General features: G+C 35.9%; 1 protein-coding gene and 2 pseudogenes across 1 annotated transcript; 1 reads left to right on the top strand and 2 right to left on the bottom strand.

Annotated features, from left to right (window-relative positions):
• Positions 1–25,274: 25,274 nt before the first annotated feature.
• On the bottom strand, positions 25,275–139,370 carry HTR2C (5-hydroxytryptamine receptor 2C). The gene is made up of 4 exons (XM_059910727.1): positions 139,336–139,370; positions 134,676–134,989; positions 62,125–62,325; positions 25,275–26,098 (listed from the first exon to the last, which is right to left on the bottom strand). Exons 1-4 carry the CDS (start codon positions 139,368–139,370, stop codon positions 25,275–25,277), a joined length of 1,374 nt encoding a protein of 457 aa, XP_059766710.1.
• On the top strand, positions 81,468–83,590 carry LOC132357443 (mitogen-activated protein kinase 6-like; annotated as a pseudogene).
• On the bottom strand, positions 86,801–96,131 carry LOC132357875 (ferritin light chain-like; annotated as a pseudogene).
• Positions 139,371–144,179: the final 4,809 nt, after the last annotated feature.

The raw sequence follows: 144,179 nt of genomic DNA, 5'->3' as shown, positions 1-144,179 counted from the left end.
CCTGTATTTATTTTCATTCTTTTTTTTTTATTCTGTTCTGTGCCAGTGAATTCCACCATTCTGTCTTCCAGGTCACTTATCCGTTCTTCTCCCACAGTTATTCTGCTATTGATTCCTTCTAGTGTATTTTTCATTCCAGTTATTGTATTGTTCATCTCTGTTTGTTCTTTAATTCTTCTAGGTCTTTGTTAAACATTTCTTGCATATTCTTGATCTTTGCCTCCATTCTTTTTCCAAGGTCTGGATCATCTTCACTATCATTATTCTGAATTCTTTTTCTGGAAGGTTGCCTATCTCCACTTCATTTAGTTGTTTTCCTGGGGTTTTATCTTCTTCCTTCATCTGGTACATAGTCCTCTGCCTTTTCATTTTGTCTATCTTTCTGTGAATGTGGTTTTCATTCCACAGGCCTCAGGATTGTAGTTTTTCTTGCTTCTGCTGTCTTCCTTCTGGTGGATGAGGCTATCTATGAGGCTTGTCCAAGCTTCCTGATGGGAGAGACTGGTGGTGGTAGAGCTGGGTGTTGCTCTGGTGGGCAGAGATCAGTAAAACTTTAATCCACTTGTCTGCTGATGGGTGGGGCTGAGTTCCCTCCGTTGGATTTTTGGCCTTAGGTGACCCAGCAGTGGAGGCTACAGGCTCTTTGGTGGGGCTAATCATGGACTTTGGGAGGGCTCATGCCAAGGAGTACTTCCCTGAGCTTCTTCTGCCAGTGTCATTGCCCCTGCGGTGAGCCACAGCCACCCCCCGGCTCTGCAGGAGACCCTCCAACACTAGCTGGTAGGTGTGGTTCAGTCTCCTACGGGGTCACTGCTCCTTCCCCCTGCAGCCTGATGCACAAACTACTTTTGTGTGTGGCCTCCATGAGTGCAGTCTCTGTTTCTCCAAGTCCTGTCAAATTCCTGCAATCAAATCCCACCAGCCTTCAAAGTCTGATTCTCTGGGAATTCCTCCTCCCATTGCTGGACCCCCAGGTTGGGAAGCCCGATGCGGGGCTCAGAACCTTCTCTCCAGTGGGTGGACTTCTGTGGTAAAATTGTTCTCCAGTTTGTGAGTCACCCACCTAGCGCTTATGGGATTTGATTTTATTGTGATTACACCCCTCCTACCATCTCACTGTGGCTTCTCCTTTGTCTCTGGATGTGGGGTATCTTTTTTGGTGAGTTCCAGTGTCTTCCTTTCGATGAATGTTCAACAGTTAATTATGGTTCTGGTGCTCTTGCAGGAGGGAGTGAGGGCATGTCCTTCTACTCTGCCATCTTGAACCAATCTCCTCACAAATATATTAATTTTTAATTTTATGTGCATGGGGGTATCACAGAAGGAAATTAATGCCCAAATCAGCAGTGAGATTTGAGAGTTTATAGGGGAAAAGCAGGGGAGGGGATGAAAGGCCACTTATGGGAGAGCAAATGATTTTTAGGAAAGATAAATGAGCCCTTAGGAGAATGGATGGGAGATAATTTTTGACAATGTCTGTTCGAGCATGGTACTGACTTCTCTCCTCTTTTGTGGTAAGAGTCAGTCTTCCCTGGTTGATTAATCTCTGAAGGAGAAGATTTATGACAATTGCTTCTTTCTTTTTTTTTGGAGGATCTGTTTTTAAGCAGAGAAGGGAATTTCAGAGAAAGCCTCTTCTTAAATTCGTTGATTCTCAAATGTCTTCAGCTCAAAATCATCCTTATTTAAGAGTGGCATATTTTGGGGTGGCATATTTTGATCACCTGCAAGTTCTATATATGACCACTGAATCAAGATTGTTAACTGTGTTGTTTAAATCTACTCTATTCTTACTAAATATTTTTTCCTTGACTGATCAACAGTTTAGAAAATCATTTTGAAGTCTCCCACCAAGAGTATAAATTTATTAAATTTTCTCCATAGTTCTGTCAATTTTGCTTATATTTTGAGTCAACATCTTTTGATTTATACTACTTAGGATCCTTATATTTTCTGAGTCACCTGAACATTTTATCATTATGTAGTAACCCTCTGTATCTCTTATAATGCATCATATCTTAAGGTATATGTTGATAGATACTAATATAACTACCCAAGGTGGATTTGTGTGTGTGCATGTGCATGTGTGTGTGTGTTGACCAAAATTCTGTCCTTGAGCAAACTCTACTCAAGCTCCTCTGAACTTTTTTCAACTAGGCCTTGACTTTTGTACTTCTGTATTGCCCAATTTTAGCAAGAATCCTACTTAATCTGCTTAGCTAGAGTCCCCTATAGTCCATACCTGGTCCTTGATATCTATTGGGTTCCTCATCCTCTCCTGTCCCCCAGGTGATGTCTGATTACCCTGGCCTGTCTTAAGCAAGAATCCTATTAAGTTGGCTTAGCCAGAATCCTCCCTTACCTCTGATGTTTCCTTTTAGTAATGTTCCATTCAATGACCCCCATCCTGCTCCTTGGCTTTAAATTCCCATTTTCCTATGCTGTATTCAGAGTTGTGCCCAATTTCTCTCCCCTACTGCAAGACTCCATTTCACTGGTCTTCTACTTATCACAATAGTCCCACCTTAAATAAAGTCTTACTGTCTTTAAACAAATGTCATTGAATAATTGTTTTTAACAGTATCTGTATTTGTGTGTGTGTGTTTGTATGGGTGTGTGTGTGTCTGTCTGTGTGTTTTGGTTAGCAAATGCTTGGTGAATCTTTTTATTTTTACATTCAAATTTTTCTTGTCTCCCTAACTTGTGTTGCACAAAGGCATCATCTCCTATCCTTGGGCAGCTGGCCATTTAACATTCACGTCTCATCATTACAGTAATGAGAGAATGATCCCAGGATAGCCATAAATTCCACTGTAACAACTCTCTGGTTTCCTGCTTCTTCTTTGTTTTTCGCCCTTGGGGATATCCTATCTTTTGTTTGAATACTATTATGAATTTGAAACAGCTGTTTTTAACCCAGATAGCATGTTTTGCATCATGTGGTGAGCTTTTAAAAATACTGAAATACTGATGAACCTCCAACACAAAATAATTAAATCCAAATCTCTGGGGCTGATATCCTGGCATTGGTATTTTCTAAAGCTCCCCAAGTTGTTATAATGGCAGCTAGGTTTGAGAACTGCTAAGTTTGAGAACCTAGCTGCCATTATAACTGTAACAGGGAAGAGCTAAATCGGATTCCATGTTCGATCTCTTTCTTTGACTTTAACCTTTGATTTTCGTTGCTTTTGTTATTAGAATTATACATAATGGCCGGCCTCAGGGAACCCTGCCCCTCTGCCTGAATGTTAAACTAAAGTGCCTCTGTTCAGCTCACAGGGAGACAATCTGACCCCACCTTCCTGTGAATGGCTGCAGAAAAGAAGAAATTAACACATCCCCTCACCGAGGCTGGCCATTCCAGGGGATGTTTTGCAAGACTGATGGCCCTTTTACCTTACTTCCTCACCGCCTCTCCCTCTCTGATTCTATAAAAAAAAAACTGGCATCCAGACCCCGATAAGATGTTTTCTGGGGACTCTAGTCCGCCGTCTTCTTGGTCTGCTGGCTTTCCGTAAAGTCATATTCCTTGCCTCAGCACCTCATCTCCGATTCATTGGCCTGTCACGTGGCGAGCAGAGCGAGCTTGGACCGGTAACATAACCACTTGGGGAGCTTTAAAAACTGCATATTTAAAAAACGCTTATTATCTTTAATCCAAGATATTTATATGCTGCATAATGGTGGTTTTTTTTTTTTAATTACTGTGCCATTTTGCCAGAAATATTAGCTAAATCTAAGTTTCATGTTTTAAAAACTGTAACCTTAAAATCTGACTAGAAGTTCTGGGCAATGTATATATTCAAAGAATTTTAGAGTGTAGATAGCTTACAGCAGTTCTGTCTTTCTTTTTTTTTTTTTTTTTTTTGGCTGTGCTGCTAAGCTTGTGGGATCTTAGTTTCCCCGACCAGGAATTGAACCTGGGCCCCTGGCAGTGAGAGCACCGAGTCCTGACCACTGGACTACCAGGGAATTCTGGGAAAAATATCTTTTGTCATGTTGGGGAGGAAAAAAATTTTCCTCTACCCTCCTAAGTTCTTCTGGTTGGTCTAAGAATTAAATTGATGTGAGACAAATTAATAGGTGAAAAACCAATTTAATTTTGTATATACAGGAGGATCATGAAAATGATGTTCAGAGAGTTACCAAAAGTAGGCAGCTTTGATATCTTTTTACATAAAGAAACGTTAAGTTTGTGAGGATTAGACAGCACAAAGAAGCTTAGGTTTGTGTGCCTAATTAGTGAGGAATTTAAGCAAAGTTTGGGCTTGGGGTAGTATATTATTAAAGAAGAAACATGGTTTGTTTATACAGGCTTCTCAGCCTGAATTCCCTATCTCTAGTGATAAGGGTGTCTCTTGTTAGCTTCCTGGTGTAAGGAGGGTACCCTTCACACATGGGAGATTTATTTCGTTCATTCAGGGAGACAAAGGAGGGTCAAAGTGTTCTTTTTGAACCAGCTGATTTTCAAGTAACTTTAATTCAAAAAAATCAATATGCCATTAAAGCATATTTTGGGGCAGCCAGCCCTGGGTCCCAACAATCAGAAAAGTTAAAAATTTCTGTGGATTAAAAATTCCATAAACAAATTACAATTTAAATGTAAAATTGAGAAAAATATTTGAAGCACACATAATAGAAATGGAGTGACTCTCTTACAAATAATTATAGACTAATATCTTGATACTAAAAAATGAAATGTTCAAGTGACAAAAAAACAGTCTTATCTCCAAATAAGAATAATTCAAATAAAACAGAAAGGAAGTAAATATTCCTTTATCACATTAGTAATGGTGAAAAGATTGACTTCACACTGTCACTGTCAGAATGTTGGCATGTGTAAGGGAGGAAAAATTTTCCTTGACCCTCTTATGGTTCCTAGCTGGGTCTGAAAATGAAACTGACAAAGATTAACAGGAGAAAAACATACAAATTTGTTTATGGGATACAAGAGCGTTCATAGGGAAATGAAGACCCCAGGAAACAGTTAGACCTAAGTATTTTTATGCTAGGTTTGATAAAGAGTGTGCAGCTGTGCAGCAATATGGTAAGTTAAGGACTATGAGGAAACTATAGTAAACTGGGGAAAACTTAGCAAGGCCTGTTTGTTAGGATTCTTCTAGGTGTCCCCTGTCTTCAGACATAAGGATGCTCCTTTCCTCCAAGTGTAGGGAGAGCACCTCTCACATGAGGGTTTTATGACCTGTTTCTGGAGTGAAGAGCTAGGAGGGCTGGGTTGGGGTGGGGGGTGGAGAGGTGAGGAAGGTCAGCGTGACCTTCCTGATTTTACTGTGTCGACTTAAAAAAATGCACAACATGAGAGTTGAGAGTTAAGTTTTATTTGGGGCAAAATGAGGACGATAGCCCGGGAGACAGCATTTCACATAGCTCTAAGAAACTGCTCCTAAGAGGCAGGGGGGAAGGTCAGTATATATGTGATTTTGGTGAAAGGGGAGTACATGCAATCGAGCACATATTTTTTGCAGAAGGTTTCTGCTAGTCTCGTGAAAGTTACTGCTAGTCAAGGGGAACAGACATCACCAGGAAGGATTTTAGTGTTTTTCTGGATATGAGGAGATACAAGAATTGGGCTCATAAAGTCGGCTCCTGAAAATATCTAACTATCTGAAGACCTGTTCTGCCAGTTTTTCCCAGAGCACAGAGTGCCTCATTTCTGCTCTCCCCGCTGAACTCCTTTCATGGGGTGTTGAAAATCAGCATCTGCAGCAGCACATGATTTAATCCTTGTAGAGGTCGATGGCAAGTGCCAATGGCAAGTGCCAATTTGTAGTTGACAACTGTTTTCTCAAACTCCTTCAGCTTAAAATATTCAATATCCCAAGGTGCTATAATTGTGGTAGCATCTCCTGAATCCCATCACAATGTAGGAGTGGAAACATTTCCCCTTCTTCCCTTCTAGGTTCTTTAGCTGGTATAATAATGAAATTGATATAAGACAGAGTAACAGGAGAAAAACAAACAAAATTACATACATACAGAAGCCCCATAAAGATCTGAACACACAAATGGCAACCAGGTAACTGAAGCTTATATAACATCCTGAGTTAAGGAAAGGAGTAGGGGTCTGGGGATGCAAAGAGGAAAAAAGCCACCTTAGAGGAGATGTTTAGAAAACAAAGTTTGCCCTGTTATGCAGATAAGTTTCATAGGTAAAAAGGTATCTCTGGTGTTAAAAAAAAGAAACAACAGGCCCAAGGTGGAGTCATTTGCTCCCAGAAGAGCAAACCAAGACTTAATTGTAGTTTCAGCCCCTTTCAGGAGTGGAATTTTAAGCTAATCAGTCTGGAATTTCCTGGCCATCACTAGTGAGCTAATCTGCTTAAGACCCCCTGCCTTCCCCTAACAGAAGGTAACTTTGCCTGAAATAATCCACTCTTAACTTCCCTGCACCACCTCCTTTCTGCCTATAAAAACCTTCCATTTTGTACAACTCCTCAGAGGGCCTTTCTACTTCCTAGGTGAGATACTGCCTGATTTATGAATCACTTAGTAAAGCCAATTAGATCTTCAAATTAACTTGGTTGAATTTTGTTTTTTAACACTGGTAATAGCTCTCTTCCTCGTACAGGCCCCTTTCCAATGTAAATTTAGGCAGTTGAGGGGGAGGTGAAGAGCTTTTCCTGAATCTGCTGGGTTTTAATCTGTCTTTTCTTCATCTCAAAATAATCCTCATGCCAAAGTGGCATATTTTGGGGTGACAAATCCTAGTCCCCTTCAAGAAGAAATTGGAGGAAAAAGAAATTGGTAAAATCTCTTTAGAGGACAAATAATACCTGTCAACACATAAAATACATACACTCTATGATTCAGAGATTTCATTTTTGTCTAGTGAGTCCTCCATCTCTACTACCTCATATATTCACAGCATATATAAAAGACCGCCTACTGCAGAATTGTATTATCAAGACACTGAAAACACTCTAAATTTACATCAGAAAGAGTCTATTTAAATACATTTTAGCATTTTTCTGCAACTGAATGAAGTAGTTTTGCATCTCCTGATTTTGAGTGCAAAACATTTCATAGTTGAGTTAAAAACCTTTAGGAATATAAAGTTGAGTGAGAAACTCTCAAATGCAGAATAATACCTTTTATAAGTAAGAGACACACAGTACTGATATACATATGTATGTATATGTCTGGAAGATTTTTGAAAGGACAAACAAGACAACTGTGATAATGTTTACCTCTAAAATACAGGATTATGGAGTATGGAGCTAGTTAGAGGGAGTCTTTTCCTTTACTGAATATATGTACAATAAGAATTTTTACCCAGAGCAAATTTTATTTTCATAATCACTCTTTGAAAAGCAACAAAGGTCCTTTTACTTCTAGGTATTACATAATAAGTATGGCAGGTTAATTCTTCCACTGACCATGACTAAAAAAATTTGGATATTTTACAAAATCATATTTTAAAGGCATCAGAAAACTATGGAAGCAACAATCACTAAATTGACTAAAATTCGGAGATTGAAAAACTGAGCAGATTATTGGTCACTATTTTTCCACTGTGGGCATTTGCTGTTTCTGGGCATAAAGGAAGGGCCACGTCTGGAGAAAGAGAAACCAGCAGAGCTTTTATTTATTACATGGCTCTGGTGTGGCAAAACTGGAAATTAGAGAGGCCTCAAATACAGAGGCTTTATTATGATCCTATGTAGGAAGGTAAATAGCCAAGCTAAAAGCTTCAGAAGGGCAAAGTAAAATGTCCCGTGGTCTCAGAGTATTTAGGAAAAAGAGACTAGCCAGGAGGAAGGGCCTGCAAAATCAAAACAGAAAAGAAATGAAAGCTCTAAAAGGAGTGATGAGTTCACACTGAGGCTGTATGGTCCCTTTTAACCTGGGGGCATTTATTAATGCTGGACTCACCTAGAGTTTACAAATGTAGGTTGGACCTCGTTTAGAAGGCCACTGTTGGGGGCAAAGATCTGCAGAGATTTTGGCATTCATGCGAGGCTACAATGACAAAACTGGAAATTTGAAAGGCCTCCAAAAAACATTGCTATTTCCTGCTCAAGACGTTTACCAAATTTTGAAGCTGAAAATTTCTAAAGGGCAGAATTGAATCTTTAATAATCTTCCAGGCCAAGGAGACAAAGCTCTACCAAGGTTTCAGCTGAAAACAGTGGAGGGACAATGCCATAAAATCACTGGTGATGTAGAGGTAAACAACCTTATGAAAATTTAAATCCAGTAAAAATCAACTCAATCCCTGATTAGATTGTCATGACCATCCCTTCCCCCCACATCATATACTATTAGCTTAATAGACAAAATGTAGGCCACCTGTGGTAGAAGATAGCCTTATTTGGAGTTTCTATGGTTCTTTAATTAATAATGTTGGGTAAACAATAAAAATTATGACACATATAAAGACGCAAGATGATGTGACAGATGTCAAGAAAGAAAAAAAAAAGATGTCAAGCACCCTCACAGGTGATCAAGATACTGAAGTTAATAGAAAATACTTTAAAATAACTATGACTAGAATGTTGAGTTTAATAGAGAAAATAAACAAATAAATGACTGGATTATTTCATCTTAGAATTGGAATCTATAAAAATAATTAAATAGGCATTCTGAAACTGATAAATACAATACCTGAAATTAATAACTCAATGGATGAGTTTAACAGCAGATTGGACATCGATTCCAGAAATGGTTAAATAGGAGCTAGGTTAATAGAAAATACATAAACTGAAGTAAAAAGGGGAAAATAAAATGGATAAAAACAGATGACAGATTAAGAGACATGTTAAGACATATTCAAAAGGTTGAGCATATGGGTTGATGGCTAGCATTTTTAGCAATAAAGTATTTTAAGTTAAATATGTACATTTAAAAAATTTTATTTATTTATTTTGGCCATGCCACGTGGCATGTGGGATCTTTGTTCCCCGACCAGAGATCGAACCGGCACCCCCTGCAGTGGAAGGGCAGAGTCTTAACAACTGGAATGCCAGGGAGTTCTTTACATTTTTTTAGACACAATTCTGTTGCACACTTAATTGACTACAGTATAGTGTAAACATAACTTTTATGTGCACTAGGAAACGAAAACATTTGTGTGACTTGCTTTATTGTGATATTTGCTTTATTACCATGATCTGGAACTGAACCTGCAGCATTTCTGAGGTATGTCTGCAGTTCATTTATGTATGTTTAGAATTCTTAGAAATCATAACAGGAGAATAGTTTTATGGAGGAGCAGGCAGCTCTCTAGAGAAGATTTCTTTAGCACAAATGTAATATGTCAAGCTAACATATTTTGGGGTAGCATATCCTGAACACTACCAACTTTTTTAGTGTGTATTTTTGGCTGCATATATTTGATAACCTCTTTGTATGTCAATAATTTTGTAGTATATTTTGCAGTAGAATGTGTTTTTTTTAATAGAAATTTATTTATTTATTTATTTATTTTTGGCTGTGTTGGGTCTTCGTTTCTGTGCGAGGGCTTTCTCCAGTTGCGGCTAGCGGGGGCCACTCTTCATCGCGGTGCGCGGGCCTCTCACTATCGCAGCCTCTCTTGTTGCGGAGCACAGGCTCCAGACGCGCAGGCTCAGTAGTTGTGGCTCACGGGCTTAGTTGCTCCGCGGCATGTGGGATCTTTCCAGACCAGGGCTCGAACCCGTGTCCCCTGCATTGGCAGGCAGATTCTTAACCACTGTGCCACCAGGGAAGCCCCATGCAGTAGAATGTTTTGAATGATAAGATAGTCTGGTTTTTTTTTTTATTTTTTATTTAACATCTACATTGGAGTATAATTGCTTTACAATGTTGTGTTAGTTTCTGCTGTATAACAAAGTGAATCAGCTATATGTATACATATACCCCCATATCCCCTCCCTCTTGCATCTCCCTCCCACCCCTCTAGGTGGTCACAGAGCACTGAGCTGATCTCCCTGTGCTATGCAGCTGCTTCCCACTAGCTATCTATTTTACATTTGGTAGTGTATATATGTCCATGACACTCTCTCACTTCATCCCAGCTTTCCCTTCCCCATCCCCGTGTCCTCAAGTCCATTCTCTATGTCTGCATCTTTATTCCTGTCCTGCCCCTAGGTTCTTCAGAACCATTTTTCTTTTTAGCTTCCATACATATGTGTTAGCATACGGTATTTGTTTTTCTCTTTCTGACTTACTTCACTCTGTATGATAGACTCTAGGTTTTTTCATACTGCTCACACTTTACATCATATAACCTACTTATAACTTAGCTAAAAATATGTCTCCCCTGGGGCTTCCCTGGTGGCGCAGTGGTTGAGAATCTGCCTGCCGATGCAGGGGACACGGGTTCGAGCCCTGGTCTGGGAAGATCCCACATGCCACGGAGCGACTAGGCCCGTGAGCCACAACTACTGAGCCTGCACGTCTGGAGCCTGTGCTCCGCAACGAGAGAGGCCGCGACAGTGAGAGGCCCGCGCACAGCGATGAAGAGTGGCCCCCGCTCGCCGCAACTGGAGAAAGCCCTCGCACAGAAACGAAGACCCAACGCAGCCATAAATAAATAAATAAATAAAAAATTTTAAAATATGTCTCCCCTGAATGGAATGTAAGCTGTATGAGTACAGAGATTTTTGGGGGCTGTTTTGTTCACACTTCATCCCCAGTACCTAAAGAAATGCCTGACAAGTAGTAGCTGTTTGACAAATATTAGTTGAATAAAATAATAAATAAATGAATGATTATTGATTGTAGGCCAAATGTGAAGTTTTTTTTAAAGTTGATTGCATTCAGATGTGTCATGGTAAGTAGAAAATAACCACTTTGCCTCAAATACCAGGAAGTAGTTCATAAGAGGAAATTGGTAGGCAGAGATAGAGAGGTTGTAAGGCAACTCACACCTGAAGAGACCCCTACAAGCCCCACAGGCCCCTCAGGGCACTTAGACTTCTCAACAGCAGATCTGTCTATTTTAGTGGAACCAAGGGTGATCAGGCAAGCTGTGCCAAAAGCACTGTTTAAATGCAGTCTCACTGTTGTATATGAAGTCAGGTAAATTATGTAAACTCTTGTCAAGTATGAAACTGTATTACTTCATAGAACATGAAACTGCAATATTTGTGAGAACTTAATTGTCAGCATACAAATCCCATACACTGCTTTAGGGCTGTTACAAGGTGGATTTGATTATGTTAAAAAAAGTGCTTATAATATTAAATTTGAATTGTTACTTGTTTCTATCAATTTTCCTATGGTCTCATATGGAAGATGTTGGGACAATTACAGAGTTTATTGTAATCAACTCCTACTTACCAATGAAAGCCTTAAAGTAGTCTGAAGATAATTCAGACAAACTCTATCAGGAATTCCAACAGTTCAGTCAATAAAGGGAATAGAAACCTATGCTGTTTCTCATGTCAAGTATATTTTAGTAATACTATTTTGAATTGGCAACTTTGCATAATAAGATTGATAAAAATTTGAGCAACATAAAAAAATGAATACAAAGTTATCATTTGGGTTCAAAATTTATGACTGTACAGTCTTGTGCTTATCTCTTTTGTTTATTTCATTTTTATAATATTACTCCAAATGGGTTATATTTATTGTGCTTATCTAAGAAGATATAATTATATTTCCTGTAACTGCTCTAATTATTTATTTATTATAATACAAAATATGACAAAATATATGATGTTTTGTGGTGAGTTTTTTCCCAGTGGTATTGATTGGCATAAATATATTTGGGATATAATTCATTTGCAAACTCTGGTATTTAATAATTTATAATTTTAATAATTTAATGATTTTTATTTCTGTAGTTTATTTCTTGCTGACTTTACAGTTTTAATAAAAACTTCTTTGGACTTCTTATTCAAGATGGCCATTATATCCCACATATTTAACACTCCTTCTGCCCTAGTTCTTGTAATTAAAAGAATATAATAATTTCAGTAAACTCTGGATCAGTGCTAGAAGTAGGGAAGGTTGCCAGCAACAAGCTCAAATTTCTAAAAGATAATAAAAGACATGATCAAAATATAGGAGTATTGCCATTACTTTGATATCCAAAGTATGCAAAGAAAAAAATCTCCAAAGGAGGTTATTCCCGGGAAAAGAACAATAGGAGCTAATGGGTTGGAAGAGTAGATAGCAAACCTACTAGCATCAGCACAATGAGGAGTTGGCCATGTCCTTCACTTAATCTTTCAGAAGGCCCTTAGATAATCCTGCTTGCAGGCTAACGGGTTTTGGGAAATTGGCCATGTAAGTCATTCTTCTTGGAAAGAGAAGGGATTGATGCACTGTCACTAATGTTCCTAGAGCATAATACTAGAAGTCTCTGTCCATTCCATCCCAAGAGATGATTTATACAGGTTGTAAACAAGGGCTGGAAATGGGCACATATATTAATCTACAAAATTCTTATGTATCTCATTGTCTAGAAAGCATATATGCATACAACTTTTTAATGTTTCTATTATAGAATAGGAAAAAGAAATCTGTCTTTCAGTGCCTTGAATGGAGATGAAATTTAAATGTAAAAGTTGAATGTCATTATTGTGAATTAATACTACTCAGGAAAGTTTATAAATAAAAGCTGAGATCCAGACACTTTTCCCTTTCTAAGCAATTACAGTATGTGACTATGAAGCTTGACTTTGGGCTTGGCTTTCTCTTTGTCCATTCCTTCCATTTGGAGCACATAAAACACTACTGTGACTTCTGAAAAAAGAAAGAAAGAAAGAAAGAAAGAAAGAAAGAAAGAAAGAAAGAAAGAAAGAAAGAAAGAAAGAAAGAAAGGAAGGAAGGGAAAGAAAGAAAGAAAGAAAGGAAGAAAGAAAAGAAAGAAAGAAAGAAGGAAAGGAAAGGAAGGAAGGAAAGAAGAAAACTCACTAACAGAGATCTGAAAAGCATTGAAAGTAATATCTGACCATTAATATTATATTAGGCAAAAAAATAAGGGAGTTGTATAAAAACAGTTTGATATTTCTCTGTTTCTTGGTGTTTTGAGATTTTTATCTCATTCAATTTATAAATAGTCAATGAATTAGATGGAGGGGAACATAGAGAAGGAGGCAGTCCAGATTTTGACAAGATACTCAACTAAGGGAATGCATAATAACTAAAATGAGATCCTTAGTTACAGTGGATTCCTAATGAGAACAAGCATGACGATTAAAGAAGTGTAGTGCCATGGCCATCATATATGGCTGGGCAGATTTTGTGAGGTGCTATACACTTACACTGCCAGAGTCATGCAACTCCGTGGCCCGGGGTGATGTCCCAGGTAATTTAGGGCTAACCCAGATAAACCAGTTAAAATAAATTACAGAATATACATTTTGTTATAATATGTTACATGCATTCTAGAAAAATAAATCTCATATCATGCAATCTTTCACTAAAAATAACAAGGTTTATTGGAAAATAAGGTTGAAGCAGGTGATTCAAAACATATGCAACTTTGTAACTAGTGCACTAACAAAAACAATAACAATTTTTAATTTTTTTTGGCCACATAGCATGCAGGATCTTAGTTCCCTGACCACGGATTGAACCCGTGCCCCCTGCAGTGGAAGTGCAGAGTCCTAACCATTGGACTGCCAGGGAATTCCCTAAAAACAATAACAATTCTAACCAAGATAGTACCACAGTTAAAGTGCTCAAGAGGATATTGCATCCATAAAAAGGAAAGAATTTGAGATCAGAAATAATTATATTCAGATAAAAAAATTAAAATATATGCTCAGTTAATAAAATGTTGGGTATTTCAGAACATGAAATCAGTAAATCAAAGTTCAGTTTAAGGGACTTCCTTGGTGGCACAGTGGTTAAGAATCTGCCTGCCAATGCAGGGGACATGGGTTTGATCCCTGGTCTGGGAAGATCCCACATGCCGTGGAGCAACTAAGCCCGTGTGCCACAACTACTGAGCCTGGGCTCTAGAGCCCGCGAGCTGCAACTACTGAGGCCTGCATGCTCTAGGGCCTGCATCCTGCAACTACTGAAGCCCACGCGCCTAGAGCCCATGCTCCACAACAAGAGAACCCACCGCGATGAGAAGCCCATGCACTGCAACGAAAAGTAGCCCCCGCTCACCACAACTAGAGAAAGCCTGCGTGCAGCAATGAAGACCCAACAAAGACAAAAAAAAAAAAAAAAATTCAGTTTAAGAAATTATGCTAGCACTTGGAAAAAAGGGATGTATAAATGACTATCATGAATAAAAGGATGAGACATGAAAAAAATGATTAAAAAAATCTAAAATGTATATCATAGGATCCTAGAAGCATAAAACAGTACATGGCTCAGAACAAACAATAAGAAATAATAGAAAAAATTTTCCTATAGCTATATAAAGTCTTTTCAAACTCAAAAAACCTACCAAGTACTAGAAAAAATTAAGGAAAAGAGATCTACATGTATACAATATTGAATTTTAAGAATGAAGTAAAATTCTACAAGCATTAAGAAAATAACCTGTCAGAAAATTTGGGTAGCAGATATGTAGGTTTGAGGGGAGAATATTTTTACCTACGAATTCTATGCCCAACTAAGCTATCATTTATGTGCAAGGGTAATAAAGAGATAGTCTCAGATTTGCAAAAACTCAGAAAGTATACTAATAATTACTCTTCCTGGAAAAATATTGTTTAAATAGTTTTAGAAAACTGAAAATGGAAATAAATCAAGAGTTTAAGAAATAGAGACAAGTTATCAGAGCCATGGCATTGGTCACTGAAACCAGTAAGCTTTGAAATTAATGGATGATGTATAAAGGTTATGAAATCAATATTAACGGCAAAAACTCTTCAATATAGAATCTAAATAATGTACAAAATAAATCAGTAATGTGAATATCAGTTGCTGAGATTATTAACAAAAACTAGGTAGAAGGAAAATACAAATGAGGGTCTAAAACCATTATCCATGTCTCATGTTACATGTGAGAAGGGAATAAATATTTTTACACTCGTGTTGGTAAGGAAATATAAATTCCAAAGGTCTTTTTAATAAAATTAAAATGACTACTAGGAAATTAAACCAATTCATGTAAATACTGAAAAAGAGCTGGTGAAATGTAATATATCAAAGAAGTACAATTCGTCAAATATGGAAGTAGCAAGTTGCCTAAAATAATCAAGAAAGTTATTTAGAAAGCATAAATGCACTTAATTAGAACTAAGAATGTGGACATAATCACTGATAAAAACCTAAAAGAATTAGATAATACTTTATCATATCTCTGAAAATATATTTGAAAGTAAGATGAAATTAGTGATTTGAAATCAAAATTCCTTGGAGAAGAGATAGAGAATAAGAAGAGATAAATTAGTATGGAAGAAATTGAGAAAGTTGTCAATGAGATTTCCCTCTAACCCCAAAGAAAATCCCCAGGGCAAGATTTTGTAGCCCCAGGACCCAGGTTTTACAGGTGGAGTCTTTCTAAGCTTCAAGAAAAGATCAAACTTTTTTACTCAAATTCATACTATTTTAGAGGTATGGATCAGGAAGAAAGCTTCCAAACTCATTTTATGAAATACTGTTAACAATGAGAAAGATGATAATAATGTAAGAAACTAACTATATTATTTCTTTGTCTCTGATTTCTTTGACATGGCTGAATCACAACTTTTATAGGCTCACAACAACACACACACACGTGTATATATGTATATGTATGTATGTATATATGTAACATAAATATATATATAAACAGTTCTTTTGAATTTTCATTATATACCATAAAATTCATTATTCACCTGTTTTGTTTTGTTTTTTTTCTTTTTTGGCTGCACTGCGCAGCTTGCAGGATCTTAGCTCCCCGAGCAGGGATCAAACTGGGGCTCTGGCAGTGAAAAAGCTGAGTCCTAACCACTGGACCTCCAGGGAATTTCCTCATTCACCTGTTTTAAGTGTACAACTTAATTTTAGAATGTTTCATTTGACCCAATAAGATTTCTGCTGCCCATTTACAGTTAATCCATGTTCCTATCCTTAGCCCTAGACAATCATTAATACACATTCTGTAGGTGAATTGTCAATATTCTGGACATTTCATATAAACATAATCATATTTATGAAATATGTGAAATGAAAATACTGACTTCTTTCACTCCACATAATGTTTGCAAGCTTTATTCATTTGTAGCAGCTATCAGAACTACATTTTTTAAATAGCCAAATAATATTCCATTTTCTGAATCTACCACAATTTATTCATTCATCAGTTGATGGACATCTGGGTTGTTTCCACCTTTTGGCTATTATGAATAATGTTGCTATGTACAAGTTTTTGTGTAGACGTATGTTTTCAATTCTCTTGAGTATGTACCTATGGGTAGAATTGTTGGATCATATGGTAATTCTATGTTTAATCTTTTGAGGACCTGCCAAACTGCCCTTAGCAAAGGTTCATTTCAATTACTGTAGTTTTTACAACTATAGAATTTCTATTTGGTTCTTATTGATAATTTCTACTTCTTTATTGATATTCTCTCTTTAGTGAGATGTTGTTGTCATTCTTTCTTATTTATGGTTTAATAGCAGCTTTGAAGTCTTTTTCTGCTGAGTTTAACTCCTGGACCCCATCAGAATCAAATTCTATCGCCTGCCACTTTTCCTGAACATGTGTCACACTATTTTGTCTCTTTGCTTGTCTAATTTTTTAAATGGATAACTAGATACTTTAGATCATATACTGTAGCAAGTCTGGATTCTGATTACCCACTAGGGCTTGGTTTTTTATTTTTGTTTGTTTCTCAATGACCTGTCTAGACTAATTCTGCAAAATCTATTTCCCACACAGTGCAGGTCTCTGATGGTGCAACTCTATTTTTCTCCTTGAGTTTATTTTATTTTTATATATATAAATTTATTATTTATTTATTTATTTTTGGCTGCGTTGGGCCTTCGTCGCTTGTCGCTGTGTGCGGGCTTTCTCTAGTTGTGGCGAGCTGGGGCTACTCTTCGTTGCGGTGTGTGGGCTTCTCATTGCAGTGGCTTCTCTTGTTATGGAGCACGGGCTCTAGGTGCGCAGGCTTCAGTAGTTGTGGTGCGTGGGCTCCGTAGTTGTGGCTCATGGGCTCTAGAGCCCAAGCTCAGTAGTTGTGGTGCATGGGCTCAGTTGCTCCGTGGCATGTGGGATTTTCCTGGACCAGGGCTTGAACCTGTGTCTCCTGCATTGGCAGGCGGATTCTTAACCACTGTGCCACCAGGGGAAGCCCCTCCTTGTGTTTATTTTTAAAGTCTGGCTTCCTAGAAGTCATCCTTAAAGTTAGCACTGCTTAGTGTTCTGCTAGTGATTTGTCATAATTGGTTCTTGATTCCTGTGAGGCAGTAAAACTTCCATCCTTTGCAGATAAATCTGTGTGTGGCTTGGGGAAGGCTTTCAGATCTGTCCCATGTCTAAAATGTCCGCTCTAGTCCCTCCTGAGTGGGCGCAGCCTAGCATGTGTGCACAGCTTTCTAGACCTCCAGCAGTGAGTATACTGTTAACAAGGCCCTTTTGGCCCTTTCTTTCGCTGATTCTCTCTGTTAAACTTCTCTCTGGTTTTGTTGCTACTAGTTTCATTGCGTTATTAGCTTTCTCTAAACTGCCGACCACTAACAAAGTAAAGGATTATGTGTTTACTTACTGGCTTTACAGTGACTTGAAGTAGTAAGTAATATGTAATATGCTATTTTCTATTCTTCTTTAATCACTTAAGGGAAAATAGTGTACATTTGGAGGGCAGAAGATCTATTGATTGACTCGTAACAGAGAAATGAACCAAGAGTTTCCAAAATTGAACCGAAGGGTGGTTCCTACAATAAAATAAAGGACCAGTATCTTTCCCTTAAGACACTGTCTCTTTGAAACAGCCTCTGGTCTATGGTATCATTTCAGAAGACCAGGAGGAGTGACTGAGAAGGTGTATAGGTTAATGTATGTGCTTCTCAGCTGCTTTTAGTAAAGGTACTTTCAGGGCACTTGGCTCCCACTCTAATTTTTTTATTTTTTAATTTGGCCACGTCACGGGGCATGTGGGATCTTAGTTCCCCAACCAGGGATGGAACCCACGCCCCCTGCATTGGAAGCGCAGAGTCTTAACCACTGGACCGCCAGGGAATTCCCACACTCTAATTTTTAAAGACGACATATTCCTGAGGTACCATCTGAATTGGGGCATCAGGATCAGGAGGCATCTGGGTGGTTTAGATTATTCTAAAGGCCCAGTAAGCTATAGCACAGCAGCAGTGTAAAAGGTCAAAGTGTTCTGAAGAAACCAATAGAATCACCAAAGTCCTTAGTTTCCACCTAGGTAAGAGATCCAGGCTGTCATGAAGCTCCAGTGGTAATGTGGGCTATGGTTTGTCCAGAGGTTGCCAAACTAACTGTGGTGGTATCTTTGAATTCATTACCTGCTTGAATGCATTTTTCACAGAGCATCCATTCAAAAGAATACAGACACTTAGTGTATAATTCAATAATTTTTAGTAGATTGATAGAATTGTGCTACCATCCCCACAATCAAGTTTTAGGACATTTCCATCACCCCCAAAACTTCCTTCATGCCTATTTGCAGTAAATCTCTACTCCTACTACCAGTCCCAGACTTGTAGATTGTACCTCAATAGAACTGTGTTAAAAAATAATGCAAATAAAATCTTATCATGTATTGCTTCTTGTAATATTAATTGTATTTATTGTTAAAAAATAAAATATTTGTAAAACTGAAAAGAATTATACAGATACGAAAGAGGAAAGGAGTGAACAGTAGAGGAAAAGTACTTAATGATGGGGTCTGGAGACACTTGAAACTAGAGTAGCTCCACACTTCAGTGGTTTACTGAGAACCCATACCCTTGATGCTCAAAGGCCTGCAAAATTCTCCTTAGAATCATGCAGTGGGGATATTAAATTATATTAGCATCCAGGAGCAGCTTTCATGTAAGTTATTGCCAGTTCTGTTAAAAACATACCCTAGTAGGTTTTGGAATTGAATGTCTCTCCTGTTTTATTTTCCCTTTGAGCCTTTTTGTTGACTGTCTCTGTTAGACTGTCTTACACAGAAAGATTATTTCAGCTGGGAAGAGCTAAGCTAGATTTTTCCATAAAAAGCATATGGGTAATTTCTGAATTAAACATTGAAATAAAGTTTTAGCCTTTTTGCCTAGTAAAATTAAACTAATTGCTATGGCCTGAATATTTGTGTCCCCCCTCCCCATTCATATGTTGAAGTTCTAATGCTCAACATGATGGTATTTGGAGGTGGGTCTTTGGAAGATGCTTAGGCATGAGGGTGGGGCCCTCATGAATGGGATTCATGCCCTTATAAAAGAGGCTTCAGAAAGCTCCCTCACCCCTTCCACCATGTGAAGACATGGCAGGACACAGACAGTCTGCAAACTAGGAGAGGGCCTTCACCAGAATATAACCATGCTGACACCATGATCTTGGAATTCCCAGTGTCCAGAACTGTGAGAAATAAATTTCTATTGTTTACAGGCCACCAAGTGTGTGGTATTTTGTTATAGCAGCCTGAATGGACTAAGACACTAGTCTTAGAATGAATCCCCTGTTGAAATAGTAATTGTATTTTCTTTCATGTTAGAATGTCATTGGCAACATTATCTTCATCATCAAAATTATTTTATTGTGTTTCAAGCATCCCTTTCATCTTAAGCATAAGCAAGTCACTTCTGAGAGAGTTGTCTTTGTCACTATGAATCTCATGTTAGTCGTTGTTTGTTCAATCCTTGTCCCCTTTTCCAACCTATTCAGGGTAAAACTCTCTCATAATAGGGATTCACAGTGGACTATACATGGCCATCCTTATTAATTTTAATGGCAGGAGTGAATGAATTTTAAAAAGGCTATTCCTCACTTGCACTCATCTACTTCTTTACCCCATTTTGAAGTGGTAATACTTGGAAAGATACACTTTAATATGGGTTGTGCTTTCTGCCCTGGGGAAGCCAGTTTTGCCTATGGGACAGTAAAGAGGAGTCATATGGTATATTGGGAACAACACAGGCTTAGAAACCAGATAGTTCAGCCTCTGCTCTTTTCAGCAGTGCGATTTAGGGGAAGACCCTTTACCTCGCTGACCTCAGTTTCCATTATAGCAAAGTGGAGATTTTTAATTCTAAAGTTAAGAGCAGGACAGGACACACATAGAGATAGCTTTAAGGATAAAGTTAAGAACAGAAATAATGTTATAGGTAAGACGTGAGGGTATGGATAGAGTTAGGATTAAATGGAAAGTAAACGGTAGAGTTAGCTTTGGTTTAAGAAATAGGTTCACTAAATTTCTGTCCCTCTGCTACATGGAAGCAAGTGTGAAGGATGAAGCCTTTATCACCACTTTTTCCCAGAGTAACTATGATGAGAAGAGGTTTCCTGGCAACCCACATTGGACATAGAGTGTGGCGCAAAATGAGTGTTTGTTTTGTTAAGCCACTGAGACTTTGGGATTGTTTTTTACTGCAGCTTAGCCTGAGCTATCCAGATGGGTTCAGAAATCTAAGAATCCTAGTAAGCTGTTGATTGAGAACACCTTTAGCATGAAAAGAAATCTCATATAAAAACATATATTTCTTTTCACCTCCATTTGCCTTGATTTTGGCTTAAGTGACAGGCAGCCAGGTTCTTTCATGTTATTTGTATAGGTGCTGAACTAGGTGGTGAATCTTTTTGAATTAGGTGGTGAATCTTTTCTACTCAATAAATGTACTATTTGTTATAGATGCTATGCTACCCTGACCAGATCCTACCTTCAGGGCTGAAGGGTTTATTCCCCAGGTGATGGGAGATTGTGGACTTGACAACTTTCAGGTATAAGCCCTCTTGGGGAGTTGCCTCTGTTGAAGAGAATGACCTGGCATAAAGTTATACATCTCTCTTGGGGACAGTGGTGGTATAGAGGATTGGCCCCCTGCTTCAACTTGGGACAACTCTGAAGCTTCCCATGAGAGTCATCTAAGTGTGATATTGTTTTTGTTGTCCACACCTCTCAATTGTCTTTCCCCTGGTGTTATATTCTTTGAGTACATGCAGAATTAGTCAGGAAAGGTGATACTTTTTGGTTAAGTATGTCTTGGTGAACTTATTTTATAGAATTCAATTTAACTTTCAAAGAAAATGAGGTGAAGTGGTATATTTTCCCTACCAAAGATGCAGGGGGAATAAGTCCTTATTGTATCTACATCACAGCCCAACTTTTCCCTCTGCCCAGTCATCCTTTCTTCCCTTTCCCCATGCAGATGGGTCCCAAGATCACTTCCTAATAAACATCCTGCACACTTATTTCCATCTCAGAATTTATATCCCAGAGGACCCATCTTAGAGCTATTTATGTTTAAAAGTGTACTATGGGTCACATAATATTTGAGAGCCACTATGCTGTCACCTATTCCTGTTGGCATTGCCTATAAAAATACCTCTTTCTAATATATTCAGCTTTCTGGGTGATATGTTAATATATGTCTAGGGGAATATACAAGGAGAAATGGGCCTCAACCATGGAAATTGCATTGACTTAAGGGGGAGCTGATTAACTGTGTGGAAACTGTGTGTTTCTGCTGTAAGCAGAAATGTACTGCTGCCTGATGGCAAGAAGCATCTTTCTTTCCTCAGACCACGAAGACCTTCCAGTACAATGGGATGTGGCACTCCAGTCTTCCTCTGCCCCTCCTTCCCTTTCATTGGTAGTAACAACTCCAGGTCTGTGCCATCAGAAATTTCAGGCTCTCTCTATTGCCTCGCTGTTGGGGAAGAGTAGTCCCTAGCTTCAGTGGTACAAGATATTTCTAGCCATGGGCAGCAGTGATGCTGTTTCAAAGTGGCAGTTCAACCTTTATCCTTTGACCCATTCCTAGGACTCAACCTAGTCATGGTTGCAAAGGAATGAGGTATTCCTGCTTTCTTCTCAGGGAACTGAACTCATGCCAGTGGGCTCACTCAGCGTCAGGAAGGTACAAATGTTGAAAGAAAAGGCCAATGTATTTTGTCACCCATGGCTCCAGGTATGGAGGAACAGAGCAGCTTAGTATGGTGACCCTGATGATTGCACAGGTATCCAAAGCCATTTGGGATAGGGGTCAGTTAAGGTGATCAAGTCACACCACATGACTGAATAGTGGGGAGTTGTAAGGCTCCTTTTGGCAACAGGAACAGATAATACAATGCTCACAAATACTGACGCTCAGTATATGTCTGTTGAACATAGAGTGGCCGCTATCAACTGGGGATAAAACCATCAATAAGATAAACATGGTCCTTTCTGTTCTTGGGGAGCTTAGAGTTTGATGGGAATAAGATAGCAATGATACCTATAGCAAGGAGAGCATATGAGCCACCCCAGGGCCCTGCTCAGGTTAAGGAAAGTAGGATAATTTGAGAGTGCAGTTATTCTGCTTACCAGGCATCAGTGATGTTGTTATTAATATTGAGCTTGTTGTTTACACCTCTTGTCTTTCCTCAGGTGTCATAGTCTTTGAGTACATAGAGAAGAGTAATATTTTCTGGTTGTATTTGTCTTTATGAACTTATTTAACAGGTTACAATTTAATTTTCCAAGAAATGAAGTGGTGTATTTTTCCCTCAAAAGATGCAGGGGGAAAAAAAGACACGTGACATATTAGGCAACATTTAATAAATTTAATAAATTAATAGGAAGTATCACAAAAACCTGGAATGGATAACATACAGGAACCAGGAATAAGACAACACTTTGCAACCACTCACAAAAAGTACCACTTGATGAAAGAAGACTTACAGGAAATAATATAAGGCAGTCTGTTGCACGTGTCTTAAACAGATATACATATATAATAGGACATCAAAATGATCTGTTTGACAGTAAATTCACCACGTTTACACTTATCACATGGACTTTAAAACATTTATAAAAGTTGTAGGTTTAACATTGAACTGTAAGCTTTATATCCAAATGAGTGTACTTGTTTCATACCGAACTGCACAGAACTTATGAATAGCACACAATTTGAGAATAATTACTGTGTTGGGTACTATTAAGTACTACTACTTGATGGCATAAGAATTATTAACAAATGTGCTGTAAGCTCTTATCATTCAACTTATTGCTAGTGCTTTTGAAAATCTGTGGTTTATATTTTATTTCTTTGTAAAACATGTGCTATGAGCTTGCCCTGATAGTTCAGGAAAGAAATCAGATGTTTCCAATTTTCTCTAATACTCACAATACTTCAGATCTGATTGCGTGGTCTTTGTAAAGACTGCTGAAGGATTTGCTTCAGCCCTTCTTATATCGCCTACTCTGCCTTTACATTAATACGAATTGATGGATTTATGCATCATACACGGCATACATGCGGGACACCACCTGTATGTGCAGAACTCATGCTCAGTGCATGGTGTGTTTCTTCAGACATTTTCGTTTCAGTAAGAATTAGATCTCATTCAGTTTCATATAACTGTTTTAATATGCAGTTCAATGGAGCCAACAGGCAGGTAGACTTTACTCTCATGTCATAATTGGGCATGCTCGAGCAATTGACCGGCATTTGGCAGTGTTGCAAATCACGCAGGGACTGTATGAGTTTCCACAAATACGTCCGTTGGCTCTCCCACCACCCTTGTGGCAGACTGTTGGATTTATCTATGCTGTGTGTTGAGGACACACGCCAGGGGTTTTAGAAATTCAGATTCTGCCTTCACCAATTTCAAGATACTCTAAGGTGTGTAAGTAACTGTCAGGCATAAGAAATAGCATTATGAACTCTTCAGAAATTGATCCACAGTTGTGTGACATGGACACACATGGAAATACAGTTACTGGAAACCCTTGTACACTCTGCACACAGCATAGACTTAATGGTCTGACTTTAGCAATGCTTGAAAACCTTTCACGGTTAACAAACTAGTAAAATGGTACTGAACTCTTAGAGAGCAGCAGGCCCAAGAATGAAACAATGGCCAACACTTATTGTAACACAACACTACATTTTAACAAAGATTGAAACTTCTGGTACATAATTGCAGTACAATGAAGAGCTTGCCACTTTTACAAATTAGCTGCAGCCTTTGCCTGCACTAGAGAGTTTGGAAGGATCTGTAAATGAGATACATTTTGTTTAAAATCCAAATGGAAACTCTGTATTTCTGTTTTTCCCGAAGTTCAGTAAAAGCTTCTTTTTAATTACTTTTTTTTCCACATTCTAAGGGCCCAGTTCTGTAGTCCTTAATCAAGCAAAACTTCCAAGCTTTTGATCATCTATGCTTCCAACACAAGTTTTACTCAAAAATGGACTGCTAAATTAGGTCCTATAGATAGAGGTACCATAATTAATATACTAATTTAATAGGGCTCAAAATGCTAATTTCATTTTGTGTGTAGCACACAAATTTCCAGGATCCTGAGATCAAAACCCAATTGATGATGAACCCTGGATTGGGAAATAACTCTGGGATTTTGTTTCCCAGTTTAATCATGGAATTAGGTATTTACTAAGGACCAGAATGAAGACACTAATTCCAGTTTGCTTGTCATTATAATCAGAATTTGAACATTGTCTGTAAGAAGTGAAAAGCTATTATTGGTGTATATATCTCGTATCATCCTTCCACTTCTGTAGTCCTGGTTAACCAGCTGCTATGTTAAAATACCACTGTGTTTGGTGACAGACATTGCAGTAAAATATCAACAGAACATTCTGACAATGTCAAAATTTCCCCTATGTGTGACAACAAGGCTAAGTTCTGCCTTTGACTCACTAATAGTTATGATAGATTATCAGAAGGCAGAACCTATCTTACTGTGTTTATGTGTGTAGATGAGCTGAGCAAGAATTTAAAGTGTATATTTACTGTTAACCAGGAAAAAAGATTTCACTGAATTTGTTCAATTTTGGCGTGGTTGAAATGTAACCACTGTCCTGTGCATCATTCTGGTCTCCTGCAAATGCCACCTGAGATGAAGATCAACACTTCCTTATGTGAAAAAGAAAAAGAGAGAGAGAGAGAGAAGAGGGAAAGAAAGAAAGAAAGAAAGAGAGGGAGGGAAGGGGGGAGGAAGGAAGGAAGGGGGAAAAAAATCAACATGTTTGCATCAAACAATCAAAGTAAGTTATTCTCAATCTATTATAAACAGTAAATATAGAACCCTAAATCTCACTATTGTAAGCATGATTGTAAAGTACAGGATTGCAAAGCTATATATAAAAACAACTTTTTCAGACAGCAATATTTACATTAGGTATGACCGACAGAAGAATTATAGAACAATTTCCTACATTTGTAGCTTTACTGTAGGAAAAGACTGCACCACTCTTTCTCACACACTACTAATCCTTTCACTAACCACATTGGAGGGATTAACTGGTAGCTCCAAATTCTCGATTTGCATCTCTATACCGGCCTCCTGGTCATCAGCTTTCTTAATCACTGGTTCATTGGTGTGCCGGTAAATGTTAACATTAAGCTCCCTCCCAGACAAAGCAGTGGCAGCAACTCTCGGGATTTGTCTGATCGGAGGCTTTTTATCTGCCTTATAATTGCAGCGCAAATAGTTGGAGAAAGCCCTTCGGTAAACTTTGTTGAAAAGAGTGTACACCAGAGGATTAATTCCTGAACAAACGTAGCCAATCCAAACAAAGACATTCAGAAGTTTTTCCATTAGCTTTTGATTACAAGCCTTCCCACAAAGAACCGACAGGATATTAGTAATAAAAAACGGGCACCACATGATCAGAAACACAAAGAAAACAATGCCAAGGACTTTTGAGGCTTTCCGTTCATTGTTGATAGCTTGCATGGTGCCCCTTGGCCGTCTTTCCTTCTTCTTCCTTCGGCGTGGGTTCAAATTTTGGTTAGGGTTTGCAGAGTTCTCTTCATCAGTATTCCTCTTGCAGCACTTCAGGAAATCCAGGCTTATTCCGGGCGGTTCCTCCGTGTGGCCGTGCAGTAACATCAGAGCTTGTCGGCGAAGGACGTGGATAGTTAGACAGTATGTAATCACCATGATCGTCAGCGGTATGAAGAAAGCTACGAAGGACCCAATAAGAACGAAATTTGGGTCATTCAGCACGCAAGTGGTGTTGTTGATGAACACCTTGTCTTCATCCCTCAGTCCAATCACTGGGATAGGAACTGATACACCTACAAGAACAGAAAAGAAGGTAGGACATCGTTACAACATACTGAAGGGTCGCACAGATTTGTACAGTGAGATGCATTTAATTGCATTTCACTGAAGAAAATTTAGATCTATCTGTTGAAGGCTATTCACAGCATAAATGGGTAGTCACATGAAAGAGTAGCAGTATGATATCAGAAAATGACAGCTTTTTTCAAGTTAGGAATGCCTTCTCGCCAAATTTCCCGTAGATGATGTGGAATTATCATTATTGAGATAATTATAGGTATGGTTGTGCATAAGAGTGGTTCGTGTCTTTTTTGTTTTATCTCCAATTCCTAGAACTGTCCTGGCTCATAGAAGGCACTCAATAAATATTTGTTGAATGAGTGAATAACTTTGCATCTATACTCAATGACGTCAATAAATTCAACTGTTCATTTTTAAGCATCTTCCAAATGCAATAAAAATGATGTGTATGCCACCTACAAGAGTAATTATAGCATATCAGGGTTGGCTGAGCTTTTAGCTGAGGACATCTTTTCCTGAGGAAAGTGGTCAAGAAGAGGAACTTCTGTGTGTGTGTCCTTGGGAGACAGGGCCTAGGAGCTCTGGAGTTACTGGAGATGGAGAGGATAGTATGGCCCCCAAACAGGAATTAGATCTGACCACAATGTGGACATAATCTATGCAGAAACTGAAAGGACTGTCTTTTTAGTAAGCATTTTCCTGAGACTCTGTGCTTAAGCAGGGTCAAGAGACAGATAGAAATGCTGAGTTGGGAAAGATACAGTCCTCCCATTTCTGTGTGGAGTTTTGAACTCTTTTGTTTTTTAAGAATACTGAGAGGTAGTAAATTGGTAAGCACTTCCATTAATAAAGAAGCTCACAGGCAGAAAATATCAACAAGGAGGTGGGAGCAGAAGGTGATCTTATGCCTCAGCATAAGTAAGAAACCTAGAAATTTTTAGAAATCATTATGGTAGATCTCGAAGAGGTCCTACATCAATAAGTAGGGATAACTTGCAAGTGAAATTCAAATTTTAATGTTAATTTATTCTTTCTTGTGTCCACAGGAACTTGAAGCCTGGGAAAATTCAGATTGCATTTTTAGGATTCTATCAGAGATTATTATGAGGAATCCTGAGCTGGTGGATATCTGCACTATGAACTGTGAGAGGTGATAGAAGCGCACTCTCAAAGAACATTGCTGGCTTTAGGAACACACAGGGAACAGTGACAAATCTGAAACTGAAAGTCCCTATAGATTGTCTTTCTTTTTTTTTGCCACACAGCGTGGCTTGTGGGATCTCAGTTTCCCGACCAGGGATTGAACCCAGAATCCCAACTGCTAGGCCACCAGGGAACTCCCCTACAGGTTGTCTTAACACACTTTGGTAGGTATAGAGTGTTTGGCTGGATGATCAAGAAGGAAATAAATGGTAAATGTTTCTTTGCTAAGAGCTCGCTGAGGATGTTGATTGGTAATTAATTTCTAGGAAGACATGAGGAAGAAAGAGTCTTTGGAAAGTGATCTTTAAGCCTTTTAACTCAGACCCTGAATTTCTTAAATGACCGTTTTTTGTTTGTTTGTTTGTTTTTTCTAGAGAAAGAGGCCAAGTGATGGTATGAGAACCAGTGATAGATGTGACAAGACTTCTTGGGGTATTGGTACATGCCTGCAGCCCTGAACCTGGGCATGCCATTCAAGAAAGTAAAAACGGCTGTGAAAACTAGGAGACACTGCAAACAGAAAGTGTCCTCAGGTAATACAGTGCAGGATCCGGTGAAAAGACCTTTGAACTCTGGATGGGAAGAGTGGCAATTATCAGAAGGTAATATTCACCTAGTTTGATGAACCACGCAGATTACATTTCTTAAGAGTTATAAAATGACAGGGAAGAATGTGGTCAGTTTGTACTGTTAGGATCTTTATTCCAAAAGTTATAAATATGAGGGAATATCTAGAAAGAGTGTAGATCCAGCTTGCCTGAAAAAAGTCAGTATTGGCTTATCCTTCATGAAATGTTTTAGTGAGGATTAGGCTGCAGGAAGTTTTCTGGAGTTAAGGAACCTAATATGAGATTAAGAAAAGAGGGACGGGTTACTTAAACACAAATCATTTATAAGAGAAAAAATTAGAGAGAGAACCTAAGATTAAGAGAGACTTAAAAGACCCATCAAGCAATTATAATATGTGGACATTCTTGGGATCTTGATGCAAATAAATTTTAAAAAATATTCATGACACAGGTGGAAAGTTTGAACAATGTTTGGCCTTTTGATGATATTAAATAATTTTTGTTTATTAATTTTTAAAAGTGATATTGATATTGTGGTTATGTAGAAAAAAATCTTATATTTTTAGATATAGATACTGAAGTATTTAAGGATAAAGTATTATGATTCTGAGGTTTATTTCAAAATAATATGGGAAGGAGAAGTGGATGGATGTATGAATGAAAGAAGGCAGTCCATAAACTGATAAATCTTGGAGCTGGGTAATGAGTACATGGGTCTTTATTATATAATTCTATCTAACTTTACAATCTTTGAAAGTGTCTGTAACAAAAGTTTAATATTTAAAAAATTGAAGAAATTAAAAGAAGACATAGAAGTCCTTTCTGAAACAGAGAAAGAAATGGCTGTTAGATCTCAGATCATAAAAGTCTCTAAGATTTACTACCACTGCTAACTTTGGAAGTGATTACTTCTAGAGCAAAAGTCTTGGCCTCCTGAGTGGAAACGCTCAACATTTTCATATAAATATAGAGAAGAAGGTGATTTTCTGACAAAATGTTGGTAGAAAGCTATGTTATACTTTCTCAGGATCTTATAGCAAGACCAGAGGAGGGGTATAGTGGAATGGCTCCCCTTCCAAACTGCCCCCCTCCCCTGCCCTCCAATAATGTGGGAACCAGAGCCTGAGGCTAGAAACTTGATCTGGGGAGTTTGCATTCATTCTGGAGGAATCCTGACAAGGGTAGACATATCTACACTCAGGAAACAAGTGCTGGAGTGGAGATTCAATTCCCAAGGAAATGCTGCACAATATTTTAGGTATTTCTAGATATCTGAAGTTTCTAGGGAAGGCCTCACACTCTGATCAGAAGATCAGTGGAAGTCAGCATTACTCAGAGCCCAGCTCTGAACTGGTATTAGCTTGTTTCTGTTAAAAGATTTATTCACTTTCCTAAAGGGTTCTTGGGCCTAAAAGTAAGCCTGTTGAGAGACAACAAGAGAGGGTAGCAGAGTGATCCCAGATGAGCTAAAGGTGTTATTGGGTATGTGAGGCCAATTTTATCCCTGGCGTCTATTTGTATAATTTTATGTACATTGAACAAAGAGTGATTCTAAAGCTGCCTTTTATTGAGTCTATCTTGTATGCCAGGCATTGAGCCATGCATATTACTGACGTTAAAGATATAAAATGTATTATCTCAATTTAGTTAAAACTCCTAAAATACAGATATTATTTGGTGAAGGAGCTTAACCATTTTACCAAATCTATATCATCACTAGTTTTATTTGTTTTTGTTGTTTTAGAAACTGTGAATGCAGTCAACAAAACAAGAAACTCAAGTTCTTTTGTCAGTATCTGGAAATGATATATAAATAATAGCAACTAAAGCAGCATTAATAACAGTATCTATTGTACAGATTATCTTAATCAATACTTAAAAAAAAATTAAAAGTATATGTCAGCAGTTTTCAAAGTGTGGTTCAAGGACCCTGGGGGGCCTCTGATACTCTTTTAGAGAGTTTGCTATGTTTCCCTTTTCCAGCTATTTATCTTTAAAACTGCATTTTCTTTATAAACTTCAACCCAAATAACGTAAAACAGGTTGAAAGCAGATACATAAATGAGTATCCAACTATATTTCCCCAAAACTAAATATTAAAGAGATTTTAAAACTGTAAAACAATGTCGGCCTTCTCTCAATTATTTTTGGGAAATATAGTCTATTTTTATAAAAAATATTTATGTTAACATTAAATGGATTCATTACTGTTATTTAAAATGAAATGATTCATAAATATGTTGAACATTTCTCAGTTTTAATTTATATTATAATAAATATCAATAGGTATAATCCACACAAACAAAAGCTCTTTGAGGTCTTCAATTATTTTGAAAAGTATAAATAGGTCCTGACACCAAAGAGTTTGAGAGCTGCTGTTCTATATTAATGGATGAAGTTACATAAGCCCTGGAGAGTTAAATTCAGCAAATTTATAAAGTCTTTCTCAGTATTTTAAATTTGTCAGCTAGTAGAAATTCAGGTGATGTTAAGTCAGGGTAAACATAAACAACATCAATAATAGCAACTAAATATTTTACATGCATCATCTCACTCATTGTCGTAAAAATTATGAAAGGCGCATGTTATTTGGTGAAGTTAACTTCAGAAAAGTTAAATTAATTTAGCAAGTATAATGGAGCAGTATTTGATATTTTTAAACCTTTGATTTGTCCAAGGAGAAAAAGTGAAAATGAACTCCAAAGAAGATATACAGATTGCCAACAAACACATGAAAGAATGCTCAACATCATTAATCATTAGAGAAATGCAAATCAAAACTACAATGCGATATCATCTCACACCGGTCAGAATGGCCATCATCAAAAAATCTACAAACAATAAATGCTGGAGAGGATGTGGAGAAAAGGGAGCCCTCATACACTGTTGGTGGGAATGTAAATTGATACAGCCACTATGGAGAACAGTATGGAGGTTCCTTTAAAAACTAAAAATAGAACTACCATACCACCCAGCAATCCCACTACTGGGCATATACCCTGAGAAAACCATAATTCAAAAGGATAAAGAAGATGTGGCACATATATACAATGGAATATTACTCAGCTATAAAAAGAAATGAAATTGAGTTATTTGTAGTGAGGTGGATGGACCTAGAGTCTGTCATACAGAGTCAACTAAGTCAGAAAGAGAAAAACAAATACCATATGCTAACACATATATATGGAATCTAAAAAAAAAAAAAAAAGGTCATGAAGAACCTAGGGGCAAGACAGGAATAAAGACGCAGACCTACTAGAGAATGGACTTGAGGACACTGGGAGGGGGAAGGGTAAGCTGGGACAAAGTGAGAGAGTGGTAGTGTATATATGGACATATATACACTACCAAAAGTAAAATAGATAGCTAGTGGGAAGCAGTTGCATACCACAGGGAGATCAGCTCGGTGCTTTGGGACCAGATAGAAGGGTGGGATAGGGAGGGTGGGAGGGAGGGAGACGCAAGAGGGAAGAGATATGGGGATATATGTATAACTGATTCACTTTGTTATAAAGCAGAAACTAACACACCATTGTAAAGCAATTATACTCCAATAAAAACATTAAAAAAAAAAAAGAAAGAAAATACCAGGTATAAATAACAACAATTGCAATAATAATAACTACTTTTTACTGAGTGCTTTTTATTTGTCACACACTGAGTCATGTGTTTTATAATTATTATATACTTTCATATATTATTTAATCCAGACAAAAAACATAAAAAGAAGGAATTATTAACTAGAATTACTAAGTCTTTCTGAAATTAACTTCAATAAATCTATATCATCTTTAGAATTTTAGAAACAACAAAGATAAGTTATAATCCACATTCGGCTGAAAATATCAGGTACTACTTCAACCAATAAACAGTCAAATATTTTGCATGCATTATCTCACTTAGTTCTCAGAAAACCCTGTAAAAGTGATTAGTATTCATTAAGGTTACTTAAACTCAGAGAGAAAAAAATACTTTCAATAAACATGTGGAGTCTTAACATTTTAGGAACACTGAATTCAGTAATAGTTATAGTTCAAGTTTTTATTGAAAATATGTGTTACTATGACTACCACGACTACTAACTATCATTTATTGAGTGCTTACTAACTTTGGTACTGTATCTGCAGTATATACTTTATATGCATTATTTTATTCTAGCCTCATAAAAGCCATAAAATAACTTGGTGCAGTTATTTTACTTCAGATAAGGCAAGTAAGTTCAGAGAATGTATAAAGATGTTCACTTTATTTCTTGAAGCCTTGAATTCAAGCAACACAGATCAATTCTCTTCAATCAGATAATAATACCATATGCCAATGATTCTTAGATGTACATTTCTTTTAGATTTTAACATCTTCTAATGTGTGATGCATCTTACAATTGATAGTATCTTACAATCAGTGTTGGCCAGACAGTAGTCATTACATAGTGTTACATTGTCAGCATATGTGTGAGCCTGGTCTGATAAACTTCTTTTGACATCTTCTGGTAAGATCAAAATTACCAGTAGCAAAATTTGCAAAATGGCTATCAGCAGCATGGTAATAGTTCACTGTGAACGAAAAATTATGTCATAACAGGCAAAAAGAGGGAGTGTTCTGAACAAGGCATCCTCAACAGCATCCAATGTCACAGAAGGGTCTAGAATTTGAAACATTTCCTCTGTCTTTGAAAATGAGGAGGTCACTGGTGATTATAGAGAGAACAATTATAGTGGAGTAGTGAAGACAGGAAACAGATTGCCAAAAGATGAATAATAAATGGTAATTAGATAGAGGAAAGAGAGATTATAAAGTACATTTCCTGGAGCAGATTGACCAACATCAAATTGAAAACATAGATCAAGGGAATTTTTTACTGAACTGCAGGTCTATCTCCTAGGTATCTATTTTCATGAGTTTTTCATGGAGAGGAATTTTTTCAAGGACACCTAGGAGGATGACACAATGTCAGGCTGATGGGAGTGGTCCCTTGCCTCACGGAGTAATAAGTGAGTCCCTTGACAACGGGAATTGACAGCAGAAGATGAAGGAACTATTTTCAGAGAAGAACATAGAAGACAAAACAAACACAAGCAGTGCTGCCTTAGTTCTCAGGTGACAAAGTGTGACTGAGAGTTGGAGAAACATTTTGCATACTTTGGCAGATAAATCAGTATTGTGTTGATGCAGTGGGAATTTTAAAGAAGTCAGAATCAGGTTGAGAGTCAACTTTGAACTCAAGGAGTTTTTAGCTTTGGGAAGAGTAGGAACCTAGGCATGCATAAATGAAGGATATCGAGTAAGGAAAAGACCTTAAACGACTTTGAGGGAAGTGGAACTAAAAGAAGAAGATTCTTCGTTAGCAGGAAAGCATGAGAAGACAGTTCATGAGGTGACAAAAGGAGTGCCCAGGGTTTGTAAGATAAACTTGGGTAAGAGTTTGTGGACAGCTGGGTGTTAAAAAGAAATAGCAAGCACCAAATGGAGTCATCTGCCTCCATGACGGTGAACCAAGGCTTAATAGCAGTCTCAACTTCTCCCAATAATGTGACTTTTAAGCAATCTGAAATTTCCTGGTCAGCACTAATGATGTAATCTGCATAATAAGACCCCTTCCATTACCTTTCTCCTCAAACGAAGATGACCTAACCTGAAATAATTCTTTTCTTTTGCTAATAGCTTCCTTGCCCCACTCTCCTTCTGCCTGTAAAAACCTTCCATTTTGTCCAGTCCCTTGAAGTGCTTATCTATTCACTAGATGGGATGCTACCCAATTCATGAATCATTGAATAAAGCCAATTAGATCTTCCAATTTACTCAGTTGAATTTTATTTTTTAACAGTGAGGGAGGTCCTAGGGAGGTCCAACTATAATATGGCTGAGTGCATGAGGAAGTGAAATTTGAGGTAATATCGAAATATGGCAACATTACTACTGATGGGTAGCAGAATATGCCACCCCAAAATATGCGTCTTTGGCATAAGGATTATTTTGAGTTGATTATTTTGAGAAATGACAGACACAAGAGAAGCTCTGAAAACAGCCTAAGAGAAATTTGCATTTACAAAGGAAATCTCCATTAGTAAACATTTTCCTCTCTGTACCTGGAAGAGAAGGATGACTAAATCATAAAAGAATCTTATCAATGGAGAAGAAGCCCACTTAATTCTGCATAACAAACCTAACCCTTGTTTACCTAGCTTTTCCTGGTCACCTCTTATAACTGGTTTCCCCCACCCCACATCTTTATTTGTCTTTAGCTGAAGATGGTATTTAAGGTGATGGCTTGCACCATTTGGGGGAGTTACTTAGTTTTTCTGGGTATCTCCCATGTATACATAAAATATACATGTTGATAAACTTGTTTGTTTTCTCTTGTTAAACTGTGTTTTATTATAGGAGTCTAAGCCAAAAACTCAGAAGGGTAGAGGGAAAATTATTTTTCCTCCCCTACATTGCTCACAAGCTAATGAAGATTGAGGAAACTAAGATTATATTTAAGGTACAATAATATGCTTACGCATTAAAGGTGAAAGCCAGTAGAGTGGAAGAGCTTAAAGATACAGAAAAGAAAGGTTAAGATGATAGGTAAAGGTCCCTGAGGAGGCAAAGTTGGAAACAGTTGGAAAAATTACACTAGGACTAAAGACTGGTTGTTCCTTTCTATTAGAAGACATAGTAGTATGAATGGGTGGCAGAAATTATTGGGCCCTATACAAAACGGTAGAAGAGAGATGAGAAGAAAGTGTTAAATGGCAAAAGAACAGAGTTGTTAACTGGATGCACAAAGTGATTTAAATGTATATCTGTTGATTCCACAAAGCAGTGAGAAATACGGAGAGTAAATGCAGATAGATGAGTGTGGATAGTCAGCTTTCTTAAAGATAAAATCAGACAGTTGAACACCCTTACATGCTATTGGAAAAATATTCAGGAGAGGGAGTTTGAAGATGCAGAGAAAAAGACATTGAGTAATGAAGCCAGACCCTGAGAACTTGAGAAAAAATAGACTCATGGGTTCCAGGAAGAAAGTCGAGACTTGGGTAGAGGGTGGCCTCAATTCTCTTGTAACAGGTTAAAAAAAAAAAAGATTATTATACAAGGGAAAGAAGAGAGTCTAAATTAAGGGAAGAGTAGAGGGGATTGGGAGAATAGACAGATTTTTGGAGCTATTTAGAAGTTCCATTGATAGGATATGGTGATTGATAGGATGTGGCATGTGAGGGAGAGGCAAGAGTTAATAAGTAAATGAAAATTTCTGTTTTGTGTCATTAGGTAGATGGAGATGCCATTAAGCACAAGAACATAGATGAAGGAGAAGGATTTTGGCAGTGAAAGTAATGGACTTACTTTGGATTGTGTAAAGCTAGAGATGTTTGTGAGTATCAATATGGAATTCTCTGTGAATATAGTTGTTTAAAACTCAGGAGACAGGTGTGGGTTGGGAACAGGGTCTTTCTTATAAAGGGAAACTTCAAGGTCATGATCTTTCAGGGAGAACTTTGGTGAAAAGAAGAGTCATACAAAAATCTAGGGAAAGGGTTCCAAACCTTTTTGTACCTAAGGATCTCTTCTTAGAATAATGTTTTGAATGTATAAAATAACATACAGGAGATTGCAAAAGAAATAAATTATTTTGACATTCTGCTATCAAAATATTAAAGATAAAATTTAGAAACAGTAATATATGCAGGTTTTAATTAGCACATTAAATAACAAGATCTAGTAATGGGCCTAACAGCTCCTGAAATTTGAAATAGTGATGAGCCTCTATCATATGGCAAGACATCTGCCACAACTGAATATGATTTTCAAGTATTTGTAATGCCTATTGGTGATACTGTTACAGATATTGCAAATTACTATTTTGGTTTATTGCTTACATTTGTAATTGAAGTAAATCCCAAATTTCAGTTATAAGTTAGTTAAAATAAAGATGCAGGGAGGGAGTGGCCAAGATGGTGAAGTAGAAAGGCCCTGAGTTCACCTCCTCTCATAGGAACATCAAAATTACAACTATTTACAGAACAACCATCAATGAGGACAACCTGAAGACTAGTAGTAAAGATCTTTTACAACTAAAGATATAAAGAAAGAACCAAAATGAGACAGGTTGGAGGGGTAGAGACACAATATAGTCAAGACCCATCCCCCTGGGTAGGTAAACCGCAAATGAGAGGATATTACAATTGCAAGGGTTCTTCCCAAGGAATGAGTGGTCCAAGCCCCACGCTGGGCTCCCCGCCCAGGGGGCTTGCACCAAGAAGACAAGCCCCCAGAATGTTTGGCTTTGAAGGCCAGTGGGGCTTACTTTTGGGGAAGTTGAGGGCTGTAGGAAAAAGAGACTCCACTCTTGGCACACACAAAGCCTCACAAGCTCTGAGACCCAGGACAGAAGCAGTAATTTGAAAGGAGCCTGGATCATAACCACTTGCTATCTTAGCCTCCTGGAGAGGCAGGAGAAAACTGGGATCCACCCTGGGGACATACATGCTAGCAGCAGCCATTTTGGGGAGCTCATTCTACCATGAGGACACTGGCACTGGCAAGTGCCAATTTTAGCACCAGAGGGCACAGGACCCGGCCCTGCCCACCAACAGGCCAGCATTAGCCTCAGGAACCCCTGGACTGTGCCACCAGACATGACGGGACACAGCCCTGCCCACCAGCAGCCAGCAATCTTCACACTAGGCAGGGCCCAGCAACCAACCAGACTGGGGGCCAGCCTTACCTACAAGCATGCCTATAGTAGTCAGCCCACCACAAAAGAAGGGCCCGTGCAGCTCACATAGATGACACCACTAGAGCATGTAGCTCTGGTGACCAGAGGGGAGTGCACTGCTGAAAGGCATAGGAAGTCTCCTACATAAGGCCACTTCTCCAAGGTCAGGAAATGTAACCCACCTACCAGAAACATAGAAATAAAAACAGCAAATTAGGCAAAATGAGGCAGCAGAGAAATATGTGCCTAAAGGAGGAACAAGATAAAGCCCCAGAAGAACTAAATGGAGATAAACAATCTATCTGATAAAGAGTTCAAGGTAATGATCATGAAGGTGCTCAAATAACTCAGGAGAAGAATGGATAAACACAGTGAGACGTTAGAAGTTTTTAAACAAAGAGTTAGAAAATATAAATAAGAACCAAGCAAAGCTGAATAATACAATAACTGAAATAAAAAATAAACCAGAAGGAATCAACAGTAGATTAGATGATACAAAGGAACAGATCAGGGAACTGGAAAGCAGAGCAGTGGAAATCACTCAGGCTGAACAGAAAAAAAATTTTTTTTAAATATCAGGACAGTTTAAGAGACCTCTGGGACAACATCAAGCCTATGAACACTTGCATTATAGGGATCCCAGAAAGAGAAGAGAGAGAAAAAGGTGCAGGGAACTTATTTGAAGTCATAATAGCTGAAAACTTCTCTAACCTGGGAAAGGAAACAGACATCCAGGTCCAGGAATCACAGAGAGTCCCAAACAGGATAAACTCAAAGAGGAACAGGCCAAGACACATCGTAATTAAAATGGCAAAAATTAAAGATAAAAAGAGAATCTTAAAAGCACCAAAGGAAAAGCAACAAGTTATGTACAAGGGAACTCCCATGAGGCTATCAGTTGACTTTTCAGCAGAAACTCTGCAGGTCAAAAAGAGTGGCATGATACATTAAAAGTGATGAAAGGAAAAAACCTACTACCAAGAATACTCTACCTAACAGGGCTGTCATTCAGAATTAAAGGAGAGATCAAGAATTTTGCAGACGAGCAAAAGCTAAAAGAATTCAGAACCATGAAATCAGTTTCAGAAGAAATATTAAAGGTACTACTCTAATTGGAAAAAAAGACCACAACTCCACAACCAGAAAAATGAAAATTACAAAAGGAGAAAATCTCATTGCTAAAGACAAATATATAGTAAAGGTAGTAGATCAATCACTTATGAAATTAGTAAGAAGCTTAAAAGACAAAAGTAGTAAAATCATCTATATCCACAGTAAGTAGTTAAGGGATACACAAAACAAAAAATTTGTAAAATATGATGTCCAAAACATTAAAAGGGGGGAGGGGCATAAAAATTCAAGTTTGTTAAAATGCATTTGAACTTAAGAGATGGCAACTTAAAATAATCATATATTTATATAGATATGTATAAAGCTCATTGTAACCACAAACAAAATCTATAATAGAAATACACACAAAAAGAGAAAGAAGTCCAAACATAACACTAAAGATAGTTATCGAATCAAAAGGGAAGAGAACAAAAGAAGTATAAATGAATAAAATAGAACTACAAAACAACCCCAAAACAATGAACAAAATGGTAATAAGTACATACCTATCAATAATTACTTAAATGTAAATGAATTAATGTTCCAATCAAAAGACATAGAGTGGCTGAACAGATACAAAAATAAGCCCCATCACTATGCTGCCTACAAGAGACTCACTTGAGATCTAAAGACAAGAGAATGAAACTGAGGGGATGGAAGAAGTTATTCCAGGCAAATAGAAATGAAAAGAAAGCCAGCACAGAAATACTTATACCACAAAAAAATAAACTTTAAAATGAAAACTGTTACAAGAGACAAAGAAGGACATTACATAAGGATCAAGGGATCGATCCAAAAGAAGATATAACAATTGTAAATATATATGCACCTGACATAGGAGCACCTAAATGTGTAAAGTGAATATTAACAGATAAAGGGAGGAATTGACAGGAACACAATAATAGTAGGGGATTTTAACACTCCACTTACATCAATGGACAGATAATCCAGACCAAAAATCAATAAGGAAACACTGGCCTTAAATGATACATTATACTGGATGGACCTAATAGATTTATATAGAACATTCCATCCAAAGCAGCAGAATACACATTCTTTTCAAGTGCACATGGAACATTCTCCAGGGTAGATCCCATGCTAAGCTACAAAACAAATCTTAGTAAATTGAAGAAGATTGAAATCATATTAAACATCACATTGCAACACTATGAGATCATAAATCAACTGCAAGATAAAAACTGCAAAAATCATAAACACATGGAGGCTAAACAATATGCTGCTAAGTAACCAATAGGTCTCTGAAGAAATCAAAGAGGAGATCAAAAAATACCTGGAGACAAATGAAAATGAAAGCACAATGATCCAAAATCTATGTGATGCAGCAAAAGCAGTTCTAGAAGGGAAGTTTATAGTGATACAAGCCTGCCTCAGGAAACCAGAAAATCTCAAATATACAACCAAACCTTACACTAAATGAACTAGAAATAGAACAAAACCCCAAGTTAGTAGAAGGAAAGAAAGCATAAATATCAGAGTAGAAATAAATAAAATAGAGACTAAAAAAAAATAGAAAAGATAATAAAACTAAGAGCTTGTTCTTTAAAAAGATAAACAAAATTGATGAACCTTTAGCCAGACTCATGAAGAAAAAAATGAGAGAGGGTTCAAAACTATAAATTCAGAAATGAAAAATGGGAAGTTAAGTCCACATCACAGAACTACAAAGGATCATAAAATATTACTATGAACAAGTCTATACCAATAAAATGGACAACTTAGAAGAAATGGACAAATTCCTAGAAACGTACCTCCCAAGACTGAATCAGGAAGAAATAGAAAATATGAACAGACCAAGTTGAGTAATAAACTTGAGTCAGTAATAAAACAAAATTCCAGGAACAGATGGTGACAAAGGGGAATTCTACCAAATATTTAGAAAAGAGTTAATGTCTATCCTTCTCAGACTATTCCAAAAACTTGAAGAGGAAGGAATGTTTCCAAATTCATTCCAAAAGGCCAGCATCGTCCTGCTGCCAAAACCAGAAAAGATATCACAATAAAAGAAAATTACAGACAAATAGAACTGATGAACATAGATACAAAAACATCCTTAACAAAATATTAGCAAGCTGAATTCAACAATACATTAAAAGAATAATAGACCATGCTGAAATGGGGTTTATCCCAGGGATGCAAGGATGGTTCAGTATTCAAACATCAAGCATGTCATATACCACATTAACAAATTGAAGAATAAAAATCATATGATCCTCTCAATAGATACAGAAAAAGCTTTTGACAAAATTCAACATTGATTTATGATAAAAACTCTCCAGGAAGTGAGTATAGAGGGAACATAAGTCAACATAAAAGGCCATATATGACAAGCCCACAGCTAACAACATACTCAGTGGTTAAAAGCTAAAAGCACTTCCTCTAAGATCAGAAACAAAGAGAATGATGCCCCACTCTCACCACTTTTATTCAGCATAGTATTGGAATTCCTAGCCACAGCAATCAGGCAAGAAAAAAAATAAAAGGAATACAAATTGGAATGGAAAAGGTAAAACTGTCACTGTTTGCAGATGACATGATATTATATATAGATGCATAAAGATTTCTACAAAAACTACTAAAACTCATCAATGAATTTGGTAAAGTTGTGGGATACAAAATTAATATGCATAAATCTGTTGCATTTCTATACACTAACAGCAAACTATCAGAAAGAGAAATTAAGGAAACAATTCCATTTATAATAGCATCAAAAAGAATAAAATACCTAACATTAAGTCTAACTAAGGAGATAAAAGACCTGTATTGGAAAACTATAAGACACTGATGAAAGAAATTGAAGATGAAACAAACAGATGGAAAGATATACCGTGTTCATGAACTGGAAGAATTAATATTGTTAAAATGACCATACTACCCAAGGCAATCTACAGATTCAATGCAATCCCTATCAAAATACCAAAAGGCATTTCCTACAGAACTAGAACAAAAAATTTCCCAATTTGTATGGAAACACAAAAGACCCTGAATAGCCAAAACTATCTTGAGAAAAAAGAACAAAGCTGGTGGTATCATGCTCCCTGATTTCTAACTACACTACAAATCTACAGTAATCAAAATAGTATGGTACTGGCTCAAAAAACATACACTTAGGTCAACGGAAGAGAATAGAGAACCTAGGAATGAATTCACAGTTATATGGTCAATTTATCTATGATAGAGGAGTCAAGAATATACAATGGAGAAAAGACAGCCTCTTCAATAAATGGTGTCGGTAAAACTGGACAGCTACATGTGCAAGAATCAAACTGGACTACTTTCACACCTCGTATGAAAATAAACTCAAAATTGATTGAAGACTTAAATGTAAGACCTGAAACCATAAAGCTCCTAGAAGAAAATGTAGGCAGTGTGCTCCTTAACATTGGTCTTAGCAATACTTTTTTTGAATAAGTCTCCTCAGGCAAGGCCAACAAGGCAAAAATAAACAAATGGAACTACATCAAACTAAAAAGCTTTTGCAGAACAAAGGAAATTATCAACAAAGTGAAAAGGCTGCTTACTGAATGGGAGAAGATAAATGATGTAACTAATAAGGGGTTATCTGCAAAATATACAAAGAACTCACACAACTCACATAAAAAGTAAATAGCCCATTAAAATAATTGGCAGAGGACCTAAGCAGACATTTTTCCAAAGAAGATATACAGATGGCCAACAGGCACATGAAAAGTTCCTCAATATCACTAATCACTGGGGAAATGCAAGCCAAAACCACAATGAGATGCCACCTCACTCCTGTCAGAATGGCTGTTATCAAAATGACAACAAATAATCATTGTTGGTGAGGATGTGAAGAAAAGGGAACAATTGTGTACTGTTGGTGGGAATGTAAATTGGTGCAGCCACTATGGAAAACAGTATGGAGATTTCTCAAGAAATTTAAAAATAGAACTACTGTACAATCCAGCAATTCTACCCCTGGGTATTTATTCAAAGAAAACAAAAACACTAATTTGAAAAGATATATGCCCTCCCGGTTCATGGCAGTGTTATTTATAATAGCCAAGATATGGAAGCAACCCAACACATAATGGAACATTACTCAGCCATAAAAAGAATGAAATCTTGTCATTTATGACAACATGGATGGACATAGAGGGTATTTTGCTAAGTGAAATGTCAGAGAAAGACAAAATAATGTATGATTTCACTTATATGTGGAATCTAAAAAACAAAATGAACAAACATAGCAAAACAGAAACAGAGTCATAGATATAGAGACCAAACAGGTTGTTTCCAGAGGGGAGGGGGGTAGGGAAGGAGAGGATTGGTGAGGGAGATTATGAGGTACAAACTTCCAGTTACAAAATAAATGAGTCATGAGTATAAAATGTACAGTGTGGTGTATATAGTCAATAATTAAGTAATATCTTTGTATGGTGACATACTGTAACTAGATTTCTCATAGTGACCAATTTGAAATGTATAGAAATATTGAATCACTATGTTGTGTACCAGGAACCAACATAGTGTTGTAGGTCAATTACACATCAAAAACAAATAAACAAACTCATAGAAAAAGAGATCAGATTTGTGGTTACCAGAGGCGGGAGGTGGGAGGAGGGGGAATTGGATGAAGACAGTCAAAAGGTACAAACTTCCACTTATAAGACAAATAAGTACTAGGGGCACAATGTACAGCATGATAAATATAATTAACTCTGCTGTATGTTATATATGAAAGTTATTAAGAGAGTAAAGAGTTCACATCAAAAGGAAAAAAACTTTTATTTTTTAAATTTTGTATCTATATGAGATGATGGATATCCACTAAACTTATTTTGGTAATCTTTTCATGGTGCATGTAAGTCAAACCATTATGCTGTACACCTTAAATTTATACAGTGCTGTACGTCAATTATATCTCAATAAAACTAGAAGAAAAAGTGCAAATTTTTTTGACCATCAAAATGTACAAACTCCCAGCTATAGTCATGATGCAGTAGCTGGTATCAGAGTCAGATTTAACTTCCTGCCACAAAAAACTATAAGAACTCGTAAGTAAATACTATCATTTTCTAATAATGGTGGAATAGTTTATAGAAGACTAGGTCTCCTGCTGACAACAGTCAAAAGCCTGAACAAAATTTAAAACACCCAACATGCGAAGATACTTGAGAGTGAACAAAAAGCAGGTAGAAACTACAAGGGACTGTGCAATCAGAAAGAGGACAAGCTACAGGCAGGAGGGGGCTTAAAATTTCTATACAAACTTCCCTCACATTCTTGTTTGACACCTGAGTCCTTTATTTGTGACTCTCCAAGGAACTCATGGAGCAAGCAACATTTGAGAGGTTGAAAATATTTAATAGAGATCTCAACAGTTTTCTACTGAAAAGGAAACAGAGTTGGGAGTTTGCATCACCCCAAATTAGGAAAGCTTAGTAAACACCCTGGCCTTTTCATTTATACTCAGAAGGAGCATGCCTTAGGAAAAAAGCCAATTTCTTGAGAATAAAGGATTTGACCTAGGAATAAAAGCAAACCTGGAACCCACCATAAAAAAGCAAAAACAAGGCCTCCATAAGAGTATGTGTATAAAATTACTAAATATACAAAGAAACAGAAAAATGTGACCCATAATAAAGAAAAAAAATAACAATAGAAATAGATCCACACATGACCCAGATCTTGAAATTAACAGACAAGAGCTTTAACTATGATAAATATATTAAATCATCTACTAGAAAATGTAAACATATGGTTGTAGAGGTGGGAATTTCAGGATAGATGTGGAAACTAAAGAAAAGAGGAAAGCCTCTAAAACTGAAAAAATTCATTATTTAAAATTAAGAAAAATCACTGGATGGGATCAATAGAAGTAATGATCAATGAACTTGAAGAAGGTCAATACATATCACTCAAATTTAAGCAAAATGATGAAACAAACTTTTTTAAATTGGACTTATTTTTTTCAGCCATGACAGAGTCCTTGGCATCAGACTTGCCATCCTTCCAAACACAATGATAAAACTGGACAGAATATGTGAGACAACTCTTTTCAGGCACTTGGCAGTATTTAGTATAGAATTTTGCTTTTTAAGATAAGGGAAACACATGAGATAAGTCCTTTATTCACTCTACCCCTCTCTAACTGGAGACAATTTCTTGATTGTGACACAGGGAAATGGAGCCCAAAAAGGGATGGGCTCTCTTGCTGAAATAAGCAGGCAGAGATCAGAGTTCAGGGCTGCCAAAGCACCTGGGACTTTCTGGGAAAGATATAAGAGAAGAGGGAACCATGCAGAGGAGGAGACCAAGAAGTATTTGTGAGCATACCCTCCAGGAATTTGATTGAGGGCTCGGGTGCACATCTGCAAATGAGACTCCATAAGGCCTAGCAGAGAGTGGTAGCTATGGGGACAAGAGCATAACAAATATATAGAAGTTACACAGTCCTAGAAGTTAGAGTCTGGCCCAGCCAGAAGGGAGACACCATATTAACACATCACTAACATCTTGAGGATTCAGCTGAAACGAAGGAACAGCCATGCCTAGCAGTAAGGATCATGGCCTTAAAAGATGCACCATAATAAAGACTAAAACTGAACCTCAGCAGGATCAAGAACAGACAATAAATTAATAGCATGCCACCCCCAAATTGAACACTCTTTAAAAGAAACAACACATTCCAGACTCTTTGCAATGTATCATTTACAGTGCCCTGCATAAAATTACAAAAATATAGATAGGCTAAGAAATAAGAAATTCAGATATTAATTACACAAAAAAGCAGTCAATGAAAAAAGATTCCCTGTACCACTTAATATTGGAATGATCAGATAAGGAATTTATAGCAACTGTTATTAAGATGTTCAGGGACTTAAAGGCAAATGTGGTCCTAATGGGTTAAGGGATGCTAACTCTCAGCAGAGAAATGTAAATTGTAAAATGAATAGGATGGAAGTTTTGGAATTACAAGGTTAAATATTTGAATGAAAAATAAACTGCATAAGTTTAACAGACAAGTGGAGATGGCAGAAGAAAGGAACCATGAACTTGAAGATATTTATACAAATTAATCAGAAGAACAAAAAGAAAAAAAATTTAAAAATAGAGTTTCAGTGACCTGTGGGACAATATAAAGCACTCTGACACACACGTAAACTGGAGTCTAAGAAGAGGATAAATAATGGGGCAGGCAAATATTTGAAGAAATAGTGGTAAAAACTTCTCAAATTTGGTGAAAGGCATTAACCTACAGATCTATGAAGCTCAACAAATCTCTAGTAGAATAAACCCAAAGGAAACAAAACATAAGAATATTATAATCAAAGTACTTATAACCAATATAAATAAGAAATCTAAAAAGTAGCCAGAGAAAAATGACACATTTCATAGAGAAGATTAATATAGAAATATCCAAGGACTTTCACATCAGATTCCATAGAGAACAGAAGATAATAAAACTTTCTTTTAAGAGAATAAATATAAATGATACAAACTCACAGCTGTCAAACCAGAATTTCATGTTCAGTGAACAGATCCTTCAAAAATAAGGGTAAAATTAAGGCATTTTTCAGATAAACTAAAGCTGGAAGAATTTGTTGCTAATAGATCTTCATTAAAAGAAATGCTAAAGGAAGGTCTTTAGAGGTTGATGGAAATGATACCAGGTGGAATTTTAGATCTACTAAAGGAAAGAGGAGCATGTGAAATGGTAAATATATAAGTAAATGTGAAAGACTAACTTTTGTTTTATCCTAATTTCTTAGAATGTATAAATGAGGTTTTGAAGCAAAAATAATTTAAATTTAAGGTTATGTCAGTAATATATGTAGAAGTAGCATACATGAAAACAACAACAAAAAGAAAAGGCTTAGTAAATGAACTTATACTATTTTAAATTTCTTACATTTCTGAAGTCTGAAGTGGGAAAGTGGTATATTATTGAATTTAAGGATGGTTATGAGCTAAGAAAGCATGTGGTAATTCCTAGATTAACCTAGATCAACTAAATATAATTTAAAAGAGGTGTGGTTAAAAAAACAATAAAGGAACTGAAATGTAATGTTAATAATATTTGGTAAACAGAAGAGAAAGCAAGAAAAGAAGGACAGAGGAACAAAAATCAAATGAAATAAATAGAAAGCAAAGAAAAAGATGTCAGACTTAAATCCAGCCATATCAATAATTATATAAAATGTAATTGGACCAAATACTCCAGTTAGAAGACAGCACTTTTTATAGTAGGATAAAAAAGCAAGACAATCACTGTCTAAAAGAGATGAACTTTAAATATGAAGACACATACAGTCATATCTTGCTAAATTTACTTATTTATATTAGTAGTTTTCTTTTTAGTATAATAGATTCCTTAAGAGTTTCCACATAGACAATTGTTATCTTCAAGTTAAAATGTTTTAACTTTTCCCCCAATCTTTTTCTTTTTTTTATAAATTTATTTATTTATTAACCTAAACGACTATGTTACCCCTTGCTCTTTAATGTATGGTCTGTGGCCGGTGGCATTGGCGTCACCTGGGAACATTTTATTTAATTTTATTTATTTTTGGCTGTGTTGGGTCTTTGTTGCTGCACGTGGGCTTTTTCTAGTGGTGGCGAGCGTGGGCTACTCTTCGTTGTGGTGCGTGGGCTTCTCACTGCGGTGGCTTCTCTTGTTGCAGAGCACAGGCTCTAGGAGTGCGGGCTTCAGCAGTTGTGGCACGTGGGCTCAGTAGTTGTGGCTCACAGGCCCTAGAGCACAGGCTAACTAGTTGTGGTGCACGGGCTCTGTTGCTCCGCAGCATGTGGGATCTTCCCGGACCAGGCTCAAACCTATGTCCCCTGCATTGGCAGGTGGATTTTTAACCACTGCACCACCATTCTCCCAATCTTTGTTATCTCTATTATTTATATTTGCCTTATTCACTGGCTATGAACTAAAGTGAGTCAAAATGGAAAGAAATAGAAAATTGAAATTTCTCTTCATCTATTAAAGTAATTGAACTAATATTTAAAAACGTCTCCAAATCCAAATGGCTTCATTGATTAATTCTTTCAAACATTTAAGAGAGAAATGTCAAATTTACACAAATGGAAAAGTAAGAAATACCCCTCACTAATGTTATGAGGCCAGCATAACCCTGATATGAAAACCTGATGACTTTATCTGATAGGACTTTTATAGAACAATATCATTTATATACATAGATACAGAATTCCTCAATAACACCTGTAAATCTGTATATAAACTCTACCTCAATTGTTGACTGATCTTTAAACTACGCAGGCACAGAAGAAATATAGGAGGAATACACTAAAAAAGTAGGAGCTGGAAGCCAAGAAAACTGAGCAGAGGCATTAGATGCTGCATAATGTGAGGGACACAAGTTTTATAGTTTGAGTACAGAAAGGTAACTGCCTACTATAAGGCAAAAACAATAATCTTCACAAGAGAAAACAAACTCCAGAATATCACAAAGTATAAAAATGTCCAGTTTTAAATCAAAAGTTATTAGTTATCCAAAGGAACAGAAAGGTGGGAACCACAATCAGTGAAAAGAGAAGTCAATATAAGTAAACTATATTTATTGGTCGCAGATATTGGATTTAGAAGGGGAGGGTGGGATGAATTGGGAGATTAGGATTGACACATATACACTACTATGTATAAAATAGATAACTAAAGAGAACCTCCTGTATAGCACAGGGAACTCTACTCAGTGCTCTGTGGTGACCTAAATGGGAAGGAAATCCAAAAAAGAGGGGAAAAAAAAGAAATCAGTTGCATTTCTATACACAAACAACAAAACATCTGAAAAAGGAATAAAGAAAACTATCCCATTCACAATAACTTCAAAAACTATAAAATACTTAGGAATAAATTTAATCAAGTAAGTGAAAGATCTGTTCAATATAAACTATAAGACCTTGATGAAAGAAATTTAAAAGGACACAAACAAATGGAAAGTTACCCCATGTTCATGGATTGGAAGAATTAATATTGCTAAAATGTCCATACTACTAAACCCATTTATAGATTCAATGCAATCCCTATAAAATTCCATTGGCATTTCTCACATAAATAGAAAAAGCAATCCTAAAATTTGTATGGATCCACAAAAGGCCCTAAATAGCCAAAGAATCATGAGAAAGAAGAACAGAACTGGAGACATCACACTTCAAAATATACTGCAAGGTAATTTAAATGGTATGGTACTGGCATAAAAATAGACACATAGACCAATGGAACAGAATAGAAAGCCCCCAAATTAACTCCTACATATATGGTCAACTAATATTTGATGTGGCGCCAAGAACACTCAATGGGGAAAGGATAGTCTCTTCAACAAACAGTGTTGGAAAAATTGCATAACCACATGCAGAAAAATAAAATTGCACCCCTATCTTACATCAATCAAAAAGTTAACTAGCAGTGAATTAAAGATTTAAACATAAGACCTGATGCCATAAAACTCCTAGAAGAAAAGGAGGAAGAAGCTCCTTGACATTGGACTGGGCAATAATTTTTTTGGTATGATACCAAAAGCACAAACAACAAAAGCTAAGATCAACAACTAGGATTACATCAAACTAAAAAAAGATTCTTCACAGCAAAAAATAAATCAAAAAATGAAAAGGCAACCTATGAAATGGGAGAGAATATTTGCAAACAATATATCAGATAAGGGGTTAATATTCAAAATATATAAAGAACTCATACAACTGAATTTTATAAAAACAAACAACACAATAAAAAATGGCCACAGGAACCAAGTAGACTTTTTTTTTCAAAAAAAGACATATAAATAGCCATTAGGTACATAAAAAGATGCTCAGCATTACTAATCATCAGGAAAATGTAAATCAAAACCACAATAAGAAGGACTTCCCTGGTGGCGCAGTGGATAACACTCCGTGCTCCCAATGCAGGGGGCCCGGGTTCAATCCCTGGTCAGGGAACTAGATCCCACATGCATGCTGCAACTAAGACTTCTCATGCCACAACCAGGGAGCTGGTGAGTCACAACTAAGGAGCCCTGGAGCCACAACTAAGGAGTCCACCTGCCACAACTAAGACCAGGTGCAACCTAATAAATAAATATATATTAAAAAAAACACAAAATAAGATATCACCTCACACTTGTTAGAATGGCTATCATCAAGAAGACAATAGATAATGTGTTGGAGAGGATGTGGTGATAAGAGAACACTTGCACATTGTTGGAGGAAATGTAAATTGTTGCAGCCACTATGGAAAACAATATGGAAGTTGTTCAAATAATTCAAAATAGAACTGTCATGTGATCCAGCAATTCCCCTTCTGGGTATATATATCCAAAAGAAATGAAAACAGGATTTTAAAGAGATATATTCACTACAGTGTTTATTTTTGTATTATTCACAATAGCCAAGAAATGAGAACAACTTGTGTGTCCATCAATGGATGATATATATGATATAATGGAGTGTTATTAAGCCATGAGAAAGAAGGAAATCCTGCCATTTGCAACAACATGGATGGACCTTGAAGGCTTTAAGCTAAGTGAGGTAAGTAAGACAGAGAAAGACAAATATTATATCATTTCACTTATATGTGGGATCTAAGAAAGCCAAACCTGTAAAAACAGAGAGCAGAATGGTGGTTACCAGAGGCTGGTGGGTGAGGGAATTGGGGATATGTTTTTTAAAGGTACAGACTTGGAGCTAGTAGATACATATGTCCTGGAGAGCTAACACACAGCATTGTGATTATAGTCAACAATACTGTATTATAAACTTCAAAGTAGCTAAGAGACTAGATCTTAATTGTTCTTAACACAAAAAAAGTAATGGCTATTATATGATGTGATAGAGGTGTTAGCTAACACTACAGTGACAATCATATTGCAATATATAAATGTATCAAACCAACATGCTGTGCACCTTAAACAATTTTATACATCAATAATATTTCAATTTTAAAAAATGGACATTTTTTCAAATGCTATTTATATATATATTGAGATGATCATGTGGTTTTTGTTTTTTATTCTATTGATGTTAAACCAACCTTTCCTATCTGGGATAAATTCCACTTGATCATGGTATGTAATTTTTTTAAATGTTGCCACATTCACTGTGCTATTATTTTGGTATTCAATTAAATTTCTATACACTAGCAATGAACAATCCAATAAATGAAATTAAGAAAACAATGCAACCAAGGGGGGAAAGCGGGCGGGGGGTGGTTGGTGGGATGAACTGGGAGACTGGGCTTGACATATATACACTAATATGTATAAAATAGATAACTAATAAGAACCTGCTGTATAAAAAAAATAAAATAAAATTCAAAAAAAAAACCCAATGCAATTTACAATAGCACTGAAAAGAATAAAGTACTTAGGAATAAATTTAACAAAAGAAATCTAAAACTTTTAAATTGAAGAGTACAAAACTGTTGAATGAAAGTAAATAATTTAAATGAATGGAAAAAAGCTTATGTCTATGGATTAGAAGATTTAAAATTGTTGAGATGGCAATACTCTCCAAAGTGATCTAAAGAGTCAACGCAATTCCTTTCAGCATCCCAGCTGACTTCTTTGTATGTAGAAATTGACAAGCCAATTCTAAAATTCACATGGAATTGCAAAGGACCCAGAATAGCCAAAATAATCTTGAAATAGAACATAGTATGAGAACTCACACTTTCTGATTTTAAAACTTACTACAAAATAATGATAATCAAGACCATGAGGTACAGACGTAAAAATAGACATATAGATCACTGGAATAGAATTGAGAGTGCACAAGTAGACCTATGTATCTATAATCAGCTAATTTTCAACAAAGGTGCCAGGACCATTGCTATGGTCTGAATGATTGTGTCCCTCTCAAAATTCATGTTGACATCCTAACCCCCAAGGTGCTCTTAGGAGGTGGGGCTTTTGGGAAGTGATTAAGTCACTAAAGCAGAGTGCTCATGAATGATATTAGTGCCCTATAAAAGAGGCTAGAGAAAGCTCCCTTGCCTTTCTGCCATGTGAGGTTATAGTGAAAAGATGGCCATCTAGGAAGTGGGACTTCACCAGACACCCAATCTGTCAGTGCCATGATCTTGGACTTCCCAGCCTCCAGAACTGTGAGAAATAAATATTTTTTTGTTTATAAGCCACTTAGTTTATGGTATTTTGTTACAATAGCCTGTAAAAACTAAGACAACCATTCGATGGGGGAAAGAATAGTCTTTTTAAATGGTGCTGGGATAACTGATGTCAACATGCAAAAGGAGGAAGTTGGATCCTTACCTTTCACCATTTACAAAAATTAACTCAAAATGAATCAAAGACCTAAATGTAAGAGGTAAAAATTATACAACTTTTAGAAGAAAACATAGGGATACACCCTTATAATTCTAGCATTAAGAATGTTTTACTAAATGTGACACTAAGAGCACAAGCAACAAGAGAAAAATAGATAAATTGAACTTCATCAAAATTAAAAACTTTTGTACTGCAAATGATGCCATCAAGAAAGTGAAAGGACAACTCACACAATGGTAGAAATACTTAGAAGTCATATGTCTTCTGTGTGTCTTTCATCCAGAACATATGAAAATGCTTACAATTCAATAGTAACAGATAGATAACCCAATTAAATTGGGCAAATGATATGAATATGTATCTCTCCGAAGAAGATATACAAATGACCAATATGTACATGAAAATATGCTCATCATCATTAGCTATTAAGGAAATGCAAATCAAAATCACAATGAGATACCACTTTATACATACTAGGACAGGTATAATCATATATATAAACAGCAAAAAATGTAGGTAACAATGTGAAGAAGTTGGAATCCTCCAATAAGGTTGATGGGAATTTAAAATGGTGCATCAGCTTTGGAAATAATTCAGCAGTTACAATATGATCAAGGAATTCCTTAGTTATATATGCAAGAGAATTGAAAACAGGTGTTCAAAGAAAAATTGCTCCATGAATGTTCACAGCAGCATTATTCATGATTAAAAAAGACTGGAAATAACCCAAATGCCCATCAGCGGAAGAGTGAAAAAATAAGTGGTGGTATATACATACAACAGAATCTTATTCACACTTAAAAGATTACTGAGTGAAAAAGCCAATCACATAAGACCACATATTATATGATCATAACTACATGATATCCCATCTATTGCCAGAGTAGGCACACCTATAGAGACAGGTAATTGATTAGTTCTTGCCTAGGCATGGGGGATGGGTAGGTAGGGGTGGTGATACTTACAAGGTTTTTTTTTTTGTGGTGACAAAAATGTTTTAAAACTAACAGAGGTGATGGTTGCACACATCTATGAAATATTAAAAACCATTGAATTGTATACTTTAACTAGGTGAGTTATATCTGAATTATTTCTCAATCAACTGCTAAAAACTAACAAAGAAAGGAAAAAGGTAAATGAAGTACTAATGTATGCTACAACAAGGAAGAATTGAAAAAGATGATATTTGAAAGAAGGCAGATAGAGAAGGTCACATATTGTATGACTCTATTCATAGAAAATGTCCAGAGTAGGCCAATCCATAGAAGTAAAAAGTAAATTAGTGATGTCTAAGGTCTGGGGAGAGAGGATTGGGGAATGACTCTTTTAAATACTTTTTTTTTTTTGGTGTCATGAAGATGCTCTATAATTAAATAATGGTGATGGTTGTACAACCTTGTGAATACACTAAAAACTATTGAGTTGTACACTTAAAATGGTAAATTTTAGGTATATTAACTATATCATGATAAGAAAAAAGTAAACAGGAAAGGTGGAATGGAGCAACAATAAAGATAAAAGATGAATAGAAAACAAATGTCAAAAACAATATCAATAATCACATTAAATGTAAATTGACTAAACCCTCTAATCAAAAGTTAAAGGTAATCAGATTGAATAAAAAGTTTTAAAAAGAAAACAGAGACTAAATTCTTTGCTGCTAACATGAGATATATTTTGATTATGAACATACATATAGGTTGAAAGTAAAGAATTGAAATATATACTACATGAAATGATATGCATAAAACACTATAGTACATATTAATTTCAGATAACATATACTTAATAGTATGATTAGTATTAGAGGCAAAGAGGGAGATTGCATAACTAAAAATGGGTTAATATAGCAGGATGATATAATAATTTTAAAATATATATGCACCTAATAACACAGTTCCAAAATACATGAAGCAAAATCAACAGAATTGAAAGGAGAAGTAGATAAATTAAGATTTTTATTTGGAGATTCAATATCAAACTCTCAAAAATTAATAGGATGAATAGACAGAAAAGTAGAAGGATATAGTAGACCTGAAAAGCACTATGAACCAATTCAACATAATTAAGATTTATACAACTTTCACACAACAGCAAGATACAAATTCTATTCAAGCGCCTATAGACTATAAACCAGGACACACTGGAACGTATCCAGAGACATAAAACAAGACGCAAAAATTTCATGGTCTAAAGGTATTGAAATCATACAGAGTCTGTTCTCTTATTACTGTGGAATTTTGTTAGAAATCACTATCAAAAGGTATTTGGAAATAACCCACATATTTTCAAGTGCAATGTGACATTTACCAAGAGAGATCTTGGACTTAACTATTGAAAGCCTCAATAAAGTTAAAAGACTGAAAAAAACACAGAGGGTGATTGCAGAGAAGAAAGCATTTAAATGAGAAATTAATATCAAAAGATACTTAAAAACCCCCATATATTTGGAAATTAAATGTCCACTTTTATATGATGGGTGTATCTAAGAAGCCATAACAAGGAAAATTAGAAAATATTTGGAACCGAATAAAAATGAAAAGAGAATTTATCAGAATTTGTTGGATGCAGCTGAAGCTGCTCAATGCAACTAAATATAATGTGGAATCCTGAATAAGGTATGAAAACAAATAATGGACACTAGCAGAAAATGTTGTGAAATTTGAACAAAATCTGTACTTTAGTTAATAATACTGTATGACATGTTGATTTCCTGTTTTTGGTCATTGTACTATGGGTATACAAAATGTTAATATTCAGTGAAGTAAGATGAGGGATGTAAGGGGACTCTGTGCTATTCTGCAGCTTTTCTGTAAGTCTACAATTAGCTAAAAAAATAATAAAAACTGGCATTACCAAGTGGCAATGAAATCATGGATCAACTAGAACTCACGTATGTTGCTGGTGGGAATACAGAATAGTACTGCCACTTTGAAAACTGGTTTGGTAGTTTGTTTGTTTATTTCTTTTAAATAAAGATAAACCTACAACTTTGTTTTGACCCAGCAATTGAATTCCTAAGTATTTACCCAAGAGAAATAAAAACAGAGAACCTAAAATAGACTTTGAAAAATAATTCTCATACCAATTTTATTCCTAATAGTACCAAACTGAAAAGAATGTAAATATCCATCTGGAGATAATTGAATAAACAACTGGTAGTATAGTCATGTGATGATAGTTACTTAGCAATAAAAAAGAGCAAGTTAATGATAAGTGCAACAAAATGGATGTATCTCAAAATCACTATATTGAAAAAAGATGATAGACACATAAAAGAATGCAATGTTTATATTCATTTATTTGAATATCTGGGAAAGTTAAAACTAAATATTAGTAATAAAGATAAGAACAATGGTTGTCCCATTGGTGTATTGCCTGGAAAGTGAATGGGGACAATTATTGAGTGGTAGAATTACTTTAAATCTTGTTTTTTTCTGATGGTTACATAGAAATTATCATTTTTTCTTACTCATCAATCACTATACATAAAAATCTGTATATTTTATTGTATGTAAATTATATCTTGGCAACAAAAAGGAAAAAAACAAGGCTGCACCAAATACATTGTACAATTGTTTCTATTTACTGGATAAGCTAAAGTGAAAAGCTACAATCTTTAAGAGACAGAAAGCCCATGTTTGAGCTCCCATTCACACGAGCTTCCTCCTGATGAGCAATTTTGAAACTATGTTTTAAGGAAATAGAGCCCAGTCAAAGTGTAGCACTTTTGCTGGGAAGTTGAGACATAAATAACATTTCAGAGCTGAATGGAGACAAATTTGGGTGTTATGCCAGGAGAGAATGGACAGACACACAGGGGATTCTCTAAAACTTGCATAAAATTTCTTCTCATGATTTTGGCCAACTCCTGAGATGCAAATGACCTAGGTAAGCCTCTTGGGGTCCTAGCATATAACAGACACTGGAAGGCTGGAAAGCAAATCTGAGATTTTAGAGATCGTATACACATAGTGGACCATCTTTGTAAAATACTCAGGGCCTTTAGTTGAGACTGAAGTAAGGCTATGCGCTAGGAATCTAATACAGTATACAGGTGATATGCTGATAATTTAACTTTCAGTTAGAATAAAATTTAACACGAGAGAAAGATGACAAAATCAAGGACTTTTATAACATAATACCCACAATACTGGGCATACAATTAAAAGTACTAGATATGCAAAGAACATAGAAGCAGCAACTACTGATCAGAAAATGAAAGAGTTAATAAAAGAGACCCTGAGGTGACTGAGTAATCAAATAAAATCCAAAGGCAAAGAGAATCTTGAAAGCAGCAAAAGAGAAGCAACGCATCACAGATGAGGAATCCCTAAGTTTTACTGATTTCCCACCAGAAACCATGGAGGCCAGGAGGCATTGGGATGACATATTCAAAGTCATGGAATAAAAATATTATTAACCAATAATATTATGTCCAGCAAAGCTACTCTTTAAAAATGAAAGAGAAGTTAAATGTTTCCAGTAAACAAAAGCTAAGAATTTGTTGCTAGCAAATGTGCCCTACAAGGAATATTATAACAGCACTTCCCTGGTGGTGCAGTGGTTAAGAATCCACCTGCCAATGCAGGGGACATGGGTTCGAACCCTGGTCAGGGAAGATCCCACATGCCACGGAGCAACTAAGCCCATGCGCCACAACAAGTGAGCCTGCGCTCTAGAGCCCGTGAGCCACAACTACTGAGCCCACATGCCACAACTACTGAAGCTCCTGTGCCTAGAGCCTGTGCTCTGCAACAAGAGAAGCCACCGCAATAAGAAGCCCACACACCGCAGCGAAGAGTACCCCCGCTTGCCGCAACTAGAGAAAGCCCACACGCAGCAATGAAGACCCAACACAGCCAAAAATAAATAAATAAATAAACTTATAAAAGGAAAAAGAAATACTATAGGGAGTCTTCCAGGATGAAATAAAAAACAACAAAAGTTGATTTTGGGGGGAAAATTTCCAACATTGATAAAACTTTAACTAGACTTACCAGAATAAAGAGCGACAATGCAAATTACTAAAAACATGAATAGAAGAGGATACATGACAGAAATAAAATGGATTATAGGGAAATACTATGAATAACTGCATGCCAACTAATCAGAAAATCTACATGAATTTTTAAAGTAATTTTTATTGGAGTATATTTGATTTACAATGTTGTGTTAGTTTCAGGTGTACAGCAAAGTGAATCAGTTATACATATACATATAGCCACTCTTTTTTAGATTCTTTTCCCATATAGATCATTACAGAGTACTGAGTAGAATTCCCTGTGCTGTACAGTAAGTCCTTATTTGTTATTTATTTTATATATATTGGTGTGTATATATCAATCCCAATCTCCCAATTTATCCCTCCCCCCCTTCCCCCCTGGTAACCATAAGTTTGTTTTCTACATCTGTGACTCTATTTCTGTTTTGTAAATAAGTACATTTGTACCATTTTTTTTAGACTCCACATATAAGCGATATCATATGATATTTGTCTTTCTCTGTCTGACTTACTTCACTCAGTAAGATAATCTCTAGGTCCAGCCATGTTGCTGCAAATGGCATTATTTCATTCTTTTTTATGGCTGAGTAATTTTCCATTGTATATATGTACCACATCTTCTTTATCCACTCCTCTGCCAATGGACATTTAGGTTGCTTCCATGTCTTGGCTATTGTAAATAGTGCTGTGATGAACATTGGGGTGCATGTATCCTTTTGAATTATAGTTTTCTCTGGATATATGCCCAAGAGTGGGATTGCTGGATCATATTGTAGCTCTATTTTTTGTATTTTAGGGCACCTCCATACTGTTCTCCATAATGGTTGTACCAATTTACATTCCCACCAACAGTGTAGGAAGGTTCCCTTTTCTCAACACCCTCTCCAGCATTTATTGTTTTTAGATTTTTTTATGATGGCCAGTCTGACTGGTGTAACATGATACCTCATTGTAGTTTTGATTTGCATTTCTCTAATAATTAGTGATGTTGAGCATCTTTTCATGTACTTTTTGGCCACCTGTATGTCTTTATTGGAGAAATGTCTATTTAGATCTTCCACCCATTTTTGGACTGGGTTGTTTGTGTTTTTGATATTGAGCTGCATGAGCTATTTGTATATTTTGGACATTAATCCCTTGTCGGTCGCTTCATTTGCAAATATCCTCTCCCATTCTATGGGTTGTGTTTTTGTTTTGTTTACAGTTTCCTTTTCTGTGCAAAAGCTTTTAAGTTTAATTAAGTCTCATTTATTTACTTTTGATTTTATTTTCTTTAGGAGATGGATCAAAAAAGATATTGCTGCAATTTATGTCAGAGAGTGTTCTGCCTATGCTAAGAGTTTTATAGTATCTGGCCTTACAGTTAGGCTTTTAATCCATTTTGAGTTTATTTTTGTGTATGGTGTTAGAGAATGTTCTAATTTCATTCTTTTACATGTAGCTCTCCAGTTTTCCCAGCACCACCTATTGAAGAGACTGTCTTTTCTCCATTGTATATTCTTACCTTCTTTGTCATAGATTAGTTGACCATAGGTGTGTGGGTTTATTTCTGGACTCTATTCTGTTCCATTGATCTGTATGTCTGTTTTTCTGCCAATACCATGCTGTTTTGATTACTGTAGATTTGTAGTATAGTCTGAAGTCAGGGAGCCTGATTCCTCCAGCTCCATTTTTCTTTCTCAAGATTGCTTTGGCTATTTGGGGTTGATGCAGAGATATACCACGTTCTTGGATTGGAAGAATCAAAATTGTCAAAATGACTATACTACCCAAAGCAATCTACAGATTCAGTGCAATACCTATCAAATTACCAATGGCATTTTTCACAGAATTAGAACAAAAAATTTACAATTTGTATGGAAATACATGAATTTTAAAAAATACACAAGCTGTGAAGACTAATTCACAAAGAAAAAGAAAATCTGAATAGACCTGTTACAAGTAAAGAGATTCCATTTGACATTAAAAAACTCCACTAAGTACTGCTCAGGCCCAAATGGCTTCACTGGTGAATTCTATCAAATATCTAAAGAATTAACACCAATCATTCAAAAACTCTTCCAAAAAATAGAAAAAGAAAGAATATTTCCCATCTCATTTTATGAGGCTAGTATTACTCCTGATACCAAAAAATAGACAAAGACGTCATATAAAAAGAAAAACCACAGACCAGTACTTTTTCTTAATATAAGTACAAAAATCCTCAACAACATACTAGCAAACCAAATCCAGCAACATATAAAAATGAGTATACATCAAGACCCAGGGGAATTTATCCAAAGAATGCAAGGTTGTATCAGCAGGTGAAAATCGATCAATGTAACGTGATATTAATAGAATAAAGGACAAAATCCAATGTGTTTTTATAACAAAATAGTGACCATACAAAAAGTAGAAGGGAACTTCCTCAACCTCATAGAGGACATCTGTAAAACACCTACAGCTAACATCTTACTTCATTATGAAAGACTGAAAGAGTTCCTCCTAAGATCAGAACAAACAAGTTTTCTTTTACCACTTCTATCCAACTTTGTACTGGAGGTTTTAAGCAGAGAATTTAGGCAAGAAAAAGAAATTAAAAGATATCTAGATTTTAAAGAAAGAAGTAAAACCATCTTTATTTGAAGATTACATGATCTTGTACTAGGAAGCAAGTTTAGCAAGTCTTCAGGCTACAAGAGTAATATAAAAGAATCAATTGTAGTAGTATATAATAGCAATGGACAATCTATAAATGAAATAAAACAATTCAAATTTCAATAGCATCAAAAAATAATAAAACATTTAGAAATAACTTTGACAAAAGAAGTGCAAGACTTGTACAATGAAAACTGCAAAAAATTTTTGAAAGAAATTTAAAAATATCTAAATACATGTAAAGATATCTCATGTTTATGGATTGGAAGACTTAACATTGTTAAGATGACAATACTGTATTAACTGATCTACAAATTCAATGCTTACTTATCAAAATCCTAGAAGTCTTATTTTTCAAAACTGAGAAACTGCTTAAAAATTTCATAGGGAGTTGCAAGGAATCCAGTAGCCAAAACAATATTGAGCAAGGAGAACAAATTTGGAGCACTCACACTTCCACATTTCAAAATATACTACAAAACTACAGTAATTAAGATTGTGTAGTACTGAAATAAGGAAAGTCTTGTAGATTAACAGAATAGAATTGAATATAATTTATATGCCAACAAATTAGATAACCTAGATTCATACAACCTACCAAGATAAATCATGAAAAAATAGAAAATCTGAACAGACCAATAATGAGTTAGGTGATTGAAGCAGTAATAAAAAAACTTCTCAACAAAGAAAAGTCCAGTACCAGATGGTTTCATTGGTTAATTCTACCAAACATTTTACAAAGTAAGGCCAATCCTTCTCAAACTGTTCCAAAAAAATTGAAGAGGAAAGAACACTTCCAAACTCATGTTATGGGGTCGGCATTACCCTGATATCAAAGCCATATAAGGACACTACATAAAAGAAAACTACAGGCCAATAATACTACAGGCCCTAACGAATATAGATGCAGAAATCCTTAACTAAATAAAGTTGACTCTTGAACAACATGAGTTTGAACTGTGTGGGTCCACTTATATGTGTATTTTTTCAATAAATACAGTATAAAGATGGAGGAGTAAGAAGTCCCTGAGCTCACCTCCTCTCACAGGCACACCAAAATTACAACTGTTTACAGAGCAACTATTGATGGGAAATACTGAAATCCACCAGAAAAGATCTTCTACAACTAAAGGTATAAATAAGGAACCACAATGGGAGGAGGGGTGGAGTCATGGTATAGTCAAGACCTATAAATAGGAGAATAATTACAATTGCAGAGGTTTTCCCAAAGGAATGAAGGGTCTGATCACCACATTGTGCTCCCCAGCCCAGGGGTCCTGCACCAGGAAAATGAGCCCCCAGATCATTTGGCTTTGAAGGCCAGGAGGGCTTACTTTTGGGAGATCCAGAAGGCTGTGGGAAACAAAGACTCCACTCCTAAAGGGTACACACAAAATCTCACACTCTTTTGGACCCAGGGCAGAAGCAGTAATTTGAAACTAGTCTGGGTCAGACCCACATGCTGATCTTGAGGAGTCTCTTGAAGAGGCAGGAGGCAACAGGAGCTCACCCTGGTGAAATAGGTACTGGCGGCAGCCATTTTTGAGAGCTCTATCACGTTCTACCATGTGGACACTGATGCTGGCAAGAACCATTTTGGAACCCTCCATGTAGCTTATTTGTCTTGGGACCCAGCAGGCCCATGTCCACCAGTACTGGGATGCCTCAGGCCAAGCAACTAGCTGAGTGGGGATACAGCCCCACCCACCAATAGGCAGGCTGCCTTAAGACCCCCTGAGCCCACAGCCACCCTTGGACATGGCCTTGTCCACCAGAGGTCCCAGGACCTGGCCTAACACACCAGTACACAGGCACTAGATCTGGGACCCCCAGGACCCTCTAGCCAGAGAATCCAGGACCCAGCTCTGCTCACTAGTGAACAAGCATAAGCCCCAGGACACCCTGGGTCCCAGCTCAGCCCACAAGCAAGCTGGCTCTAGTCTTGGGACCAGCCTGACCCACCAGTGGGCTGTCAGCTGCCCCAGGATTCTGGGTCCCAGACACCAGCCCCAGGACCACTGTAATCCTGAAGCCTGGTGTGGCAGAACCCAGCCCACCCACCAGCAGGCTGGTACCAGCTCTAAGACACCATGAGCTCCATAGCCAGCTGCCCTGGGATCAGGCCCCACTCACCAGTGAGCCGACACAAGCTTCAGGACACCCTGGACCATTTGGCCAGCTGTGTCAGAAAATGGGCCCACCCACCAGTAGTCTGACAATAGCTCTAGGACCCGTGGGTGCTGTAGCCAGAGACCCCAGGACATATCTCTAATTGCCAGTGGGCTGGCACTAGCCCCAGGATATGGCTTCACCCACCAGCGGACAGGCACCTTCCCTAGAACCCCCCAGTCCCTGGTCCTAAACAGCAATAGGCCATCTCTAGCTGTGGGACACCTTGGGTTCCTCAGCCAGCAGCCCCTGGATCCATCCCCACCTGCAGCTGGCTGACACTAGTTTTGGGATACCTTGGGTCCTCCATCCAGGGAGCCCAGGGCCCAGTTCCACACACCAGTGAGTCAGCACTAGCACTTGGACACTCTAGGCCCTGGCCTTGCCCGCCAGCAGACTGATACCAACCTTGGAACCCCCTGGGACAAATCCCCATCCACCAGTAGGCCAACACCAGCTCTGAGATATCTTGGACCCCTCAGCCAAAATCTTTAGATGATATCAGTAAAGACATCTTGATCTTGTAAAGTTTATCAGAATCTTTTACAGAAACATAACTTTGAAGAGGGATTATTTAATGAGACACTAAATGTAAGTTCCAACTGGAGGAGAAAAAAAAGGAAAAAGTGGATTGTAAAATTCCTTATATTCCAATTGGTTAAATTTTGTGACTTGAATATTAGTATTGTTGAGCATGAGTATTTTAAATAAAAGCAGTAAGATGATCATTTCTCTCCCTTTAACCTCCCCCAAATCTTTAAAGAAACCAATAGATGTTTTTGTTTCTGTATAACCAGAATTCAAGGAGATATTTAAAAACGAAGGGGAAATAGTATATTTTAGGTTGATTAACAGCATAAATTTTGACATGTTTACTTTGTGAAGATTCGTATTGCACTATAAATTTTTCCACTGAAGATATAGAATTAGAATAAAAATATTAAGATTAATATTCTGGGATAGATTGATCTCTTCTAAGATTTAAAAGCTGCATTTTAAAAATTTAGATTTTACCATATATCTTTGTCATCTTCAAATAGTTTTAATTATCTCAAAGGTTATGTGTCTGTGTTGCAGAATTCATTGGCATTTTTGACACATAAAATAATTTAGCAGGATAAATGGAAACTTTACATTTGCATATTTATATAGTTTACATTTCTTACATTATTGTTAACCTAAATATCAGATAAATAGGTTAAGAATAATTATTAAATAGAAGAATCCCGATTAAACGCAAATGTTACCAGTCGACGTCTGTACGTTGTTCACAGTACATAATCCGAAAGTATTGAGCATAGCCGCTGCAATTCTACTGGCCAAGAAAGTTAATTACCTAAAGAAATTGCCCAAACAATAGCAATCTTCATGATGGCCTTAGTCCGTGAATTGAAACGGCTATGCTCAATAGGATTACGTATTGCTACATACCGATCCAGCGAAATAGCGCAGAGGTGCATGATGGACGCTGTAGAAAATAAAACATCTAAAGAAATCCAGACGGGGCACAAATATCTAGGTAATGGCCAGACATAATCTGAAAGAGAGCAGAGAGAAGACAAGAACATATTATGTAAATTATACCAACTGTAGTTTTAAATTTAGTCTACTTAGTTTTTCTTCTCATAATCTAAGTTTATAAAAGAAAGTGAAATTTGGTAAACATTGTTTTCCATAGTAATGATATGACAATGATGATGATAATGCATTCAGTGTTACATACATTATTTTTTATTGAGGTAAAATTTACATATTATAGAATTAATCACTTTAAAGTGTACAATCTAGAGGCATTTAATCCATTCACAACATTATGCAACCATCACCTCTTTCTAGTTCCAAAACATTTCATCATTGCAAAAGGAAACCACTACCCATTAGGCAGTCATTCTCCATTTTCGCCGCCCCCCCCCCAGCCCCTGACAATTTCTTATCTGCTTTTTGTCTCTTGAATTTAGCTAATCTGGTTATTTTATATAAATGGAATCATACAATAGGCGACTTTTGTGTCTGGCTTCTTTCTTTTTGAGGTTCATCCATTTTGTAGCTTCTATCAGTACTTCATTCTTTTCTATGGCTGATGCTCTTATCAGTTGAAATTTTTTTGCATGCTCTCATAAATGAAATTTTCTTAATTTCCTTTATGGATTGCTCATTGCTCTTGTTTAGAACTGTACCTAATTTTCATGTATTAATCTTGAATCCTTCAACTCTGCTGAATTCATTTATTAAATCTATATTTTTGTGTGTGGGTTCTTTAGGATATTCCATATGTAAGATCACGTCATCTGCAAAGAGAGGTAATTTTATTTTTTCTTTTCCAATTTTCCTCTGCCTTTTATTTTCCTTCACTTGATTTCTCTAGATAGAATTTCCAGTGCAATGTTGAGTATAAGTAGTGAAAGCAGATATCTTGTCTTTCTCCTGATCTTAAAGAATAATCTTTCATTATTTCATTATTGAGTAGGATATGCAAGCTGTGGGTTTTTCATAAATGCCTTTTATCATGTTGAGGAAGTTTCCTTTTATTCCTAGTATGTTGTGTGTTTTTAATGATGAAAGAGAGAGAGATTTTGTTAAATGCTTTTCTACATCAATTGAGATGATCGTGTGGTTTTCTTACCTTCATTCTGTTAATGTGATGCATTACATTAATTGATTTTTTATATGCTGAACCACCTGTCATTCTTGGGATAAGTCACACTCGGTCACAGTGTATAATATGATGCTGAATTTAGTTTGCTAGTATTTTGGTGAAGATTTTTGCATCTATATTCATAAGTGATATTGGTCTATAATTGTCTTTTCCTGTGATGTCATTATCTGGCTTTGGTATCTGGATAATGCTGGTCTCATAGAATGAGTTACAAATGTTCCCTAATCTTTTATTTTGTAGGAGTTTGAAAAGTATTGGTATTAGTTCTTCTTTAAATAATTGATAAAATTTGACCAGTGAAGCCATCTGGTCCAGGACTTGTCTTGTTGGAAGGTTTTTTGATTACTGATGCAATGTCTTTACTTGTTATAAAGTCTAATCAGAGTCTTTATTTCTTCTTGAGTCACTTTTTAAAAAAAATAAATTAATTTATTTAATTTATTTATTTTGGCTGTGTTGGGTCTTCATTGCTGCGCACAGGCTTTCTCTAGTTGCAGCGAGTGGGGGCTACTCTTCGTTGTGGATCATGGGCTTTGGCACATGAACTTCAGTAGTTGTGGCACGCAGGCTCAGTAGTTGTGGCTCATGGGCTCTAGAGCACAGGCTCAGTAGTTGTGGCGCATGGGTTTAGCTGCTCCGCGGCATGTGGGATCTTCCTGGACCAGGGCTCGAACCCGAGTCCCCTGTATTGGCAGGTGGATTCTTAACCACTGCGCCACCAGGGAAGTACCTGGAGTCACTTTTAGTAGCTTGCACGTTTTTAGGAATTTGTCCATTTTATTTAGGTTATGTGGTTTGTTGGAGTACAATTGTTCATTTATTCTTTTATAATCCTTTTAATTTCTGTAAGGTCAGTAATAATGCCCTTCCCCACTTTCATTTATAATTTTAGAAATTTGTGTCTTCTCTCTCTTTTTTTCTTAGTATTTCTAGTTAAAGGTTTATCAACTTTATTGACTTTATTGTGCCTTAAATCTCAATTTCTCCATTTTTTGAAGGATAGTTTAGAGTTTTGCCATATACAGAATTCTTGGTTGACAGAATTGTTGTTGTTGCTGTTGCTGTTGAGCACTTTAAATATGTCATCCCACGGCCTTCTGGCCTCCGTGGTTTCTAAAGAGAATTCATTATTAATTTTGTTAAAGATCCTTTGTAATTTTGACCATAATGTCTTGGTGTGGATCTCTTGGAGTAATATATGCTTAGCATTCATTGAGCTTAGTAAACTTGAGAGTGTCTTGTGTCTCTCAGGTGCTGTTCATTTTTCTTCATTTTTTTCTCTTTCTTCTCCTCAAACTGGATAATCTAAATTGACCTATCTCCAAGTTCCTTAATTCTTCCTTCTTTCTGCTCAATTCTGCAGTTGAATTGGTCTAGTAAATTTTTAATTGAATTTTTGTACTTCTCATCCCCCAAATTTCTATTTGATTTCTTTTTATAATTTATATCCCTTTATTGCTATTCTTGATTTGTTTAGACAAAATTCTCCTGGTTTCCTTTAGTTCTTTGTCTATGGTTTCCTTTGGCTATCTGAGCATTTTTGAGAGAGTCGATTTAAAGTCTTTGTCTAGTAAGTCTAATGCCTAGGCTTCCTCAGGATCATTTTCTATTAATTTTTTTTTTCCTGTGAATGGGCCATACGTTCTAGTTTCTTTGCATTCCTCTTACCTTTGATGAAACTTGAATATTTTGAATTTTATAATTTGGCAACTTAGGAAATTTGATTTTGCCCCAGACATGTATGGTTCAGAGGTCAGCTAGAGATTTAAGCTGAGTTTATGGTTCCTCAGAGAGGAATCTATGGTTCCCTCTATCTCTACCCTTTCCTATATGCTCCCTTGACTTTCAGCTTTGAGATTTCCTCAAACTCTGTCCTCAGTTTCTTTGGGCTACAATAACTGCAGATTTTTTGGAGGTTTAGGCACTTGACCTGACATAGACTGCATCTTCCTCTTCAACTGTAAGTCATGAAGTTTGGAAACTCAAGCAGTGCTGTTCTCTTCTTCCAAGTCTTGAGACCCTCCAGAATCTTTCTGTTTTAGGTTTTTCTCCAGTACCTTTAGACAGTTGTTTTTGTATTATGTTTAGAGTTGATAGTTTTTATCTGCAGGAAGGTTGGTTCAATACTTGGTCATACCAGAGGTGTAACTAACAACCATTGGAATTCAAGGAGCACAACAAAGAAATCAAAGACATCACTAAAAATTCTTCTAAACAAAAATGTTTATGAATGTTCATTTCTGTTCATCATTATCTTGTAACCTCCTCAGATTGTATCCACCCAGAAGCTGATTGTGTTGAGAGTTTGGGTATTCTTGAACTGTTTGACTTGCAAAAATTATTTTTCAAATTGTGTTTCAAATACACAAGTATTACCTGACTGCCATTATGTGGAAAATTTTGCTGCCATAACCACTGGAATATAAGATGCACTGGGTCAGTATTGTTATCTGTTTTATTTTTCTACTGTTTTATTCATAATGCTTAGGTCAATGCATGGCACAAAGTAGGCACTAAATAAATATTTGTTAAATTTATGAAAGAATATACCCCCCTCAACAGATCATAACCTCACTCTAAACCCAACTTCACCATATGCCAATATATAGCCTCATGAGGATACATATCCACTCTGCAAAGTCAATACACTATCTGGTCAGTTCTCAGCAGTTACATATTTAATAATGGCAAAAATGGCAATAGCTATTGTACAGTACCTGTCATATACCAAACACAGTGTTAGTTAGGTACTTCATTTTTAGTTATATTCCATACAACACAAAAATTCTGCAGTGTCAGTTCTGTTATCCTACAGTGTGAGGAAAATGTGTCTCAAAGTTTCAGACTTGTTCAAGTCTACAGTGTGAGTAAAGAATTTTGCTCCAAATCTGACACTTTTTCCTGAACACTAAGGTACCTCCTATCACCATACACTATTTCTTATTGAATAATAAATTCAATTGCTTTTATAATAGAGGACAATATTCCTTGTACAGGGTTTTCAAGAAGTCTACTTCCAAACATACAAGACGTACAATTATGGCTGATCACAATTATCCCCTAAGATTCTTATTAAATATATTCCTTCCTGGATTTCACTACAGACCTGTTAATTCAAAATATTTAGAATTTCAGTGAAAATTTAGTTTTCATATTTGTCTTTTTAAGAAGACAAATGGATTTTTCAAGTTGTCTCAATGGAATTAAAGTGTATTTTCTTTAGATAAATTTATGTGATCAGGCACATTCCAGACAAGAAATATGTGAAAAGTTTTGTGGAGGTTGCATAGCAAAAAGGCCATATAGCATAATTTCCATGGGGGAGGTCAATTAGTTGAATGAGATTAAATCTTGTTTCCAGAGGTAAAAATTGTGTAGTGTTTCATAAGACATTTTCCTACATTCAGTCATTCATTTATTCATTCAAAGACTACATCAGCCTTAGTAACTCCAAAAATCACAGGCATCCCCACCAATATTGACAATAATGGCAAAGACTGAAAAATAGACACTGTAAAATTTCAGTTCATTTGTGCAAATGAAAAAATACAAGGGCTTTATTTCTATGAAATAATGGAGACAAGCTTTGCCTTGCACAAAGTAGGCACTCAATAAATATTTGTTAAGTGTATAAAGGAATATCACCACCCTGCAGATTATAATCCCATCACAGAAAAAATAATAATTTTCCAATATTCTGATAACATAATTAAGGAATGTGGAAATGTTGGACTGTAAAGCAATCCCAAAGCTAGAATGGAAATAAAGAAGTTATAATTGATGTCTTTAAGTTAACATATATGAAAAGATGAATAACCACAAAAAAGTTTTTAAAATTCTCTAATTCATTTCATAAAATAATACAGTGTCAATATCAAAACTTACAAAATACTGAAAAAATAAGACTAGAGACAAATAACGTTCATTGATATAGATTCAAAATTACGAACAAAATATTCACAAATAGAATCCAGCAAAGAGTAAAATGAATGAAAAATACATTACAGTAAAACAAAACTTATTCCAGGACTGCAATGGTAATTTAATATCATAAAAATCTGCCAATATAATCCCTTATATTAAAATCTGTAAAGAACTTTTATGATCTTTTAATAGATTTTTAAGAATCACTTGATAAAATACAGGAGCCATTCCTAACTAAAACTTTAACTATATAGAGATAAAGGGAATCCCCTTAAATTTGATAACTTACAAAAACCAAAAGCAATTATTGTAAACAGTAATGCATTAAATACATTTCAATTACATTAAATTTAAAAATTGGACAGGACAGTCTTTACAACACCCTTGAAGAAGCTACTATAACCATACTCAGTGAAGGAAGGGTGGATGTTGTTGAAATTAAAAGAAAGAGGACTTCTCAAATAAGAAATAGAACTTATGAAAAGAACCAAATGAGAAGTTTAGAGCTGCAGAAAAAATCTGAAAGAAAAAAATCACCAGGTGGGCTCAATAGAAGAATGGATATGGTAGATGAAGAGTCATTAAAACTGAATGCAGATCAATAGAAATTATCCAAACTGAACAAGAATGAGAAAAAATTAAAAATAAATGAACATAGTAGGGACCTATGGGACATATGTATGCGTCTAACATTTGTGCCATTGAAATCTGAGGAGAGGAGAGATTGATACAGAAAAAAACTATTTGAAGAAATAACTAAAATATTCCATATTTGATGAAAAATAAATTTACAGATTTAAGAAGTTCTGCAAAACCCAAATGGTTAAACTCAAATAAAATCATGCCTAGACACATAATAATCTGGTGAAAACAAAAGATAAAGAAAAAACTTTTGAAGCAGCTGAGAAAAATGACTCTTTCATCAGAGGCCAGAAGGCAGCATAATCACAATTCAGAATTTTATATCCAGTGAAAATATCTTCAGAGAATGAATATGAAAGAAATAGATTTTCATAGGAGGGGAAACTAAGAGATTGGTTGTTAGGAGACTTACTTTAAAAAATTTTAAGGATGATCTTCAGAAAGAAAGAAAACTTGTAAAAAATATACAAACAGCTCATGCAGCTCAATATCAATAAAACAAACAGCCCAATCAAAAAATGGGCAGAAGACCTTAATAGACATTTCTCCAGGGAGACATACAGATGGCCAAGAAACTCATGAAAAGATGCTCAACATCACTAATTATTAGAGAAATGCAAATCAAAACTACACACCGGTCAGAATGGTCATCATCAAAATGTCTACACATAATAAATGCTGGAGAGGATGTGGAGAAAAGGGAACCCTCCCACACTGTTGGTGGGAATGTAAGTTGGTACAACAACTATGGAGAACACTATGGAGGTTCCTCAAAAAACTAAAAATGGAACTACCATATGTTCCAGCAATCCCAATCGGGGGCATATCCCTGGAGAAAACCATAAATCAAAAAGATATGTGCACCCCTGAAGGCAGACAGCAGAAGCAAGAACTAAAATCCTGCAGCCTGTGGAATGAAAAACACATTCACAGAAAGATAGACAAAATGAAAAGGCAGAAGACTATGTACCAGATGAAAGAACAAGATAAAACCCCAGAAAAACAGCTAAATGAAATGGAGATAGGCCACCTTCCAAAAAAAGAATTCAGAATAATGATAGTGAAGATGATCCAGGACCTTGGAAAAAAGAATAGAGGCAAAGATCGAGAAATGCAAGAAATGTTTAACAAAGACCTAGAAGAATTAAAGAACAAACACCTAGAAGAATTAAAGAACAAACAAACAGAGATGAACAATAAAATAACTGAAATGAAAAATACCCTAGAAGGAATCAATAGCAGAATAACTGAGGCAGAAGAACAGTTAAGTGACCTGGAAAACAGAATGGTGGAATTCACTTCCACGGAACAGAATAAAGAGAAAAGAAAAGAAATGAAGATAGCTTAAGAGACCTCTGGGACAACAGTAAACGTACCAACATTCACATCATAGGGGTCCCAGGAGGAGAAGAGAGAGAGAAAGGACCTGAGAAAATATTTGAAGAGTTTACAGTTGAAAACTTCCCTAACATGGGAAAGGAAATAACCACCCAAGTCAAGGAAGCACAGCGAGTCCCAGGCAGGATAAACCCAAAGAGAAACATGCCAAGACACAAAGTAATCAAATTGACAAAAATAAAGACAAAGAAAAATTATTAAAAGCAGCAAGGGAAAAACGACAAATAACGTATAAGGGAACTCCCATAAGGTTAACGCTGATTTCTCAGCAGAAACACTGCAAGCCAGAAGGGAGTGGCACTATATATGTAAAGTTATGAAAGGGAAGAAACTACAACCAAGATTAGTCTACCCAGCAAGGATCTCATTCAGATTCAACAGAGAAATCAATAGCTTTACAGACAAGCAAAAGCTAAGAGAATTCAGCACCACCAAACCAGCTCTCCAACAAATGCTAAAGGAACTTCTCTAAGTGGGGAACACAAGAGAAGAAAAGGACCTACAAAAACAAACCCAAAGCAATTAAGAAAATGGTAATAGGAATATACATATTAATAATTACCTTAAATGTGAATGGATTAAATGCTCCAATCAAAAGACACAGATTTGCTGAATGGATACAAAAACAAGGCCCTTATATATGCTGCCTATGAGAGGCCCACTTCAGACCTACGGACACATACAGACTGAAAGTGAGGGGATGGAAAAAGATATTCCATGAAAATGGAAATCAAAAGAAAGCTGGAGTAGCAATACTCATATCAGACAAAATAGACTTTAAAGTAAGGATTGTTACAAGAGACAAGGAAGGACACTACATAATGATCAAGGGATCAATCCAAGAAGAAGATATAACAATTATAAATATATATGCACCCAGTGTAGGAGCACCACAATACATAAGGCAAATGCTAACAGCTATAAAAGAGGAAATCGACAGTAACACAATAATAGTGGGCAACTTTAACACCTCACTTACACCAATGGACAGATCATCCAGACAGAAAATTAATAAGGAAACACAAGCTTTATGACACAGTAGACCAGATAGATTTAATTGATATTTATAGGACATTCCATCCAAAAACAGCAGATTACACTTTCTTCTCAAGTGCACACAGAACATTCTCCAGGATAAATCACATTTTGGGTCACAAATCAAGCCTCAGTAAATTTAAGAAAATTGAAATCATATCAAGCATCTTTTCTGACCACAACGCTATGAGATTAGAAATAAATTACAGGGAAAAAATGTAAAAAACACACACACACGGAAGCTAAACAATACGTTACTAAATATGCAAGAGATCACTGAAAAAATCAAAGAGGAAATCAAAAAATACCTAGAGACAAATGACAATGAAAACATGATGATCCAAAACCTATGGGATGCAGCAAAAGCAGTTCTAAGAGGGAAGTTTATGGCAATAAAATCCTACCTCAAGAAACAAGAAAAATCTCAAATAAACAATCTAACCTTGCACCTAAAGGTACTAGAGAAAGGAGAACAAACAAAACCCAAAATTAGTAGAAGGAAAGAAATCATAAAGATCAGAGTAGAAATAAAGGAAATAGAAACAAAGAAAACAATAGCAAAGATCAATAAAACTAAAAGCTGGTTCTTTGAGAAGATAAACAAAATTGATAAACCTTTAGCCAGACTCATCAAGAAAAAGAGGGAGAGGACTCAAACCAGTAAAATTAGAAGTGAAAAAGGAGAAGTTACAACGAACAGCGCAGAAATACAAAGCATCGTAAGAGTCTATTACAAGCAACTCTATGCCAAAAAAATGGACAACCTGGAAGAAATGGACAAATTCTTAGAAAGGTATAACCTCCAAGACTGAACCAGGAAGAAATAGAAAATATGAACAGACCAATCACAAGTAATGAAACTGAAACTGTGATTAAAATCTTCCAACAAACAAAAGTCCAGGACCAGATGGCTTCACAGGTGAATTTTATCAAACATTTAGAGAAGAACTAACACCCATCCTTCTCAAACTCTTCCAAAAACTTGCAGATGAAGAAACATTCCCAAACTCATTCTGCAAGGCCACCATCGCCCTGACACTAAAACCAGACAAAAAAAGAAAATTACACACCAATATCACTGATGAATATAGATGCAAAAATCCTCAACATAATACTAGCAAACAGAATTCAAAAACACATTAAAAGGATCATACACCATGATCAAGTGGTATTTATCCCAGGGATGCAAGGATTCTTCAATATACACAAATCAATCAATGTGATACACCATATTAACAAATTGAAGAATAAAAACCATATGATCATCTCAATAGATGCAGAAAAGATTTTGACAAAATTCAACACCCATTTATGATAAAAACTCTCCAGAAAGTGGGCATGGATGGAAGCTTCATCAACATAATAAAGGCCATATATGACAAACCCACAGCAAACATCATTCTCAATGGTGAAAAACTGAAAGCATTTCCTCTAAGATCAGGAAGAAGACAAGGATGTCCACTCTGGCCACTATTATTCAACATAGTTCTGGAAGTCCTAGCCACGGCAATCAGAGAAGAAAAAGAAATAAAAGGAATACAAATTGGAAAAGAAGAAGTAAAACTGTCACTGTTTACAGATGGTATGATACTATACATAGAGAATCCTAAAGATGCCACCAGAAAACTACTAGAGCTAATCAATGAACTTGGTAATGTTGCAGGATACAAAATTAATGCACAGAAATCTCTTGCATCCCTATACACTAACAACGAAAGATCAGAAAGAGAAATTAAGGAAACAATCCCATTTACCATTGCAACAAAAAGAATAAAATACCTAGGAATAAACCTACCTAAGGAGGTAAAAGATCTGTACTCAGAAAACTATAAGACACTGATGAAAGAAAGCAAATATGACACAAAGAGCTGGAGAGATATACCATGTTCTTGGATTGGAAGAATCAATATTGTGAAAATGACTGTACTACCCAAAGCAATCTACAGATTCAATGCACTCCCTACCAAATAACCAATGGCATTTTTTACAGAACTAGAACAAAAAATCTTAAAATTTGTATGGAGACACAAAAGACCCCAAATAGCCAAAGCAATCTTGAGGGAAAAAAAACAGAGCTGGTGGAATCAGACTTCCTGACTTTACAGTATACTACAAATCTACAGTAATTAAGACAATATGGTACTGGCACAAAAACAGAAATATAGATCAATGGAACAGGATAGAAAGCCCAGAGATAAACCCACGCACCTATGGTCAACTAATCTATGACAAAGGAGGCAAGGATATGCAATGGAGAAAAGACAGTCTCTTCAGTAAGTGGTGCTGGGAAAATTGGACAGCTACATGTAAAGAATGAAATTGACACACTCCATAACACCATACACAAAAATAAACTCAAAATGGATTAAAGACCTAAGTGTAAGACTGGACACTATAAAACTCTTAGAGGAAAACATAGGAAGAACACTCTGACATAAATCACAGCAAGATCTTTTTTGACCCGCCTCCTAGAGTAATGGCAATAAAAACAAAAATAAACAAATGGGACCTAATGAAACTTAAAAGCTTTTGCACAGCAAAGGAAACTATAAGCAAGATGAAAAGACAACCCTCAGATGCTGATGAGGGTGTGGAGAAAAGGGAACCTTCTTACACTGTTGGTGGGAATGCAAATTGATACAGCCACTATGGGGAACAGTATGGAGGTTCCTTAAAAAACTAAAATAGAATTACCATATGACCCTTCAATCCCACTACTGGGCATATACCCAGAGAAAACCATAATTCAAAAAGACACCTGCACCCCAATGTTCACTGCAGCACTATTTACAATAGCTAGGTCATGGAAGTAACCTAAATGCCCATCGACAGATGAATGGATAAAGAAGATGTGGTACATATATACAATGGACTACTACTCAGCCATAAAAAGGAACGAAATTGGGTCATTTGTAGAGACGTGTATGGACCTAGAGACTGTCATATAGAGTGAAGTAAGTCAGAAAGACAAAAACAAATATTGTATATTAACGCATATATGTGGAATGTAGAAAAATGGTACAGATGAACCGGTTTGCAAGGCAGAAATAGAGACACAGATTTAGAGAACAAAAGTATGGACACCAAGGGGGGAAAGCTGGGTGGAGGGTGGTGATGGAATGAATTGGGAGATTGGGATTGACATATATACACTAATATGTAAAAATAGATAAGTAATAAGAACCTGCTATATAAAAATATAAAAAAATAATGTTTTTAAAAAAAGAAGAAAAAATATTTCAGACGTGGAAAACACAATATACTGGCTTCAAAATTTTTAAAAAGGCAAAATTAAAATGAATAAACATTTAATCAAAAAAAAATACATGCACCCCAATGTTCATTGCAGCACTATCTACAATAGCCAAGACATGGAAGCAACCTAAAAGTCCATCAAGAGAGGAATGGATAAAGAAGATGTGGGACGTATATACAATGGAATATTACTCAGCCATAAAAAGGAACGAAATAGTTGCATTTGCAGAGATGTGGATAGACCTAGAGACTGTCATACAGAGTGAACTAAGTCAGAAAGAGAAAAACAAATGTTGTATAATATCACTTATATGTGGAATCTAGAAAAATGGTACAGCTGAACTTATTTTCAAAGCAGAAATAGAGACACAGATGTAGAGAAGAAATTTATGGATACCAAGGGGAGAAGGGGGGATGGGATGAATTGGGAGATTGGGACTGACATATATACACTACTATGAATAAAATAGATGACTAATGAGAACCTACTGTATAGCACAGGGAACTCTACTCAGTGCTGTGTGGTGACCTTAATGGGAAGGAAATCTAAATAAGAGGGGATATATGTATACGTATAACTGATTCACTTTGCTGTACAGTAGAAACTAACACAACATTGTAAAGCAACTATACTCCAATAAAAATTAATAAAAAATGAAGTTTCCTGTTTTAAAAAGAAAGAATAAGTGAGGAACAACAGAAATGGTAAACAATCTGGGAAAATATAATAATTATTTTTCTTTTCTTAAATCTTTAAAATATATGTGACTGTCAAAAAGAAAAATTATAAAATCATCTGAAGGTTCTCAATGTATATAGATGTACTCCATATTGCAATTAAAACAAAAAGGGGGATGGCCAAGGGGACTATATGGTTGTAAGTTTTTTATATTCACTTGAAGTGAATAAAATACTAATTATAAGGAAATTTTGACAGATTAGGTATGTATATGTCAATCTAAGAGGCAATCACTAAAAAATTGTACAGAGAAATATAGTAAAAATTCAACAGATCAATAAAAATGGAATACTAAAATGAAATGCGGAACCCACCAAATTATTCAGAAATAGAAAAAAAGGAATGAAAAAGTGAAGGGATAAATAGAAAATAATAAAATAGCAGACATAATTACAAACAAATTAATAATTGCATTAAATGTATATGGTATAAGGTGTAATTTGTATCAATTTAAAGAGATAGCCACATTGGATTAAAAAGAAGAACAATAATACTATATGCTGTCTATAAGAAACCTACAAGTTTAAATATAATGTAGATAGATATATAGTAAGAGAATGGAAAAAGATAAACTATGCAAACACTAATCAAAGAATGCTGGAGTTGCTATATTAATATTAGACAAAGTAAATTTCAGATCAAAGAATATTACTAGGGATAACAGAAACCATTTTATAGTGATAAAAGTGTCAATTCCTCAAGGGAATATAACCATAGTAAAGATTTATGCACCTAATAACAGAGATTCAAATTTCATGAAGCAAAAAAAAAAAAAAGAAAAGAAAGAAAACAAAAGTACAATCACTATATATATATATATATGTATATATACACACACACACACACACACACACACACACATATATATGTACAATGGAACATTGTTTCATCTTCAAAAGAATGAAATTAGGATACATACTACAACATGGAGGAACCTTGAAGACATTATTCTTAGTGAAATAAGCCAGACACAGAATGATGACTCCACTTATATAAGGTTTGTAAAATAGTCAAATTCACAGAGACAGAAAGTAGAATGGTAGTTACCAGGGGCTGGGGGAAGGGAGCAAGAGGAGTTATTGTTTAATGGGTACAGAGTTTCAGTTTGGAATGATAAATTCCGGAAATGGATAGTGGTAATGGCTTCACAACAGTGTGAATATACTTAATGTTACTGAACTGTATGCTTAAAAATGGTTAACATGATGAACTTTATGATATGTATCTTTTACCAAAAAAAGGAAATAGCACTTTTCCAGCCACCTTAGAAGCCCTTCCATGTGCTCTGACCCAATTGTAAACCCTTCTTCCCCCAAAATTAACCACAGTCCTGACATTTACAGTAACCAGTAACTTAACATTTTTTTATAGCTCTATCAATAAAGTGTGCATTCCCTAGGGGAAAAAAAGTACAATCACAATTATACTTTGAGATTTCAACATCTTTTCTTCAGTAGTTAACATAACAAGTAGACAGAAAATTACCAATGATATGAAAGAACTGAACAGCACTAAACAAACTACAACAAATTGGCATTTACAAAACACTCTACCCAACAATAGGAGTATACACATTCTTTTCAAGAGCTCATGGAAATCGATTGGGAAACAACATATCCTGAGCCATAAATTAAATCTTGAGGAATTAAAATAATTGATATCATACAATGTATATTCTCTGACCATAACAGAATTAACCTAAAAATCAGTAACAAAAAGATATCTTGAAAAAGTCAAAGCATCTGGCAATTAACACAGGTCTACACAATCCATGTTTCAAAAAGGAAGATAAATTAACTTAGAAAATAATTTGAACTAAATGAAAATTAAAACATCAAAATTTGTGTGACGGTGTTAAAGCAGTACTCAGAGGGAAATTACTAACATTAATGGTTTATTTTGGAAAAGAAAAAATATCTCAGATCCATGATCTAAGCTTCCATATTAAATGGACAAAGAAGGGTAAAAATTAAATCCAAAGTATCAGAAGAAAGGAGGTAATAAATACAAAAGCAGAAATCAATGAAACTGAGGAAAGACAATAACAGGCAAAATTCAATGAAATGAAATGTTGGTTATTTGAAAAGATTGATAAAATTGATAAACTTCCAGACAAACTGAGAGAGAAAAATAAAACTAGAAGACACAAATTATCAATATCAGTGATGAAAGAAGGAATACCTCTATAGACTCCATAGACAGGTATAAGGGAATTATAATTATAAACAATGGTTTGCCCATAAATTTTGTGGGATTTGGGGGTCCTTAGACATGAAATCACAAATTTCTTGAACCGTGCATCGAGGCCAGAATTTCAGTGGAGAGTGTGCTGCTGAGAATAAAATAAAATAAAACAAAATAAAATAAAATAAAATAATAAAATAAAAAGGACACAAGAGCTCTGAATCCCCAAAGCTGAGTCAGCCTTTTCCTTAGCCTAACATTGGCCCACTTGCACTCTTTGAAGACTGCCAAAGCCAGGGCAGTTTACTGGAAACTTAACCCAGATTTGAATGCATAGTGAATAAAGCCTTTTTAGAACTCCAAAGTCTTTTGAGATGGCCAGGTTATCGTGGACTCTAGCTTAAAGTCTGGAAAACTCAATGGCATCCTAGGCTGTCACTCAGGTTGATGCTATTGACAGAATTGATTATCAGCAGCATCTCCTATAGATCAGTAATTTCCATATACAGGTCCATAGTGAAATTTTCAGTCTACGGAGAAAATTGAGAAAGTAAGTATGACAGTGTATTTTTAATAAAGCTATATTTATTCCATTTAAATATATTTTATTTAATAAATAAATTAGTCCAATAAATATATGGACTTATTTTTATTCTGAGATTATCCTCCCTAGAGAATCCAGAAGTAGAAGAGTCTAGCCCATAAAATCCAGTAAAGCTGGATTTTGCTTTACTATTTTATTCCTTATCCCATGTTTTTGAAGGGCTCAGCCCTGTTCTTGGTGTTTCCTATCACCTTGCCTTTGATGGAGTCTCCTGGATATCATTGGATACTGCATCTTACATCAATTATTTCTTCTAAATGCTTTTGGGGAATGCCACTAACTTTTTCCCTTGGAATCACCCCCACTCCCTTGCAACTTGATTCTTCCCCGATACTAGACTGTGTTTGCACCCACTTGAACTTGATTTAGAATTACTGGATCTTCTCTGGGCCACTGCACCCAAATCTCCTGCTTCTGAAGTTGAGACATTTAAAAAAGTATTACCTTGACACTCAGACCTGAAATTCTGGGCTGCTTTTTAGGCTATAACCTTTGCTTCTCTCTGCAGTAGGAATTAAATTCTCTCTCCCTCTATCTACTCTGTCTCTGACCACCCTAAGTAAATATGTCCAACTACTAAACTCACCTACCTTGGTGTAATGCTGAGAGGAGGAGGTGCAATTCTGGAGGCATTACCTGTATGGCTAGTGGAGTTGCTGGGAACTCTGCAGGTCCTTCATCTGGCTACTATTGTTCAATAATTTCCTACTGGCCCTGAGTTTACAGATCCACTCATACACCCACTGTCTCTTATGAGCCAAGGTCATAGAAAACAGTACTCTATTCTCTAATGAAGATTTGTCAGAATGCCTTTCTAGTGATGTAGCTCAGCATCTGTACTTCCTTGACACGTAGATTTTATGGTTCTTCAGTGAGGCAGAGTGGTGTTTCTGGTATATGTCCTGATGATGTGGGCGGTCTGGTATGTCTCGACGATGTGGGCGGGGAGATGGGACATCCTACATATGCAACCAGCCAGCCCCCTCTTAGTATAAAATAGGGATTTCCTGGCAGCACTATGCAGGATGTTCAACCTCCCCGCCCATGTGACTGTTAACTGCTGCATCATGAAGTTCCTTCCAGTTTCTGTCAAAGGACTTGTCGCTTGATGTGTCTTTGTGTGAACCATTTCTGGGTGACCTCTTCCAAGCTGGTCTTCTGTTCCCGATGAACTGGCTGTGATTACTAATGGCCTACATGATCTAGAAGCCTGGTAACTAATAACCCACCTCTTACTCAAATTTAAACCCCGTATCTCTAACAATATACTTTTCCATCAACTTAAATAAAAAGAGAAAATTCTCTTGACATGGATGCCAAGATATATCATGGATTACAAACACTCTCCAGTTCCACTTCCAATTTTGTCGACCCTTACTAAATAAATAGATAAACCTCTAAATTATATAAGCCACTCTAAATAATATAAACACAGACTTCTTATATTACAGTAGAGGCAATTCTATTGCTAGAAGAACCTAGATGGGCTGCATACACTTATCCCAGTTATCCCAGGTTATCCCAGTTGAAATTAACCATCTTATATGTATCACAAGTTATTTGCCAAAAACATAGGTCTAGAAGCATCATCCTGAGACTCGCTGCTCTGTGGCTATGCAGTCTGACTACCTGAAATAAATAAGAAATAATAAATAAGAAACTTAGCTAGAGACAGATTCTGTCGGCCTCGTTCTTTCAGCTGAATAAATTTTGCATTATGTACTTTCTTATCTCAAGCCTCTCAGCTCTGAGAACTCTACCTGTAAAAATTCATGAACCTGAAGTTCCACCAGGACCAGACACCTGAAAGGCTCAATATGATGTATAATAACTTTTTGAATAACACCCTGGATTTGCTTCCCTGAAATAGTCCCACAACCCACCCACCCTGGAGCTTTCCTTATGATTTGCAGTTGAGCTAGTTCCTTTCAAGTTGGCTTCAAGTCTTTCCCTATGGGAATATGGCAATAATTTCCATGTCTCTGTTTATATTTTCTCCAGAGAATGGAAGACTCAGCAATTTTATGGATCTTGGGTGGGAAAGGGAGAAGGACAAAGAAGAAATGATGAGTGTTTTCCTGGTGCTTTCTACCTAACCAAGTATACATTAATGAAAAATTCTGCTGTTTGTACTATGTGGCTCTACCCTAGCACAGTAGTGTGGGAAAAAGAAAAGATACAGGTAAGAGAATAAGATATTATTGTGGCTTTAAATTTATGCCTCTAGATTTTTTGGTTTTGGTTTTGGCTTCATTTTAATACATTAGGCACACCCATAATCTGGTACTTTATATTCAAAAGAAAAAAAAAAGCCTATTTGACAGTGTCATTTATGTAAGGTGATTGCTAACTCAACAGGAGAAAATACATTTTAAAAAAAGTATCTGATTCATAATTTATCAAGTCTTGCTGATACTAGCAGGATTAAATTTTGGTAATTCTCCTAAGTACTTGAATGATAAATACGATGACCACCCCATCATTCTAATGTTCACTAAAGACCAAAGTAAACCTAAAATGTTCTTTTGAATCATGCTTTTTTATAATAATCCTTTAAATCTCTAATAACATATTCATAAATACTAAAATGCACATTTTATTAAAGATTAGTATTCCAAGTAATGAATAACTTATCCCTGACTGAACAATTTATCATTTGAAATTTTTAGATCAATGTTTCTAACTTTTTTGGTGGCTACTGGTTAATTTACTATTTGGGGGGATACATTTTCTACAATATATTTAAACTAAAGATATAGGACAAAACCCGTAAAATCAATTTACTTTTATCTTAAATTTATATACTAATATTTACTAAAAATCTAGTCAAGTCTAAATTAATAGCTACTGATACTAGTGTCAACAACATGCTGCCAGGTATCAGGCAGATTTCTTAAAGCATTGAGTAGCAATCATGATTTTAGAACACTCAAAGTAGCTACGTCAAAGAGACACCATCTACAGCCTTAATTAGAGCACCCTAGTAACTGCTGTTTGTGAATTTGTAACCCATACTCATATCTGCTTTCTCTAGTTAGTGATCCTTTTGATTACTTGCAGTAAATACCCAAGGCTTAAAAATATTCAATACATCTCCAAGTGAACTCCAGGTATTAACCTTGAATGCCCCCATGACCTCCCTTCTTTTACATCATAGGTTGAAACCAATACTTATTCACTGCCTTTCATATGCCCAATTTTCAAACATCCCCACATCCTAAGTTTTAGTAAAGCTTTTTGGTTTTTATTTATTCTCTGTTCAAACAGTTTACTCTGCAGAATAATGAGAATAGATTAAAAGTTACTGTGAAATTTTAATTAACAGAAAACAGAAACTCCTTCTAAAGCTTCTTAAAGGGGAAAAGAAAGCAATATTGACATACAATTTCATAGATAAAAACAAACTATATTTTACATATATATGACTTATAAAGTTGTGGTTTACAATCAAAATATTGCCATTTAAAAAATTTCCCTAAAACGTTCACAAATTTGCTTTAAAATAACACAAAACCGCGCCTCGGAGACGCCGCTGCCGCCAGCACAGCCGGAGACCTGAGCCGACACTGGGGGCTGTCCGTGGGCCCCGCACTCCCTCGATGAGTCGGAGAAGTCCCGTTGTACCAGAGTAAGATGGACGGTAGGTTTGATCGTGATTGTGGTGAGCTGGAGCCACCTGGTCACTAACAAAAGACATCTTGTTAACCAACCGCCCCCAGGGCTTCCTGTTGAAATATACAGCAACAAAGGAAGAAAAGAAGCAAAACGGAAATAGTGCTTACCAGCACCTTAGAATGCTGCTGCTCAGGACCAGTCCAACACTGAATGTATCTGCACTGTGAGTAGAATGTTCATAGAAGCCTGTTGTGTGCATATTTATTCACATTTCTGTTAAATGTTAAATCCTTCAGCACAGTAAATCTGAGTGCATAGTATGTCATTTCATTCCGTTTGAGTTTCTTGAGTGTTTTCTTTAAATGTCTGCAGAGTTGCTGCCCCTTTCGTCACCTATGAGTACTGCAATCTTTTTAATTCTCAGTATGAGCAGAGCTTTTTGAGATTTAAATCTAAGGGGAACTCAACAGGCCTGGTTGGCATATGCAATGAAACCACCTTGCTGTGGAAGCAAAATTATTATTTTTTCTACCTTTTTGAAAGATCTTTCCTTTTGATGCCAATTTTCTTCCTTATTTACACAAGTTCAACAATTTGAAAGGAAGAGGCAATAGTAAGGGTTTCAAAATGGCAGAGAAAGTTGAAAGTCTCATGAAATCTGGGCTCTAGGTATATGGACTTAAAACCATTGGGTTGTGGAGGCAATGGCTTGGTTTTTTTCTGCTGTAGACAATGACTGTGACAAAAGAGTAGCCATCAAGAAAATTGTCCTTACTGATCCCCAGAGTGTCAAACATGCTCTACGTGAAATCAAAATTCTTAGACTTGACCATGATAACATTGTGAAGGTGTTTGAAATTCTTGGTCCTAGTGGAAGCCCGTTAACAGGTGATGTGGGCTCTCTTGCCAAACTGAACAGTGTTTACATTGTTCAGGAGTACATGGAGGCAGACTTGGCTAATGTGCTGGAGCAGGACCCGTTACTGAAAGAGCATGCCAGGCTTTTCATGTATCAGCTGCTACGTGGGCTCAAATATGTTCACTCAGCAAACGTACTGCACAGAGATCTCAAACCAGCTAATCTTTTCATTAATACTGAAGACTTGGTGCTGAAAATAGGTGACTTTGGTCTTGCACGGATCATGGATCACCATTATTCCCATAAAGGTCATCTTTCTGAAGGACTGGTTCCTAAATGGTACAGATCCCCACCTCTTTTACTTTCTCCTAATAATTATACTAAAGCCATTGACATGTGGGCTGCAGGCTGCATCTTTGCTGAAATGCTGCCTGGTAAAACCCTCTTTGCAGGTACACATGAACTTGAACAGATGCAGCTGATTTTAGAGTCTATTCCTGTTGTACATGAGGAAGATTGACAGGAGCTTCTCAGCATAATTCCAGTTTACATTAGAAATGACATGACTGAGCCACACAAACCCTTAACTCAGCTGCTTCCTGGAATCAGTCGAGAAGCACTAGATTTCCTGGAACAAATTTTGACATTTAGCCCCATGGATCGGTTGACAGCAGAAGAAGTGCTTTCTCATCCTTACATGAGCATTTATTCTTTTCCAATGGATGAGCCAATTTCAGGTCATCCTTTTCATATTAAAGATGAAGTTGATGATATTTTGCTTATGGATGAAACTCATAGTCACATTTATAACTGGGAAGGGTACCATGATTGTCAATTTTCAGAGCATGATTGGCCTATACGTAACAACTTTGATATTGATGAAGTTCAGCTTGACCCAAGAGCTCTGTCCGACGTCACTGATGAAGAAGAAGTACAAGTTGATCTCGAAAATATTTGGATGGAGATAGTGAAAAGTATTTGGAGGATCCTGCTTTTGACACCAATTACTCTACTGAGCCTTGTTGGCAATACTCAGATCATCATGAAAACAAATATTGTGATCTGGAGTGTAGCCATACTGGTAACTACAAAACGAGGTCATCATCATTCTTAGATAACTTAGTTTGGAGAGAGAGTGAAGTTAATCATTACTATGAACCCACGCTTATCAGAAAGAACAAAGCAAAGAAAAATCTGATAAGAAAGGCAAGTCAAAATGTGAAAGGAATGGATTGGTTAAAGTCCAATAGCATCACAGCAAGTAGCTGAAAAAGAAAGGGAAAAGAATCAGGGATTTGATTTCGATTTCTTTATTGCAGGAACTATTCAACTTAGTTCACAACATGAGCCTACTGCTGTTGATGACAAATTAAATGACTTGAATAGCTCAGTGTCCCAACTAGAATTGAAAAGTTTGATATCAAAGTCAGTAAGCCGAGAAAAACAGGAAAAAGGAATGGCCAATTTGGCTCAGTTAGAAGGCTTGTACCAGTCTTCTTGGGATAGCCAGTTTGTGGGTGATGGGGAGGACTGTTTTCTCATAAGTCAGTTTTGTTGTGAGGTAAGGAAGGATGAGCAAATTGAAAAGGAAAACACTTACCTCAGTTACCTGGACAAGTTCTTTAGCAAGGAAGAAGATATTGAAATGCTAGAAACTGAGCCGGTAGAGGATGGGAAGCTTGGGGAGAGAGGAAGTGAGGAAGGATTTCTGAACAACAGTGGGGAGTTCCTCTTTAACAAGAAGCTTGAACCCATAGGCATCCCACAGTTTCACAGTCCAGTCGGGTCACCACTTAAGTCAATACAGGCCGCATTAACACCTCCTGCTATGAAATCTTCCCCTCAGATTTCTCATAAAACATACAGCAGCATTCTGAAGCATCTGAATTAAAACACTCAGCAGACATTTCTTTTTGTATTCTTCATGAAATGTGTTTTGTCTTTGTTATTCCTAATGTTTAAGTCATTTTTTTACTTGAATCAGATGGTGTCATTTAGAAAGGATTTTTTTCTTGGTTTTTAAAATCCAGACTTTTTTCCACATGTGAGATGGTTTTCATTTTAACTGGCATGTCATTTGCACACAAAAATAAAGAATAGAGCAAAATAATGCAATGCGGGAGGAGACAAAAGAAATGCACTAAGACAAGTAAAAAACATTCTCTCATAGAACAATGATCTGCTTTACAGGAAACAAAAATCTTGCCTTGAAATTTACACAGTGAGACTGTACATAATTGCATGAAAATATCTATTTTTTTCTTAAAATATTTTTCATTCTTGAGTATTTTCAAGTTTTTCATACTGTACACATTTCTTAAAAACACATGATACCAGCAGCAACTGAAAATGAATGCCGAATTTGGTACACATGTGTTATCTACCTCAAGGTAACAGAAGTATGTGGCAAAACATATACCACCCATACTGCTTCACAATATGCTCTTCTATTTAGCCAGTGCAGTAAACTATTCTTAATAAGATTCACTCACCGTTTATAACTGTTCTGGTATGCATTCTTTATAGTGAAGTGTTACTACATCACATCTTATTTATTTTAGCAAATCAATATATTTTCTGTATTTAATTCTAAAAAGTTAACTTAGTTTTTGAAATTTATTTGCAAATACACTTTTACCATTTGGCACTATGGTTTGTTGTCTACTTAGCTGAATATATGTCAGTTTATCCTAAGGCTGTCCATGTACTTAATTTACTTAAGTATTCATTTTAAGTAAAGCGCTCACTGTGTATAGGAATTTGTATTTTGGAGGTACTTGATCTATCTACAAAGAAAAATTAGGAATTACTTTATTATAAAATGCTCCTAGAAGTCTTAATTGTGTTTATTTAAAAAGAAAACTGTAATGTTAGACGTGTGTGCATGGAAGTAATTAAGGTACATAATTATTGTAGTTTAAAAGCTGTACATGATAAGACATATTTTGTTTCTACTGTATGTTTTTACTGAATGACCTGTTCCCCATCCCAAGGCAAGCATGAATAAAATTAGGTTAAATGTAAAAATAAAACAAAAAACCCCACAAAACCAGTGACAATATGTTTCAGGAGCCAAGTATTGAAGTAACTACTACATTGTATAATAGGCATGTTCTTTTCAGAGTAATACATTACTGAAATTATTAGTATGAATTGTTAATATGGTAGAAATATATTGAAATGAATTTTAGGAGAACTGGTATATTTTATTAATTTATGGATTTATTCTCTTCCCTGTTCCAAAATAAGTTTAAGGTGTTTTACTGATGTGGCATTGATTTATGTATTTAATAAATATTAAGTTCTTAATATATAGTAGGTAGATGGAGATAATGATACAGAAGGCAAACATTATACTTGTTCTCATGATTTTATAGTATAGTGAGAAATATTATAAGATGAAAAGCTAATTAAATAAATAAACTGGACAAAAGAAAAGCACACATGGAGTAGAAGGGCATTTAATTTTTTTTCACATACAGCAATTAAGAGAGAAGAAAGCCAATGGAAAAACAAAACAAAACCAAAAAACGAACAAGGAAAGACTTGGGATTTTCAAACGGCATCTTAAACCAGAGAATGGCAAACATTTTCTGTAAAGGGCTAAGTAATATATATTTTAGTCTTCGCAGCTACTCAACTGTACTTTTGTAGGTTGAAAGCAGCCATAGGCGATCCTTGAAAGAATGGGTGTGACTGTATTCCGGGAAAACTTTATTTATCAATACCAGTAGTCAGCAGGATTTGGCACATGGATGTAGTTAGCCAACACCTGACCTCGAGGGCTAGGAAGGGGGAACTGAGGTGTGGTTGAGGATTGATGGAGATGATTCAGTATTTTTTTTTTTTTTTAGTAATACAACTTTATTCTTAAAATATCTTTTTTTTTTGCTTCAGAGCTAAATACTTTTTTTTGAATTTTATTTTATTTTTTTATACAGCAGGTTCTTATTAGTTATGTATTTTATACATGTTAGTGTATATATGTCAACTCCAATCTCCCAATTCATCCCACCAACCCTCCCCCCCCCAGCTTTCCCCCCCTTGGTGTCCATACATTTGTTCTCTACATCTGTGTCTCTATTTCTGCCTTGCAGAAATAACCGGTTCATATAAACCGGTTCATCTGTACCATTTTTCTAGATTCCACATATATGCGTTAATATATGATATTTGTTTTTCTCTTTCTGACTTACTTCACTCTGTATGACAGTCTCTAGGTCCATCCACGTCTCTACAAATGACCCAATTTCATTCCTTTTTATGGCTGAGTAATAGTTCATTGTATATATGTACCATATCTTCTTTATCCATTCATCTGTCGATGGGCATTTATGTTGTTTCCATGACCTGGCTATTGTAAAGATGATTCAGTATTATATTCAATGTTGCTGCTTGGAATTATCAGGGATAGAGCTAATTCTCTATATATTAGGGTCAGGTTGGGAATTGAAAAATAATCCAGGCACTCGAAAAAGGTTTCTGCTTTGCTGCATCAGATAAGCAGAAACCTTTAGTAAGGATAGTTATTAGATTTTTGAAGGACATTAGTATTCAAAAGAGAAAGGAATTTAAACAGCATTTCACCCAAGCCACTAAGAAAATTTCATGGTGAATTTGAACATTTGAAGTTTCATTTCATTAGGTACTGAGATCCTCTATTTTCAATAGGAATCAAAGCTCTGTAATTCAAATGAACACAACAAACTCATATTCATGTATCCTTCACTTTTACACAAAGTTCTTGATCAGGCTGAGGAAGTTCCCTTCTATTTCTAGTTTGCTGTTTTTAATCACAAAACGGGGTTGGATTTTGTCAAATGCTTTTTTGAGTCTATTAAGGTAATCAGGTAGTGCTTTTCCCTTTATTCTGTTAATAAGGGGCATTATATTGATTGATTTTCACAGGTTGAACCAACTTTGCTTTTTTTTTTTTTTTTTTTTTTTAGCTGCAAAAAGCTTTATTGTTTCCATTTGGTCCAAGGCTTGGGAGAGGGCTCCAGGGTGGTTAAAAAGCTGCCTAGTGGCTGCAGAGAGGGGCTTCAGGCAGAAGCCCTGACACCAGGGGGGCTCCTCAAAGGCTTCTGGGCTCTGGAGGCTCCTAGTTGTGCTTGAGGGTGAGCTTTTCAATGAGGTACTGGCCGAGCCCAGCCTGGGACCAGCCAGCCTGCGGAGGTTAGTCAGGTGGTCGCCATCTTCTTGATGAGTTTCAGCTGCTCCTGCCGGAAGCGGCTCTCCAGGAAGTCACAGGGGTGCGTGTCTGCGCCGGCAGAACCCAGGGCCTGCGGGTCCGCAAGGGCCTGGCTCAGGTTCTTCTCCATGAGAATGGCGACTTCCATAGCGTCCCGAGTGTTACCCCAGTCATCTTGGGACGGCTTCTGCACGTCCTGGAAGAGGGTGCGGCTGCTGCGCTGGTTTTGCATTTTCAAGAGACGCGTGCCCTCGTGCTTCTCCTCGGCCAATTCGCAGAAAAAGTGGCCCACGCTCTCCAGAGCCACATCCTCGTGGTGGAAATAGAAGCCCAGAGAGAGGTAGGTGTAGGAGGACCCAGATGCATGTCAACTGGGCGGTTGATGGCAGCCTCCACCTCAGTGGAATAATTCTGAGGAATCTGGGAGCTTGTGGTTAATCGGTAATACGGAGTTAAGCTCCAAAAATGGCGTTGGCTGGGTCCGAAAGCTGAGGATGGCTGAGTGGCTGATTCCAAAAGTTGCGACTGGAAAAAAGGTTGGAGGGTGGTTGGAGGGTGGTTGGAAGCTGGAGCAAGGGGCGTCCCTGGGTCTGTTCTGCCCAAACACTGTTGAAGCAAAAGACAGACCCGGGGGATGGCTGAGCGCCCTGCCCCAACTTTGCATTTCTGGGATAATACCCATTTTATTATTTTTATTATTATTATTTTTTAAAATTTATTTATGGCTGTGTTGGGTCTTCGTTTCTGTGCGAGGGCTTTCTCTAGTTGCGGCAAGCGGGGGCCACTCGTCATCGCGGTGCGCGGGCCTCTCACTGTCGCGGCCCCTCCCGTTGCGGAGCACAGGCTCCAGACGCGCAGGCTCAGTAGTTGTGGCTCACGGGCCCAGTTGCTCCGCGGCATGTGGGATCTTCCCAGACCAGGGCTCGAACCCGTGTCCCCTGCATTGGCAGGCAGATTCTCAACCACTGCGCCACCAGGGAAGCCCAATACCCATTTTATTCGTGTCCAACCTTTTTCATATATTTGCTAGTATTTCGTTGAGGATGTTTGCATCTATATTCCTACAGGATATTGATTTATATAGTTTTTTCCCTTATGCTATTTTTGTCTGGTTTTGGTATCAGGATATTATCAGTCTCATAAAAAAGAGTAGGGAAGAATTCCTCTTTTTTAAAAAATTTTTGAAAAAGTTTTTGAAGAATTGGTGTTAATTCTTCCAGGGGACCACCAGACATGTCAAATAATGACAATTCTCTGGAAATGAGGCTCTGAAGGAGTGTGCTAGCTCTGTTCCCTCTGGTAGGTATTGGGCTGCTAGTTTGCACTGAGATTGCAGGCTCTTGGTTTTCAAGGCTACCCCGGAGCCTGAGAGGGGTAATGAAATAGGGCAAGTTAAAATGCTACAGACTGTTGTTCTTACCAAAATTCAGTCATTTTTTTTGAATAAACACTCCCTGGATTGCTTTGAGCTTTTAAATAACTTCCAGAGTCCTGAATTAGTTGATTCTGACAATTTTTGTAAAATTTCTTGTTGCTTTTAAGGAAGAGAGAATTTTGGAAGGACTAAAGACTGATATCCACATATAATCTTTGTGTTATAAACACATCTTAAAATTTTATAATCTCACACAGTTTAGAAATTGTAGAAAATTTTGCACACTGAGATCATATTACTAATACACAGAATGGAAATGGTGATTGTGAATAGAAGTATGAATGAGAATATGGAAACATCATGTTCATATTCATTTCCCAGTATCTAAGGGATGCATTATACACTGTTCTTCTAAGTAAACCTATAGGTGTATTTTATAATATAGTATTTTAACACAATTGTTAAATATTTGAGACAAATATTTTATGTCAGTCGTTGCTTTATCTTGTAATTTTGGTTATGTTTGTTTCTTGCTGCAATTATTTTATCCCAGTCTACTTTATGTTTTTTAAAAAATTTTATTGGAGTATAGTTGATTTACAATGTTGTGTTTCAAATGTACAGCAAAGTGATTCAGTTATACATATGCATATATTTATTCTTTTTCATATTCTTTTCTCATATAGGTTATCACAGAATATTGAGTAGAGTTCCCTGTGCTATACAGTAGGGCCTTGTTGGTTATCTATCTTATATATAGTGGTGTGTGTATGTTAATCCCAAGCTCCTGATTTATCCCTCCCCACGATGTTTCTCCCTTTTGGTAACCATAAGTTTGTTTTCGATATCTGTAAGTCTGTTTCTCTTTTGTAAATAAGTTCATTTGTATCATTTTTAAAATTAGATTCCACATATGAGTGATATATATTTGTCATTCTCTGTCTGACTTCACTTAATATGATAATCTCTAGGTCTGTGTTGCTGCAAATGGCATTATTCTGTTCTTTTTTTATGGCTGAGGAATATTCAATTGTATATATATATATATATATATATATATATATATATATATATATATACCATATCTTTATCCGTTCCTCTGGCAAAGGACATTTAGTTTGCTACCATGTCTTGGCTATTGTAAATAGTGCTGCAGTGAACATTGGGGTGCATGTATCTTTTCGATTTATGGTTTCTCCGGATATCTGCCCAGGATTGGGATTGCTGGATCATATGGTATTTCTATTTTTAGTTTTTAAAGGAACCTCCATACTGTTCTCCCTAGTGGTTGTACCAATTTACATTCCCAGCAACAGTGCAAGAGGGTTCCCTTTTCTCCACACCCTCTCCAGCATTTATTGTTTGTAGTCTTTTTGATGATAGCCATTCTGACCAGTGTGAGGCAATACCTGATTGTAGTTTTGATTTGCATTTCTCTGATAATTAGTTATGTTCTACTTTACATTTTAAAAAAATGTTGCCATAGTCAGAAATGTTATATTTTTATGTAGCCAAATCTCTCAGTCTTCTCATTTGTGTAATCACCTATGGTTTCCTTGTCTTAGATGTTAGGTAAATATCCAATAGTTGGCTAAATATCCTTTTCAATTTCTTCTTGTGTTTACTTGGATAGGTTTTAAATAGTCAACTTTTTAATCTTCCTAGAATTTATTTTCTTGTGTGAAATGAGGCGAGAATCTAAATTTATCTAACATGTTTTCTTTTATCATTGATTTTGATGTCTCATCTATCATAAATAGTATGACCTATTGCTGTACTTTTAACTTTTTAAAAAATGTTTTTATATGTTTAATCCTACATCCACACATTATTATTATACTGGCTGTTGACTTAGAATATATTAAGAAATGACTTTTCTATTTCCATCTTTGAAAAATGTTTATTAGAAATATGCATTGAAGTTTATTAAATGATTTTCAGGCTCTACCAGAATTAATTATAGTTTACTGTGTTTAACCTATTGCAATGCCATATTTATATATTTCATAATATGTTTAAAAATCCTTAAATTCATTATATAAAAAGAAACTAGCATTAGTTAGGTATATTTTTTTTCCAGGAAACTTTACAGATTATATCATTTATGCATCACAATAACCTTATAAATTAGTTACAGATCAAAGCCAAAAACCCCTGAGGTTTGGTGATATTAACACTGAAAGTGATGCAGTTGATAATTTGGATTTGAATATACATATTAAAAGCCATGACTTCACCCTGTTAATTCAATTTGTATTGTGTTTCATTGAGAATTTTTCTATGTTAATAACTAGGGAGTCACTGTATAATGGAGAGACAAACATGCAAACAAAAATTTCACTACAGTGAGTTAAGTGCCATGACAGAGGCAGTGCACATGATATTCTGGAAATACTGAGTATGATAAACTTAACTCTCCCCAGGTTTATAAGGTATGTCTTCTCAGAGAAGGCTGGAAAGGGAAGAAAGTGAAGTTTGGAGGAAGCAAGAGAGTTGGACAAAAAGTCAAGGAGATCTGCAATGATGTCATAGAACACAATATTTGTGAATGAAGGAGTTACAGAGCTGGAAGGAAGAACTTTATATTGAGATGTAGGAAGTTGATTACAGTAGACCCGCTCTTAATTTTTGTCAAATTATAAGAGTAGCTATAAAAATCATGTGGCTCTGTGAATTTACAGTAATGTGCTTTAAAAAATGTTTATTCCCACATTTGGCGTATATATGCCAACGATATAGTATTCTGTACTTTCTCTACTGCCAGTTTTTTAGATTAATGCAGATTTTCTAGTCTTCCAGCTTCCCTTGTCATATCAGGAAGTTGGAAAGCAAGACTGAGAGTGAGTCAAGATCTCCTTTTACCACTTTTCCATCCTAACCGAGGAGATAGAACTTAGGTTGAACATGTGAAAGGAGCACGGTCAGGAATGACTGAGACGTGACCCGAGGACCTCCATGTTCACTGCTTATGCTGAACTTTTGCTGAACAGTCTAAATAAAACTGCTGAATAGTTGCTGAGCTGCCAAAAGGAAAGAAAAATGCTGAGAACTGTACTTTTTCTGAACTAGAGAAAACATACCTTTCCGTAGTAATAGATGAGATATGCTCAATAACCCAGTTGTATTTATAGAACAAATTTATCCTCCAATCCACATTCTTGGGAAACAACTTGTGTAATGTAAGCCTGCGTGAGCTTCCCGCTTTTTCCCGTAAAAACCCCTATCCATTTCCTCTGATGGGACACTATTCTGTGTTCCTCTGGAATCTGTGATCCCAGAATAGCAATTCTAAGACCCCAAATAAACTGCCTTTTGGCCTCTTTATAGTTTGTGGTCCTTTGGGTTGACAAACTTTAGTATTGTTTCTCATTCTAGTCACATCATCGTAGTTTTTATAAACATTTACAAGTTCTACCATGAATCCAATACTCTTTATTAATTTCTGGTAGGGTTTTAGATTTCTTTTTGTTTGATTTGATAGGACTTGTGTGAAATGCTAAGACCAGTTTCCAGCATTTTTACATATTCTGATACTTTAAGGTGCTTTAAGGTAAAAGCTATTCTTTTAGTTTTAGCTTAGGGTTGAGGAAAAGTATCAAGGAGAAAGGTGGGCCTGATTGCCTGATGTAGAATATCTTTTTCAAGTCATCATCCGAATATCTCTTTAGCCCTCCTAAACATTACAAATTGATTTTGAAAGGAGACAGAATGGAAATTTATGGTCAAATAGCTCAAAATAGGGCAGTGCTATTAAGTAGAAGCAGATAAAAATGAAAGACTTATAGAAAAAGCACTCTACTAGTTAACACAGTCATTCCTCGGTATTGGGGGTGGGATTCAGATTGGTTCCAGGACTCTGGGCGGATGCTCAAGTCGCTTACATAAAATGGTGTAGTATTTGCATATAATCCTCCCGAATGCATAAATCATATCTAGTTTAGTTGTAATACCTAATACAACGTAAATGCTATGTAAATAGTTATAAATACAATGTAGTTGCTATGTAACTAGTTGCAGTTGTGTGGCAAATTCAAGTTTTGCTTTTTGGAATTTTCTGGAATTTTTTTTTTTTTTTTTTTTTTTTTTGACCTGTGGTTGGTTGAATCTGCAGATGAAGAACCCGCAGATACAAAGGGCTGACTGTATTCTTTGGAAAACCTGGCAAGGATAAGTAAAACTTTATTTTAGTTAGGGAAAGGACTGTTTACAAAACAGAATACTATTTATTATATAATTTTCTTTGTGGAACTTGATGAACACAAGATTTCTTTCAGCCAGTAATTTGAACAATGCATGGCTCCATTTTGGATGAGGAGAATTTATGTTTTGTTATTATATTGTCGTGGTATTAACACCTGCATAACATTTTAGATGTTGATTACCTAATATTACTGTATATTCTTAGTACTCAAGTCACATTTTAACTTCCTGCTAATTAATCATATAAAATGGTCTGTTGTCCTACAAATTTGTAGCACTGACTAGGTATAGTTTTAGGTTCCACGACTTCACAGGAAAGTCACTAAGAATAGTACATGCATTATAAAAATAAATCTATAGGATTTCATTAAATAGTTAATTTTGCTTAGCTTTCTAAGAAATACAACATTAGTTATGGTTTACAAGTGTTCCTGCCCAGATATTTCCTCATCCCATCAAGTATAAAACCTAAGTAAAGAGGTCATACCTATGTCATGAAGAATTACTTCTCTGAGATCTAATATTTTGCTTTTTACTCCAATCCCATCTCTAGCCATTTTTCCACTTTCATTTTCCCATACCTTTGTACATTTTGAATGTATATCTGGAAAACCTGGCAAGGATAAGTAAAACTTTATTTTAGTTAGGGAAAGGACTGCAATGCCTAGAATGACATCTGTAAATACCCCTTCTTCAGATCCTTTTCCTGGTCCACCAGACAAACTCCTACACATAAAGACCCAGCTGCGACAGTACTTCATTTGGGAAGCCCTTTGTAAAACTGCAGAGTTTAGTAGTTTAGTTTAGTTTTAGTAATTAACATACAGAGTTAATTATTCCTTCCTATATCTTCCCATGGTACCCTGAGTACATCTGTATCTTAATATCTATATTTTGCTGTATTTTTCTTTTTATCTCTTCTGGTATACTGTAAACTTCTTGAAGTTACAGTCTGCCTTAGTAATGTTTGTTTGTAATGTAATGTTTCACATAGCTCAGTTAATAACACAGATGTCAGTCTCTACGTGTTCTATGGTGTCACAATTTCCGATTATTGACATAATAAGCCCCACCCAGATTCTGGACCAATGAGAGACAGACCTAGTAGTGTACTAGGAGCTTCTAACAACCAGCTCTTGCCCTCTGTGGCCGAGCTGCTTAGCAGCTGGTCTCACTGCATAGGTTCCAACATTCTTGCTACAGAAAAAGATCTTTGGTAGAGATATAACTTGTCATTCTGGAATGACATAGGTTGTGTGGAAGCAGAATATCTACTTTTGGTCTTCGATATCTCATCTCAGGTCTAGATTTCTCTGCATTAAAATCTTCTCCTGTGGTATCTTCTCTCGAGAGTGAATATCAAGACTAGCAAAAACACCTGAAGTTACGTCACTACCAGCACAAAAAGCTTCCTTGGACTGTCCAGATACTCCATGTTTGAACTGTTATTTGGTACTTCAGATTTGTGAATTTGGGTTCAATCCGATGAACCAGTCTCCAGGATGGGGATAGCGTTTTTTGCTCGACTATTTTATCCTATCCTGGAAGAAATTTATGACAGTATTAATGGGCCTCCTCCACCAACTTGTCTTCAAGAGTTTCCAAATCCTTATTTCTTTTTTTTTTAAAAGGAGAGGGTGTATTTGGAACAACATCTTCAAGTTGAGAAATATGATTACAAACAAAATCCTTACCCCACGTGCTCTGACACTGAAAGAAAAGCCTGGAATAGACCTGAAATGGGGTGAAGCTGAGGAATTCCTCCTTGTGAGCCTTATCATGCAGGAAAGTGTTAAATAGTCAGAAGCGACAGACACACGGAGAACAAGATGGGATGCAAATCGAGTCTGTCTTGTAAAGGGAATCAGCAAGTACTTTCCACATCTGTGGACCATTCTATTCGCATTCACAGCCTACTGGAGCATTTATATCCTTTCCCCCTCATCTTTTTCCTGAAGCTGGACCAGAGGCAAAGAGTGAGGAATATCACTACAGCAAAATCACCAGGATTCGTACCACCACCTCATGCATGAGCCCAAGATAACTTCTTGAAGGAATGACTGTGTTTCATGGATGTTTTTGTGTCAAAAGGGGCAAATACCCTGAAATGTGTCACTGCCTCGTCTGGGAGTTTATGCCTGCAGAAAGAAGTGTGTGGGAGCCTTTATAGACATAGGATGAAGCGGATTTGAAAATGTGATGTGCTGTGGAACTTAAGAGCTCCTCTCAAATTAAGCAGTGGGGGATCCCTGGAGCTAGTCAGAATGCCTCATACATCAGTTCATCCTAAACCTCCTAGAGAAATGGCTCAGTGGACAGACGTGGATTATTATGTCTATTCTAAAATGTGAAACCTGTGTTTCTTCACCAGATCTTTAGTGAGTGGAGGGAAGGAAAGAATTCTGTTTGGGATTTCTTTGCTTTCATGCAGTTTTTTGTTTGTTTGTTTGTTTGTTTTGCTTTGTTTTTGTTTTCCCTTAAAGCTGAGTTAAGATGGTTTAAGCTCTTTCATGGAACCAAGTGCTAATTTAGACTTTTATTTGAATTGCTTTTGCTGCAGCAACGATATATGTATGTATATATATATCAGTATACTAATACCAGGAATTAGTATAATATATATATATTATACTGTATAATAATATATATTATTATATATATATACTGATATATATATATCAGTATAATAATCCCAGGAATAACCTAGCTAGCATTTCCCACAAAACTGGAAGAGGCATTTGTTAAGTTATAGAACATCTACTTCCTAGCAGCTTTCTTTTTACCTCCTAGTTTCAAGCGACTATTTTCCATGCTTCCCCTAGGTTTATGCTATTGTGTGCTGCTCTAAAGTGTCAGCCCCGGGAGAGAGTGGTAAGAAAGGAACAAAGCAATAGCTCACGGCTATCAGGAATCCTATATTTGAAAATACTCAGGGGATGAGTCAGAGCGAACAATGATGATGAGTTAGGGTAATGGCTTCCTGTGGGGGGAAAATTAGCACACAACAAACCTCTCTTGTTCCTTTTAAAGTGCCACTGACACAAACCAGGCCCTAGCATCTTCTTTTGGTACCCTGAGCTCCCTGGTCGGGGTGGACATGAAATGGGGGAGGGTGTTGAGGATGACTGTTTCATGCCGAAGTCACAGAGCTCAGGTTCAAGGTAAGCCTGCAAGACTGAATGGTTGCAGAACTGAAGGCTGCATCTTAGAAAGTGGAAATACGGAACTGAATATGGACATGTGCACACATGTGTCTCTTCCTTGTCTAAAGTAATCAGTCTCTTGAACGATCGTTTTCACCATGATAAGTTTGTCACAGAGGAAGGCAGTGGCCATAGCTGCCTGGTATTCTGGGCTGGTTTGAGGGGATAGATGCTATGGTGAATGCAGGTGTGTTCCAAAAATAAAAGGAAAACAGGGAAAGAGAATGACCAAAATGAAAAAATAGGAGAAAGGGGAGAAGGAGAAACCAAAAATGAACAACAAAGAAAGAGTATGAGGTGGCCCTGCAGTTTTTCAGATGAAATATTCCTGCTTACACTCGCTCACTGTGTTTTGAAAATCAGTGTCATTTCTAAAGGAACTGTCCAAATTTTCCGGATATTCCTTCTCCTTCATCTGGTTGGTACGATGTGACTGCTTATGCTGGTAAAGGAAGCGGCTCATGGTGCCGATGATGGAGAAGATGATGAATATCACCACTGCTATTACTCCTCCGATGAGAGCCGAGTCACTTTGCACTGCGTTGGTGAGTGGTTCCCTCTCATCTGTCTTCTCAAAAAGATCTGATGAAGAATGCACCGTGGTCACTGCATTCACATCCGAATCCATCATCATCGAGCCACAGCTGGATTCTGTCAAGATCCCTTGGATGGTTACAGGTGCGGTGGCGGCGTGGCGCAGGGCTGCCTTCAGTGGTGCTATGTGCTTGTATTGGACTGAAGCCAGACAGCCAACAAAACCCAGGGTGTTTGCTTTAGCAACTTCAGAATCCAATCCAAGATTCTCTGTGACTTCGCCCAAGGTGAGGGACCTGACAGCCCTGAACTCAACCTCTGAGGAGAAGTTATAACTGAGTCAGAGTTACTGATCCATCTGAATGGTAAGCCCTCTGCCCTCTCGGTTAATCTTCAGGTGATGCAGTCTTCTGTTGGCAAAGTTCTCTGTATCAATGGTGAATACATGGGTTTCTTCCTTGCTTAGCTGGTAGCGAACTTGTAAGCTTCCTGCTAGTGTTGGAGGGTCTCCTGCAGGGGCGGGGGGTGGCTGTGTCCCACCGCGAGGGCAAGGACACTAGCAGCAGAAGCTCTGGGAAGCACCCCCTGGCGCGAGCCCTCTCGAAATCCTTATTTCTTGAGTCTGTTTCTGACATTATTTAATCATCGAGGTTGTAGTTTTAATGTTTGCATGCATTAATAAAGGAGATTGTGAAATATATTTTGGATGTGTATGATGGATTTTGGGTAGATTTTCATCTACGGGGTGACATGACTTTTTATGAGTGCAAAGAATTTAATTAGATGAAACTATAAAGACCTTTTTGACTTCCTAAGTCTGCAGTATGTTTAAAAAAGTTAATCATAAACTTAAATATCAAAGGACATTTTGTCTGGTAAAAATATTCAAATACTTATTATACTATTTGTTGTTTTTTACTTTTACTTAACAAAATATCCACTCTTTAGCATAATAATTCAATTTATAAGCCGGTATTACTGGGGAAGATTGGAAATTAGTATCAGCTACTTCAATTCGCTAACAGTTTATTTGGGCTTAAGATGGCATTTTCATCATTCTCTTTAAACATTCTGGATCTGTCTTAGCTACTAGACAATGTCTTCATAGAATATGGCCCGGTTTTAATAATGTAGGTTTGTTAAGTGTATAACCCATATAAGGGATGGGGAACAAAATTGGGGTAACCAAAGAAGGAGTCATAGAGTTTTGGGATGGCTACCACTCTAGATAATGATTTCTACAGAAAAGCAGTTTAGGTGAGTAAATAACCATTCACAGAATACTAAGGGACATAAGAGAAGGTAGTGGGACTAAAAATATCTAAAAAATTGTGGCTGCATAGAGACAGTAGGGAAAAAAGTGACCCTAGGAAGAAATGGTTGTTTTGCCACGAGGAACCTTGAATGTTTGGAGCATGAACCGGTGGTTGTTAATAAATAGATTCCATGTAAATGACTAACGAAGGCTCATGCTGGGAGCAAATAGTAGCTTTCCAGAAAGCAAAAATGTTCCCATGAAGAAGCTTCCTGCAATAACTCCTCTCCTATCTTCTATTCAGACTATGCATTTAGAAATATAGTGACATAAAACATTTAGCCTTGATAGACAAACTGTAGATTTAATATGCTAATATATTTCTCAGTGAATTAAATCTTCATAATGAATGCCTGCAATGGGAATATTATCATGACTTTTTTTTCCATAAGGCAGATATTGTCATGATTAAAGTGATGAGAAATGTCATGTAAAGGTAAAGAGGAAATATGTAAGGGTTTCCCCAATATGAGTATTCCATATTTATATGTGACATCTGTATGTTCTTTGGATATTTTGCTATATTTCTATTGTCATTGTACTACTTAAATATCTTTCATTATCCAAAGACTTTAAAGGATTCTATAAACATTAGCATATTAATCCTCTAAAAAATATGTAGGGGGGGTCTGGGGAAAATTATGAAAAGATGAAATTGGTCCTTGGGCACTTTCATTACTTTCAAACCTCTTTTTCCCATTTATAGTACCTATATTTTAATTAAGCAATTTGAATATAAATTAGATTTCTATGATTGGAATTGTAGGGAAGGCAAAGTGACAGGGAACAATTTTGGCTGGTGTGGGAGGACAAAGCAACTTTCGCAGTGTCCCTCAAATTACACCTGATAAGAGGCTTACTCTGAAGTTCTAAGAATCCCAAGAACACACTTAGCCATTCTATCTATGACATAAGCAGTTTGTTAGTCTAACTGTGTCACATTTTGTCTGTTATTGATTAATATTCAATATAATATAATATAAAATATTTTTATAAATTGGTTTTTAAAAACAGAAACTATACATTTTAGCTGAACCATCACTATCATATAATCACTTTGGGATGAAGTATAAGAATTTTTCTTTTTTTGTGTGTGTGATGAAAGTCTTGGTTCAAACTTGAAATTGAAGACATGAAATGGCAAAAGAAAAGGTGTTGAGACAGGTACAGGGATGAAAATAGTGGATGGATGGTGAAACCGTATTACAGGAGGAGGCCCTGAGCCCTGGTTAAGGAGGCAACAAAGGTTAATCAGGAAATGAAGCTGTTATGTCTACACCTTGAGGAACAGATGAATCATATGTTAAAGTATGAAAATCAGATAGGCAGGGGGAAAAAAAGGGAAAAAAGGCAAGAAGAAATGGCTGGAAAGTAAAATGGAGCAATCGCGGCACCCCATGGGACTCAGCAGGATAAACAGGGAAAAGTCTCCTTTAACCCATTGGTGAATCCCAGGTCTTGTCCTGCCTGTTTCCCTCAGATTAAATGTACTATCTGGCTACATTCCTAACTTTCAACCTTTATGTTTTGTTCCCTGGATTCTGCTCAGCTTCCTTTTTCTTTGGCATGCCTTTTTCACAAACAAATAAGCTTTCCTCTTGGCATAAACATATTCATAAGATCTGAAGATAAAAAGCTCAAAGTGGTGAAGAAGCTTGCGGCCTGGATTTTAGATTTGGGTGTCATTGGCAGATGGTAGCTGAGAATATGAAAGTACATGTGTTGTCCAGGGAAAGACTGTAGGGGAAGTAGACACCGGACCAAAGACTTTGATAGCTTTTTGAATTACTTTTTACCTGAAATTATGGTACTGCAACAAGTCCCTAGAAATACCAGTTGAAGGCTGATTTTCTCCTTCTAAAATGTAGATTACAAAAGCTTACTCCAGAATCCATATACTAAAGCTGAAGGCTTCTAAATTTTTATTTTATTCCTTTTGATCACTTTAACGTCTCTTGGATATTGCAAAGTTTTACAAAATCAGAAAGTAATTATATACAATTTTAACATTACATCATTTTGGCAGCAATTATTTCTTAATGATTTTTATTCTTCTTATCTGAACAACCTTATATAAAATAAAAGCATACTATTCTTAGATTCAGCAACATTTAATTGCTAGTTCAGCATTGTACAACCTCTACTCTTACACTATCGTGAAATGAACACAGACTTTGAAACTAGACAAACCTGAGTGTGCGACACAATTTCACTAGCTTAGGTGTCACCAGCTCCATGAAGCCATTAGCTAGTTTTCTTTTTGTCTTCTCAAGAAACTGGCATAGATCTAACTTGACAATTATACCACCGTGTATTAAAATTATCAGCTACTGTCAGTTTCCTTCATTACAACTCCTATCAGGCAAAGGAATATGTTTATTCAACACAGAGCCCAGCACGTGTAGGTGCTCCTTTTAATGTTTGAAAAGACAGATGAATAGACAATACTCAAGTGGCTTGATTTATCTTTTTCTTACAGGAAGAAGGAAAAGAGAAGGATGGTAACCTTTTTTCAGCTATGTAGATAAAAAGAACCTAAGCACACTGTGTCAGTAAAATAAGCCCAGAAAATGTAAAGCTAAAAGGCATTATCCTGAGCAAAACTCGATGAAGTAGAGACCCTTATCAATGAAATCTCTGATTGTCATCATGGGCTACATAATAATTGTCATCTGGTTAGGGAGACAGAGGAGTTTCTAGAAATTAATTTGGCTCTTTGGAAATAATGGAGCATATTTCTGAGAAAAAGGTAAATTGTGAAACTCGATGGCACGTTCTAAGATGACTGCCCCCCTTTTGTATTTAATTAGCTCATATTCCTAATGGAAGTGTCAGGAAATAGCACAGAAACTCCGTGCAAAAGCTCCTGACCTCATGCTATGATTTCCCATCTCTGTGTTTAATAGTATCATTAGACCAGACTTTGAAGCTGGCTTCCATAGAGACTCCTATTTGCTCAAGTAAAAGAGATAGATGAGAAAGCTCATTATCTTGTATTTGGAACTTTTTGCAGCTCCATAAAATCGTATATGAATACCTCATAGCTAGTGCTAAATATTCACTAGATAGCTCCCATAATTCTACTGCAGAATCCCTGATTGCTGATTCCAAAATTACAATGCCTCAATTTAAAATAAGTGATTAGGCTCTCAGGAATATGGTATAAGTTTCAAAAATGGACCTTTTTGGAATAGGGGAAATTCTTTATTGTCTCTATACCTCATTGCACTACTACTTTCATCAAAGACGCTTTGTGACTTAGAAAATGCATCCAAATTTAGGGAAACTGCAGTAGTCTTTTAAAATTAAGATCATTCATTTGAATAAATTTATATATATATATATATATATATATATATATATACACAACCAGGTTTTCCTGATGATAAAGTGCTTTGCACAGTTAGAGCTTGTCAAAGTGGTTATAGTTGTCCATAAATGCTCAGATTCTATCAGAGAGTGGATGTTTAACTTGGTAGGAACTAACTCATAAAATTAGGCAAATCTAAGTAAAGTATGCCTTGCTAGCATGGAGGCAAATATGTCACCATGATGGTAAAGAACAGGGCAGAAAAGCTAATCTTGATTGGAGCTCATTTTACTACATCTAGGCACCACATCTATCCATAGCAACAAATGATCTTGCATTCCTTTCTATCCTAGATTCCATGTAAATTGCTTTTTCTTGGATGTATTGATGATGAACTTTGGGGAGAGCCTGTATGATTCTGAGTGGAATCTCTACTGTGATCTAGGCAGATGTCTTCAACTGCTTATTGGTTAATGTTGTATGTCTGGGCAACATAGGAAAGCCAGAGGAAAAAATTAACACTGGAAATGACACTTGAGGGAAAAAAATCATAAATTAGGGCTTGGTATCTGTGTTAATGTGTAGGTTGGCTCTTCTCTTCTTCACTGCCTAATAAAGACAGCTGAACATTCTCAACTACCTAATAGGGGCTCCCTATGTTCTTTACTGTTGCATTATGTTCCCCACTGCTTGAAAGGCTGCCTTGAGTCCCTCTGTGACTAGCATGAGCTGACACACACACAGAAAGGCTTATTGAGCCATATCTTATAATGAAGTGAGAGTTGCCTCAGTCATAAGAGGGCTAAATAAACAGCCACAAAAACTTGTTCCTATGGAATGGGTGCTTTTCTAGCTTACTCTAATGTTGACACACCCAGTATTCTTACCACACAGGGTTAATTTCCCTGATCACATCATGTATTCTTATTTACCACTCATTTTTATGTCATTCCCACTACTTACAATGTCAAGCCCTACTCCTTCTCTGCCTGTCAGAATCCTATATTTTAAGAACTCTCTTGGCCAGCATATGGAATAGTGCTTCATACACAGTAGATCCTAAGTGAATACTAGTCATTGAATAAATGAATGAATTAGTGAATGAAACTTCTGAGCTGATATATTCCTATCGGAAGTTTGTATATACTTCTAATTTAGCATCTATCAAATATTATCATAGTGGAATGTATATAAACATATGGATATATTTATAAATATATGAATATATACTTTTCCTAGTATTTGTGTATTTCAACATGCTCTTCAATGACTAAAAACTTCATTGCATATTATAATTTTATTAAATGGGAATGTGAACAGGAGGATGCATAACTTAAGGGATTTGACTGATGTGTCAGAACAGTAGTATGTTGCCTACACACAAAGAACTTTCACCTAGTGCATATATAAGTATGTCCAGGTGTGTGTGTGTGTGTGTGTATGTGTGTGTGTGTGTGTGTGTGTATATATATATATATATATAAAATACAAAGTAAGTGTCATACTTGGTATTAACCTGTTTAATGACTGATAAATTCAAGTCTATAATACTTGTTATATCTTTTCATTTAATGATTTTTTTGTAGTCTGTTTTTAGATATTGAAGAGTTAATTTTTCTGCCCATTGTGGGAAAGAATATGTACTAAAATTTCCAAATATCCCTCAAAAAAAGAAGAAAGAATCTTTGTAATTAAAATAAATCTTTTTATTCTTCAGGGAGGAGGGATTTTGAGTGACTATTGACCTTATGGCTCCTGCCAACCATTTGTAACTCACAAGTGGTGATATGAATCATGCTAATAAATGCCAAAGAATGCATAATATTTCAATTTGCCTTATTGTCACTTTATTATTCTGAGTGGCATTCCTTACTAGAGAGCTGTGCAGAGACTGTTTACCTGAAAAATATCATCTTTTTTTATTGAAGTATAGTTGATTTACAATGTTGTGTTAGTTTCTGGTGTACAGCAAAGTGACTGAGATATATATATATATAACTCAATAATATATATATTCTTTTTCAGATTCTTTTGCATTATAGGTTATTACAAGATATTGAGTATAGTTCTCTGTGCTATACAGTAGGACCTTGTTGTTTATTTTATATATAGTATTTTGTATCTGATAATCCCAAACTCCTACTTTATCCCTCTCCCCCTCTCCTCCCCGATTCCCCTTTGGTAACCATAAGTTTGTTTTCTTTATCTGTTTTGTAAGTAAGTTTCTGTTTTGTAAATAAGTTCATTTGTATCATTTTTTAGATTCCACATATAAGTGATATCATATGATATTTGTCTTTGTCTGGCTTACTTCACTTGGTATGATAATCTCTAGATTCATCCATGTTGCTGCAAATGGCATTATTTCATTCTTTTTTTATAGCTGAGTAATATTCCATTGTATATATATACCACATCTTTATCCAAGAATATCATCTTGGAGAAGTTAACACATTGAAACTAAAGTTTTCTAGCCCTTGAAATTCACTAATAGTAACTTTGAGGTTCAAGAAAATACCATTTGAGTTTGATATTGTCTCAATGAGTCCCTCTCTGACTGTTAATCCTTAGTCACCCCTCCCTTTTCTCACCTCACATGACACATTGTGTATGTGTCACTTGGTCTAAACTGCTTTGCATTGTTTTTTATCTCTTTCTATAAACATCAAGGGTAGGGATCATGTCTTGTATCTCTGTGTCACTTGAGCCTAGGTACCTAAACATTTGAAGGGGAGGAGAATGAAAGTAATTGGGGGGCTCGCTCTCTGTCTCTCTGTTGTGTTTTTAATAGCAAGGAAATAGTCATAAACTGGTATGGTCAAAGTTTAAGTAAAATTTAGACTATATAGACAATATTGAAATTTAGAATGGAGAGATAATTTTAAATATAATTAATTCAATGCTATATAGTGCTGAAGACTTGAGCAATGCTCTCCTTTTGTGGGGAGAAATACATATATACTGTATATAATATATATATTTGCACACTACTATGGGCTATTTAATTTTATGTAAATAACTCTCAAAATAGTTTGTTCAATAATTAACTATGGAACTCACAGGAGATGTTTCTTAATGTTTTCAGAGTCAAGGATTTAGAAATAAAAGGTAAATATGTACAGTAAGAAAGTTATTTTTAGTACTATGATAATACACTGTCTTTACTATGACCAACAACAGCATATTACAGTTAAGCAGTGTTTTTATGTGATAACTAACACCACAACATATTTAACTTCGTATAGAAAATATGATGGGTTTTAATTGTAATCTGAAGAATATAAGCACTACTTGAAAGTTCTTTGTGTGTAGGCAACATACTACTGTTCTGACACATCAGTCAAATCCCTTAAGTTATACATCCTTCTGTTCACATTCCCATTTAATAAAATTATAATATGCAATGAAGTTTTTAGTCATTGAAGAGCATGTTGAAATACACAAATACTAGGAAAAGTAAAGAATTATGTCATTGCCTGACATTAAAACCCCAAGCACTGTGACTGGGTCAGATTAATCAGTTCCTGGTGTAATCAAGGCCAGGTATGCTTGGGAAGCTCTAAGTGCCTAGGGCTCTCTTGGTTTTAAAGGACTGCAGTCTGGTTCAATAGACTCTACTACTGGCTCTGAAACTACTTACCTTTGTGTCTAGAGTAATCAGTTAACCACACTGAACCTTAGTTTCCAAGTCAGTAAAAGGAGGGAAGCTGAGATGTTTGAATTTTAAGGTCTCTTTTAGTCCTCAGACTCTGGGTATAAACTAGTAGGTTGTCTTCCTAATTATCTGGGGAATATAGAGATGGCCAAGCCATTCTTTCAGACTTATTGAAATCATATTAACAGGACAATGTTAATACTAATATAATTAATTTACAGCAAGATTAACACTCAGAGCTGTGTGAAATCACATGAAGGAAGCAAATATTCTTACTGAAATTTGGCCATTTCATATATGTGATTTCCAAAGACCCCTATCTTAGCACATGCATACCATAACATCTCGTATAGGTGACAAGTACAAGGTTAATCTTACTACTGTGTCTCAATGGGACATTGCTTGTTCCCTTTCTCTAACTGATGATGATTCAGTCCCCGTATCCCAGAAATAAATCCCTTTTCATATATACTGTTCTGAACTACAGCCAGATGCTCCATTTATGAGAACAGACCTCATCCAGTCTGACTAGGGGTATTTCAGTTACACACTGTCCGTCTTGGCAAAATTTTCTTTAGTTTGATTAAGCCGTATTGCCAACTTCCCAAGTGAGAACACTTATGGAACAATGTGATCTTTTATAGCCACTAACACTACTTAATCCTGGTAGCACAACAATTAATTGATTCTTTAATTAATTTAAGGGTAAGAAGTAAAATCTGTCGGCACTTTAATGCCCATGGATGGTTAACTTATATATACTGTAGCTTAGGTTAAAAACTCAAAACACAGTGTTGCCTAATCAGTGAAACTGAACTTTTAATAATTAGAAAACCTTACACTAAATGGCCTTCACCAGAATTTACCTTAGGCCAACTACAGGTGGATTGGAGTTAAGAGGGCCACAGTGTGGCAGAAAGAATGGTATAGTGGAAAGAGAACAGGGTCAAGGGTGACACATGATTTGTGGTTCCAGTGTTAACAATTACTGTCATAAGCATATCACCCTCTCTGGTTGTCAATAGAATGAAAAAAAACCAAAACACTTGGTTGCAGATGTGGCACTCAATTCTCCACCATGTCTTGATACATGAGAATAATGATAGTGCTTCAACCATCTACCTCTTTGTGTCACTGTGCTTATTAAATGGTGTAAAGAGCTCAAGCTTTGGAGTCAGACAGAGCTGAGCTCTGTAGTACAGCCAGACCTGGAACCTAAATCTCCTGACTTTCAATCCTGTACTCTCTTTATTATACCATGCTTGAGGCTGATCAATGGAAGAGAAAGATAGCTATGAAAATCCATAATGTCCCCTTACAGAAAGGTGAACATGGGTAGTACAGGTAATGTATGTAATGAAAAGATTATTCTTTGAAGATTATTTGAAGACTATTGATTTATAAAGTAACTTTTCCTATCGAACGTTAATTGTCCTAAGTCCAAAGGACAATGAGAAGCCAGTGATACCTAGCTTCAATATTTGGAAGTATAAAGATTAGATCAGTTAAACATCACTATCTTCCTAAGAGACTCACTGTTAAATAAGTTTTCTTAAAGATTGTGCAAATACTCTCTCTCCCTCTGCATTGGCTGAGATCAATATATTATTGTATGGGACTTTGGTCCAGAAGATAAAAAGGCAGAATGACCCTTAGAAAATTATTGTGCTGCTGCTCTCATATGTCTGGACAATAATGGGTGGACCACAGGGCTTAGTAGCAGAAACTGTCTTTCTGAAAGAAAGTTCTTGATAAAGAACAGTGAGAAAGATCTTTTTTTTTGGTTGAGTTGGGTGTTCGTTGCTGTGCACAGGCTTTCTCTAGTTGCGGTGAGCGTGGGCTACTCTTTGTTGCGGTGAGGAGGCTTCTCATTGCGGTGGCTTCTCTTGTTGCAAAGCACGGGCTCTAGGTGCGCGGGCTTCAGTAGTTGTGGCTCGTGGGCTCTAGAGCACAGGCTCAGTAGTTGTGGTGCACGGGCTTGGTTGCTCTGCGGCAAGTGGAATCTTCCCAGACCAGGGCTTGAACCCGTGTCCCCTGCATTGGCAGGCAGATTCTTAACCACTGCGCCGCTGGGGAAGTCCCGAGAACAGTGAGATCTTGATAGAGAATAATATATTTGTGGGAAGGTAAGCAGTGCTATATTCTAAGTTGGAGAAAGGAAAGGGTTATCATTTTCTACTCTGTATCTCTAATAAAAATGTATATTGGTTTGAGTGCTTATTTTTCAACTTAGCTGTTAAAATGAAATTTTATAAGTACAGTGGAATATCTATCTATCTGTCTTTCATATATCTTATCACAATGAATTCCCATAAAATAGAAAATTATTTTTTCTATAAAGAACTGATATTGCCTAACCTAAGTGGTTCATTGGCTGGGATTCAGAAATCATTTTGTTTTTGTAAAACATTTCAGCATGATGGTACTTTTGGACTTTATTTCCCTCAAACATTTAATTCAGTACTTATGGAGATTCATGCCACTAAACATATCTATTTGATAGGAAAGCAATTGCATCTCAAATAGATTATTAAGACAGTAGAACCAGTGGAAAAAATAAGGCCTTGAAAAGACATAGAAGTAAATATTCACATTTACACCTATTGTGGAATTTTTTTTTGAATATCATGAGGGCTTTGATTATCCTGAAAAAGAACAGTAGGATCTTTGTTCCTAGATATCTTGAAGAATGGGACAGACATCTAACTACATGTGCTATATAGATATTTTTAGATATTTTTTTAAACATGACTAAAGAACAAAAAAAATGCAGTAATATCCTTCACAGACCAACCAATCTGTTATTGTCTATTTAGAATAAACAAAGCAATTTATTTTATGCAAAATGTAGCCAAAATATAAGTACTTAGATGCACAAACATAACTCAGCATTGTTCAAAAGATACTCTAAGGGCCTATAGATAATATAAAAACCTGGTAGGAAACAAAATCCTTAGAATACTAAACATATTATTTACAGCAATAGTAGGTAATATATGTTGCTTACTATGCGCCAGGCACTATTCTAGGAGTTTTATTTATTACCTTGCTTAGTCCTCAAATCATGTAAAGCACTTACTATTATCATCCCCATTTTACGGATAAGGAATCTGGAGTGTATCTGAGCCATTTTCTCATCCTCCAAACTCTCGTCTAAACATAAGAGAAGACTTTCTTCCTTTCTCCCCTTCTTATCAATATTGTCCTTGGTTGTGCATGTGTTAACAGTATTTCCCATTTGTGGCCTCCATGCTTTTCCAAAGCTCAAAGCTCACTTTTCAAGTTATTAGAGGTCCTTGGCAATTTTCTTTTTACCTTAGTATTTAGGATAACTTCTAATTAAGATCACTAGTAATTATAATTACTGGTAATTATTTTCTTTCTGAGAAAGGCCTATAAAAGGTTAGCTTACTTTCAGGAATCAACTGAGAAAGAATTAAATGACATTTGTAAAGGCTTTAATTTCCAATGAGAAGCTGCAGCCCTGGGAGGATTTGACTCAACGTTGTATAGCGTGTATGCCTGCAGTTAATGAGAAATGCTGGGGTCTTTGGTTCCTTGTAAGTGTAAAGTAAGATAAAGCATGAATCATAATTCTCTTGTACAGTAATAAAATAATGACTACACCAAAATATTTGGCATTCTGCGGCACAATTAGAATCTCAAACAGTTTTCCATTCTGACTACCACAAAAGGGTAATTTAACTGTTTCAAAATCTTTCCTTCAAAACTCTCCCTGGGCCAAAAGTTTGAAGCAAATTATTTTCTTCTTGAGATGGTATCACTAAGGGTGGGGGGGGGGGGTCTCAGCTTTCTTGAGAACTGCAGTTTTTCTAATGCTTCTTCTAAGAATAGACCAGAGCAAGTGTACTTTGAGGAGACTGACATTAATAAAGTCATTTCCTCCCCAGACATAAGTTAAAGTAGGAAGACAAAAACTTGAATTTGAGATATAACAACAAATTTCCCAAAATGTCCCTGACACTGTCCTAATTTCTGAACCTGATTTCATCTGAATTGGGAAGGTTATATTGATGAAGCAAAAAACCTCATTAGAATCTGAAATTTATCTAGTTAATAAAGACTTACAGCTAGTCTGGAGGTAGGGGCAAGGGGACGGAAGGGCAGAGACAGGGAATTCCTTAGTTTTTCCTAGTTTTATTAATACTGTTGGATGAATAATGCAGGACTAATCCCTGAACTTCAACAGAGTGTTCTCATCCTCCTAAACACAAAATATATATAAAAATGAATTTCCTCATTATTGTAGGGAATATTTGGGGATTTTAAAACTTAGCTTTGATGTGTTTATTTCTGCATGAAAAGAAAACCCCAGCTTTGAATCATTAGAAAAAGGTCCACCTTTTAGGCCAAAATTACATTGTCATTTTATAGCTTTCTTTTTCCAGATTATTTAATTTAATTCAATCTCTTATACTTCAGACAAGTTGTCTCAAGCATTTGTGAATTTTAATTCATTTTTTCCATAACCAACAAATAGATATTTCTGGTCTGTGAAATCATAAAGACTTTCTTGTGACCAAATTTTTCATGACTTACTTGTCATCTTCCTTTATCTTCTGCTGTCTTCTTAAAACCTTGAACTATAATTCTGAGAGAAATTTCTCTGTGTGTATAAATTGATGCATTATGTTTTCTTATTTGCTTCCATGAAATTTTGGAAGGATATTTCAAACTTGGTGGGTTTGTGTTGTATAGACTCCTCTGGGGGACAAGGTGCAGGGACAGATGGTTTACCCTCATTCTGTGTATAGGGTGGCCCAGAAAAAGAGTCTTATGGGTTTTTAAATTAGGAAAGACTCTGTTGCCCAGAAGTGGATGACTAGTACAAATGTATGCCAAAGACTGTTTTTCTTGGCAGATGTTGACAGTTGTTATTGCTTTCATCATTTCCATCCCCCCATGGTTAGTCAGATTGTTTTGCCCCACGGTCACTTAACAAAATGAGAACTGGAAGAAAGAATCAACCACAGCCCTTTAGCAATGAAGGCTTTTAGAGGAAAAGAGCCAAGGAAACTTTTTTCACTGATAAACGACAGCTTAGAAAGTCATTTTGAGTGACAGAGCTAAGGAGAAGTAGGCTGATACACTGAGCAAGGTGATTTCAGGCCAACTGGGCTTAGAATTTAGAAGAACTATTAGGCTGAACCATATGAATTTGCTAATACTCAACTCTTGACTTGCAAAAATGTCAGTTTCATATAGTTCAACCTAATAGTATTCATTTCCTGCAAAACAAATTTAACAGAGGCAGCATAGTATAATAGCTAAAGGCTTTAGGGTTAGATTGCGTGGAGGCAAACCCCAACTCTGTCACTTAAAATTCGTGTGATTTGGGGTAAATAGCTGCACCTCTCTGTGCCTAAGCTTCCTCATCTGTAGAGTATTTGGTTATATTACCAAAGGCAGCAACTTAAGCATCCATTTTACTATTGCTTATACAATTTCGTTCCTTTTAGTTTGGGGTAATTACAAGCAATGCTGCTACAAATAATTCTTTTACACATATCTTGGTGCTCAGGAGTAAGCCTCTCTCTATACTGTATACCCAGCAATGGAACTTCTGGATCATAGGGTACACACTTTTCTAGTATTGCTATATAATGCTCTATTGTTTTTCATTATAGTTGTGTCAATTTACATTCCCATCACAAGTGTATGACTTCCTGTTGTTCCATATGCTTGCCAACACAAGGTATAGTCACACTTTAATTTTTGCCGAGCTGGTGAGTATTTACTGGTATTTAATTGTAGTTTTAATTTCCCTGATTACTGATAAGTTTGAGCATCTTTACATATGTTTATTGGCCATTTGGATTTCTTTTGTGAAGTACCTCCTCAATTTTGTCTTCTTGTCAATTGCACTGTTTGCTATTTCCTTATTGATGCACAGGGGCACTATATTCCAAGAACATTATCAGCTAAATTTATAGCTTGAATTTTTTGGACCACTGAAAATGTGAGTTCTGGCTTATGGTTAAAAATTATCAGGGACAGGTTCCCTCTGCCCCTCAATTCCAAGTCACTTTTCCTGGCAGACCGTAGGGGTGAGTCACTTTTCCTGGTTTACCTCTGGATCACCCTTATATTAAGGTATAGTCATTTAGGGTGCCAGCTTAAAATGGGAATGATCTTCTGCTTGAGTTCTTGTCTGCATACTCTCAAGCTCCCTTTTTAAGCAAATTTCTGCAGAATAAACGTCCTGAGCCTATGTCTGGGTTCCACTCTTTACTAAAATTTTGCCTTGATAATTCCTTACTTATATTTGCTTGGTAGTGTTGTTCAAACAAACTTAGACTGCCATATTTCAGAAAACAGAACTCATTGCTAAATAACCGTATAAAGTCTTGTACCTAATGCCTCCACTTCCCCCACAAATAAGTTGAGGTCCCACAAAGGGAAACTAAGCTCTGAACTAGAGAGATTTTCATTGAAATGTAGAGTTATCATTTGAGATAGCTGCTAATCTTTGAGTATGACACCCCCGCCCCTCCAGTGGCTTTCCAGAGTAGTGCAGTGTGAGTCTGAAAGAGCTCAGGGCCCCACTGTCCATGTGAAGCAGTGATCCTGCTTGAGTTTAAAGGATTTTTGCCTAAAATAAGAAACTGCATTGGAGATTTTATGCATTACTGTTAACAGGTGCTTAACTCTCCTTCCAACCTGCAGGGCACAGGAGAAAACATTCTATGGTTCTAATGAGTATGGTTCTAATGAGGAAGGGAGGAAGAAGATTTGCTTTGTCACATACTATCTATATGTGTGTATCCACTTTGGGATTTAGTTGGGTTTTTTTCCCTTCTGAAAGCTCAAGAAAATTACCTGTTTTATCTACTTTATAAGTTGTTTGAGAATAAATAAAAATAATGTGTATGAATGGGTTAAATATTTAAGATAACAACTATAGTCTTCCACCCAAGATAACATACCTCTGCTGCTAATGCTTCAACTGTCCTCATAAGTTACCCAGAGCACTGAACCAGTGTTGGGCCTATGCACTCTTACTTACCTCAAAGGCCTATGTAGACAACTGGAAATTAATGCTGCAACAGGAGGTAATTTTATCTTCTACCAAATGTCTTTGGAAATGGAATCCTGGGGAGGTTAGTCAGTCTGTGATTAAGGATATAGGATTTATACACAAAACTTTTAATATTCTCTTTGATTATTTAGCCCTATATGTTTTTTATTCTCCATTTTTCTTTTTCTTGTTTATGCGGAGTTTGAAGAGATAGTAAAGAGAATCAGGATGGGAACTGGATGACCAGCCTGAAAGTTAAAGTTTTCCATGCCTGACCTGGGAGAGCAAAGATTCCTTATTATACAGCAAACCCTCCATCTATGTCCCAGGTGGTCCATCACTGTCTCTTATATAGGAAGCTTCATCTAGGTGGCTCTGTTTTCATAATGACAGATACAAACTTTTTGTTTTTAAACATGGAAATGGCAACAAAGATATATACATGAATGGGAAAACAAAGTATGTATGATCATTTCCCACTCCACCAAGACATATATGCTGCACACAAAAATGCTAATCAAATCCTATTCACAAAGCTGTAGGGCACTTCCACTTGTAAGCTGACTTGTGAGATATTGTATTCTTAACCAAAGGCACAGAACTAACCTAAAAGACATTCATTCAAAAACAACCTACTTAAATTTGGTAAGAACAGTGGCATCTGTGTTTCCCTTGAGGTTGCTCCTATTCTCCTCCCAGCTCAACAGTGGAGCACAGTAGCCATGAAGAGCAGCTGCCAGTGGAATGGGGCCTGACTTGTTTTGGAGTTCCTTGTAAATTTCCATCCCCATAGCACTGTATGTATTTTTATAATATTTACAGTAGTTTCCTTGAAACACTCTATTCCCAGGGCATGTGGCGATTTGATATGACTCTGAATTCAGTCCCTCAGAAAAAGTCCTATACCTCGGGTATTATTGAAACAATAGCAATAAGTTGGATTCAATAACACTGTAGTTGTGTAAGGCTGTGAATTCAGTTGGAACAAATAAGAACCTGGCTAAAAGTTTAGAAGGAATGCCTTTGTAATAGGAATATGACAAATATAAAGGACTTTAAAAAGCTCCAACATATTCTAGGAGACCTAAAGGGGCTGCATACATGCATGGCTGTGCATATGCCCAAGAAAGCCTGGAGAGGACCCCTGCTAGTTCATCTCTTGCTTTCCTTGATTCTCTTCTCAAGTAAGAAGTAAAAGTAAAAGTCTTAACTGACTTGTAACCCCCCAGAAATTTGAAGGTATGACTTCACACACAAAAAATCCCCATGGAAAAGGGTGGAAGAATAACTGGCTTAAAACATTTAATGAAATATTCTGACCAATCATTGACTGATCAGACACTATGCAGATTCAGGGGTGACTCCTAAGAAGCCAGGCTTAAAAATAACAACAAGAATTAAAAAAAAAAAAACACACCAGAAAAAATAGCAACCACACATTGCAAGGAATATAGAATCTATAAGATTAATCTAGGAAAGTCACTAAAGCAAGCAGGAGTAAGAAAAAAACCAGCAACAACAGAAAACACTGGAAGGCAAGGGGTCTAATTCCAAAGTTGTTACAATATATTATTTAAAATGTCCAGTTTTCAACAAGAAAATACAAGATAGCAAAGAAACAGGAAGGTATGGCCCATAGGCAGTAATAAAAGCAGTCATTTTCTAGTGTCCAGGAGGGGGTTCAGTTGTTGGACTTATTGGACAAAGTGTTTAAATCAACTATAAAAATATATGTAAAGAAGTAAAGGAGACTATACTTAAAGAATTAAAGGAAACTATGATGATAATGTCTCACCAAATAGAGAAAATCAATAGAGGGATACAAATTAGTCTAATATTTAAAACAAAACCAAAAACAAATAGAAATTCTGGAGTTGAAAGGTGTAATAACTGAAAGTGTAAATTCATTAGATGGATTTAATAGCAAATTTTAGCAGGTAGAAGAAAAGATCAGTGGACTTGAAGATAGGTCAAAAGAGATTATCCAGTCTGAAGAACAGAAAGAAAAAAGAATAAGAAAAATGAACAGAGCCTGTGGAACGCCATCAAATGTATGCATAATGGGAGTATGTATGCAGAAGGAGAGGAGGGAGAGAAAGAGGCAGAAAAAAATTTTGAAGAAATAATGGCTGAAAATTTGATGGAAAACATTAATTTACACATCTAAGAAGCTCAAGGAACACCAATTAGGATAAACTTAGGGAAAGACTTCTAGACACTTCATAGTCAAAGTCAAAAGACAAAGACAAGGAGCAAATTCTAAATACAGCAAGAAGTAAATGACTCAACATATGTAAAATGACCCAAAAAAGATAAACAGCTGACTTCTCATTGGAAACCAACAAGTCCAGAAGGCATTGGGATGACATATTCAAAGTGTTGACAGAAAAAGACTGTCAACCAAGAATTCTATATCCAGTAAAACTATCCTTCAAATATGAAGGAAAAATAAAGACATTTCTAGATAAACAGAAATTGAATTTGTCATCAGCATATTTGACCTACAATACCTATTAAAGTGAATCCTCCAGGTGAATTGAAAGGCTAGATGGTAACTTGAATTCATATGAATTAAAACACTTTTCTCCTAAATGTGAAAGACATGAAAAATTATATAAAAGACAACTACATAAAACAATAACTACAAAACTATTTTGATGTGTTATAATGTGTAAGATGCAATATGTATGACAATAATAGCACAGAGAAGGGGGAAGGAATGGAAGTATATTGGCACAAAGTTTCTATATACTATTGAAATCCAATATTAATCTTAACAAGATTGCTTTGAGCTAAAATGCATATTATAGGGAGTGACTGCTAATTTGTATGGGGCATCTTTTTGAGGTGATGAAAATATTCTGGAATTAGATAATGATGAATGCCCAATTTTGTGAATATACTGAAAAACCACTGAATTGTATACTTTAAAAAGGTGAATTTTATGGCTTATGAATTATATCTCAGTTTTTTAAGAGGAATGAAAATAAAGAGATGCATATTATAAGACCTGGAGCAACCTCTAAGAAAATTCAAAAAACAGTAGAAAAATTCAACAAAGTAATTTAAATGATACAATAGAAAATATCTCTATCATTTCCATTTAGTTGACAAGGGTAAAAGATAATTAAGAATCTTTTGTGACTAGCAGTAGTTGGTCTTTCAAAATCCAGAAAAATATTGTCATAGTGGTAAGAAATTGAGCAGAAAAATAATGACCTGGATTTTTTTCCATATGTGTCATTCCTTATGTGGTATATGTGAGGGGGTTGGCTTCTTCTTTAAGGGAAAAAATGATTAAACCACTTGTATAATTTTTACTTATTAGCATACTGTTTTGAAATCACTACATATTCATTATTTTTCTCCCCAGCTTTAAGTATAGATAATGATACCTGTAACAAAAGACTGTTTTGATGTTTTAGTGAATAATATAAGTAGAAATATTAAATCTGAGAAACTACTATTATTTGTGTGACACAGCAAAGCAGACTGAAAAGAGCATAAACTTTGAGGTTGAATCAATACTTTCCTGTTGTTCAACCTGAACCTAGATTTCCTCATCTGTAAAAGATGAATTGTAACACCTACATTATGTAATATTTTTAGGTTAAATCATAAGATTTGAGTAAAGTGCTTGGCATATAGCTGGGCCCCAATATAGACATAGCTATCACTATTATTGGTCTTATTTGTGTTGTTGTTTTGTTAGCATATAATAATTTCCTTAGGCCATAGCTCTGCCCTATTAGGCATGAATTAAAAAAAGCAATAGGTAAGAAAGCAACGTGAGTCTACCTACCACTTCTACTTTCTGTATTCTTTTATTTTTTCTACTATCACCTTTGTGTACTGTTTAAATTGTCTTTTTTTTTTTTTCAAGTAATCCTAACACGTCTGAAAAACAAATTCTAAGAGAACATCAGGTAGGGCTACAAGTGTCATATTTTTACTCATTTTTTGTTTGTTTCACAGTAAAATTAGGGTAGTTCTTAATTACAGTGTTGCAATATTTTACATCGGAATTAAATACAGTCAGATCCTCTCACTATATTTCCCCTCTTTTGTTCAGTCATTTATATAACTAATTTAATTAGAGTTCACTAATCATGTGTCAAATAATATTGTGACTAACCTAAAATTAAACTTTTAGGTGAATAAGCCATGGTAAAAGTTAATTGAGTAATTTGTCATAGTATTACATGCTAAAAAATTATTTATGAAATATTGGTCTTCAAAAATTGCCATGTATTTTTTAATGAAGTAAGTTTTGGCTAACTGGTCCTTTAATTTTCCTACTCTAATTAAACTACAAGAAGCTTACTTACTTCATTATAATTAAACAGAAAATTTATATTATATTTTATATTATATTATATTTAAACCAAGAAAATACTTCCAGAACATTTGTTTTGGTAGATGTGGAAATACATAGTTTATATTTTCATATGCACATTATATTTAAATTTAGATAGAGGCTTGGTTTAACGTAATACTAAAAATAATAATATCTTAAAATCGTGTAGAGGCTTACAGTCCACTAAATAATTTCACTTTCAGTCTTTAATAGTCATAAGTACCTGTAAAGTATATGCTAAGTGAGGTAGTATAGGTTAAAATACTTAGCATGATAGGTACACAATAAAAACTAATCATTCATAAAGGAGAATCTAATTCTTAGAGATATCCACTGATTTGCTCATAGTCCCAATATTAATATGACATTATTGGAGTCATTTGATCAAAAAGATATAGTTAAAACACAGTATTTCTTAGGCAGAATTGGAGCTAAGGACATAAAACTATCAAAATTCAAATATGTATATGATTAACTTATATTCATGTTCAGTTTTTGTATAATTTTTCTATTAAACTGTTTCCTTTTTATTGGTAACTAAGCAAAATATAATTCAAATCTTTGAAATAATTATCTTTATTTTTCACTCCAACTTCCCTCTTAGAGAACACTCTGGTTGATTACAATGGTTTATATGCCACCCACTGGTGAAATTCATGTATATACAGAGATTATAATCCTAGGTTTTTGAGGAATTGAAAATTAGAGACTTCATTCTCTCCCATCACGAGAAATACTTCAAAGAACATAAGGATTTTACTTTTCATTATTTATCTGTGCTCTGTTTTGAGTATATTTTCCATTTGAAATGAAATACATGAAAGTTAGCTTCACCTATTAGTCCAATAGCACATATTTAGCTTCCTCTTCTGTACTTGTTCCTAAAATAGGAAACCCAGAAAAGTCCTTTCTGCCTACAAATATGGAAATTTTAAGCTGAGAGTATATAAGATGGGGTTAAAATAAAATAGAAAAATGAATAAGTGCCTAATAAATATTAAATGCCTTTCCTTTAGTTCCCCTTCAAGGTTTTTGCTACATAATTTTGAGGAGAAACTTTTTTTTTTTTTTTTATCAGCTAGTGAATTCTTTTGGGCTCCAAAATGATCTTGATCTAGAATAAGGAATACTTTTGCTCTACAGAAGGTGTCCTGATGTAGTTATCTCATGTGTACCTACTAATTCAGAATACTTCCTTTCCTGCTTCATTCTGAATAGAGTTAAAAATCCACAGTAGCTTTGATCTTATAATTACATAGTAAACAGTGATAAATAATCTACAATGGTTTGGGCTCACTTGAAATTGTACATACTTCCATAAAGACCCTCAAATATCTCTTGCCATGTAATTAAAGAATAAAAATAAAGATACATAGGCTGGTAATTAAAATTCTGCTTTCACTACCTATTTTATGAAATATTTCTCAGTGAGAAGATCCACACTAGAAAAAAATCTCATTTAACCTTGACTGTCTTGGTGATATTCTTAGTAAAAAGAAACGATGGCATCAAGTCATGGAAAAACAATTTATGAAGTGTATTTTTGGAACTTAGTGTTATGTGAATGATGGGTGAGTAGCTTGCATTTGCTATATTTTGAATGCAGAAAAATTAGAGTGCAAAGATTTTAGATTTCTGATATCTTTTACTTGGAACATGAAACAAATTTTAGCACTTGCAGAATATAGAAATTTAATTCGACTAAGGAGGAAAAAAAAGAAATCAACTTTTAACAATTAGTCCAAGAACCCGGATGCTACACAGTTCAGGCACTGTGTTAGGAATACATAGATATAAATGAGAACAATTCAGATTCATCATTGTAAGCGATTCTATTTAGCATATGAAAGACAGCTTTCAAGATTGAATTACTGCCCTTTGAGATAAAGGCTAAGTAGGCTATTCTTATTCATCTCATAATGTTTAAGAGTGAGGGTTTTGGATATACAGTCCATTTATTCTAAGCAAATTTTCTTTTATGTTCACTTAGATGGCAACAAGAGATAAAATGTCTTCTGAGTTGTTGAAATAATATATAATTAATGAGTAGGTTTTTCATCCAGGGTCTCTTAAAAGCACCTGTGAAATGTAACCCTGTTGTATGAAATAGTAATTCTTCTTTTCATCTCCCTGTCATTCCTTCTACTTCTGTAATGGTAATTTCAGACTCTAAGTAACTTGTTCAAAGTGACATCAGTAGGAAACTTAGTGATACAATCTGAAAACATAGGAGGAAACACAGGAAGTATCTAGTGCAACTTCCTATTCAAAGCAGAAGTTCCTTATATAACCTCTGGTAATGGAGTGGTTCCTCTCTTTGAAAGATAGAACTTTTCATTGATAAAGAACATTTTAATGAACCCTAATCTGCTTCTTTCTGTATCTGTTACCATTTATTTTGGTTTTACCTTTTGGAGCCATGAAGAGCCTTCAACTATTTGAAGATATATTATGCCCCTCCCCCACACCCCCTTAATTCTATTTTCTAATCACATGGCAACAAAGGCATTGAAACCTGGGCCTTCAAACTCTGTGTCTGAAGGGGATGTTAATAGAGTCTAAAATGTACTGAAAAGAAATTACTTTGAGCAAAGCTATGTTTCTAAAAGAGTGTCTATCAGCTAAGATGGTGTATAGCACTGATACGTGTAAAAGAACTGTGAACTATTGTTATCATTGTAGGGCTTAGAGAAATTACTCCTGGATATACAAGAGATTATTTTCTTAGTTATGGTACTCTGTGTGTCTAAAGCTGTGTCAAGACAGAAGCAAGAATCAGCATTTGGTTTTTCAGGAAGATATAGCAAGTTCCACATTTCCATGGATGAGTGGCAAAAATATCAGTCTGAGTAGCAGGGGGAATGGGGCCCTTAATGTCATTGATCTGAGTGAGAATGGATATTAACCTTTTGTGGCCCTAAAATCAGGTAAATTGTGTGCTTTAGTTTTCCTCATCTGTAAAGTGGGGAAAATGTAAAGTTCTACCTATACCATCCCTCAAATATGCCACTTTGGCATAAGGATTATTTTGAGCTGAAGGCAAATGAGAAACAGCCAATATAGGAAGAGCTTCTGACCCTCCCCGTTTCTGCCTAAAGTCAGGTTATAAATTGCTCTTTGTGAAGGTGTCCACATCCCCACCTGTACCAGGAAGAGGAGAATGACTCAATCACTGGAGACACACTTATCACCCCATACTACACAAGATTGAGGCTTCATAACGAACCTAACGTAACCCTTATCTCCCATTAGTTTTCCACATATATTTACCTTCCCACAATTTACCACCCCTAGAAGCCCAAACTGCTTTTCCTTTGTCTTGTCACTTCTCCACAATTTATTGCTCTTTGTTAAAATGATACATACACCCCTGGGGTCTAACTGCTTCTTTGGGTTTTCACTTCTTTTCTATGAAGAACTCAGTATGCATAAGTAATAAACCCTTTCTCCTATTAAACTGTCTTTTGTCAATTTAATTTGCAGGACCCCAGACAAGTTTTCCTTCCCATACAGTGCTCAATTAAAGTTAGCTATTATAATTATTGTTATCATCATCTTCTTTAACATCATCATGGAACCAAGTTAAAAGGCTCTTGGATTACACATACCGGCTTAGGGGAAAGAGTCTTTGGAAATAAGAGCTGAGAATTTAGCTTTCTAGGAATTGGTGCATCATAACATGATATGAAACCAGTGAACGTTTCCATGAAAAAAAAATGAGATTTTCCAAACTCAAAAAATACCTATATCAGGAATTGTGTTTGGGATTAGCCAAATAGAAGTAAAGTATAAAATGAAGTGAATCTTCAGAACATCAGCAATGGGTACTCTACCAGGAAATCCAAACCCAACTTGAGAAGATAGAAGAGAGTTTCCTGTTAATGTAGAAAATGTAGGGGGATTTCTCCCAACTTGGCAATAGATCATTGGTAGTGCTTAAATTCTTGGTGCTTTGATTTCCCTACCTGTTAAATGGGGATAGTAAATGTATAGCACTTAGAATAGGGTCCAACACTGAGCCAGCGCTCAGGTGTTAGTTATCAGTGAGCTTAGACAGTGCTGCCTATCTGCCTGTAGTGAAATGATTTTTGCAAGTAGAACTGGAATGTTAACTAAAACTACATTATGAATTTGTTGGAGAATAAAAGAAGTAATTAATCTGCAAAAGTTGTTCTAAGGAGGAAAAAAGAAAGTACAAAGAATTACTAGAGATAGCAGACACTAGAGGTAAGAACAACAATCAGGACCTCTGGACTGTGTTCTTTAATATATGTCACTGTAATTTTCTGTAAATATACTGAATGCCATTCTTCCCTTTTACACTTGGAATTAAAATTTACTTGGTAAAGAAAATTTTCGCCCCAGGATAAAGAGCCTGTAGTGAAATGACTATGTGGATTGGGACAGGGGATATTGGGAGTAGACATTTAAACCAAAAAGTAAAGATTCACAGTTGTAGATGTGTGGGGCTGGGCTATCCCAAGTATCTAACCTCATGAATTGATTTGCAAGAGGGAAAGAAGCCTTCATTTATTCATTAAAAAATGCCAGATACAGGGATAAATGCTGGGTTACAAGATTGACAAGGTCACTGCTTAGACTTTCAGGGAGAAGTTTTTATGTGGATGCCTGAGGACAGAAATTAAGGCATCAGCAAATATACTCTAGATCAGCCCTATAGAATGTAAGCCCTGAGTAAACTACAGTAAGTAAAAAAGAAAAAAAAAAAAAGAGTTGTTTTACAAAGGGATTTTGTGAAGAGGGCAAGGACAAGCATTGCTTTTTCCATGTTTAGATAACAAAGCATGCTACATAGTCCTAATTTTTGCAAGGAACACTAAATAAAATAAATACTGAAGCAAATGCAGCACCATGTGGTATCTTGAGGGTTTGTAGGTTTGGCTATACAAGATGACAGCACCCAAGACAGGTAAAGCAGCATTCTCATGGAAGGCACGGGTGGTGAAATGGCAGAGCATCAGCAGAGACCACAATGCCTGGTGGGAGATTGTGGATTCCCAACAGACAGGGCGGTACTCAGCAGATGCCCAGCAAATGATGATGGATGCCCAGTGGGCGATGATGGATGACCAGTGAGAGATGATGGATTATCAGCAGATGTAGTGAATGGTGGCAGGTGATGGTGGATACATACGTGCTCGATGAAAGCCCAGAACGGTTGCAACAGGGAGTGATGCAAATTGATTTATTCATGATCACATGTGAGATAACTCCTGGGGACTTCTAGAAGTATTTGGAAGGAAGGTGTGTATCTTTCTAGGGGATTGGAGTAACTTTGTTAGCACATGGGGAGAACAAGCCAGTGAATTTAGGGTATTGATATCAAGGTTGTTTCTTTTGTGCCCACAAGCTGTGAGTCCTGTCACAAACTTAAATGCTTTTAGGGACCAGGCAGGTTTATAATCAGTGAGTAAGGCAGCGAGGTGTAAGAAAATGGGGAGTAGTAGAAACACAGCAAAGTTGGAACCCATACACAATTGAATAAAAGATATTCAATTTACAAAGTTTAAAAATCATTGGTTAGGGTAAAACAAAACTCACCTGCAGGCAGAAGTCAGATAAAGAGCTGCAAGATAATGACATCTGGTTTTGGTGAACACTAAGTACCAATGTCCTAGAGCTTAATACATCATGTATCTAGGAATGTGGTACCACCTTTACACAAATAAGAAAATTGTTTCATTTTGAGAATGAACTCTAGGTATTCAAATTTTGGAGATATGTTAGGTACATGAGAAGATTATCTTCTACTATTTGTTAACCAATTCAAAGAAATCAGAAAGATTCTATTTATCACATGTTTATTTCCATTAACTCTAGCTTTTCTAGAATGTTTAGGATAAAGGCTTTTTCACTCAACATCTTTAGAGCTAAATCACATACTTTAAAAATTATATTTTAATGTTAATGTTATAAATATAATGCTGTGTTAATATTATAATTGTATCAATATTGATAATATTTTTAGCTTTAACTATTAATAAATATTAATTATTAATAATGTTGATATTATATATTAATATGTTTTATTAAGGGATTCCCTAATATTGGGCCAACATAGTGTTACTGGAATTAATCCCAGTTCATCGTATAATATTTTTTAATATGACATTGGATTCTGTTTGCCAATTGTTTATAAAGAATTTTTGTCATAAGTGATGTTAGTCTATGATATTCCTTCTTTGTGCTTTGTCTTTATTTGGTTTATGTGTTAAACCTATGCTTCCTTCGTATAAGAATTAGGAAGATTTTTAAAAAATTTTTCAATGGTCTTAAACAATTTATGGAATATTACAACTATCTGGTCTTCAAACGTTTTAAAGAATTCACCAGTGAAACTATCTGTATCTGATGATTTTTTTGCGTGGTAGGTCCTTGATAACTTTATTTCTTCTACTGAAATTTCTCTTTCTTTCTATATCTAATGAGGTCAATTTTGCTAACCTGATTTTCCCTGGGAAACTACCTGTTTTTTTTTAATGTTCTCAATTGATTTGCATATAAACCTACAAAGTAATCTAATTTTAAAAATTTACTTTGCTTCAATGGTTATTTTCCTTGTTATTTCTTATTTTGAATATTTATGTTTCTTCCTTTTTCCTTGTTTCAGTTAGCTAGTGTTTTTATTTTGTTTAAAAGTTGCTTTTTAAAAAAACAGGATTTTGATTTATTAATTAGGTATATTGTTTTTCTATTCTCTACCTAATTAATTTCTGCTTTTATCTTTAGTTTGTTTCTTTGTGCTTTCTTTTTTTTTTTTTTTTTTTTTTTTTTTAAAGAATGAACATTTTTTTTTTTTTTTAACGTGATAATCCATTTATTTATTTATTTATTTATTTATGGCTGTGTTGGGTCTTCATTTCTGTGCGAGGGCTCTCTCCAGTTATGGCAAGTGGGGACCACTCTTCATCGCAGTGCGCCGGCCTCTCACTATCACGGCCTCTCTTGTTGTGGAGCACAAGCTCCAGACGCGCAGGCTCAGTAATTGTGGCTCACGGGCCCAGTTGCTCCGTGGCATGTGGGATCTTCCCAGACCAGGGCTCGAACCCGTGTCCCCTGCATTGGCAGGCAGACTCTCAACCACTGCGCCACCAGGGAAGCCCTCTTTGTGCTTTCTTTAGAGTTACTTTGCACTTCTTTTTCAAGGTTGCTTTCTAGGAATTTAATTCATTTGTATACCTTCATTTTTACTTATAAAGGTGATGAGGGCTATGAATTTTCCTTTGATCATTGCTTAAGTGTATTCTATAGATTTTGATATGTAGTGTGTATTCTATCATATTTCTAAAGTAGTCTGTAATTTCAGTTTGCATTTGTCCTTTTGACCAACAGTTGTTTAAAATTTGTTATAACTTCAAGATCAGATGGTCTTTAAACTTTTGTTGTTAATACTTTCTAGTGTTATTGTGTTCTTATCAGAAAGTATTTTTCATAATAGTTTTACTTTTCTAATATTTTCTTTGTGGCCTAATGGATAATTTTTGTGAGTGTTCCATGAACTTGTGAAGAACATATACTTTCTATGATAAGCGTATAAAGTTTAATATACATCCATAAGACCTACATGTCCAATTTTTTTGTACTGAGTGTGATATGTTAAAGTCTCCCATTAGTAGAATGTATCTGTAAATGTATCCTTCCATGTTCTTTAGTTTTTGCTTTTAAAAGAGCATTGCTGTGTTATTGGCGGCATAGATATTCTTAACTGCTATATACTTGTTAATTGCAACTTTTTATCTTAAATAAGCATCCTTTTTGGGAAAAAAAAAAGCATCATTTTTTTTTTTTTTTTACTCTACTGGTTTTTAAATTTTTCATTTAAAATTTACTTTGTCAGATATCAACATCACAATTTCTGTTTTCTTAGTGTTTCTATTTGCTTAGTATACCTTTGCTCATCCCTTTATTTTAACCATTATGATTCACTGGGTTATGAGTTCCTCTAAATATAGAGAGTATAGTTGGGTAACTTGTTGTAAGCCAACTTGAAAATCTTTTATTTTTAATGGTAAGTTAGGTTCATACAAGTGTATTGCTATTACTGGTATGTTTCTTTTCAACTCTGTCATTGTATCATGGTATAATGTTGAGAGCATTGTTTTATTTTATTGTGTTTATTCCTCTAATTGACTCTTTTTTTTTTTTTTTTTTTACTCTTCTATTAATTGCATTTCTTTTAGTTTTAGATAGGTTTGTCTTTTTTGTTCTAGTGGTTAACCTTATATCATGTTTATATCATGTTTTCTTTATATCCTGTTTAATACTCTTAGACCTCTGTTTTCTTATGAAATCTAGTTTTTCTGGTTTGCCATTTTTTGGAGTCATATAAATTAACACCCATCTTTTGTTTATAGAAAAATCAATGAAATTAGTCTACTTTCTTCTTTCTCTTTCCCTTTCTCTTTTCTTCCCAATTTTTAGTTGCATTGCTTCTAAGTTGTTAGAGTATATAACAAATAATATATATCATATAAGATATGACAGTATTCTTATGCCCTTATGCCACCTTTATTTCTGTCTTAGCTCTAAAATTAAATATATTAAACACTCATGATCCATCTTTTTGAGGAAAAGTTTCCAATCATCCCTTTGTTAGATGAATCTTATCCATTATTCAGTTTCTTAAGAAGGACCTATGGGTTCAGAATTCTCTGGGTTTAAAAAATATTAAACTTTTTACAGCCTTGATGGCCAACTTGTCTGGATACAAAGTCTTAGTTTGAAACTTTATTTGAGTATTTTTCTTTTTTAAATTTCAGGTATAACTTACGTACAGTAAAATTCACCCTTTTAAAACTACATACTAGAATATATAGTTTTTCAAATTTTGAGAAATATATATACAACCACTACCACAATCAAGATATAGAACACTTTCATACTACCAAAGTAAATGCCCCTTTGGAGTCAGTATCGCATGTTCAGGCCCTGGAAACTAATGATCTGTTTTCTGTCTTTATAGATTTACTTTTGAAAGAATATCCTATAAGTGGTTGACTTTTATAAAAATATTGCTTCAGTGTTGCTTTGTTTTGTTATTTTTTTAAATTATGAAGCCAGTCTAATTCTCTTGCTTTTGTAAATTATTTCTTATTTTTGCCTGAAGATTTTTCTTTCTATTTAAAACCTACTGTCTCAGATATATCTCAAAGTTGATTGTTCCAGGTCAAATTTTTGGTACTGGGTTGGCCCTATCAATAGGTACATTTATACCCTCCTTTATTTCTGGAAAACTTTCCAGGATTATAGTTCTAAATATTAATTCTGTTCCATTATATTTTTTTCTTTTCAAGGATTCTCATTATACACACATTGGATCTTTTATTTGCTGGTCTTCCATCTCAAACACTTTCTTTTTGACCTCTTTTACTTCTTTCTTCATCTCATTTTCATTCTTTCTGTTGTTTCCCTGTTTTTCTTTAGTGTCCCTTATTAACTTTTCATATTAATCTATTCTTCTTTAGGCACTTTTAATTTAATGTTCATTCCAATATGATTTTATCTTTTTCTCCTATTTTATTCTCCTGGGTTCAATAAACTTTTGCTTTATGTTGACCAATTTTTTTATCCATTTCTTTTCTTAGTTTTTAGATTTCTACTTCAAGGTTTTTTTTAATATATATATATCTTTAAATGTTTGAGAAAATTTAGTTTATCTTGAAGTATTTTGTTACAGCTTTCTTGTTTTTTGATCATTCTTTATTTGTGGGAACTTTCATCAAATGGCTTTTTTTATTCTCATGTTCTGCTTTCTTTTTATAGTAGCTTGGTATAGATGAAAGTTGGTTGCATCTTTGAATTTGTATGAACATGGCTAGCAGTTTGTGGGTGGTTTCCAAGATTCCAAGCTCTGGAGCACCCTTTTCTCTTCATGTAACAAAGTATGATTTCTTTATTGGAGGACTTTTGGGGTACAGTGGAGGGCAGTGGGGGGAGGGTTGATGGGTTCTTACATGTTGACATTTTTCTGTCTTGTAAGATGATGAAATTTCCCCTCTTGTTTCTTTTTCCCTTCACTGTGCATTTTTTTTTCAAAAGTCACCTCTCCCTTTTAACCCTTTTCTACCTCCAAAAAGTTCCTCTCCAACACAGCTTTCTTGAGTCCTATGTACACTTCTAAGTCAATTCTCTAAAGGATGAGCTTCCAGAGAAGTTTCTCAGAATTTTCATACTTGGGGTAGACTTTCTTTCTTATGATGATTTTAGATCAATCTTAGGCTTCCTACTAGCTTTCCTCCTCTCTCTTCCATCTAGTATTTACTGGACTGCCCTTCCTCTTCACAACAGCACATGGTGGGAGCCTAATAGAGAGCTCATTGTGATCTCTTATTTATTTTCTGCTTACAGATAATTTGGAATTTGGACGTTCTCCAAATTAGGTGGTGGTATTGTGTAGTTTTATTTGTTTTTGTTGTTCTTTATTGCTTGGGTGTGTGGTGATGGATGTGTTAGGATATTTGGATTCAGGCTGATGCCATTTTTTGACCACCCATATATTTTTAAGGGAGAAACTGGCAAAATGAAACAGACACCACAAGACAAAGTATACCTTCTAAAGCACATTCATTCCAGTGACCTTTTCTTACATAATTTGGAGCTATAGTGTGGCAGAATGCTCACAGAGAAGGTAAAATACTTATACTTTGAGATTAATGCATCATTGAAACTCAGTAAATATAAGAAAAGCATATTTCCTGAGAACACTATTTATAAAATGCCTACTGAGACAATCTATTACCATTGTGTATTTAGAACAGGATAATTAATTTGTAAGTTCCATGAGAGATTATTTTCTAGATGCAGTAATCTTCTTTTAGGACTTGAGAACTAGATACGCTTTCAGTATTAGTCCTTCCAGTCTAATTCCATTATACACTCCAGGGAAAAGGGAGTCTATTTCACTCCCTTGTGAGATGAGCATATCGGCAATGAAATTCAAACGGGGTTCTCCAACTCCCTAGGAAAGAAACTTTGCAGTATACTATAAGTGGTTTTGATTGTTCTTAATAAATATTAGCTAGAAACAAAAGTTAGGTTAAAACGAATAGGGCAAAGATATGGCAGAAAATCAAAAGAAAAATTAAAAGCTCTCTAAAATCATATATCAAAACTTTTAATGCTTGAATTTTTATTGTGATAATATGACCTTGAACTTATATAATTAGTAGTTAATTTTTATCACTGTCTCCTTTTGAAAACATGAATTATAGACTCTAGGAAGACGAATAGCTGTTATTGAGTGCTTATTATGTGCCAAGTACTTAGTTTGTCAACATTTAAGAAGATTACTTAAAATATGTTTTTAAAGATGATGAGCCTTGGGGACCTTCAAGATAGCAGAAGAGTAAGACGAGGAGATCACCTTCCTCCCCAAAAATACATCAAAAATACATCTACATGTGGAACATCTCCTACAGAACACCTACTGAATGCTGGCAGAAGACCTCAGACTTCCCAAAAGGCGAGAAACTCCCCACGTACCTGGGTAGGGCAAAAGAAAAAAGAAAAAAACAGAGATAAAAGAATAGGGATGGGACCTGCACGTCTGGGAGGGAGCTGTGAAGGAGGAAAAGCTTCCACACACTAGGAAGCCCCTTCACTGGCAGACACAGGGGGTGGGCGTGGGGAAGCTTTGGAGCCATGGAGGAGAGCACAGCAACAGGGGTGCAGAGGGCAAAGCAGAGAGATTCCTGCACAGAGGATTGGTGCTGACCAACATGCACCAGCCTGAGAGGCTTGTCTGCTCACCCGCTGGGGCAGGTGGGGGCTGGGAGCTGAGGCTCAGGTTTCGGAGGTCAGATCCCAGGGAGAGGACGGAGGTTTGCTGCATGAAGACAGCCTGAAGGGGGCTAGTGCCCCACAGCTAGCCGGGAGGGAGTCCGGGAAAAAGTCTGGACCTGCCTAAGAGGCAAGAGACCATTGTTTTGGGGTGTGTGAGGAGAGGGGATTCCTTCCCTGTCTGCCCACAGAAGGCAGAGCACCACCTAAACGAGTTCCAGAGACGGGCACAAGCCGTGGGTATCAGCTTGGACCCCAGAGATGGGCAAGAAACGTTAATGCTGCTGCTGCAGCCACCAAGAATCCTGTGTAGAAGCACAGGTCATTATCCACAACGCCCTGGGAGCCTGTGCAGCCTGCCACTGCCAGGGTCCTCTGATCCACGGAGAACTTCCCTGGGAGAACACACAGTGTGCCTCAAGCTGTTGCAATGTCATGCCAGCCTCAGCCGCCGCACATTCCAATTATAACTACAGTACCCCTCCCTCCCCCCGGCATGAGTGAGCCAGAGCCCCCTAATTAGCTGCTGCTTTAACCCCGTCCTGTCTCGGCCAGAACAGATGCTGAGGGTGACCTACATGCAAAGGTGGGGCCAAAACCAAAGCTGAACCCCAGGAGCTGTGCAAACAAAGAAGAGAAAGGGAAATTTCTCCGTACAGCCTCAGGAGCAGTGGATTAAATCTCCACAATCGACTTGATGTACCCTGCATCTGTGGAACACCTGAATAGACAGTGAATCATCCCAAAATTGAGGCAGTGGACTTTGGGAGCAACTGCAGACTTGGGGTTTGCTGTCTGCGACTGATTTGTTTCTGATTTCTTATGTTTATCTTAGTATAGTTCTCAGCGCTTGTTATCATTGGTGAATTTGTTTATTGGTTTGGTTGCTCTCTTTTTTAAAATTATTATTTTATTTTAATATTTATTTATTTATTTATTATTAGTATTTTTCTTTCTTTTTTTCTCCCTTTTCTTCTGAGCTGTGTGACTGACAGGGTCTTGGTGGTTCGGCCTGGTGTCAGGCTTGAGCCTCTGAGGTGGGACAGCCGAGTTCAGGACATTGGACCACCAGAGACGTCCCAGCCCCACGTAATATCAATTGGCAAGAGCTCTCCCAGAGATCTCCATCTCAACACTAAGACCCAGCTCACCCCAATGGCCAGCAAGCTCCAGTGCTGGACGCCCCATGCCAAACAACTAGCAAGATAGGAACACAACCACACCCATTAGCAGAGAGGCTGCCTAAAACCTTAGTAAGTTCACAGACACCCCAAAACACACCACGAGACGTGGCCCTGACCAACAGAAAGACAAGATCCAGCCCAACCCACCAGAACACAGGCACCAGTCCCCTCCACCAGGAAACGTGCACAAGCCACTGAACCAACCTCACCCACTGGGGGCAGACACCAAAAACAATGGGAACTACGAACCTGCAGCCTGCCAAAAGGAGACCCCAAACACAGTATTTTAAACAAAATGAGAAGACAGAGAAATATGCAGCATGAAGGAGCAACGTAAAAACCCAATAGAACAAACAAATGAAGAGGAAATAGGCAGTCTACCTGAAAAAGAATTCAGAGTAATGATAGTAAATATGATCCAAAATCTTGGAAATAGAATGGAGAAAATACAAAAAACGTTTAATAAGGACTTAGAAGAACTAAAGAGCAAACAATGATGAACAACACAATAAATGAAATTAAAAATTCTCTAGAAGGAATCAATAGCAGAATAACTGAGGCAGAAGAACCGATAAGTGACCTGGAAGATAAAATAGGGGAAATAACTAATGCAGAGCAGAATAAAGAAAAAAGAATGAAAAGAATTGAGGACAGTCTCAGAGACCACTGGGACAATATTAAAGGCAACAACATTTGAATTATAGGGGTCCCAGAAGAAGAAGAGAAAAAAAAAGAGACTGAGAAAATATTTGGAGACATTATAGTTGAAAACTTCCCTAACATGAGAAAGGAAACAGTCAATCAAGTCCAGGAAGCACAGAGAGTCCCATACAGGATAAATCCAAGGAGAAACATGCCAAGACACATATTAATCAAACTATCAGAAATTAAGTACAAAGAAAAAATTTTAAAAGCAGCAAGGGAAAAGAAACAAATAATATACAAGAGAATCCCCATAAGGTTAACAGCTGAACTTTCAGCAGAAACTCTGCAAGCCAGAAGGGAGTGGCAGGACATAGTTAAAGTGATGAAAGGGAAAAACCTACAACCAAGATTACTCTACCCACCAAGGATCTCATTCAGATTCGACAGAGAAATTAAAATCGTTAAAGACCAGCAAAAGTTAAGAGAATTCAGCACCACCAAACCAGCTTTACAACAAATGCTAAAGGATTTCTCTAGGCAGGAAACACAAGAGAAGGAAAAGACCTACAAAAACAAACCCAAAACAATTAAGAAAATGGTAATAGGAACATACATATCGATAATTACCTTAAATGTAGATGGATTAAATGCTCTAATCAAAAGACATAGACTGGCTGAATGGATACAAAACAAGACCCGTATATAAGCTGTCTACAAGAGACCCACTTCAGACTTAGGGACACATACAGACTAAAAGTGAGGGGATGGAAAAAGATATTCCATGCAAATGGAAATAAAAAGAAGGCTGGAGTAGCAATTCTTATATCAGACAAAATAAACTTTAAAATAAAGACTATTACAAAAGACAAAGAAGGACACTACCTAATGATCAAGGGATCAATCCAAGAAGAAGATATAAGAATTGTAAATATTTATGCACCCAACATAGGAGCACCTCAATGCATAAGGCAATGCTAACAGCCATAAAATGGGAAATCGACAGTAACACAATAGTAGTAGGGGACTTTAACACCCCATTTTCATCAATGGACAGATCATCCAAAATGAAAATAAATAAGGAAACACAAGCTTTAAATGACACATTAAACAAGATAGACTTAATTGATATTTATAGGACATTCCATCCAAAAATAACAGAATATACTTTCTTCTCAAGTGCTCATGGAACATTCTCCAGGATAGATCATATCTTGGGTCACAAATCGAGCCTTGGTAAATTTAAGAAAATTGAAATCGTATCAAGTGTCTCTTCCGACCACAACGCTATGAGACTAGGTATCAATTACAGGAAAAAATCTGTAAAAAATACAAACACGTGGAGTCTAAACAGTATGCTTCTAAATAACCAAGAGATCACTGAAGAAATCAAAGAGGAAATCAAAAAATACCTAGAAACAAATGACAATGAAAACACGATGACCCAAAACCTATGGGGTGCAGCAAAAGCAGTTCTCAGAGGGAAGTTTATAGCAATGCAATCCTACCTAAAGATACAAGAAACATCTCAAATAAACAACCTAACCTTACACCTAAAGCAACTAGAGAAAGAAGAACAAAAAAACTCCAAAGTTAGCAGAAGGAAAGAAATCATAAAGATCAGATCAGAAATAAATGAAAAAGAAATGAAGGAAACAATAGCAAAGATCAATAAAACCAAAAGCTGGTTGTTTGAGAAGATGAACAAAATTGATAAACAATTAACCAGACTCATCAAGAAAAAATGGGAGAAGACTCAAATCAATAGAATTAGAAATGAAAAAGGGGAAGTAACAACTGACACTGCAGAAATACAAAGGATCATGAGAGATTACTACAAGCAACTATATGCCAAAAAAATGGACAACCTGGAAGAAATGGACAAATTCTTAGAAAAGCACAACATTCTGAGACTGAACCAGGAAGAAATAGAAAATATAAACAGACCAATCACAAGCACTGAAATTGAGACTGTGGTTAAAAATCTTCCAACAAACAAAAGCCCAGGACCAGATGGCTTCACAGGAGAAGTCTATCAAACATTTAGAGAAGAGTGAACACCTATCCTTCTCAAACTCTTCCAAAAAATTGCGGAGGAAGGAACACTCCCAAACTCATTCTATGAGACCACCATCACCCTGATAGCAAAACCAGACAAAGATGCCATAAAAAATGAAAACTACAGGCCAACACCACTGATGAACATAGATGCAAAAATCCTCACCAAAATACTAGCAAACAGAATCCAACAGCTCATTAAAAGGATCATACACCATGATCAAGTGGAGTTTATCCCAGGAATGCAAGGATTCTTCATTATACACAATTCAATCAATGTGATACACCATATTAACAAATTGAAGGATAAAAACCATATGATAATCTCAGTAGATGCAGAAAAAGCTTTTGACAAAATTCAACACCCATTTATGATAAAAACTCTCCAGAAAGTAGACATAGAGGGAACCTACCTTAACATAATAAAGGCCATATATGGCAAACGTACAGCCAACATCATTGTTCTCAAAGGTGAAAAACTGAAACCATTTCCTCTAAGATCAGGAACAAGACAAGGTTGCCCACTCTCACTGCTATTATTCACCATAGTTTTGGAAGTTTTAGCCACAACACTCAGAGAAGAAAAAGAAATAAAAGGAATCCAAATTGGAAAAGAAGTAAAACTGTCACTGTTTGCAGTTTACATGATACTATACATAGAGAATCCTAAAATGCTACCAGAAAACTACTAGAGCTAATCAATGAATTTGGTAAAGTAGCAGGATACAAAATGAATGCACAGAAATCTCTTGCATTCCTATACACTCATGATGAAAAATCTAAAAGAGCAATGAAGGAAACACTCACATTTACTCTTGCAACAAAAAGAATAAAATACCTAGGAATAAACCTACCTAAGGAGGCAAAAGACCTGTATGCAGAAAAGTATAAGACACTGATGAAAAAATCAAAGATGTTACAAACAAATGGAGAGATATACCATGATCTTGGATGGGAAGAATGAACATTGTGAAAATGACCATACTACCCAAAGCAATCTACAGATTCAATGCAATCCCTATGAAATTACCAATGGCATTTTTCACAGAACTGGAAGAAAAATTTTGCAATTTGCATGGAAACACAAAAGACCCCAAATAGCCAAAGCAATTTTGGGAAAGAAAAACGGAGCTGGAGGAATCAGGCTCCCTGACTTCGGACTATACTACAAAGCTACAGTAATCAAGACATTATGCTACTGGCACAAAAACAGAAATATAGATCAATGGAACAGGATAGAAAGCCCAGAGATAAACCCACGCACATATGGCCACCTTATCTTTGATAAAGGAGGCAAGAATATACAATGGAGAAAAGACAGCATCTTCAGTAAGTGGTGCTGGGAAAAATGGACAGCTACATGTTAAAGAATAAAATTAGAACACTTCCTAACACTGTGTACAAAAATAAACTCAAAATGGATTAAAGACCTAAATGTAAGGACAGACACTATAAAACTCTTAGAGGAAAACATTAGCAGAACACTCTATGACATAAATCACAGCAAGATCTGTTTTGACCCACCTCCCAGAGAAATGGAAATAAAAACAAAAATATACTAATGGGACCTAAGGAAACCTAAAAGCTTTTGCACAGCAAAGGAAACCATAAACAAGACGAAAAGACAACTGTCAGAATGGGAGAAAATATTTGCAAGTGAAGCAAATGACAAAGGATTAATCTCAAAAATATACAGGCAGCTCATGCAGCTCAATATCAAAAAACAAACAACCCAATCCAAAAATGGCAGAAGACCTAAATAGACATTTCTTCAAAGAAGATATACAGATTGCCAACAAACACATGAAAGGATGCTCAGCATCACTAATCATTAGAGAAATGCAAATCAAAACTACAATGAGGTATCACCTCACACCAGTCAGAATGGCCATCATCAAAAAATGTACAAACAATAAATGCTGGAGAGGGTGTGGAGAAAAGGGAACCCTCTTGCACTGTTGGTGGGAATGTAAATTGATACAGCCACTATGGAGAACAGTATGGAGGTTCCTTAAAAAACTAAAAATAGAACTACCATATAACCCAGCAATCTCACTACTGGGCATATACCCTGAGAAAACCATAGTTCAAAAACAGTCATGTACCAAAATGTTCATTGCAGCTCTATTTACAATAGCCAGGACATGGAAGCAACCTAAGTGTCCATCATCGGATGAAAGGATAAAGAAGATGTGGCACATATATACAATGGAATATTACTCAGCCATAAAAAGAAATGAAATGGAGGTATTTGTAGTGAGGTGGATGGAGTTAGAGTCTGTCATACAGAGTGAAGTAAGTCAGAAAGAGAAAAACAAATACCGTATCCTAACACATATATATGGAATCTAAAAAAAAAAAAGGTTCTGATGAACCTAGGGGCAGGACAGGAACAAAGACACAGACATAGTGAATGGACTTGAGGACACAGTGAGGGAGAAGGGTAAGCTGGGATGAAGTGAGAGTAGCACTGACATATATACACTACCACATGTAAAATAGATAGCTAGTGGGAAGCAGCTGCATAGCACAGGGAGATCAGCTCTGTGAGCTCTGTGCTTTGTGACCACCTAGAGGGGTGGGATAGGGAGGGTGGGAGAGAGACACAAGAGGGAGGGGATATGGGGATATATTATACATATAGCTGATTCACTTTGTTATACAGTAGATACTAACACACCATTGTAAAGCAATTATACTCCAATAAAGATGTTTAAAAAAAAATGAAGATGATGAGCTTCTTTCATCTTCTTTGTATAAAAGCTGGTACTAGGTATGTGTACTGCCCAGAACATAGGGGTCGGCACATGTTTCTTTCACTGTCACATTCTGTATATTGGAAGGCAATTGTCATTGTTTACAAATGACACTGAGCAATAGAGTATCTATATATGATTTTAATATATTATAAAACATTTGTTTTGCTTTTTCAAGAGTGTGCTACTGATTTATTTAATAAATATGATACATCCAATTTCTTCTGTCACACAATTTTCTTTTTTCTTTATTCTCCAAATGATATGAGTAGAATAATTAACTTTCTGATTTTTTATGATAGCTGCCACAGATTTATAACATGATCTGAGATCAAAAAACTAATAAATTTGTACTTACCATAAAGGATTGCAAGCAGAGACAGTGGCATGACAAGTAGTCCCACTAGCATATCAGCAATGGCTAGGGACATTAAGAAATAATTGGTGGCATTGTGCAGTTTCTTTTCCAAGCTTACTGCCATGATAACGAGAATGTTGCCACCTATTGTCAAGATTATTATTATGACGATTGAAAGTGCTGGCCAGTTTTGTACCCCGTCTGGGAATTTGAAGCGTCCACCATCGGAGGTATTGAAAATGTCAGTTACTATGGCTGCTACTGGGCTCACAGAAATATCACATTGCCAAACCAATAGGCCAATCAGGTGCACACTGAAAATTAAGAAAAAAATAATCAGGTATATATTATATTGCTTGTACCTAATAAATTACTTGTATAAAACAACTGCTTTTCCTTTAACAATCATTATTATCATCATCATCATTTCTACTCTCAATTAAACCTCAGTATCTTTTCTTTCTCTCCCCCAAATACTTTTATTGAATGCTTAATATGAGTCAGGCACTTAGCTTACTGAAATATATATGTATAATCTCATTTGATCTCATACAACATCCTCATGAAGTCAGTACTGATTTATATCTATTATGTATAAGGAGAGACTGAGGTTCAGAGAAATTAAGTAACTTTCTCAAGGAGATACAGCCAGTAAGTAGCAGGGGCAGGGTCCGTACTCAAGTCCCGTTGAATTCAAAGCCTGTGTTTTAGACTTTTACTCTCTACAATCAATCTGAAACCACAGTATTGTTTGACTTGCTGAGTGACTTTATGCTGGCCCATAATTTCTTAATATCTGTCCTGTAAATTTTCCTTCTACCTGACACTCTCCCCATTTCTGTCCTATGTTTTCTGGTGTTGTTCTAGGTTAGAAAATGATTTGTGGTGATAATTAACTCCTATGAGTTTGCTGCTTTCCTATGTTGGAAAAGAAATCTCTTAAGTCATTTAAAATGTACACCTCTCATGATGGTACTTATGTAGATTTTTACTGGTAGGAATTTGAGGCCAAGTGGCAGACTAATGCAAGAGAGACAGACGTGGTTATGTTTTGTACATTCCAAATTAATTTCCCCTGATGGTGATATGAGATTTATTCAGGTTTCATACATTAATGTAAGTCCCTAAAGTGTCTAATGAAACTAATATTTATTTTCCTTAATAAGATAAACAAGAAAGATAAGTATATTCATTATTTCCTGCTTAAAAGCAAGAATTATCTGTAAATGACTGTCTTATGTGTATTCTATGTTCAGTAATAGTTATTTAATGAATACTAAGCAACAACTACACTATATGTACTAGTTGTTAAACCCTGATATTATTTATGGAGAAGAAAATTTCCTCTACTGGTACAATATGTGCTAACCAATTCTCTATGCAAGAAAATTGCATGGGGGATGGAACACATGACATTACAAAATCCAGAGTCTATGAGTTCTCCACGTAAAAGTTTTGATTTCATTATCTCATTCACTTGTTCTTTGAGCTAAAAATATTATTTCTGCAGGGAAAATATATGTGTGATTAGATTGACTAACTTATTATCAATCATCAGAGAAACTTGCAGTAGTAACACTAGATGATTATGATTATCATAATTGTATCTATAATATTATACACACACACACACACACACACACACACATATACACACACCATACTTTCTGAACCAAAACTGGAACACTGAACCGGAAAAATTATTGGCCTTATTTAAACTTAAGTAAAATATTATAATAATTTTCTACCATGTTTAAAAATTATTTCTCTTAATATCTTGTTAATATACTTTATGTATTTTAACATAATGAAGAAATCATGAAAATATTTTGACTTTCTCATCCTACAAGGGGTGAAAACTAGTACTTCAGACATTTAGCTTAAAACTACTTCCTCATTAGTCAAAGCTACCTGATATCCTAAGCATCATGTCGGCGGGAGACATACATAGTAATTTTTTTCAAATAATGAGAAGTAATCATTAAATTCTTTCCAATGCTGGATGTATTCTTTTTTCCTGGGACATAAAAAATAAGCTAAAATAATATGTGATTCAAAAAATCTATATCATAATTAATTTGTGATTAAAGTGAATAGAAATTATTGAAATAAAGGACCAAATAAATAGAAGCAAGGTATTTGCTTTCAGCTTTGATTATTCTGTCACTGTATTTGTTGCATTTGGCATGTGGCCGATGTCCAGGCTACACGACCTAAATGATTTTTTTTGACTTAACCTCTCAGAAGATCAGTTTCCTCATCTTTACAATGAGGATGATCTTTATCACATTATTGTTGTGAAAATTAAATGATATATGTAAAGTCTAAAAATAATACCTTTGTCGTAATAGGCCCTCAGTAAATGTTGGAGCTTACCTTCTTTCTGCCTTCAAAGTTAAACAAAAGTATTTTGTGGTAGCTATACCCTAACTCAATGTACTTCAAAATTTGTCAAGAATTTAAGTCCTGGTTTTATTTTAAGAAGATACTTATTTATGCAGAACTGGCTCAGATAGTAATTTTAAATCCAAGGTCTTTTCTGGCCTAGCTGTTGAAAAACATGTTCTTCTGAAATTAAAAAAAAAAAATTCTGGTTTAAATTAGTTGATGATCATTTCAAGTAGTCCCACAAGACTTTACGCTCACAATAATATGCTGCATCTTTAATCGTCAGTTGCAGAATCACAAATATATTTATTCTTAAGCCTAGATAATATGGTCCTAACAGGATATGCAGTGCAACTTCAAATTTTCTCAGTAAATTGTGAAAACATCTAAATCCTTTCACATTTCTGTAAAAATGGTAGAAGAATGCAAACTAAAATTGTATATAACAAAAGTACATGAAAAACTATGTCCAATTATGAATTTTACAATTTGAGTATCTTAGAACTTTGGGGTAGAAAACCACTTAAAACATTCATCTTGCCTACCTCTGCTGGTCAAATATATTTTTACTTTTTATTAAAGAGTCCATGAGACAAATACTGAATTATTGAGGAAGCTTGTAGAATCTAAATATATCTTTTGTGAATTATTAAATAAAGTAATGGTGTTGGGAAAAATCCTGACAGATTTTTTACTTCAGTTTGCTGGTTTCAATTCAATTCAATTTAATAAATTCTTATTGAGCACTACTTATGAGCAAATTATTATGATTTTTACTGCAGTCAATCGTATTTTCTACAGTATTATAATCAAGAATTGGCTGTATTCTAATTAAACCTAATTTCTAACATTTACATGCTCAGTGAAAAACATACAGTCCTTTTACAAAAGAGGAGTAATTTAGGTCTTGTTTCTAAAGCTTATGTTGATTGCTCTTAAGCCCACAGAAGTCTCATAAAATATGTACACAAAAGTCACAACTTCTATCTGAACAATTCGAATAGCTTATTCATTGCTAAGTTTTGAATGAAAATATCTGACATTCTTAGTAGATAAACAAAATTATAATTTGATTTAAAGGTCTGAGTACATTTTAAACCTACTGAGTTTTTGCATGGCATATGACAATGGGCGTTATTAGAAGAGATGAATGATCCCTTGTTTCTCTTAATGGAAAAAATTCTATGTGAATTCTTTAATTCCATAGCAGAATAATTTGGTGCCCTTTAAGGTAGCCCTGCATTTGGTATATGGATCAAGGGCTATATACTAAGTTGGCACAGGCACATGGAGTAGGAACATTTGTCCTTTCATTTTCCCAAACCTGGCTCTTCTTTTCCCTTCTTTATCACTGTCCTTCACGCTTTCCTTTTCCTGTCTGCTCTAGTTTTCTTGGAACCACGTATCCTTGAGACTATCATCACTACAATGTACAGTGACATCCAAGATGGGCTATAATGGTGCATATTGCAGAGGATCCAGTGTTGATGGACTTTATATCTACACTGCTCTGTAAACTTTTTCCTCAGTGAGCACTTTTATAGAAATCACAGAGGAGATTGTACAGGAGCAAGGCGATTCAAGGCTTCTCAGTTGTACTGATCAGAGTTTACAGAGCCCTGGATCTTGGTTTCCATGCCCCCATTCCTCAAAGAGTAGGTTTAGAAGAAAGCAACCCAACCTTTTTCTAAGTTAAAAAGAAGATATACCTGGATTAGATCATGTTTTGAATTGCTCAGTGCTTGAATTCAATGCTTTCCTTATCACTTTTATGTTATGTTCTATTGACTTTAACTACTGGTTCATTGTTTCAAGGCTACATCCTGTCCAGCTACATCCTCCAACCCCTATTCCCTGACTTCTCGCTCATTCTTTTGCAACCTTAACTATTTTTCATAAAACCAGAGACTTGTAAAGACATTTATTCTCTTGGCTGTTTAGTTCATGCAATAAGGAAAAGGAAAGAACCTTTCTCATTTCTACATTTTAACCATACAGAAAGCAACCACAAGTATCAGAATTATTTTTGAATGATATTACTTGTTTGAACATATGAGTGATTGTGTTTAATTGGAGTTCAAGTTATTGGTTTTTTTCCCATTTATTGTTTTTGAATAGAAAACACCAGTAATATTAGTCTATTGGAATGCAAGTCATTTATACAGATTGAGGCAAATATAGCTGAATAATCATATAAAAACCTTTTTAACATTTTTGAGCAAACTACTATGAAAAGTTATTTAAAAAAAATAATAGGTAGTAACATCCTTACAGGAACGAGTGCACTGCCTTCCTCAGGTTCACCATAATTGCTTCAGTCTTAAGCAACCAAAGTTTAAAATTGAGAAGAGGAAATTTAACAGACTGGATTCACTATGCCATCCTTTCTGGGGAGAGAAAAAAGAAAAAGAGAGTTAGTTAAAAGTTTAAATAACTTTAACAACCTTCGATTAAATAAAAGTAAATATATTTATTAAGTGATAAGAAATAATCAATACTAAATTTAGCAAACAAGCAAGCATATTATATCATATAAGTGATAAAAAATGGCAAAGAGAATAGATTTTTCATTTATTTACCAATATATAACCATCATAATTTTTCTAAAATTTCTTGTATACACTTTCTTTATATGGGGCTTCTACTAAATCTCCCCCTGCTGGAGTACAAAGCAGTGTTTTGAAAAAGAAATTAAGAATATATGCTTCTTAATTTGCAAACTATTGGGGGAAAGTTTGTGATCTAATAATTAAGTAGCATGTATAAAGTAAAAAGGTTTCATCTTATAGAACAATGAAAAACTAAAACAAGTTTTAAGCATTTTTATAAAGTGAACATATTTTGTACAACATTTCTAACTTTTTTTTTTCCGTGAAGCAATCTGCTTTTTCATAGATAGCTTTCTTTATACTTTTGCATTAACCAACAATATTATCCAGAGGGTGGCCACAGGTTTATACCAAAATAAATGAGTTGATTAAGTTTACCTAATTAAATATAGCAACAACCCTATGAACCAACTAGTTAGTATCCAACAGATAATATGCTGCAGTCAGGGCACATGGGATAATGTTGAAAATTGCAAACAAAAGGTCAGTTGCACTCGATGATTGAAAAAATAATTTAGTTTCATTTATTGATTAAGAACTGACAGTGCATCTTCAAAGGAATTAGGAAGGAAACATGAACACTCTACAAACATCAAAGAATTTCAGAGTGAGTACCTTTGATTTCTGTAGGCTATTTTTGAAGGAGTTATTGGTTGCAATGCAAAACCCCACCAAATATTTACATAAGAGATTATTCACCACTTAGCCCTCACTATATTCAGTGTGCTAAAATGTTGGCCAAGAGTAGACTGGATGCAAATTTGCTGAGGATCTCTGCTGTGCTCCTTGTGGAAATAATATCTTTACACGGAGTAAAACGTGTCACTATGAATTTTTACATTGATATTGAAGAAATACCCAGCGTGAATTCTAATGATTAACATAGAGACCCCTTGGTTTTTCTGCATAGCAATTCTTAACTGGGAATAGAGTAGGTAAACCTCTCTGTTTTTCATGTTGCCTTCTCTATATCTTCTTTCTTTGGATTTTGATTATACTCTCTTCTCATACCAAACATGTAACTGTATTCTTTTTGGGGATCACAAGCTATTATAAGAGTCAAGATTGTGATGTTAAGTTTGCATGTAGTGGGCTGTCAATGAGAAAAATTTAGTTGTGTGTGTGTGCGGGTGGGGAGAGAGAGAAAGGGAGAGAGAAAGGGAGAAAGAGAGTTGAATAGCTTGAGAACATGGAATATTGAAAGGTCATCGCTTTTGTTTAATTTGTAAATATTTTCAAGGAATATGATAAAAATTTGTCAGTAATCTTTTTTAGTGTTTTCTAGTTCCTTTTAGAAATTTGGAAATAAAATTTTACCAGAAAAAATTGCACCTCCCTATGTTTCCCATCTTATTCAACAGCACTCTTATTCTAGTCAGTCAAGCTACAAATTTAATTTATTCTCACTTCTTATCCCTCAACTCTCACTTGTGAGTTCTCTTAGTGCTACCTACACAAAAATTTATCCCCAAATCATCCCCTTAACCACAGTATGAGAAATGTTCTGTGAGTAATTCTACAAAAAGGGGAGGGGATGCAAAATCTCTTAAAGCCTTGGATAAGAAATTAATAAGAGAAACATACAAACAAAAAACAACTCTAATTGAACACTGATCTGCATACCTCTCAGATTCCACCAATCTTTCATAATGGAATTCTCATGATTGTGTAAACACACACACAAAAATATGTGTGAGTTCAAGTATTCAAATTTGGGAGGACTTGTGTTTTATAAAATAAATTAAAAAATCACATGGGCTAACTGACAGAGTACTTGGTTAATTTTTAATGAGAATTTATGATTCTTATAGAAACTATGTTTAATCATGTAGCAACATAATAAGAATATATATACACATTTATATGTGTGTACGTATGTATATATGCATTTGTGTGTGTGTATATATATAAATATATATATAAAATTTTGTGTAGAGAAAAGCATTGATTAACCTGAAATTGTCTCAAGCATGAAGAGAAAATTACAGATTAAGTCACAGAAATAAGTTCAGGATCAGTAAATACACATTCAGACCAATCTCTCCATTTCTTTCTGCAACATAAATCACAAATCTTTTCATGCTCTCTCTAAAGCTCTGTAAGATCTTCAGGCATCACTAACAGTAACTACGTTTGCTAAGGCAAAAAGGGGCAAATATTAGTTTTCATATAGTTCTTAATAATACACAAGATATTGCAGAATAACTTCAGTTAATGTGGAATTTCAACTAAGCAAAACTCATATCCTGAGCATTATATTTAATTGATGCCTATGAAATCTATGCCCATATGTCAACATATGTCATCTGTCATATAGCATACATCATCAAAAATAGTGTGAACACTTGAAAATAATTGGCCCTAAATAGGATCTCCACTGTATATTCAGAACTAAATTTCAAACTATCAGAATCAGTATCACTCATAGAAATACTTAAAAACCATTATTAATAATCATCTTGGAAGTGAAATTTTTTTTAAAAAAGCAAGAAAACATTGTGGGGAAGAAAGGCTGGCATGAATTAAAAAGAACAAAAACTACTTTTGACTCTTCCAACATGGCTGCAGGCTAGACTTGGGAATTTGTTAGTTTCATAGCTAATTGGTATGATTCTCATTTAGCTCTAAATTTAAGAATGACTATGATGGGACCTGGCTAAGATTTCTTCAGCACACAGCTTTGATTTTGACTTCTTCTTAGTGACCTTATAAGGGTTTTGCATGGGCATGAGTTTAGTCATGCTACGCCTCTTGCCTTCATTGGGCAATAATGTGATGATTCACTTGGAAGACCAGTACCATGCTCTCTCTAAGAGATACCTAGTTTTCCATGCCAATTTGCCATCCAAGTGGTGGGAGATATATGACCATCCTTGTGGTCCATAGAATACTTATTAAATTCATTTGTGAAAGCTACAAAGATGAGGAAGGGAAATCAGTTTTGCACATTATCTCAGTTTTACACATATTGAATTTAGCTGATAAAAGAGCATCTACATTGCTCTCTTTTCGAAGTAATAACAAGAACAACAACAACAAGGGGAAAAAAACCCCATGATTTTGGACTCCAGTAAAGTCATAATTGAGGATTAGGTTTAAGAGTCAACTGTTAAAACCAGTAGAGAGTAGACATTAGAGAAAAAAAATAAAGGGAGAGGGCAGCAAATAAAATGGAAAGAATAGGCAAAAGGGAAAATGTCAAGGGAATGTATTTTGAGAAGGAACAGAGTGCATACGGTGTGATTTGTCTAAAAGGAGATTGATTGCCGGTGAGCTTAGCACCATTTCAATAAAGTAGGGTAGAAAGGATCTAGAATGTAGTTGGATGAAGGGAAGAGAAGAGGACTAGCCAGATGAGAGGAGGTGGTTGGTGAGGAAATGGAAAATGTTCAAAGGGTTTTGTCCAATGCAGCAGAGGCAGATGTGTACTAAATGTGTACTAAAGACAACTTTTTGAGAGGAAGAACCATCTAAGTGTACTTTCCAGGTAACTCCCACATTCCTTAGTGAAGTGCTGGGTACAAAGTAATTGGCTGATTGAAGGAAAGGGAAAGGGAGAGAATTGAAGTGATTTAAGGTGTGACATCAAAATATCCTAAGAATAAAGGGAGAGTTGTGGTTTTGTCCAAATTGTGTTTGGAGAGGATTAAAGTCTACAACTTTATTGAAAACCCTGGACATTTCCTTGCACCTTCTAAGCTAACCATTTATAGTTCATTTTTACCATTACCTTTTCCACCTTTGACACTGAAGAAAGATTGTTCATGTTTCAATCACATTTTCTGTCCTCAAACTGTTTCTTATTCTTTCTTTCCCAGACAAGGTCAAACATAATATTGATGAGGCTAAAAAGAAAATGCCAGTGTTTCTACTTGATGTTTTAAGAAAATTTGGGGGGTATACAGTAACCCATAAAAAGACATGGTTTACATTAGATTTCTGGAAATTCCATGAGCTCATCATGGTGATGCAGCAGATTGGTTTCTCTCATACCGAAGAGCCTACATCTGACACTAAATGTTGTTAAAAATTATTGAATAGACAGTTAACTGAGATCATTCTTGTCTGATTTTTTATAATAAAGCATTTAAGAATTGAATGATAATATATGAAGAGGTTTAATTTTTGTCAGTTTTCTCTGTTCAGAAATTATGGACTCATAATCTTAAAATATAAATCTTCCTTCTGGTTACTATAGCCTCTGAGCTTTCAGCAGATGGCTAGATCAAAAGTGAATTAGTCACAAATGTTTTAATTAGTCCCGGGAAGACTATATTAATGTGGCACAGATTTACAACATTTTGAGGGGAAATCTTTTAATTCAAAAATTGTCCTTAGGACTAATGAAGGTTGTAGGAATTTTTCTTTCAACTTCAAATGTACTGTAGAGATTTTCTAATAAAATATACAGTTGTCTTATGAAAAATTCACCTTTGCTAACTACAGTCAAATCAGATAATAACTATTTATGGTTTTAATAAAAATTGCTAAGTTATCCAGTTATAAT

The sequence above is a fragment of the Balaenoptera ricei genome, chromosome X, assembly GCF_028023285.1.
Source record: "Balaenoptera ricei isolate mBalRic1 chromosome X, mBalRic1.hap2, whole genome shotgun sequence".
Lineage (NCBI taxonomy): Eukaryota > Metazoa > Chordata > Mammalia > Artiodactyla > Balaenopteridae > Balaenoptera > Balaenoptera ricei.
Note: the sequence above shows the minus strand (reverse complement) of the source record. Positions and strands in the feature narration are given on the sequence as shown.

Excerpts from the sequence above, each read along its gene's own strand:
- HTR2C (XM_059910727.1), bottom strand. The coding sequence starts at position 139,370 with ATGGTGAACCTGAGGAAGGCAGTGCACTCGTTCCT. Across the intron at positions 134,990-139,335 it reads AAGGCAGTGCACTCGTTCCT|TGTGCACCTGATTGGCCTAT; the intron begins GTAAGGATGTTA and ends CTTAATTTTCAG. Across the intron at positions 62,326-134,675 it reads TCTGCTTGCAATCCTTTATG|ATTATGTCTGGCCATTACCT; the intron begins GTAAGTACAAAT and ends GCTCTCTTTCAG.